The sequence below is a fragment of the Thamnophis elegans genome, chromosome 2, assembly GCF_009769535.1.
Source record: "Thamnophis elegans isolate rThaEle1 chromosome 2, rThaEle1.pri, whole genome shotgun sequence".
NCBI lineage: Eukaryota > Metazoa > Chordata > Lepidosauria > Squamata > Colubridae > Thamnophis > Thamnophis elegans.
Window position 1 is genome coordinate 99311092 of NC_045542.1, and position 121896 is coordinate 99432987.

Genomic DNA, 121896 nt, shown 5'->3' on the forward strand with positions numbered 1-121896 from the left:
CCAGAGTTGGAATATTGGTAACTATGAAAAAATTCCCATCTCCCAAAAAGAGGTCTTGTTTTGGAAGAGGCATTGCACTCAGATCTAAGAAAAGAATTTATTCCTCTGTGTACCAATTCTGATCTCATTACTTATTGGCTTCCATGCTAATTCAATTTTCATTTCTAAAAACAACAAGCTAGATGCAATGTTACATTTGACATTTATGTAATTTATACCGAAATTGTAAACTGAAGATTTTTAAAAAAAAATTCAAAATGCTTGATATTGCAAAGTTACATGCTCTGATATTTGCAACTAGCTAAAATCACTTATAAGACCCAATCCAATTTGTTTAGATTGCACTAGGGTGCTCATTGTGAAATGTACATTTATTTCTCCATTGTCCACTCAGCATAGGATCTAAATGAGATCTAGGCTTTATTAATTTGTATGTCGTTCTTTCTCCTTTACATTCTGCATTTCAAATTATCTCATTTTTTATTACTCAAACTTTCCTAGTTTTATGAAGCTCAAATAAGCAAAAGCACCTAGGATCCACATTTTCTACCAACAATAGAATATACTGTATCAACTGGAAGCTCCTCCAAGGATTCAAGAAATTGTTTAAATCAGATGTTTTTCCAACTCTGTAGTCATATGAACAATTGCTCTTAGCATTTTCTATATCTTAATTAGCTCTAAAATATGGGAAATCTCTAAAAGAAATTTAATGTATCTTTTTACTTCATGTCTTTGGGGAAATACCTCTCTCATGAAGCAACAACCTACTTTCAAAATAGCTGAGGAATAATGTTTTCCTGGGTCTAGTTACTGTATATATGCACACAAATGAATAGTGCAAACTGCGATGAGACTATAGAAAGGCTTACTTCCATTTTCATAACTGAGATTAAGAACCGTCTATATTGTAGAATCATCACAGAGGTACTGACATTCAATACATCTCTTGCTGAATTCAAAGGGGGAAAAGAAGACTCCCAGAGTTGTAAAGTAAACTTTATTTTGACATTATAAGCTGAATCACATGTACAAGATATTGGAATTTTTATTACAGTAATTCAGAATACTCTCACTTCTTTATGTTTGCCAAGAGACCTAGACCAATGTACTATAGTATTTGATACATTTTAGGAATATCTAGTGTTCTGCAATTTCTCCTTTCAGGAGAGGCATGGGAGTTGTAGATATATTCATATTATATGAAATAAAATCAATATAACCTATAAGAAGTATGAAATAAGTATTAGAACATGCAAGTAAATAGAGGAGGAACAATACTTTAGATGAAAATGCTCACTGGTATGTCCCAGGCCAATGTTCCTGAACCATGGCAACTTTAAGATCTATGGACTTCAATTCCCAGAATTCTCCAGTCACTAGAATTTCTGGAAGTTGAAATCCATGTAACTTAAAAGGTTGCCACATTGACCTTGGTCGTTGTAATACCACACCTTTCAACATCTTGTTCTCCCACTTACCATATACATAGGAAGTATATGAGGCCTGTGGAATGATGGGGACATTCTCCTCTTATCTAGGGGAAGGAGAGAGAAGCCCTAAATGAGCCTTCTTATTTCCCTAGGTGTGCATGACCTCAGGAAACAGAAGTGCAACCCAAGTGAACAAAAGAAAGGTCATCAAAGTTTGTTGATGTTTATGGGTGCTATACCAGGACCACACCCTGGAAACCTATAGTTTACTTCTTAATTCATGATAGTATGTTCAGTTTTGTAATTGTGCTGTTGTACCTCTAGCTCTTGTAAAATCTATTATGAATGTAATAACTGCAGAAAGTCAATCATGGAAAACAATACTATGATTTTTAAAAAATCATCTTTACCTTTTTACTTATTACGAAGTTTAATTTTAGGATTTTCCATACTTGCATTGTTGTCATATTTTCTTAATGGAAACTGTAGACTATTCCTAGTGTTGCAAAATTATTACTTTATCTAAATGACTTCTGTAACCCCCATCTTCAGAATTTGTATAAAAGTCCAAATGCTTAATCCCAGTCTATAATATGTTCTAATATTTTATTTTACAGTCAGAATTGGTTTAAAAAAATTGTTAAGATTTAATATTGTTATATACCTTCTGATAACACATCATTTCTTGCCTTTTTTAAAAATAAGCCATAACTTCCAATTTTTTTTACAAATATAATTGCAAATTTAAAAAGTGGGACAAATCCTTTTATAATTTCCATAATAGGTGCCATAGTTACTGCAGAATGGTGTAGGAACCCATGCAAATAAGGCTTCCTTTTTTGTTACTAAGCATACAGTAAATAAAGATGAAGCTCCACATCCTTCACAGTTCAAAGACAACAACCTATGCCACATAAAAAAGTGCACAACATGCTAAGATGTAGAAAATTATTACAATTATATGTTGCATTACAACTTGTTTTAGAATAACCACCATTATGGAATGCAGCACAGTCTTATCCTTGCACATATGACAGGCAACTTCACAGCCACACATTCCAGTTCTTTAGAATAAGAAGGAAAGAGATGCAGCGAAGAACTACTGGATTTACTTGATAGTTCTTTCAAACTTGAAGGTTTCTCATGGCATTGTCCATATACGAAATGTAAATAAGTAATGTATAAACAGCATTAACACATACCATTGCAGTTTAAAAGAACAACATATAATATCAACAGTTTTCTACACCCACAATTGTCAGGTCAATGGATAACTTTTAATTCTACACAAGGTACAGAAAGGTATGTAAGGAGATGCTAACTTATGGCAAACAACATTTGATGCATGTAGGAATCTGTTGTGCATAAAATCTTAGCTTGCATGCGGACTCTTGTGAAAAGCTGGACTTTGTAGCTATTGCTAAAGAAGATGCATTTTATTGAAAAAAAATAACATAAATTCATCTTGGCTCAGGTGATTTATATTTCCCTTGTATAATTAACACATTAAGATTAGTTGGGCAAACAAGAAACCATGTACAGAGGCTACCGTTCGTATCATGCCCTTAACACAACATTTTTGCCTTGGCTGATTAAAAAAGACTATTCTACAACAGTCCTGAAAATAATCCAGATGTTGGGGTTTTCCTTTGGCAGAAATTGTACATCATTTAACAGACCAGGATGAACCAGTTGTTCTTTGTCTTCTTAAAGAGGATATTTTAGAATATGAAATTTTTACCCTGATTTAGATTTAAGAAGTAGTTCCCTAGAATCTCCTACCTGCTTGCTTTTTCTCAGGGCGGGGAGGTATCTGAATTCCACATCATCTCCCCACTGACTTCTACTGCAGCTGTATACAAAAATGAGTCAAAGGCCACTGTGCTGATAGAAGGTTAAACAAATATGGCAGGGACCAATGCTTCCTCTCTGCATGAAACAAGTCAGTTTCCCCTTCTCAAGGAAATATACAATAGTAGCAATAAAATTCATATTAGATTAAAGGTGGGCCAAGAAATAAGAAGACTAAGGTTAAGATCAAGATGAGTGAGGAAAACTGAGCTCTGGGATATTCAGAATTTGGGGCTGATTTTTCGGTTGAGGGTAAGAATTCTGAATCTTTCTTCTCCTCCTTCACCTCAGTTCCTATAAAGGAAGGGAGAGCAGAGAAAGAGGGAAAACATTAAGTTCTGATTGGATATATCTCATTTAAATTCTCTTTTCCTCCCCCTTCATTTTCTGTTGGATGTTCAGGAGGCCTCTTTGGGTCAAAGGTAAAAATCTCTCAGAATATATTTAATTGAAAGCTGGTAATTTATAGTCATATAATATCTCTGATTTCATTTATAATATTGTTTAATTAACATATTTAACTTACCTGGTACAGTTTTTCAGTGAACATTGTGCTAGTGCCATCTCCTTGAATGTTTACAGAAGGAGTGAATTGCGGCAGCTGGTCCTGCACCTCCTTATTCTTTTGGCCAAGATTCATCTCAGTTTGGATTGCATTATCTGTGAGACAGAGAATATGGAGGAGTGTTGAGGATCTCAAATTCTGAGCTATTGGTTGAAACCTCTAGTTTTAGCAGAGTAAATATGCTGGTAAATTATTATATTTATATTTTTCACAAGTCTCTATCAAAAATTAGCAGGCATTTTCCATTCTTCTTTGGCTACACAGAAACCTGCAGTTTCTTTATTCATCAATTTTTGGCTTTAATGTAAGAACATTTTGGCAATTAACTCACTATAAATTGCTCTTGATCAAGAAAACTATTCCAGTGTAATATATCACCAGACTTGGCAGGGATTGGAATTTATCAATCAAGTTCAGGCATATGATTTTCTTCCCTTCCAAACAGGATAAGAGAATCAGATAATGAATCATAATTAAAAATTAATCAAGAAACATAAATAACTTTTTTCATAAGCATTTTTTTCCAATTTAAAAAGATGAACCACTAAGAATTGAAACCAATGTTTAACCTCACTTTTACAATAGTGAAAAATATTTTATATTACAAGGCTTAACTTTCTAAACTCTATAGGCAATGATGGGAATAGAAAACAAGTATACTTTTAGTGCTTAGGTGACTGTCATCTTTCCAATATCAGCAGAAAAAAGTTGATGCTTACTGAAACATCAACTTCTATTGCTGAATGCAGATGTAATTAATGAAGTAAGATATTAATAAAGTAACAAATATTAATTATAATTAATCAGTTAAAGATACAATATGTAATATAGTATATTATATATTTCAATATCGCATCGGAATAAAAGTCTAGTTTCAAATTTTCTTTGCAAAATATGAAAGAAATTGGATAAGTTGAAACTAGGGAATGAAGGCAAGAAGCAGCATATTTTTTATATCTTCAATATCCTTTGAGATTGCAGCAGGTATAAATGTAAAAAAATGAATAAATCTCATCTGCAGTCTCTGAATGTGGAATCCTATTTCAGTATCCTGGCAATCTGTCCTCCATTTCTCTAATCTTAATGAAAATCTGTAATGGACCTGACCACCATTGAAAGACTGGTGGCATATACATGGAGTATTTATTAAAATCTTCTAACAATACTTTCAAAGTTAATTTTACCCTGCATAGAAATCTACTTTCATTTCCCATGGAATCCTCTGCCAATTTACTGGGAAACATTTGGGGTTAGAAAAATTAAGATCTGCCCCGATATTGATATTCTGTATTGACTTACTGAGAACACTTGTTGCTGGAAAATAAGTTAAGGATTCGATCACAGTCCTCTTTATGATTGCCACTGTTTGAACAGGAACACCAAAGTGTGATCTCAGTACTGGAGTTGCTCGCATAATTGGGGTCAAAGATGTACCTGTTTCAAATAAAGCAATAAAATAAAATCAGACAACCCAAAGGAAGTAGGTGAGGTGCATGTTGTTGCCAAGAAAATGACATAGATGTGTTCATGAAATTACAAGATAATTTTAATCAAGATAGGTTTAAACATAGTTTTAAGGAATCAAGATAGTTTTAACAGAGATTTTACCTTTTAATTCCTAAACCAAAAAGGCTAAATACAAACCACACAACTATTTTCTTTAAATGTGCAATAAAGCTGGTGAATCACTCTTTTCAGTCAGCACCCTAAGACTATATAATTCTGGCCTGGAAATAAACTGGTTTCAATAAACTTCCTGCCCCACTTTTTCGTCAGAGAGGTTTCAATCCATATAGTGTATTGAAGTCATTTAACTGCCAACAACCTATGTTGGGGATATTCTACAGTAAGACACTAAGGATTACTATAAAAGATTAAAGCATAAGTCTTACTAAAGTAAATCAAAGATGTATTGATTTCAGCAACCTGTGGCTAGAGCTAACCAGGCAAAGGATTATAGAATAGAAGCGTCTATGATGGGAGTATGGAGGCCCATTTGAACAGCACTGCTCAAAGTCAGAAAAAAGATTTTCTATTAAACTTCCCAATAAACTCCACCAGATCCAATACGTACCAATCATCTTCATGTAAGCCTGCAGGCATGCTGCATAATTCAGTGGAGAGCAGCCATCTGTGAATGTCTGTAACGATTTGCATTTTCTTGGAAATCAGCCAGCCGAGATCTGACAGGAGACATAACTATCAGAATGACAAACCCCTTTATTAGCCAAAAACGATTTATTAGTTTTCCAAGAATTGATAGGATAAATCAAAATCAACTTTTTTTAAAGTGGGAGGTTGCACTATATTTACCTCCATTTCATAAAAATAATGAAGGACCTTAGTGAGTGGACATGATACTAAACCCCTTGTGGCCACTTCTGGATTGGTTGTGTGAGGGTGTGTACTTTTTAAATAGTTACATCACACTATCAAGAGCCAAGGTGGCGCAGTGGTTAAATGCAGCACTGCAGGCTACTGCTAGATCAGCAGGTCAGCGTTTCAAATCTCACCGGCTCAGGGTTGACTCAGCCTTCCATCCTTCCGAGGTGGGTAAAATGAGGACCCAGATTGTTGGGGGCAATATGCTGACTCTCTGTAAACCGCTTAGAGAGGCCTGAAAAGGCCCTATGAAGCGTATATAAGTCTACTGCTATTGCTATTACTATCAGAATTGTAACACATCCATTTTACTGCTCTTATAGCCATTAATATTCAAATGCCATGAAACTTACTCAGATAATCATTCCATTAGACCCACCTGCAGACATTATCCTTTAAGCAGGCATCCCGCAAGTCGAGGCAATTGGGCTTCCTGCTGCTCACGAAAGAACATTGTGGGACAATGGTTTGCCAGCGTCGTTCCCCACAAGCTTCATCTTGGCAAGGACAAAACAGAGCTTCTTGGTGAAATCCATACCAATCTTATCAAAGAAGTGTCTCAGATTTCGGTGGCATAGGCGTTTGTCACATGGGTATCCTGTAGTGCAGGCCTGAGCATATTGTGAGCGCTGACGCAGGCATTTGTGGTTCAATTGGCAAGTATTAGCCGCAAGCAGGCAGGAATTGAGCTATCTTTGGTTCTATGGGAACCTATAAATCCACAGAAACACAAGGAGGTAACAGTAAACTTCAAAAACGATTTGCCAAAGGAGATTAAACAAAAAAGACAATTGCCAGAATCTCTCTACAATTCAAAGATGAATTCTTTTTCTGTTTAACCCATCTTTTTTTCTTTATTATTTATCCTAGGTCAAATATGGGACAAAAAGCTCCATGGGACAACTCTGTAAAAGTGCCATACACCCCATTGGCTTAATTAAATAAATTATGAAATAAGAAAAAAATAAGTGGGAATGTTTGAAATAATGTCTCTTCCTTCTGCAAGTCTATAGTATTTCTTGCAGGAATTGAGAACTCCATGAGGAAAGTAGGTTTTCATAGGTTCTTCATCATTCAGCCTTTTGTCATTAGTCTGAACAATAGTTAGTTGGAGATATGGTCGGGTAGATAAACTGAGGGAGGTTGGCAATATGCCACCCATGGGCAACATATCCTCTGGACTCAAATGATTCTTCAGAATAAAGAATTGGGTTGGGAAACAGTTGTTCTTCAATTAGCCAGGTGAAAAGCAAAAAGTGTCTGGGGCGGATTCTTTTGAAAGCTGGACATAATAGCAGAGGGAAAAATATCTAAGAATGCAATTAAGTATTTAGAAAGTCAGCTGGTATTGTAGAAGGCAGAGCTGGAATTCCATGCAAGATATGGGTGGATGGATAGTTAGTTGGATAAAAAGTAGCCTTATAGCTTATGTGTAGAGATAAATAAGATGATAGATTTGGAAGATATTTTACTTTTGGTTTAAGTGGTGGCTTGTTTTGCATTGATTGATAGTATAAGGTATAATTGTGGAGACATGACCAGGGGTTGGCTGCTGGGGGTTCGCATGGCTTCTGGTGATCCTCTAGCTAGGATTCTGCCCAGGTTGGCAAACCCCCAAATGCCACCCCTGGCTGGCCACACCCACCCCTTCTTTCCCTTCCCCTTCCACATGACCTGTTCATTCTGCCAGGTAAGTGCAGGGGACGCAGGGAGGGTCAGAGAGGGGGAAAATGGGCCTACCAGAGGATCCAGAAGTCTGGAAACGGGCCTGTTTCCGGCATCTGGAAGGTCTCTGGAGTCAGGGGAAGCAGTTTTCGCCCTCCCAAAGGCTCGAAGAAAGCCTCCTGGAGGCTGGGGACGGTGAACTCCCCCTTCCCCGCCGTGGTACAGGAGGCCAACTAAGCCACATCCACCATGGCCATGCCCGCCCGCAACAGAGCAGCGAACCCATTGCCTGCCATTTTTGAAACCTACCCCTGGAGGCATCACTTTTGGGTGAGAGTCTGTTTTTGGAAAATTACAGGTTAATTAGAGTGGAGGAAATTTGGCTTCTCTTTCCATGAGAGTAATTGTTTTGGCTAGAGTAGAAAACTGGGGGTTCAAAAGAAGTGTCTTTGACGCCTCTATGCATTAATGCTCTTGAAGCTATCTTTTAAATTATCTATCAGTATTTCCCTCTATCTCAGATTTTACCCTACATGCAATTTATGGGGGGGGAGGGGAAGAGACCTGGATTATTTAATTCTTTGTAAGATTTTTTTTACTATCCTAGTTCTAAGAGATTCTAGGCCAGTGTTTCTCAACCTTGGCAACTTGAAGATGTCCGGACTTCAACTCCCAGAATACCCCAGCCAGCGAATGCAAGGTTGAGAACACTGTTCTAGGGCAATGTACTAAAGATTGTGAATGGTTGATATAGATTCTACCTGAGACACGAGTTGCCAGCTTGTTGTATTTTGTCTTCACAGCTTCTTTGTTTGCTACATCCCTATGGGGAAGCACCTCCAAATGAAAGTCATCTGTACAGCATAAAAAAATATAATTTTAACTGCTAGAGTATGAAAGGTTCCCAAGAGATTCCGAGAAAACCATTATCTAAAAACACGAGTTTTAGAAAATGGGCTTGCCTGATCACAGCAAAATGTACACTACAGAGTTTACACAGTAAACAACAGTTGGGGAGGCAAACATTATAAAGGACAACTGGTCTGTACCTTAACATACTGAACTTAATAATCGCTAATAACAGGCCATAATATACAGTGAGTAGAATTATGCTCAAAGTTACTATTTATCTAAAACAATATGAAGCAGTGTAATGTTTTAGGTTCTTAAGATAGGTTCCAGAATAAAATTGTTTCAATTATTTATTTGTCTTCGCCTTATATAGGTAGGACACACAATCCTTGCTAATTGTGGCTTAGATCATGAAGTGTTGGTGGCAAAGGTTAAAGCCAAAGTATGTACCAAAGCAGTGTCTGGAGATGGTCTCTGTATCAGTGGTTCGAGTCCTAGCACTGTATGACGGGGTGAGCTCCTGTCACTCACCTCAACTTCTCTCCACCTAACAGTTTGAAAACATATTCTATGCGAGTAGCTACCACTTTGATGGGGGGGGGAAATGAGTTGGTGCTCTGTGCAGGCAGTCAGATTCCTGCCATTTTAACCTTCTTGGCAACCCCATTTATGAGGCGACTCCAGGAAAGGGAGGGGGGATAGGATGGCACTGCAGAAAGAGCCACATGACTTTCTTTCTCGGTGCAAAGCCAGCTCTCCCTCCTGTGTTGCACTTTATGAAGTGTACGAGCATGTCCTACAACAGAGCTAGTAAACGGACAGACAAACTACTACTCCGCAATAACATTGTAGTCTCCTAACTAATGAGATAAGCCATGTGCTAATAATAAGCGGCAGTGCTGAAGAAGGCACCAGTGTATTCGTTGGACAGCGAAAGTGACCAACAAGAAAGTATTGGAGTACATAACCCCACACATGTCACTAGAAGGGAAAAAAATCACAAAACCATGTCTCACTTATTTTGGCCATGTCATGCACAAAAATTCACTGGAGAAAGTATTGTATTTTTCAGACCATAAGATGCACCGGAGTATAAGACGCATCATGATTTTGAAGAGATAAAAGTTTTTGCACTCTGCAGATCTCCCAAAACCTCTGCACGCCTTGTTTTTTGAAAAAAAAAAAAATTAAAAAAAATAGGGGGGCATGCAGAGCTTTGGGAGTCTTGTAGAGTGCTCCTGAGGCGGGGGGGGGGGGGGATGAGCAAAAAAATGGTCCACTTTTGCAAAACAGGCTGGTTTTTTTGCAAAGAAAAAAGGGCAGACAGAGGCTTTGGGAGGTTTTTAGAGTGTTCCCAGGGGATGGGGGGGGAATGGTCTATTTTTTGCTCATTTTTGCCCTCCCCAGCCCCTAGGAACACTTTGCAAGCCTCCCAAAGCCTCTGCATGGCCAGTTTTGCAAAGGGCAGGGTTTCAGTAGGCCAAGAATGCTGTATTCAGTGTATAAGACGCACCCAGAGTTTCACGCTCTTTTCTGGGGGGGGAAAGGGTGCGTCTTATCCTCTGAAAAATACAGTAATTATATTTAGAAGCGTTTGCAGTAAAAAGAAACAAGGCATGCCAGTCTCGGAGTTAGGGTTACTTGGAGAATCCTGACACATGGTGGCTGGACACTATCAAAGCTGACACCAACCAAAGAATAGAAAAACTCAAGGAATAGTGCAAGATCAGAAGAAATGGAAAGACACAACTGAATGGTATCATAATATCATCATCATCCAGGATTTACTAGATTTTCTTTGATTAAGTGGCAAGACATTTAGCACATCCTATGAGATTACTATCTAAAAGGTAGGTGCCCTGCTTTTATCTCCAAGGAGAAATATACTGTGCCTCCTAAGCTACTGTATCCAGTAACTTGCTCAGATACAAAGATTATTTATTTTGTCCATTCATGCAACTTTCCCCAATTACTTCTGACTTCCTGTCAAAGAATAGCTAAATAAGTGTGCACATTTATATTTATTCCATTCTTACATTTTACACTTTTATTTATTCAATTTTTGCTCCACTCTAATATATTACAGTATGTAAATGGAATAAATGCAGAGATGGGCTGTTGGTTTAGCCTGTTTGCCCGAACTGGTAGTGGCGGCGGCGGGAGGCTCCACCCACCCACCCAGACGCTTCTGCACATGTGCATGTGCACCAGCACAAGTGAACGGGTAGCAAACCGGTTAGCAACCCATCACTGAATAAATGTATATAGCAATAGCACTTGTATACTGCTCCATAGGGCTTTACAGCCCTCTCTAAGTAGTTTATAGAGGCAGAATATTTCCCCCAACAATCTAGGTCCTCATTTTACCAACCTCAGAAGGATGGAAGTCAACCTTGACTGGTGAGATGAACTGATGAATTGCTGGCAGTCAGCAGAATTAGCCTGCAATACTGCATTCTAAACCACTGCATCACCAATAATTATCCGTTCATATACTCCAAAATAGGTATTACACTTTGGATGTCACACATAACCACTTTGTCATTTATAACCCCTTGAAAGGAGGAAGCGGAAAATAAAGAACTGCTTTGTGACATATTGGACAGCCATTTTTTTCCAGAATGAGAATGCCTGTTATATCATCCTAGCAGAAAGGCAATTGCAGCACAGATACACTCCAGGAGCCTTTCCCCCCGTGTTGTGTCATGGTTGTTCATACCAACAAACTTCAGTAGTTTACAATGTGTATAATTTAACACATTTTAGTAGATGTCAGTTAACTTCTTACAAGGTTGCATCAGCTTCACACCTATTAGTCAGTTTAAGAAGGTGCACACAAACAGCCACTACCTCCCAACTATTGTTCTCTACTGCTTTCAGAAGTGAGAATGTCCAGTTCTTTCAAGCAGGGCTCTTCTCTTTACCTGCTAGTTCTCTGAACCAATTCCAGTTTGGAGACCAAGTGTTCAGCTGACCAGTGGTGGCAGTAAGAAGTAGCACCAGCTTCCCCTTCTGCTGCTTCCCAATATAATCCCCAACCCACACCTATCAGCTCTTGTCTGGTCCTCTCTATGAACATGGGTTCACTACTCTTAACCAAGCCATGGTTGGCCGAGGAAAGTGGAGCTGTAGAGTAAAGCAGTATCTGTTGTCTCAGTTGCTTTTGATACTACAGTTTAATGCTACAATTACATTTAAAAAACAACTCAAGCAATAGGTAACAAATGGAATGATGTGGCTGAAAAACAACTATTCTGTGTACCTACACAAGTACATAAGTAAAATGGCAAAATAAAATGCCCATTGAGATGTGGAAAGGATGTGTGGGGGTGGGGTAGGGGGGGGGATAATGCTGAATTTAAACCACAATGGATATAAAAAGGGACAACAGTGCATATTGACAGAAGGTGATCTCTTGCTTAAAGGGGATTCATTCAGTATGCAATAAAGATTTATAGCTAGCCATGCTGTGTCAAGCATCTAGGTAGTTTCTGCTGAGGTTTGAACCAGGGAGTCTGCCAATGGGATTCCAATGAAGATATTTACAACAAAAGTCATCTTTGCTTTCTCCTGCAAATAGCTCAGTCTGAGGGCTAATCTTAAGAAAAGAAGATACCTCCAAATGGGGTCTTGATCCCAGTCCATCACCTTTTTTCTGGTTCCTGGACAACCACCCTCTTTGTGCTTGCCAAAATGTGGCATTGTAATTCTTATCTTTTAAGGCCTAAAACACATGCCTGTATTGCAAGCCTTTCTAACAGATTATAACTTATTATGTTACACAGTGCTCCTTATGGCCCTGAGCATAGGGGGGGTTGGACCTCAGTCTCCAGCTTCTTTATTTAAAAATCTCAAATGGCAAAGCTGGGAAAGACCATAATGAGATTTTAGACATTGATGCCAGTTATTTTCCTCTTAGATCTAAGCATTTGTTTCTACCAGAATGTTGGGTATTTTTTTCCTGTTACCTCTAGTGATACAAGAAAATCAATAATTATCAAGTTTCTATCTTACCTTGTGTTAAAGTTGAATACACAGCCCGGTAGATTTGCAAGCAACGCTCTTCCTTCTTATGATGACATTTTGCAATGCTGAAAATGACTATTTTTCATTTTTATTTGTGCCTCTATGCATCTGTTCTTGGCTTCATCATGGTTAGAAAGATGTAACTGTTCTTAGAAAGATGCTGGAACAGTTTCGCAGGATCTGATAGGTGGCACTGCAGGAAGGCTCAGCTAGACAAAGGGTCTCAGCTGTTAGACAGTTGTTGGGCTGCTCAAAAGACATAACTTGGAATCCTCCTGTTTGGGAAAAGAAGGAACGTCATCATTTTTACATATACACACTGCAGCCAACTTCTCATCCCATAGTGTTGGTTACCAAAGAGCCTTCCTAATTTCATATTCAATTTGGTTTCAAGTGCGTCAAAGTTCAATAATTCCTTCATAAATTATCTAGATTGCATCATTAAGAGCATTAAGAAAAGCTGAAGAATGATGTAGACCTGCTTCACTTAAAAGCAAGGGATTCTTGGTAATATGAATATATCATAAAACTCTTACACAAGTCTTTAAAAAGTCTGCAAGGATCAGCTGGTATCTGCACTTGATCAATATTATTAGAGGTTTTTTTTGTGGCACATAAATTTCTTTTAAATTTACTTCAACAGGGCAAGAAGAACTGACCATGAAGATATCATATAGGTAATAGTACTAATGTTAAATGATAGGAAATTACACTAAATAAATTATAACATTCTAGATTATGCTGGCAGGGTTGTAAGCATTACTGCTACATTTAGATGAACAAGTCCAATCACTAATAAGTTTTGAAGAAATTGGGGAAATTACCCAATCATCTTTTACAATAAATCTTCTTGGTTATTTATTTCATATTTCCTGAGAATATAAATTAATTCATTGGTTTAATGGTGTGACTAGATTTGTCGCTGTAAACATTGAAAAATAGGGCAACATCAGAGCAATCAACTCTTACATTCCATGACTCCATGAAATACAACTTTCATTCAATTAACTATATTAAAAAGTATGAGCATTTGGTTCTGGTTAAAAATTAAAATTAAACACAACAGCAGAGAGGTTTTTTGGGGAGGGGATCTACAAAATAGTAACTGTGATCATCATTTATTAGCTATGTTAACAACGTTCTTATCAACAGATTAGCTTGATCGGTACAAATGTCATTTTGCTTTGAAATTATAAATATGGATAGTTGAAAATCTGTATTAAGAAATGCACATACAAACATGATGTGTGATGCATTTATTCCATTTTAATTCTTTTTTATTTGCTTTTATTTGTTTATTTTTTTTAAAAAAATTACCGGTACCTTGATGTTTTGATTCCTTTTTATATATAAATCTTATTAAAAGTTTTTAAAAAAAATATAAAACCAACACAAACTAATACAGAATGAAGAAGAAAACAGAGAGAAAGAAAGAAAAAGAAAAAGTACAGAAAGAAAAGATAAAAAGAAGATTTTGATTACTTTTGTAGTAAATATAAGAATTACAAAATTATCTCCTGCTCTATGATGATAAAAGCTCATTTACCTTCTATTATCTAATTTTTTTTCTAATCATCAAAACCACAAGTCATGACTGCATTTTTTCTGTTTAATGCAAAAATCATTAAGTCAGTCATAAATGTAGATACTGCCTTTTCTCTAATCAAGAAAACAATTTAGCCATCTTTGCAAATTCTATCATCTTCACCAACCCATTCCTCACATTGCTGTAGGGTCAAACTTTTCACTTTTGAACATATAACATCTCACTGCAGCTACCATATGTAGAAACAAGTTCCAGGGAGAAGTTTTTATTTCTCAGTAAAAGGCAAGCAAATAACAAACACAACAGAGATACTAATGTTTTACATATTCATCCTGCAATCAATTTCTCAACCCTGATTTCCAAAGAAGCTTTCAAGTCTCAAGTTCTTTTATTCTAATTTAGAATTAAAGGACTCTTCATATCATTGCAATCTACCAATAATGGAAACAATGTTTGTTTCCATTTAAAAACATTCTCATAGTTTTTTTCCTTGTTCATATGATTAGGGCTATATGCATGAATTTTTCTTTTATTAATGTGTGCATTTTTATTGGAGAGTTCAATGTTCCTATTTTAACCATTATACTTTATCTTTTGAATAAAGATATTTTAGAATAGCAGCTGCCCAAATTCTTAAGTAGTAAAAGACAGGATTATTCTTTAGTACTGAATATTGGGTATGTCTTTAGCAGCATATGGTGGCATCTATCAATCTGTCCTTTTGGTACTCTGCTCTATAGTCTGATTCTTATGCTTTCTAGATACAACAGAGACATTCCATGGTATTGCATTATATTTGAACCATTATAATTACCATGAATAGATCAACTTATTTTAACCTGACTGCTGGCAGATGGACTCTAATGTTTGCCGCCATAATCATTGGAGAGGAAATATGTTAACTTTGCTTTGTCCCTTTCTCTTGCTTCTGCACAGGCCATGAGTTAGTATAGATGTAGCAAGACTTTGATCTGGCACAGTAGCATTAGATTCCTTGGTATAATTCAATACAGGAAGATTGCTCAGTTATTACTCATATTTGTAGCTAGAAACTTTAGAAGTAATCCTGAATATAGGTTATCACGCAAAGCTTAAGCTATCACTAAGATCTCGTCCAAAATAAGATACACTTCATTTACATAAATACAGCACCACTTTTTATTATTATTTTTTGCATGTGCAAAACTAGCAATTTTGATCCCCTTTTCTCTTTGATTTTGTAAAGATTAAACATGATTAAAATCAGGACTTAGGAGTGTAAAGATGCTTTATTGTAGCGTTTAAAGAATCTTGCTCTACTAACCTGATTCAAAATAAATATTAAAATATTCTAAAGGAGGAAAAGGGCATAACAAAAACTGTATATTTGGCTGGATCCTTGGCCATTGGCATCTCCTGACTGATTGATCTTATCAATATACTTTGATTCTGCACTACTTGAATCAAAGGCAGATTTCTTACTAATAAGTAAACAAGAGAAAGTCACATGGTATTTTAGTGATGAATTTCTTTTTTAGTTTGCACCAAACTGACATCATCTTCGTTTCAATGGAAGAAAATTGCTTTGTTTTCAACCAAAACTAATAAAAAATACTCCAGGTATTGTATCTTTCTTGAGAGTCTTATAATTGGATTTCAAACACCATAATTACCTGTTATGTTTAGGTAACCCATGTTTTTAGTCAAAAAGAACTCCTGAGCTAGAAACCTTCAAGCATCCTTTTTTCTCTCTATCTTCCCAAAGAGAAAGTAGAGAAAATACAAGTGACTATGTGGAGCTATTAAACATGATTCCTAGAGCCAGAAAGGGTAGAGCCTACTCTTTTCCTGGTGATATCAAGATCGTAGCTGCTTCTTGACAGCTGCCTCTTCCTTCAATGAATGAAAGAATCTCTCCACCCAAAAGAGAAAGACCTGGGGTAGTCATATACACTGAAATTTTCAAAGGGATAAAAAGCGCAAACACACAGAGGAGAAAGAGGGTATAAAAGAATACAACGGCATGATCATCCTTTTAAAAGTCCTTTTTAGTTTGAGATTCAGAAACTGGCTTTTGTTGCCAACCAGCCCCTTTCTAAATAATTTCAAGGGAATTAACAAAGATATATATAGATATATATATATATATATATATATATTATATATATATATATATATATATATATATATATATATATATATTTATATTATATTATATTTTATATTTATTTGATATTTATATTATATTTCTATTAAAAATAGCAACACTCTTTTGGGATGAATCTATCTCTAAGTAAAGCTTCATCAATCCCATGCCCTTTAAAGTATGATTGTACATGTAGAGTTATGAATATGTGTTGTTCTTTCTTTTAAAGAGAGAAGTCACTCTTCCTATTTTTTCAACAACAACAACCCTGTTTGGCAGCCTGGGTTGAGAGAGATTGACTGACCCAAAGTCACCCAGTGGGCTACATTGCTGGAGGTCAACCTAGTACTAATCTAATTTATTTTATTGTTTGTCTCCCTCAAGTTCTATGAGATTTCCTTTGAGAAGTGGGATCAGTTCTAACAGGTCTTCAAGTCTATCCATGTATTAAAAACATTGGTATTATAGGAATGTTTTGATTGGCAGAGAGCTCTTATACCATCTGATGACATTGAAATATTGGGAGGCCAGCCTTTGTAGGTTTAAAAAAAAAGAGACAGCAAAATCTATGGTGGTTTACTTTTTCTCTGGCTACAGAACTATATCTGAGTTTTGGAAAGGAACCCATAATCTCTAAAATTCCCTTCTATCCCAACATCTCTTAAGCCCCCTTTCCCCAAACTTATTTCAATTTCTAAAAACATTCATTAGGTACCATTAAGTTGGCATCAACTTTTAAGGATCACGTGAAAAGTGCTTCTCTAGAATGTTCTGTACCCATCTTGGCCTTTCAGGTTTTCCAACAGCACACCCATCTTTATACTACTGAAATTGTCAATTTCCAACTGGTGCATCATAGGGCAAACACTTTTCAGACAAGATACTTCAAATGACTTTAATTATAGAATGCATCTGCAATTCAGGATCCATGACTCCCATGGACTTGAAATTTGATAAATTTATAAAACATTTATGACACAAAATTATCAAAAATCTTTTATGACTGAATAAAAATCATCACAAACCATTTCCTGTAGTCAGCTCCTGATGTTTGACACTTCAGTGTGGGTACTTTCAAGGCAGATACATGCTTGTGTGGGGGGTTGGACTAGATGACCTAAAAGTTCCTTCCAACTCTGTTAATCTGTTAATCTCTGAATTCCTTCCTGGATTTTAAGAATACATTAGAAATTCTGCCATTGTGGAAGGCACTGAGGAATCTGGTAAAGAAATACTGTATCTCTGAAGTGATGATCCCATAGGTCACGGGTTGTCTAGATGCTACTGTAATTAAGTCCATCCATTTGCTGTTTGTTGTTTTCTTTCTTTCCATTTCCCCCAACTTTGCAGATGTGGTTTTTGTGTAATGTGTCCAAATATGATACTCTTAGTCTGGTCATTTGTGCCACAAGAACTCTAAATTGATTGTTGTATTATTATTCATCTATTTAGACTAGCACTGACGATGTTACCTAGTTTGGGTAATGAAATGTCTGCAAAAAAATAACCAAGATCAGAGAGCACCAAGAAACCCCTAATTTCAACACTGAGCTACAAATATTCTCTTTTATTGGATTCATGTTTGTTTGTCTTGGCCAGCTGTGGTTGTTTCAAGAATTGTCTCCAGGAATAAAATACAAAAATATCAATATTCCTTCCATTCTTTGTTTCTTCAAATTGTAAGTGTTGTTTTCATATAGCGTATTCTGATTTATTTTGGTTTTCCTTTGTTTTCTCAGTTATTCAGCTATAATTTTTCTTTTAGTTCGCCTTTTATAAAACCAGTTTGAACATCTGGCATCTCTGTTTGCATGGAGAGTTGTAATTTGCATTGGATGATCCTTTGCATTAGATGATCCTAAGCATTAGCTTCCTGGCATGTGAAATTAAGGATCTGTGTAATCGTTTCCACAGTCTGTTAATTATCTCCCTCTCCCTCCCTCCCTCTCTCTCTTGTGAATGTGGAATGTCTTCTAAGATAGCTTGGATACAAGCATCTCTACTGTATTGAAATTTATCATACTCCCTCTATTTTGTTTGATCTTCTCGGAATCAGTTTCCATCTGCCTGCTGGCATCTTTTAACATTTCATCCTTTTGAAGCTAGAATCTCCTTCTAAGCTTAGAAATCTTTTGGAAGACTTTCCTTGTTTCTTCCTCTCTGTATCAATATTTAGCAATACTTGCACTTTGTCTCTTCAAATAGCTCTCTCAAATTCCTTAAACAAGTTTCTTCCTGAAACTTTTGTCTTTCTTGGATCGTCTTTTCTCTTATTGGCAATTTCCACTGTTTGATCTAGCATCCATTTGCTTCTTCTGTTTCTTGGTATTTGGTTGTCTCTTTTCATATTCAACTTGAACAACTTCTTTGATTTCATTCCACAGTTCTTCTGGTCCCCTATATATATGATTTTCAGGTTTTGATTAATTCCTGATGTTGCCCTTGAAAATAGTGGGCATTGCTCAAAATCGTATGGAAAGGACCACCATATAAAATGGCTTTATTGTTCTGCTCTAGCTTAACTTGGAACTTGCATGTGAGTAATTCATGATCTATTCTGTTCCTCAAATATGTCTAGAGCATTGTTTCTCAAACAATTCCTACACACTGGAATTCATATTAAAGTAATAGAGATTTTAAACACCATTCAAACCTTTCTACAAAACTGATTTTTTAAAAAAGCCTCTTATTTCTGTTTGCATTTTGTATTATTACTTTCTATTTTTATTTCATTTTAACCTACATGCTATACTTTATTTTGTACTTTTGGATTTTGATTACTAATCTACCCAACTGAACTCAACTTATTAATTAGAACACAGTGTTTTGGAATTTTGGAATTCCCAAAAGAGGTCACTTGAATATTTTATTTTATATGCTGTATATAATATACATGAAAAGGAAACATAATGATAATTTGAAGAGATTATCTTTTGGAACATCTGTAGAAACTGTATCAATATATTAAAAGATATTTCTGAATTGTTTAAAGATGCATTAAGATATTTTAGAAATGATCTTGGATTTCTCAGTCAATGGAATATATCTGATAACACCAGACCAGTGTATTTTTGGCATAGACTTTTCTTCATTGAGCAATGATCCCTACAACCTATTTCACCAGCCTTTATACCTCTAATTCACCAATGTCATGAGTCTGGCCTGGGATGACTAACAACAAATAAAAAGTAACATAAGCACTTCAAGGAGAGAATATTTTTTTTGCAAATGCAAGTAGATAAATAGCTATCACTTCAGTGGGAAGACAATAGTGTTCCATGTGCCTCAGCGTATAGTCATGCCAACCACATGACTATGGAAAGGCCTTCAGACAACGCTGATTCTCTCGGCTAAGAAATGGAGATGAGCACCGCCCCCTAGAGTCTAACACACTAGGCAGGGGAAACCTTTACCTTTGTTTCTCACTATATGTGCAATGTATAGAAGATATACAATGCATTTGCCATTAATTCTTTTTTAATTACTATTATAATGTGGTGCATCCGTCTTGATGGTTATGCAATATATAGATAAACAGAGACAACACCCTTCTAAACAACAGTTGTGGAGGAACAAGATTGCCCCTTATCCTATTTGTTCCCAGCAGGTTAGTCACCATAGAAGCAAGAAACTATTCCAAATATGTAGTTCTTCATCAAGAGCTGAAGAACTACATATCTTTAGTTCAAGTAATTTAAAACATCTAGTTGTTAGAGCATCCTAGTAATATTGGGAAAATGAAATTCAGATTCCCATTAAGTCAAGAAACTGACTGGGGCTGGTCATTCATTGGTTTACACCTTTTGCTCAGTCATTATCTAATAGGTCTGTTTCAGACATATACAATATGTAACTTCAGTCATTATGGGCTTAATGTACATCCTTCTTGTAGCTTAACATGAATTATGTTTAAATAAATTAGGAGGGGACTACAATAGGCTGCCACACAAAATTGTTGTGAAGGTAAAAGGGAGTTGAGAAAATTTTGTTTAGCATCTTTGCTTTAGCAGGAATGATGGAATATAAATGCAATTAACAACAATCTTTGCTATAAAGCTGCAATTCTAAATTTAGCATTTGAGAGGAAAAGGCTGGAGGAGAAGAATGCGTGGCATGACATAACCCGCGGTAGACTAAAGCGCGCCGACAACACCGCGGCGCTAAAACCGCGATGTCAAAAGCGCGCCCACAACAGCGCGCCAACAACAGCGCGCCACAGAAGCGCGATTTAACTTAAGGTTAGGTTTAGGGTTAGGTTTAGGGTTAGGTTTAGGGTTATGTTACAGCGCGCTTCTGTCAGCGCGCTGTTGTCGGCGCTCTGTTGTCGTGCGGTTTGACGGTGCGGTTTGTCACCGCGCTTTAGGTCACACGCGCTTTAGTCTACCGCGGTTTTGTGGTGGAAGAATGGAAAAAGTTTGCTTCTGGAATGCAGTTACAACTGCACAAATCTGGATATAAGCATCTTGTCAAATATAGGAACCCTACAGATCTTGTTCAGGATATCTGGAATTCATTGTGTGATTTATTTCCCTAGGTTATTAGCAAATTAAATAGATGTGTTATTTTTAAATTGGCCAGTCTCTTCTCCCTAGTATGAATTAAGTTATCTAAGAACTGCCTAATTAGATTAGATGAAAGAACCTTCTCAAATGGTAACCTAGGATGAGAAATCCCTGGGTTCCAGGCATTGCTGAATTGCAACTCGCAAAGTCAATGTCAGACTATATACAGTATAGTCAGTTCAACTGGTAGTTAAAGGTTCTCAACTGGTGCGCAGGCAGTTCAGTAAAACTGCCTTGACCAGAATGAAATCACAGGAAATATTTTAAAACTGTACGGCTGTTATTGAAGATGACAGGCAAAATGTAAACAAAAACCAAAATTATAAGCCTCATGAATGAAAACCCTTTGATTCAAATTCCCCCCTTCTGGAAACACTGAGATCTAATTTAACATTACTTAGAACAATTCTCTTCATATTACTTAAAGTAATGAGTTGCCTGTTGTATAGTGCTTTCTACAACATGCTGATAAACTGCTCTTTGACTAGGGGGGGAAAATCGTTGCTCTTTCCTAGCCCGCAAAAATCTTGGCAGGCACCTGGCAAAAGTTTATGCACTGGAACAGCTCAGCCTGCCACTGGGAACAAAAAACTGTCAGTAGCATATTTTCTATTTCCACTTCCACAACCTCTCCCTACTCCAACGCCAGCTCCTTTTCTCGCATAGGCAGCACCCATCATAAAGTGAACCAGGGACCCACCTGACCCGAACACACTCAAAGTGACCAGCACACCACAGGAGGAGATCAAACATCCTCCTCACCTGCAAATCTGAACTACAGAGTCTGCACGCAGACCAGAAATCTGGACGAGCCTCGAAAAAGAGACGATCTAAGAGTGCTCCGGGGGAAAGAAGCCTCCAAGAAGGAAACTTATCTTAACAACCAATAGTTGTACCCGGAATTGCACCAAAAGCCCCCTTAAGGCAAAGGGAGCGAGAAAGCCAAGAAAGCATTTAAGATGGGTGGGTGGGTAGGTAGGTAGGTAGGTAGGTAGGTAGATAGGTAGGATAGATAGATAGATAGATAGATAGATAGATAGATAGATAGCTAGATAGATAGATGCATGCATGCATGCATGCATGCATGCATACAAACATACAAAGCCGCGGAGGGACACACAATTAAACCATGAAAAGAGAGGGAAAAATGAAAGAGGGCTTTGGGGAGTAACAGGGCAGGATTCCTTGGTTTTATGAGACGCCGACAGCCCGCGCAGCGCAGCCTTCAGACCCCAGGAATTAATTTAAAAAACCTCCCTTCCCTCCCATAGGGATTAACCCTGCGGTGAAGGGACCGAAGGGACGACGCTCCCGCAGCCCCAAATTTACCGGCTCGGGAGAGCAGCAGGACCCCGCAGCAGGGGGAGCCCCATGGCGAAGGGAGGCGAAAGAGACGTCGCTGCGCGGGTGGTGGTTGTTCCGCTCCCAAACGGTCTCCGAAGGAAAGCTGGCGCGCCCTCCCGGGTCGGCGAAGCCCGGACAGCCCGCCGCTTCTTTCCCGTCCCGCTTTTCGCGACGGCTCTCCTCCTCCTCGGGGCTAGGCGTCGGCGCGGAGTCCGAACTGGAACTCGCGCCAGGGCTCAGGAGGGAGGGCAGCGCGCGAGCAACCGGGGCGCGGACAAACTGGCGGGACTGGGGTGTGGGTGGAGGCAGCCTCACGCGCCACCTTCTGCGAGGGCAACTGCAAGTTCCCTTGTATCTCTTTCCAGTCGGGGCTGTGCGGGGGCGGGTCTTGGTAAGCCAGGGCGCAGCTCCAATAGGAGCGCGCCTGTGGCTTTTAAGCGGCGCTGTCAAACCTCGAAGGAACCTGCTGGGCTGTGCCAGAACATCGCCTTAGTCGAGAAAACGGGCGGGAACGAAGACGCCTCCCGCGCCACGCACGAGGCCACCCCTCCGCCTCTGCCCGTCGCCCACCTTTCTGCGCTCCAAAGGCTGCAACCCGTGCATGGAATTATTAACAACCAACCATTGTTGGAACTTTGCAAATAGCAAAATCAACATTCCTCGCAGCCGGTTGTTCTTCGCTTCACCGTCTGGCACGTAAATTCGACAGAGCAGGTGGATGGGCTGGAGAAATCTAGCTCTGTGTTTACCTCCGTTTTTCCGAGCCCGAGATTGCCAAGCATTGGGATACAGTTCCCATGTTTTTGCTCATTGCCGAGCCTGGAAATTGTGGTCTAACGCTCAATTGAGAGAATACGCGATCGGCTTGTGAATTTGGAAGGAGGAGAGGACCCACATTGGGCACCTTGAATTGTTTTACGATCATGTCAGGTGCTGCCTTTGCATTGACAAAAAATGAAACCTAATGAAGTTTACCAGCATTTCAAGAAACTATTGGCAAATAACGGAGTTTTCTGTTCTTGGAATATTCTTGTCATTACAAATTTAGGATAGCTGGTGAATTTCACCTTACATTTAGAATACCTTAGCAGTCTTTCCAAAGTTTTCTCTGATTAGGAATAAAATATATTTCAGAATGAAGAACACAGAACCTTAGAGTATCTGGTATTTATCTTTATAATATCAATGAAAGAAATGCAGAATAAAGGGGAACTTCTCAAATAAACTGCAAACAGCTGCACTTAATTTTTTTTTTTTTTACAGTTATAATGTGGTAGGACATATTTACTATACATCATTTTGTGATAAAACATTCACAATCTAAATGCAAGATTTGCTGGATCGGAGCACAGCTTCATCATATTGTATAAACATTGGCTAGTCGGTTATTTCTGGAAAATATACAATTTCTCTCTACCTACACCCGTGAAAATCTACGAAAACGTGTGTGTGTGTGTGTGTGTGGTGTGTTGTAGATTTTCTTTTTTTTTTAAGTATAATTTTTATTAAACATTATTACCTTTAAAAAACAAGAAGAAAAATACAACAACATAAATACAACGACATAAGCAAGACAAATCATACATAACATATAGAGTAAAACATACAGATACAAATGCCGTTTTAAACATACAACCCCCCTCCCCCCCCCCACGGTGACAGTCATTCACAGCCCAATTTTTTCTTCTTTCCTCATTATTAGGTCTCTAAGCCACATCTTCTCATTGCAAGATTCAGGGATCTATTACGGTACCTACGTTAACTTTCCCCATTTTAAGTCCCTGCTGTTCTCCTAGTCGCCCACATATACCATAGGTTCCAGCTAGATAATGTTCTGTTTCTCCTTTGTCTCTCAGCCAGCCGTCATTCTGTCCATTTCTGCACATTCGTAGATCTTTTTAATTATAGCGTCTTCCGACGGTATAGTGGTGGATTTCCAAGATGTGCATAGGTTATTCTTGCAGCCCAATTATATGCAGGCTCAAGTGCCATATTGACTGCTTATGTTATCTGGTTTGATGCTTAGTAACAGGTTCTCAGGTCTCCATTCAATGTTTGCCCCGGTAACCTCTTTAACCATTTTTTAATCCTTTTCCAATATTTCGTGGCCTCAGTACAGGACCACCAAATATGATAGAATGTGCCCTCCTTTCTTCCACATTTCCAACACAATGGAGATAACCCAGGAAACATCTTGGCTAACCTCGTTGGGGGGAAGTGCCACCTATAAACCATCTTGTATATGTTTTCTTTGAATGCAGTGGATGTTGTAAGTTAATGGTCTTACTCCATAGCTCCCACCATTTGCCCATTTCATTTCATAACCTAGGTTTCTCTCCCATACTATTAGAAGGCTTTTGTCCATCTCTTCATTAGTATCTTGGCAGGTCAAAAATTGGTAGATCTTCGATAACATTTTTTGTCCTCCACCAAACAAAATCTTATCTAGCCCCTGAGGGTTTGGGTAGATCCCGAAACGTGCCTTATCACTTTTAAACCTGTTTCTAACCTGTAAATATTCCCACCATTCCAAATTCCTTCCCTGTTGCTCTAATTCCATTTTTGTTTTCATGTTGCCCTCTCTGTCATGATATCTTTATATGTTATGTTTCTTGTCCAATTAAATAAACTTGGATGCGTTAAGGCCTCTAATGGTGCCAACCAACACGGAACCCTAAGATATATTTTTTCCTCATTTTTTCCAGACCCCCATCAAATCTTCCGAATATAATGTCCCATGAAGTACCTATGGGGGGTGTCTCTTTCTTGCCAGAGGGAGGCATGCCATCCCTGGGGGAGGTCATGTCCCTCTATAGCCAATAGGCGCCTTCTATTCAACATCACCCAATCTTTCACCCATGTCATGATTGCTGCGTTATAATATGCTTCCCAGTTGGGTACTCCGAAGCCTCCCAGTTCTCTGCGTTTTTGGCAATGTTTGGGCTTTAATTCGTGCTTTCTTGCCTTGCCATATAAACTGTGTCACTATTGTCTCCAAGGATTTAAAAATTTTTTGTCCAATTTAGTTGGTGCCGTTTTGAAACAAAAACAAAATTTTGGTATATACATATGTCTTGACTGTCGCAATCCTGCCCATCAGAGACAATTGTTTGCTACTCCAATTAGTCATATCTTTGGATACCTGTTGTAGCAATTTCATATAGTTTATCTACCTTGATAGAGGGTAGATGTTCCTCTATCAAGCTGCACTTAATTTTAAAAACACTTCTTTTCCAAATTTCTATCAATTTTAACTTGAAAATTCATAAGGGCTGAATTTATATAACAAACTAAAATAAATTATGGTCATGGTCAACATACTGTGATCATATATTATTGTGAATGCATGCAGATGGATTAATTCAGAAGTTGATTAGCCATATATGAATGCAACTGGTGAAGATGGTATTTTTGATTGTAAATTAATAACAAAAAGAGGGTGGGACAAAAATAATTGTGAGGATGATAGTCAGAGAGAAGAATAAAACAACACATAGAAAGTGCTTTAACCCAACAGTGAAAAAAAAATTTACCCTCAAAACAATATTTTATTTATCTATTAAATTTTATACTACCCCTTCTCCCTACAAGGTGACTCTGGTGACTTACAGGTTATATGCTATATCATAACAATATATGATTACAATTCTATATATAGCGTGTCTAATGGAAATATTATTCAAGTATATATGTATTTTCTAATACATTTATATCACTATTTTATCTGAATTTAATTTCCTGTATGTATTCTTTTAAAAATATTATATAGCTACCATCTACCAAAATACCTCTTTATACCTCAGATTGGAAGAAAAGCCATTTTAGTATAGTGATTAAACCAACAGTCCAGAAATCAGGACATTCGAGAGTTCTAGCCCACTCCTTAGGTACAAAGCTATCTGGGTAACCTCTCTCTTAGCCCTAGGAAGGAGGCAATGGCAAACCACTTCCAAATCTTGCCAATGAAACTGCAGGGACTAGTTCAGGCAGCCACTAAGTGTCAACACTGATTCAGAGGCACTTACACGCATCAGAAGGAAGATATTACATTCATCTTTCATTTACTCCCAGGGCTTGATTATAAACAATTAAAACTGCAATAATAAAATATATGAGAGGTACAAATACTTAGTCTCATCGAACGCTTAATTTTATCTTTAGTTTAATTAAGGGCTACCGTGCTTTCTATTTTTCTTTTTACATATACGTACACATACATGTACATGCACATATACACAAACACATATACACCAATGTTCCTTTTATTGAATTTTACTAATGCAACTTCTGCAACAATCCCAACAGAGAAGATTCTTCCCCACATTGTGTATGATTTTTGGATCACAGTATCTTCTTACGGTTTCAAGCAGGGGTGAAATTCAGCAGGTTCTGATAGGTTCTGGAGAAATTCTGAGTAGTTTTGAGAACCGGCAAATACTACTTCTGGCTGGCCCCAGAGTGGGGTGGAATGGAGATTTTGCAGTAACCTTCCCCTGCCACCCCCACCAAACAACACTCACCGAACAATAGTAAAAGAATTTGAATTTCACCACTGGTTTCAAGAAACAGTTTGGCTTTAATTAAGCACAGATGAAGTACAGAATTTGTTTCAAATAACAGAGCTATTGATGTGGTGAACCTGCACTTCTGCATATCTAAGGATAAGTCACAATGAACTGAATGGAACCAAGGCCAACAATAGACATTTTGGTGCTCAAGGGAAAGTTGCATTCTGGCTCCTTTTCTGATTTTTTCTTAAGAAAAAGTTGCCTTCTTGTTTCTTTTCTTTTTTTTCTTCCTCTTCCCCCCAAGTTTTGAAAAACTTCTTGTCTCAGATATTTTCACTCTATTTACCGCGAATTACTATAAACAACTTTAATTACAGGAGCAGCCGTTGTTGTCATATGGCAACAATTCTGTAAAATTATATTTAACCCTTAACAAGTGCAGAGGCACATGGTTTATGCTTGATAAGCATGTGATTGGTTCAGTACCTTCCAGTGGTGGGTTTCAAAATTTTTTAGAACCTCTTCTGTAGTGTGGCCTGCTCTGTGGGAGTGGCTTGCCCAGCCATGTGACTGGGTGGGAGTGGCTTGCCAGCCATGTGACGGTGGGCATGGCCAACTTGTAAATGTGGTGGAAACTCATTTAACAATGCTCTTGCTTAGCAACCAAAATGTTGGCTCGGAACTCTGGCATTTGAAGCACGCAAGTCTTAAAGCTGTCAAGTTACAAGACCCTTGCACCCCTAACCCTTTAGAAAAAAAACCCAGGGGTATTCAGACCTGACAGCTTTAAGACTTGTGGACTTCAACTCCCCAGAATTCCTCCTCTCGTTCTTCATCTTGATGATGTGCGGACGGGCGGGGGGAGGGAGCTGGAACCGGTTCTAAAAGGCATTGTAGATTTGTGGAACCTCTTCTATAGAAGAGGTTAGAACTGGCAGGAACCTACCCCTGGTACCTTCGTAACAGACCTTTGTCTTTCTTCACTGAATTATTAGCTTCCTGAGTTCCTTTGCTGTAATAATAATGTCTTTTTCATGACTTAAGATTACATTTATTTTATGATTTATTTATTACATTTATTCGCAGCCTATCTTACCACAGAGTAGATGGCTTCCAAGAATAAAAAGAAGAAAATGAAAGGTGTATAAACAGAAGTAAAACAATAGAACAATAAAATAAATAGTGACAAGGAACACAATGAAAATAAATACATCAAAATGAAGACATTCGGTGCACCGTTGGTGTATAGTCATACCGACCACATGGCTACATCTTTGGACAATGCTGGCATCCTGGCTAGGAAATGAGATGAGCACTGCCTCCTAGTCTTAGGCATGACTGAAACAGGAGAAAACTTACCTTTTTTATTATGATAACCAAAAAGATGGATGAATAGAGAGCAAAGAGCAAGGGAGGGGGAGGGGGAGTCTGCCATCAATCTAGCAGCCACCTCAATAGTGAACTCCCCCTGTTTAGTCCCCAGGCCAATTGGCAGAGCCAGGTCTTCACGCTCTGCGGAAGGATAGGAGGATGTGGGCAAAAACTTACCCTAGAGCAGTGTTTCTCAACCTTGGCTACTTGAAGATGTCTGGACTTCAACTCCCAGAATTCCCCAGCCAGCATTCGCAATGTACACTTTTCACAATTACAACTCTGTGCTAGAATCTGGGCTGCATTAAGATAATTTACAGGCAAAACAATTTCTTCATTTACAAGCAAAATGATTTCTTTGTTTTAAGAGAAATATTTTATGTTTCCATTTATTAAATTACGGTAAGTTCGTGTCATCTCCCACTTTGTTTGTTTTTCCTATTTGTTGTGCTTGGACTACTCACCACTAATTCTGATACATTTTTTCCAACAGAGGAAGGGCCAAATTAATGAATCCAATTCAAAACATCAATTACAAAGGTGAACTAAGTTTAAGTAATATATTCAGTTCCCTTGAATTTTTTAATAGTGTGTGTCTGTGTTTTTGAAACAGCAATGCTACATTTAGTATTGATCTAACTATTCAGATAACCACAAACCAGATGCACATTTATAGGTAGCTACAGTATAATCTTTTTTCAGGGTGTCATTAGTGCACTGGATGAATAGCTAAAGGACAGTGAAGAGGATTCATTCAAGGTAGAATACCAGGAAGGCTTACTGAGTACTGGACTGACCAAACAGTCCCATAAGAAACACCAAATAAAAAGAGACATGTCAAGCCAAAGTATTAAATGGCCAGTGTATTAGGAAAAAAAAATAACTGGCCAAGCAGATAAAAACAACATCTGGCAATTGCTCAGAGCAGAGCTCTTATTCAAGTTGAAGAAGATGACAGAGGGGCTAATTCTGGCTGCACCTAGCCAAGTCTTAAGAAGAAATGCATATAAAGCCAGAAGTGAGAAAAACAGACCACAATTGTTGCCTCTGCAAAGAAGCTGAAGAAACAATAGACCATCTAGTTAGCTGCTGCAACAAATTGCACAGACTAACTACAAACAATGTCATGGCAAAATAGCGACAATGGGTGCATTGGAATATCTGCACAAATCACTATTTGCCTGCAACCAAGAACTAGTGGATCACAAATAAGCAAAGTAAAACTGCTCTGGGACTTTAGAATTCAAACAGACAAATGCGTGCCTCATAACACCCAAAGACTTAACAATTATCGATAAGAAAAACAAAAATATCTGGATAGCGGGCACTGCAAAACATGGAGACAGCAGAACAGAAAGAAAGAACTGGAGAAAATTAAAAAAATATAAAGACCTGAAAATAAAAACAGAATGACTGTGGCAAAAGAAAGCAAAGGTAATACCTAGAATAATAGGTGCTTGAGTAAAATCTCCAATAACTGGAGCACCATTTGAATACTATTGGCATCGACAAGTTCACCATCAGTCAATTGGAAAAGGCAGCTTTAACTTAGAACAGCTTACATCCTGCAACAATACTTTTAACACCATCAAACAACAACATCTGCCTATCCCAGGTCTTTGAAAAAAAAACTTGATAGGTGATAAAAGTGCCAAATTCAGTCTAAGATATCTGGTTGACTATGCGGCAAACGATAATAACATTTCCAATAGTAAATTTACTAAGAATCAGAATCTTATAGTTACATGTGTTTCTCACTCAATCTTGGTACTCATGACTTCTCCATATAAATCATTAAGTAACTAGTCACTGCTTCACATAAATCAGAGAAATTAAAGCTTTGGCTATATAATTTGAATAATCATGTAATCATTTTAAAAACAGATCTTATGGTTTCATTGGATAAAAGCCTTTTAAAAGTTTGGATCTTCTTAAATCACCGAATAATATTCCATGAAGCTTATAACATGTAAATGCTGTAACCCTAAGTCTTGTCTATGCAATCTGGTTTGTAAAACCCGTTTTTATTGTTTATATTATGCTTATGCCACCTCTGAAAATATTTAGGATAAGCTGTATCAGGGGAAAAGTACAGTTTTGTTCAGATACCATAGTCCTTAGACCAGAAGATCCAATCCTTGAAAATAATTTTATAAATACATTGGTTATTTTTTACAATGCAGAATTTGGATGTGCAGTGTCGGGTTCATTTCCAAAAAACAGCTTTGGATCATAGGTTGTATCTGTTATTTGGAATTAAGGGAAGTGACTCACTTTCTAATTGTTGCTAAGATAATGGTGTGATCAAACCCATGTAATCACCAAGAGACAAGTTGAGGTCAACGGCTCTAACCTCTGTTTTACACTTAGAAGAAAAAAACAAGGTAATCCTTTTGGGATACAGCAACCTCTGACATTCCAACGACCAAGTTCGTAATAGTTACTGGAGAATACGCAATAGTGGGACAGCTGTAAGATATTTATTGCCTATTTAAAGGATATTGTTTATAACATTGCTCAAGAGATCCTGTTTACCCTGAAGGACACTGAAAAATAAAATATATCCAAATTTAGAGGCTGCCCATTTACCTGAAGTTTAAAAAAAAAAAGGCCATTGAGAGATCACTAAAGAATATGGAACACAGCTTTCATCATATAGCATTTGAAAAATGCCAGCAGTTTTTTTTCTGATAACCTAACTGAATAAGAGAAGCTTATTTGTTGTGTGTTGCATGAATACAACAGCTGGATGATGATGCACTTTAATCAACTTCAACATTTCCTCATTACCAGAGACCAGTAACATTAAGGCCCTCCCATGTGTGAACTCAGTGCTAAGCCAAGTTCAGTTCCCCTGCCCCTGTGTCCCTGCAGTTTCTGTACCCAGAGAGATTGGGAATTTGAAAGTGAACCAATAATTATAAACTTAGCCTTTTATTCCACAGGAAATGTACAAAATGTTGGTGAGGAATGAATGAGGGCAAGGTACTAATTGGCTGTCATTTTTAAAGCCCTCTCATTGGCTGGCTGGAGAGAAGACTGATAGGGGACGGAACTAGTGGGGGTCACTTGCCTGGGACTCTGAAATTGTTCTGGGCAATTGAGGGGCGAGGTTAGCAGCATCAGTCATAGAAAATACAGGATATTCTCCAGGATTCAAGAAATCCTTTGGAGGAGAAATACACATGTATACATTTTTAATGCTATTTCCTTTCAGGATAAGCAAGGTAATGCTATATGAAGAAAGAAGAATGAAATAGCAAGCAAAAAAAATAAATTTAAAGGCATAAAGTAAGAAAAAGGAAATTCCTGTATGCTTTTTGTTCTTGAAATTGATGCATCACTCATTTTAACCCCCACTTTCTTGGTTTTCCCCCTTCCCGACAACCTCATACTCTTCCTTTCATATATTTGTTTTGTGGTTCTGCCTTTCATAGTTTTTCCTTGCACTCTAACAGGTATATAATTCTATTCTTTGACATATTATTATAACCCCCAAGCTCATCTCTAAAATACCCAGCTTCTCTGCACTTCAGTTTAATTTCCAAATCTTGTTATCACTTTTTCTTTTAATATATATTCTCTGTTGTGCAAAGGGATTATTCAGAAACCTTGGTGTGGTTGTTGTGGCACCCCTGAGGCCTGCAAAGCTGACAGCAGATTTAGACAGTGAGGATGTTGGGGAGGAACATGGGCCAGTCTTGGAGTCTTGAAAATGCTCTGACGAGAGGTCAGAGGCAGAGATGGGGCCAAGGCTGTCTGACAGTTATCAGCGGCCTTCGGAGTCAGATATCAGTGAGGCAGATGAGCAGCTGGAGTCTGTTCCCAGTGTGCACATGTGCAGAGTTGCCAGATGACGGGAACAGTTAAGGAACAAGGGTTGACCATCAGGCCTGGGGATAGGTTCCCAATTTACCCCGCCCGAGTGTGACTGTTGAATGAAAGTTGCGTTTTATTATTTTCTTTTGTTCGCACATTGTTTGTCTTTTGATATTGCACCCCCTTCCTTGTGATTGTAAGCCGCCCTGAGTCCCCTCAGGAAAGGGCGGCCTATAAATCTTAATAAAATGTCTAAAAAAATGTCTAAAAAAATGACTTGGGATAAGGCCACAGGTGGATGGCCACTCCCATAGGGAATAAAAGAGGAGCAAAAGGGAGGGGTGTTTGCACGAGACAATTAGTTCATTCCTGCATTCTTGCCAAGTATTGCAGCACCTGAAAGCTATTGCCTGGCTGCTCTTCAAGTCTGATAAAGGTTGGTAATTGTGAACTATCTTGAAAGACTGTGGTCCGGGATTTTGCTGAAGAGGAATTCACTGTAAATAAAATGAAAGGGGTTTATCGGGATGAGGACTCAGCTTCATGCTTGTGGGGAAGCCTAGGTCAGAACAGTGGTCAATTTGAGAGCCCTGTTGTAAAAGACTAGACTTCCTGCTGTCCTGCAGGAGACTGGCCCTGGGACTAGAGGGGCAATGGGACTGGGCACACCAGCGTAAGCTGGCTGGGAAGTGCCACACACATCCTGCTCTCTAGGGTCCCATGAAAGGGACACTGAATAAGACTCAAAAGCATTTCAGAGACCCAGTTTCATGTAGTGGTGAAGGCTAGAACCCAGGAAACCATGAATTCTAGTCCTGTCTTAGGTGTGAAGCCACTTTTGGAGACTTTAGCCCAGTCACTCTCCCTCAGCTCTAGGATGGCAATGGCAAACTATTTCTGAAATCTTGCCAAGAAAACTGCAGAGGCTTGTCCAGACTGTTTCTAGGAATCACAATGGCCTGAAGAAACACACACACACACACACCCAGATTGATAGTCCCCACAGTAAAACTGAAAGCAGCTTGTTGGCTCCTGAATGGGGAAAACACTCCTTTAACTTTATGGGCAAGGGAATGTCATGAGAATTCAGCAGATAAAAGAAGCTTCCAAGTAATGCCCATATTGTAATCGAGTGGAAGAGGAGAAAACAATCCTTATATTGTTTCTTCTATTATTTGGACTTTGGGTGTCAAAGGGCAGCTTATGAGTCATCTACAAAACCCCTCCCTTGTCCATCTAGTCTTTAATGCCATTAAGTGAAATTCAACTTTCCTAACTTCAAATTCCATTCAAAATTTATGAGGTTCTAGCCTAGGAGACTTGAGAAACTAATTTACCACAACATGTTTACCGCAACAATTGTGCATTTCTTTCAGTTCTACTCCTTGATCTATTATCTCCATTTTCTAATATTCTCTGTCTTCAATTAGTCTGAATAACTTTTTTATTTTCACTCTGTAAACAGTATTGTTGCAAGAGATCAAGCCAGGACAAAATAAAATCACTTGGCAATCCCACTCGTAGCGTCTGATGTTATCTACTGGATTTTATCTAAGTGCCTATGGACGATTAGGAACCCAGATGCCAGCTTCCCCAAAAGTCTGCAAAATGTCACAGGATGAAAATACTCCCAAGTTCATTTCTAGAACCACAAATTTACCAACATTGAACAGGAATGTTATCTATAGCAAGTAGAAAACCGAAAAGCCTGCATATAAGGGGAGTGGGAGGTGATTGGACTCAGGAGCCTAAATGACCTCTTCCAACTTTATGCTACTAGGGAGGTGACAGAGGGAATATTTGGGTGACAAAAACATTGGGTTCAACTAGCATCAGCCTCCCCAGAGGTCCAATTTCCCCAGTCTTTGTTCTGAGACCTTTTCTCTGAGGTGTCAATTACTCCTTTGCTATCCTGGCTATGCCTCCAACACTTTTTTTTAGCTATTAAGAAGTAATAAGATTTTTGATGGGTTGCTCTGAGGACAATTATACACTGATGAAGGCAAAAGACACTCCATGCCTACAGTTTATGAATTCTGAATTCAGCTCTGCTTTGAAAATGGATTCCGGAGTGAGCGTTAGCTCAAATTATCCCTGGAGAAATGTATGTTAGCTTAGCTCATATTGTAGCCATAATATTCTAAATTCTATTTAGTAATTATACAAATAGCACCTAACTTTTGCTAGTCTGACAGGTGCTGAAAGCAACTCAGAATGTTTCCTCATTCCTTGTTCAGCTATTTCCTCATTTCCAGACTTGTTAAATTTTTCCTAACAAAAAAAAACCAACAAAAAAACCCAGAACATTACTTGGCAGCCCTGATAAAATGTTAAGTTGGATTCAGTTTTAGAAAAAAGAAATATTTGGAGTTGAGAAAAATGAGTTTGGCTTCTCCTTTTTATCATGGTTGTAAGAAACAGAACATTCCCGTCCTTTCCATCCTCATTTGGGTCAGCAGCTTATGGAAAAGTTGAACCACTTTTTCCCCACTTCTTGGATCAGCTGAAAGCATTGTTAAAGAACCTCCTGGAACTCAATCTGGGTAATTTGCAGCTTTAACCACCTACCTAAAAACCACACTAGAATTCTTGTTTACTGCCTAGATCCAGCCTATGAGGGTGACAAGATTTGTGTGAACACATTTTGGGGATACTTTTGGATAGGAGTTTTTATCTGACCAAGGTAAACAATGAGCTCTCCACTCTTCAATTACTGCATTAGTTGATGCTTTGTTGCATGTTGCTGTATTGGTCATTTGGGAAACACTCATAACCATAGTAGAAATGCTTCTTGTAAGCACTTGGCATATGAATGGTCTACGTTTTTTTATACCTGTATGTGTGCCTGTCACTTCCTGTGTTCTGTTAAACTGGCTTGCAAAGGTGCTGAAATGCAGTGTTACGGGTAATGAGCAGCAGCACTTATACAGAAGATAATGGAGTGGAGCAGGGAAGCCTGAGGAAACACCATTAAAATGCTTTTTCCTTTCTTTGAAGTGTGGAGATTGAAAATAGGAGGAGGGAAGGGATATTAGATACATTTGCAGCCCTGAGTTATACCTAAAATGGCAGGATAAAAATCTAATAATAATAATTAATACAATCAAGTGACAATATCTGCATATCTCCGGTCCTTGGGAAGGACTCAGAAATGCTAAATCCACTTTAAACATCAGCTGACTGTGTGATGAACCATAATAACAATGCAAATCTTTAGAGCGAAGATTGGCTGGAAGCAGAGTGCTGGTTGGCTAATACAGCAGTTTCTTTTGTATAAATGTGTCCATTTTCATAGTATTCTGATTCCTTAATGATCAAAATAGCCTAGAAACAATTTTGAACAGACTTTGAATTAGAATTTCTAGGGTATGGGGAGGTGCTTGTGTTGTGAAACTCTACTCACATTGCATACAAACCAAGGTGCTTGTTTCTTTCCTTAACAATTTGCTCACAATTATTTGCTTACAGTTAACATTTGCCAGTAGTTAACAATAATAACTGGGAAGACATAATATGGAAATAAAGACATTTGTAGACTCTCTGGACTCTTGTTAATCAGTGGGAATTTGGGAGTATGGAGCAGGCACCAAAATATAGTGAACTGGCTGGCTTTTAACAAGCCTATTGGCAAGATCCATGCACATTGTGCTAACCTAGGAGATGTTTTTGGCATAGGACAATATGTGAACCCAGTTATTGAGGTCTGTGAACACTACTATTTATGCCTTAGAGAGTATAACCAAGCTGCCTGTGTTTACATAACATGCTACACTAAACTGTGCTTATTTTTTTGAACACACTACAATTGGCTGGTTTCACACAAATAGCAATAGCAGTTAGACTTATATACCGCTTCATAGGGCTTTCAGCCCCCTCTAAGCGGTTTACAGAGTCAGCATATCACCCCCACAGTCTGGGCCCTCATTTCACCCACCTCGGAAGGATGGAAGGCTGAGTCAACCATGAGCCGGTGAGATTTAGAACCGCTGAACTGCAGATAACAGTCAGCTGAAGTGGCCTGCAGTACTGCACCCTAACCACTGCGCCACCTTGGCTCTTAAGTTGATGTGAAAAATGCAGGCCGTCAAAATGTATTGTGATTAAGTTCCCCGTAATAAAAAGCAGTTCAGAAATGTTTTTGATGAATAAATAGTAATACCTGGTTTATAACCATAATGACTAGATTTGCCCAATGAAAACGAACAAACTACAAAAAAAGGTAAAGGAATCCCTGCAAATTTTACTCTGGTAGTCATTGCTGACTATAGAGGGCAGTGCTCATCTTCATTTCAAGGCCACAGACCCAGTGCTGTTTAAAGATATTTTCATGGTCATGTGGCCAGCATGATATCATGTTGCATTGTTACCATCCCATCAAAGTGGTACCTATCTATCAACTCACATTTGGATGCTTTCAACCTGCTAGGTTGGTAGGAATTGGGGTGAGGATGGGAGGTCACCCCATCACATAGTGCTCAGTATTTCCAGACAACAAGCCCAGCATCTTAATTTTTAAGCCACCATGCTGCCCCAATGAAACCAAGCCAATGTGTAAATCCAGTCAATAATGTTTTGTTGTTATTAGTTGTGAAGTCGTGTCCGACCCATCGTGACCCTATGGACAACATTCCTCCAGGCCTTCCTGTCCTCTACCATCCTCTGGAGTCCATTTAAGCTCACACCTATTGCTTCAGTGACTCCATCCAGCCACCTCATTCTCTGTCGTCCCATTCTTCTTTTGCTCTCAATCTTTCCCAGCATTAGGCTGTTCTCCAGTGAGTCCTTCCTTCTCATTAGGTGGCCAAAATATTTGCGTTTCATCTTCAGGATGTTGCCTTCTAAAGAGCAGTCAGGGTTGATCTCCTCTAGGACTAAATAAACCTTTAGCTACTCAATTAATAATAATTCAAGGGAATATGAAATTTTAAAAAGGTGCTATGTTATAGCAACAGCAGCCCGAAAACCTCTTTCCCAAACAACTGGAAATTCTGGGAACTACAGTTTCAGAACTGTTGGGTGATGCCACGCTTAGAGAAGACTGATCTAAAAACAGTGGCTAGATTCACACATCGCATTATGCCAAATCCAAAACTATCACATTTTAACTTGAAACAATATGTGAAATAGTTATTAAGAGAAAGATGCAGCTGCTGCTAGATGTCAAACCTGGATTCCCCATCAAAATAAGCTAGTGATTCTAACTAATTTAGGCATGAGCTCTTTTATGACTTTTTAAAATTACCATTATCCCTCTCTTGAAATGTTCTGGACATGGAGCAATCTGAAAATACTCCTGGTGCACTGCAAGGGTGATTTTCACCTTCTCCCCCCCCTTTTTTTTGCATCACATATGATGTTTTCAACATGTGGCATAACAGTGCTGTCTGTAGATCTTCATTTCACCATAAGCAATGGCTTAATTCTAACTGGCATTGCCTTTCTCTCTCTGGTCACTGGTAGTTCCCCTTTATAGCCATTTCCATACCAGTGACTTATCACTCAGGCAATGTCTCCTAAATCCTCTCTTACTTACCCAAGCCTGTTCCACTCAGGGAGAGTGATTGATGGCATTTTTCTCTCTCTGGCAGCTGGCACTGGGTGGGAAGGAAACAAAGCTGGGGAACCTTGCCATGGGTGGTGAAAAAAGAGGGGGAGGAGATCCCCAGATGGATCTCTCTCCCTGCCTTTCATGCCATGGGTGGCAGGAGAAAAGGGGAGAGCAGGTGACAGAAGAAAGAGCCATTCTCCATTTCCCATGGAGTGATCACTCTGGGGGGATGAAGAACGGATGGCTAGCTGGCACCAAAACAGAAGGTTATTATTCTGTGCCTCTCACCCCCAGCTGGCTTTTGTGTGGACACAACCTCTACCTAGTCTAATTGTCAGGCAGAATAGAGCTTAGAAGTATGGGTAGCAATTCTTTAGGTTGGCACTGTTTTTTGCTGGCTCCCACAATGTAGTGACATGCTTTATTGGTATCATTTGAAATTGCTCTCTGACAGAAGTTCTTGAGGGCATATGGAAGGAGAGGAAATAAGATGCTTTTCAAATTTATACCTGCCAATTCAATAGGAGAACAATGGAGCCTTCTTAGGATATGGGCAAGGCCATTCACAACATAGCCAAAACACGATTTAGTACCTGTGCCACACTGAATTATTAACCTCTAGCAAACAGCCAAGGAAAGCAAATGTCAACATTCAAAGGACACAAACATAAGTGCTGTTGTTTCTTGACATCTGTTCATTACAGGCTTCATAAAGTACAGCCCAGAATTTAGTATAGGAGAAAATATGCATTCATCACTCAAAATCTCTGCTTGTCCCTTGGTAATAACTACAAGTATGATATCCTAATAAGGAGCAAGTTAGATTTTTGCAAACCACCAAGCCAAGCTTTCTTTAACCATTGCTACATTTGCAAAATATATTAAGTCATAAACATGGTTTTAAAGAACACAGCGACTGAATTGCCCAACATGCTATTCCTAAATCAAACAAACCACGTGAAATTTAGCATGTCATGTGAACTTTGTTTCCCTGCAACTAATCCAAAGAAAGCCTGTGATGTTGAAAAAAAAACAGTTATTTCATTTTTTTTCTAAGATGGTAACATGTAGGGAAACGCACATTTAATAAAATGACATAGCAGCTGTTCTGATACTTCAGATTGTATAGTCTTTGTTCTATTAATAAAGTGCTGCATAAATTGATGTTGATTCCTGATGTCTTCATGGACAATCCATGTTTTTTTTTAGCAACAATTTGGGCAAAAATGACCACTACTTTGTTCAATTCCAAAAAAAGTATGCAAAATTAAACAGAATTCAGACTTATAATCTTATGTTTTATTATTTTTAATCAACTGAGCATTGGCTTTCTGGAAAGGCCTTAAGACCTAGCATTGCTCCCAGGAGGGAAGTTCATAGAATAGTAATGTATTCCTAGGGACCCTGTTCATATTTTTCTACTATTGGTACTGTTTGTCATTCTAGTTCAGTGATGGCTAACCTTTTTCTAAAGGTGTGCCCAAATTGAGTGTGCATGCGCTATTGCGTGTGCACACATGCCTATCCACCTGCGCTTGCATGCACAAAAACCCTTTGCTTGCATGCACAAAAACCCTGCGCTTGCATGAACAAAACCCTCGGCACGTGCACACATCCCACCCCATGTGGAGGGAGTTTTTGCTCTCCCCAGGCTTTGGAGGCTTTCTTGAAGCCTGGGGAGGGCAAAAACAGGAGGCCAGGAGGCCGTTTTCACCCTCCCCAGGCTTGCAAACTTCTGGTTGGCCCGTTGGGTCTGTTTTTCACCCTCCCCAAACTCTGGAGGCTTTTCTGAACCTGGGGAGGGTGAAAATGGCCTCCCCCAGCCCTCGGAAGGCCGAAAACCAGCTGGCTGGCATGCACATGTGTGCCGGAGCTGAGGGCTGCCGTGCTGGCAAATATGACTCCGTGCGCTATAGGTTCGCCTTGACGGTTCTAGTTGTTTTAATCCAGCTGCTTGTTTGCTTGTTTATGTGGTTTTAATGCTTTCAGTTACAGGTAGTCCTCGACTTACAACAATTCGTTTAATGACCTTTCAAAGTTACAATGGCACTGAAAAAAGTAATTTATGGCCATTTTTCACACTTACGACCATTGGGGCATCCCCATGATCACGTGATCAAATTTGGATGCTTGGTAACTAGTTCATATTTATGATGGTTGCAATGTCCCGGGGTCATGTGACCCCCTTTTGCAACCTTCTTGAGAGTAAAGTCAATGGGGAATCCGGATTCACTTAACAACCGTGTTATTAAACAATTGCAGTGATTCACTTAAACACTGTGGCAAGAAAGGTCGTAAAATGGGGTAAAACTCACTTAACAAATGTTTCATTAGCAACATAAATGTTGGGCTCAATTGTGGTCGTAACTTGAGGGCTACCTGTATTTTACAGCTTTTTGTGGATCTTGTGAACTGCCCTGAATCTTTTGGGGATGGTGGCCCTATCGATAATTTCAATTGAAGTTTGATCAGTTACTAATTTTATTTCCATGCAGCAACACTGCAGTCAATTCACCCCACGTAACCTAGAAATAACAAGGACAAAGGATCAAACTGACTTATTTGCATGAAATCAAAACAATTTAAATTAAGGAGAAAATTATTCCCTCATCATCCCACATGTAAAATCTATACAATGGACTATGCGCATGCCAATCCTTGATTTAATTAACCTGTCAATAATGCATAGAGTTGCATATATTGATAGGACATATTCCAGAGCATCTTGAAAACTGTACTGTGACTACCAGGTCCTGATAGTATGCACCAGGGATGGGTTACCAGTTGGCGTTACTGCCGGTTCATTCGTGCGTGTGCCCTGGATGTGCGCTGCAAGTGCATGCACAGTTCAATGGAAATGGTTCTGCACATGTGCAGAACTCCCAAAAAAGATGGAGGCAGCTGCAGCGGCTGCGGTGACCAAGGAACCAGTTTGGGGGCGTGGCCAGCCTGGGTTGCTGCTGATTCTGCGACCTAGGCTGGCATACCACTACCGGTTCGGCCGAACCAGTCCAAATTGGTAAGAACCCACTTCTGGTATGCACCAAGAATTTTTTTAATGTGAAGAATATGAAAACTGGTGGCCTCCAAGCCAAAATACATAACCTCTCACTCAAATCAGGCTCAGTGCCAGGGGACTAGAAGGTAGCCAGGGCCCCATCAATTTTTAAAATGAACTCAGGGCAGTTCTAGGGAAGCCTATGCTGGCTTACCATGTACAGTATACAGGGCAAATTAGTATAATGTTTGCTTAGCAAAAACCACCATGGATTCTGCAAAAACCAGCCCTTTTTTAAATAGAGGAGCATATATATTAAGGTGATCCTGTCACCCTGTGTATCTGGGTTTTCAAAATGTTTTTAACAATATCTCATTAAAAACCCTTAAGTAAATTTAATGGTTGTGGGACGAGAATGCTTGTCCTGTTACTGCTAACTGGTTAAAGAACAGAAAATAAAAACTAGGAGTAAAGAGGCAAGGAAAAGATAAAAGAAGCTGAATTCCTCAAGGATTGGGGTTGAAATTAGTGCTTTTAATTTTTTTTTTATCAATGATCTTGAGTTTTGGGTGGTTCCTAAGCTGTGTCAACTCACAGAGGTACCATGGGGTATTTAACTACTTAAAACTGTTCTTCCACAAAGCTGTACTAAATTATTTCAGGTGGTTAAATTTTTTTAAAAGAATAGGGAAAAGCTCCAGAAAGATTTCTTTGTGCAAATGGCTTGTCAAATGACAAATGCAATTTAAGTGTAAAGGAAGTATACTGGGACAACACACACTTCGATGCCGTCTGAGTGCCTCACTAGCTGCAGATGCAGCTGGCTGCTTAACTAACCAGATATTGGACAACAATAAAGAGTTCAATGAAAATATTAGCTCATATGAGGTATGTCCCAAAGGTGCTTTTTTCTAACTGCAACTGGACTTTCTTGATTTTCCTTGAAGATCTTTCACTTCTCATCCAAGAAGCCTTTTCAGCAGGGAATGGAAAGGATTTAAACTCTTAGTTGTCCACCAGTCGTCAATAACTCATATGAGATTATTGTGAACAAGGCAAAGCTCATACTAGGCACATTAGGAAAGAGGCTGAAAATAAAAGTGCAAACACTGTAATGCTCTTATAGAAACCTATGGTGTATCTGCATCTATAAAACCTGGTGCAGTTGATAAAATAATATAAGAGTGTGAAAGAAGGAAGTTGGGGTTGCTGCCTGGGTTTGGGAAAAGGCACAACAGCCCACCCTCCCACCCACCCCTTCCCTCATACTGTAGGAAGTTATCATCCAGCCCTCTCCCAGAAAAATGAAATCTCCTAGGAAATATTGAAAAGGCAGAATATTTATCTGGCTGTGAAAAGAAAGAAACATGTTTTAAAGACAGAGTAGCTGCCTGTAGCTTCCTGCCCATCCTCACTTTGTCAATGGGCCATTAGGAAGGCCAAGCTAGTCCACTTTACATAATAAAGGCTTCTCCACTTCAGCTCCAGGGGGGATGGGATTAAAGCATGATAATATTGGCCCCAACTCACTACATGGCATCTGAGAACTCAACCAAACCTGGATTCAAAACACAGCCTAGAGAGTTGCCCCTGCATGCCCCCATGGGAGTCTGACAACCAATCAGAATACATTTCTTACACAGGAACAGGAAACAGAGAGATGAGACTGAACAGGTAAAAAAAGCCTAGCAAGCCCCTCCCTCAGCCCTTCTCTTCTTCTCCACCAACATTGAACCATGTGATCACCTTTTCTGTTCAGGGCTCAAGCCATGTGGTCCTGTCCAACAATAAACCATCTTTCCAAGCAGCCTCCATGTCTCCAGTGTCTTTTTCCCCACTTGGAGCCGAACCCAGAAGGACATTTCTTTTATCAATACATTCAGAAATGTATCCATTCATTTACTTGCTCTGCCGTCCTGAATTCCATCACGGTCCTGGATCCCATGCATCCTTTCCCCAACTATGAGTCCTGGATCCTACCACAGACCTGGATTCCACCACTATCACTGCTTGTATGGTTATTTGCTCATCAAGGACTGGATGTACCACAGTGTAACAAATATGTAGAAAATACTTTATTGCTGCATACATTTCCCCCCAAACAACAGCCTAGGTTGTAGAGTCATGGGAGGGTTTCTTTCAAGCTGAAGTTGGGTGTTAGAGAGGAGACATCTAGGCTTCCATCCAGACCCAACCATTCAACTTCCAGGACCACAGGCTACAATGAGCAGCAGATGTTGTTGAGAGTCCTGTCTGGAGCTTGGAGCTTTACCTGGAACTAAAAAAGGAGCAAGCACGCCGAAGCCAGCACCTCATCCCAATTAGTACAGGAATGTTTGGAAAAAGGCAGAAGTTGCATGTTACTTTACTTTTAGACTACAGTGTGATCTGTGTATTAAAAGAATAAATAATCTGAGTATTAAAGACATATTCACATGGCAACATCATCTTGCCAAGTCTAGAAAGGTGGAATTGATACAGAACAATAGCCTATTGTTGAGGAAGGTATGTGCTGCAATAAAGTACTTTGTACAGATCTGCTATAATATGCTGTGGCACATCCTGTCGTTTGGAGAGCAAATAACCCTCATAAAAAGAGGTAGAAAAGGGTAGAAGAGAGCAAACGAAATGAGCAGGACACTGGATACTTTCCTGCAAGGAAAGACTAGAATATTTAGGACCTTCTGTCTTGTAAAAAAAATGGTATCTGAATAGGGAAAGATTGAGATTTGTAAAAACATAACTTGAGGAAAATGGATAGGGAAGAGTGCTACTTTTCTGTACCAGGACCAGGGGTCAACCAATGAAGGCGACTGTATGAAATTTAAAACAAGCACAAAGATGTATATAAAATAAGCTGAAGAACATATTGTTATAAGATACAATGACTGCTAATTCCATGGTTATAGAAGGGGATCTGATAACTTCAAGCAAGACAGGTCTATTCAAGGTGATCGGTCTTGATGACTCAATATTATCTACTCCGTGTTATTTTTGGGGTGGGGGCAGCATAACTCCCAATGCTAATTACAAGAGAACAAGACAGGAAGATGGGTATGTGTTCTTCTAGAGTATTTGTTATCTTTCCAAAGATGCCTGGTCAATGAAAGAAAGAAAATGTTGGCTTTATATGTGGCTTGATCCAGAAAGACTGTTTTTATGGAATTCAAAGATCAGGGTTAAAAGAAGGGAACAGGGTAGAACCTTCCATTTGAAGGAGCATAGTGATCAAACCAAAATTTGCTGTTTGCTTCTGATATGATATACTGATAGAAATCATTTGTTATGAATTGAGCTTTGTTATTGGCTCCTGCTTAGGTATATTATTGTATACTGTCAGAAATTAATTGCTAGGAACTAACTCTAGCTTAGTACATTGTAACCTTGATACTGGTTGGCAAACTTGTTATCTCGCTTCTGTGTCTTGCTTCTGTTCTTTGCTAGGCACAACCTTGATCATATAAAATAAATTATTACCCAGGAATATCAGACCCCATAGATAAAGGAACCAGAGTAGGGAGTTTTCCTGCCTCATAGATAGTACACAGCAGGGAGTTACCTGAAAGCATTCTGTTGAATAAACAACTGGGATGCACCATAAATAAAGTAGGCAGAGACAGGGGCCTGAACAAAGAAACCTTTGAAGATAAAGATCCATGTTGGTAACGAACCTTTATCTCTGATTGGGTAAACATTGTCTCCAATGGGGTAAAATGTATATACAGTAATACTCTGAGCAGTGGTGGGTTGTAGGCAGTATGCCCCAGTACGGATGTACCGGTGCCTGCCCAGAGCACCAGGTACCGTTCTGGTATGGTGCTCCGGAGGGCCCACCTGCTCATCCAAGCTCCTTACCTGTATTTGAGCTCTTCGGCATTTTCACGCATACGCACAGAGCGGACGGCACCTGCGCGATGCTCCGCCAAGCAGCTGGAGCATCGCAGAGGCTTGCGGAGGTCTCGCAAGAGGAGACGTGGCACGACAAAACCGCGAAGCCCTTATCCGCGGAGACATAAGCGCGTTGCTAAAGCCGCGACATCATCATCGCGCGTCATCACCGCCGCGACAACAGCGCGGCAACAGAAGGGCGCTTTAAAATGGTGCCGCGGCAGAAGCCGATTTCCATTAAGGTAAGGGTTAGGATTAGGTTTAGGGGTTTGTTTTAGGGTTTGTTTTAGGGTTAGGTTTAGGGTTAGGTTTAGGATACTGAGTGCTTGGGAATGCGCGGATTTGCCCTCCGCGATTATGTCATCGCGGTAGGGTCGCATTTTTCCTTAGCGCTTTGAACGGCGCGAATTAGTCTTCGCGCTTATGTCTCTGCAGATAAGGGCTTCGCGGATTTGTGGTGGAACCAGAGGAAAGGATAAATGCATGCGCTGCACACATTTATTGTGGTGGATGCCGGGCCCTGTTGCAACTGTACCAATTGCAACGGGATCCGAAACCCACCACTGACTCTGAGCCACTCTGGCAGAGGTGTAGCTATTCCTTACATGTTTTTGCCTGTGTTTTGGAAATAGTTTTACCCAGTTTTTTGCTTTGGGCACAAATAAAAAGTGGTTACTTTTTGGAAGCCTCATCTCAAGTCTCTCTTTGGCATCTCAGTGGCTCCGGGAAACCTCTGGGACCTTACACATTAACTTGGGGTTGCATAATTATTCTAATGCTTATAGTAGGGTCCACATATTTATCAATAAGCTGCACAAATGTTCTATATATTTTCATATGCACTCTTCTAAGGTATGCATTTTTGCAAGCAATGATCACTATTGCATACATTTTTATGCACTTTGCCATGTACACTTATCTGAGGTTGCTATATTTGATGGAACAACTGGAACTGAAAATTTCTGTCCCATCCCCAAGCTACAGAAACAAACTTAAATGAAAATATGGAACAGAGGTGTTTAAAAACACATCTATCTTTGGTATCAAACAAAGTAACAGCTGTTCATGTTTCAAGATAGTCTCTTTTGTTTTTCTCTTCCAGTTTGCAGATGTGCTGCGGTTTTTTGTGGCAGTGAACTGCTTTTCCCCAAAGCAACTCTGAATTGAATGTGCACTGGCACATAAAGAGGACAAGAACTGGGCCAGCGCCTAAGGGCAGCAGCTGCTCAGAAAAGGAAGCTGCTTTCTGCGCTGCTTGTGTTAATAGGCAGAAAACCTAAAACGGGAAGCTAAGCCTTCAGCCCCAGTGACATTTTACAGGTATAGCAAGACAAGAGTATCATAAATTGCTTGCTGACTACCACTTAGTAGTAATCTGGCATCTCTTAGCAAACAGAATTACTGTTCTGTGCAAACTAGAAAAGAGACAGAGGAAAACAATGAGTGACATTCAGCAGATCAATCTGTTTCATACACTTTCGTCTGTCCCTACCCCACTCCTGGCTGACAACAGAGCTACAGGACCCTCCCCCACACACATTTCTTGCAGCTTCAGTCAACATTGAACAGCTGGAGCAGAAGGGCAGGTACTTCCCATTTGCTTTAAAGACGAATAATAAGAAAAATTACCGTGGTGCCTTTACCTTTAAAAGAGGCAGACATGAGGGATCTTTCTTGGCAGCAGGAATTTGAACTAGGAGAGGAAATGCATCCAAAATCCAACACCCATGACTCTCATGGTATTGAAATTTGGCAAAGCTGTGGTTATTTCACTGCTGGTGCACTGGTGCTGTCTTGCGCTTATCATACAAAAGAAAAAGCCAGTGCAATCCTAGGTTGCCTTAACAGAGGGATAGAATCAAGATCACAGAAAGCAGGGGTGGGATTCAGCCAGTTCGGATCGTTTCAGGCAAACCAGATGCACATTTTATATCTGGTTCACCAAACCGGTAGTTGCAAGGACTGGCTGGCCCCGCCCACTCCACCCCTCCCCTCCAAAGAATCTCCACGTGGCACATTTTGGATGCAAGATAAGTGCAGGGCCCACACGGAGGCTCTGGGAGGGTGAAAAAACGGGCCTCTAGAAGTTCCGGAAGTCCAGAAACTGGCCCATTTCTGGCCTCTGGAGCCCGGGGGAGGCCATTTTCACCTTCCCGGAGGCTCGAGGAAAGCCTCTGAAGCCTGAGGAGGCGAACCACCCACTGCCATGATGCAAAAGGCTGAGTAGGCTATGCCTACTGTTGAATACTAGCGCGGGAAATACAAGCGCGGGGATAAAGGACTCCCTTTCTGATTGGTTCCCGGGCGGAGCCGGTTCAATCCTCGCCCCGATTGGTCGAGCTACTCGACGCCCCATTGGCTCCTCGTTCAAACCCGGGGGTATAAATGTTTGGCGCGAACCACGCCACGTTAAATCGTAGTCACTCTGTTCTCAATAAAGGTTGCTGTTGCATACCCGCTTGTCGCGTCCCTTCCCTTCGCTCCAAGATGCAAAACTGGCGACGAAGGTGGGATGCCGATTCCCGCGACCACGGAGTAGAACGAGCCAGCTGCCACCGCGTCTGAATCAGCACGAACGCTATCTCAGGCTGAGAACTCCGGCAGCGAACGCAAAAAAATTCTCCGCCCTCTTCCTCCCCCTCTCTGGCTCCACACCACAATGGCATCAGCGCTTCCTCCTTTCGCGCCATTCGGATCCGCCGGAGAATCATGGGACGGCTTCATGGAGCGTTTCGAGTGCTACTTAATCGCATCGAGGAACCAGGCACAGACCGACGAGGAGAAATGCAGTTTCTTCTTGTCTTGCTGTGAGCCTTCCATGTTCGCCTCTGCGAGAGCCCTGGCCGCCCCGAGGCCAGCCTACAAACTTGGGTGGGACGAGCTGATGTCCAGGCTGAGGAACCACTACGCTCCCTCACCCTCTCTGATCGCACGCCGCTTCACCTTCCGCCGCCGAGTGCAGAAGCCCAACGAATCCATCAGCCAGTTTCTAGAGGCTTTGCGCACCGTGGCTGCCCAGTGCGACTTTGCAGACCTGGAGGAGAACCTCGTAGAGCAGTTTGTATGCGGGGTCCGCGACGCACATTTGCGCAGCCGCATGCTCCGGAACCACAAAATCACCTTGGTGCAAGCCGTGGAGACCGCGCGAGCAGCGGAGCTCTCCGAACAATCCACGGCCGACATCGAACGCCTCCAGCTGAAAACCCCCGCGCAAACCGCCGCGGGGCCTTCCACCCAGACGAACCTCGTCGACGACCTCTCTCCTGCTGAAGACGAGGAGGAGGAAACCGTCGGACAAATGAGGACGCAGCCGAAGCGGAGGCCTCACCAGCAACCACCGACGCCAGCTCAGCCAGCCTCAAACGCACTTTGCCGCGGATGCGGCGGCCGCCACAGCCGCACATCCTGCCCGTTCTGTTCTGCCGTCTGCCGCCGCTGCCGAGGAGAAGGACACCTCGCCAGGGTCTGCCGGGCTCTCGTGCCAGCCCCATCGTTCATGCAGCCCAGCGACCAGCGCCAGGCACCGCAACGCCGCCAACAGCCACGTCCTGCGAGGCGAGCTGAGGACTGCCACTCAACCTACCAGCCCTCCAGCGCCGACTGCGTGGTCTACCAGGCTTCCCACGTTCCCGCCGGCGATCGCAAAATCAGCACCGCCGTCTGTCTCGAAGGTCAGCTTTGTCGAATGGAGGTGGACTCCGGGTCTTCCCGTTCTCTCCTATCTTGGGCCCTGTTTTCCCGCCTTTGTCCCGGGGTTCCCCAGAGCAAATTGCGCCCCGTCGGGGTCTCCCTCCTAGACTACCAGGGAAAGGGGATTCCCACGGCAGGAATATTCCACATCCGAGTGGAATACGGAGACTTTAAGGGGAAACTCCCAGTTCTAATCGTCAGGAACGATCTGCCCGCTCTCCTTGGGTTGGATTGGTTTCCCGCCTTGGGCCTCACCATAGAGGGGGTGCACAGGGTAGTTCCCCTCACCGTAGATAGCGTTCTAGACGAGTTCGCAGATGTGTTCGATGGGAAATTGGGCTGTTATAAGGGCACCCCCATTTCCCTCTGCCTCGATCCCCAGGTCGCTCCCATTAGGCTGAAGGCACGCAGGGTCCCCTTCGCATTGAGAGCAAAGGTAGACGCTGAACTTGATAAGCTCATAGAGCAAGGGGTAATCGAGCCCGTAGATCACGCCCGTTGGGAAACCCCCATAGTCCTCCCGGTCAAACCCGACGGATCGGTGAGAATATGTGCCGACTATAAGTCGACCATCAATTTGGCCCTGCAGGCAAATCCATATCCGGTCCCCGTAGTGCAACACCTACTCCACTCCTTAGGGCAAGGCCGCATTTTCGCCAAGCTAGATATGGCACAGGCCTACCAGCAGCTTCCCGTAGACGACGATGCGGCTACAGCCCAGACCATCGTCACCCACCGCGGGGCCTTCCGCTGCCGCCGCCTCCAATTCGGCGTTTCGGTTGCCCCGGGGATTTTCCAGAGCCTCATGGAGCGGTTGCTCCACGGGCTCCCAGGCGTCGTGCCCTACTTCGATGACGTCCTGGTCGCAGCCCCCAGCCACTCGGAACTCCTGAAAATACTGCGGGAGGTCCTCACACGTTTTAGGGAGGCAGGACTGAAACTAAAGCGCAGCAAATGCGAAATTGCTGTTCCCAAAGTAGAATTCTTGGGTTTCCTCATTGATGCCCAAGGCATCCACCCCACTCCTTCCAAAGTTGCCGCCATCAAAAACGCACCTGCACCCACCTCTAGGGCGGAATTGCAGGCGTTCCTGGGGCTTTTAAACTTCTACGCCCCGTTTATTCCCCACAAGGCGTCGCTAGCTGAGCCGCTACACCGACTGCTTGACCGGTCAGCGGCCTGGCAATGGGGTAGCCGTGAAGCGCACGCGTTCGCGGCTATAAAAGACATTTTGACCTCGTCGGCAGTACTAATTCAATATAGCGATAGGATGCCCCTAGTTCTGACTTGCGACGCCTCTCCCTATGGCATAGGGGCAGTCCTGAGCCATGCCCTCCCGAACGGCTCAGAGGCCCCCATAGCCTTCTATTCCCGGACACTCTCCTCCACGGAGCGGAACTACAGCCAAATCGATAAAGAAGCCCTGGCTGCAGTATCCGGCATTAAGCGGTTCCATGACTACCTCTATGGTAGGAATTTCACCCTTGTCACGGATCACAAGCCACTCCTGGGGCTACTGGCAGGCGACAAGCCAACCCCCCCCCCCATTTTGTCTCCCCGCATGACACGCTGGACGGAGTTCCTAACGGCGTATTCGTATACGCTGTTATACCGTCCGGGTAAGCAGCTAGGGCACGCAGACGCCCTGAGCCGCTGCCCCTTGCCAGAGACGGACACTGCCCACGTGCCCGCTCTCTCTATTTTGTCCATCGCCGAATCCGACCTCCCCGTCTCTGCCGCGGACGTCGCAGCTTGCACCAAGGCTGACCCCGTCCTATCCCAAGTAGCTTCATGGGTCTTGAGGGGTTGGCCCACGGAAAAGGTAGCGGAAGGATTCCGACCATTTAAAGCACGACAAGCAGAACTCGCCCTACACGGGGGTTGTCTTGTCTGGGGGGATAGGGTAGTGATCCCCACAGCCCTGCGGGCACGAATCCTGCCCGCACTCCACAAAAACCACCCAGGCATAGCGCGAATGAAAGCCTTAGCCCGTAGCTATGTGTGGTGGCCCTTGCTAGATTCGGAAATTGCAGACTACGTAGGCCGCTGCAGGATCTGCCAAAACTCTAGGCCGAATCCCCCCACAGCCGCCCCCCGAGAGTGGGAAATCCCTAGAGGCCCATGGTCCCGTTTACACATTGACTTCGCCGGCCCCTTCCACGGCCGAAACTTCATGATAGTAGTCGATGCTTACTCCAAGTGGGTGGAACTGGTAATCATGACCTCCACCACAGCAGAGAGTACAGTGAGGGCCCTTCGTAAGATGTTCGCCACCCATGGGTTACCGGATGTGATAGTCTCAGATAATGGGCCCCAGTTTACCTCCACCACGTTCCAAGAATTCCTGGCCGAACAAGGAATCAGACACGCAGCCACAGCCCCTTATCACCCAGCTAGTAACGGCCGGGCGGAGCGCGCAGTTCGCTCGGCCAAAGAAGCCTTAGGCCGCATGGACCAGGGCGACTGGCAAGAAAGAGTGGCAGCTTACCTCTTGAGCCAGCACTCCATACCCTGCCCAACGACTAATAAAAGCCCCGCGGAGCTCTTGATGGGTAGGAGATTGCGAACCTCCCTAGACAGGCTCCATCCACTTTACGCAGGGGATCTGCCGAGCAACCTGGGGGCCCTCCCTTCCCACGCGTTTAAGTTAGGGGATCCTGTATGGGCCCGCTCCTTTTCGGGGGATCCACGGTGGGTTCCCGCAACCATCACAGCTCTGACCGGCCCCTGTTCCTTCAGGGTCGGTCTGGCCGACGGAACACAATGGAGGCGCCACGTGGACCAGTTAAGGCGACGCCTCCCCACGGAAACAGACGGCCCAAGCATCTCAGACACCCACTCTCAGCACGAGCCTCCCTCGATGACCTTCCCCCAAACGGACCGCCTCTACCCGGGGAACGGGGGACAAGCCGATACGAACTTTTCGGACAGACGCGCCTCACCCAGCTACTCCCTTCCTCGAAGCCCTTATCGAGACTCTGAACCTACACCCCAACCAGACTGCGCGGAGCCACTGTCGGACACTCCTGTTGCCACGGAGACGCCACCCCGGACAATTGGACATTGGGCACGGGGCCCGGGGCCAGCGCCATCTCACGAGGCCGCGTCGCAGATCCACCGCCCCGCCACAGACACACCTCCGCCGGCGGTTCCCCCCCCCCGACGACAACCGCCGGGGAGCTACGAAGGTCGGGACGAGAACGTCGCCGTCCCACCTACTTACAAGACTATGTTTGCCCTTCCTAAAGGGACTCTTTGACTAGGGGGGGAGGGGTGTTGAATACTAGCGCGGGAAATACAAGCGCGGGGATAAAGGACTCCCTTTCTGATTGGTTCCCGGGCGGAGCCGGTTCAATCCTCGCCCCGATTGGTCGAGCTACTCGACGCCCCATTGGCTCCTCGTTCAAACCCGGGGGTATAAATGTTTGGCGCGAACCACGCCACGTTAAATCGTAGTCACTCTGTTCTCAATAAAGGTTGCTGTTGCATACCCGCTTGTCGCGTCCCTTCCCTTCGCTCCAAGATGCAAAACCTACCATGGCCACGCCCACCCAGCAACCAGGCAGAGAACCAGTTGCTAAAAATTTTCAATCCCACCCCTGACATGAAGTATTAGTATTGCTTTCTAAAGCCTTAGTATGATCCCACTTAGAATACTACATCCAATTTTGGTCAACATATAATAAAAAAAGATGTTGAAACTTTGGAAAGAATGCAGGAAAATTTTGGTCAACATATAATAAAAAAAGATGTTGAAACTTTGGAAAGAATGCAGAAAAAGAGCAACAAAGATGATTAGGAGGCTAGAGGCCAAAACATATGAAGATCAGTTGCAGAAATTTGGCATTTCTAGTGTAATGAAAAGAAGGAGTAGGGACAACATGATAGCAATGTTCCAATATTTGAGCAGCTGCTATAAAGAAGAAAGGGTCAACCAATTCTCCAAAGCACTAGAAAGCAAGACAAGAAAAAATGGATGGAAGCTCATCAAGAAGAAAAGCAACTAGAACTAGAGAGAAATTTCCTAGCAGTGAGAACAACTAACCAGTGGAACGATTTCCCTTCAGAAGTTGTGGATGCTCCATCACTGGAGGCTTTTAACAAGAGCCTAGACAGCCATTTGTCTAGAATGGTCTCCTGCTTGATCAGGAGTTTGGACTAGAAGAACTCAAAGGTTCCATCCAACTCTATTATTCTGTTATTTCCAACACTCTCTGACAGATTCCTTCAAGGAAAATCAATAGGGTAGTCAGAACTTGACCCCACTGCTTTTTTGCCATGGTCATTCTGCTTCTCTATTTAGATAAGGAAATATCTGTAAATTATGACCCAATAGGCCACAGGATGTCTAATATTATAACGAAAATCTTTAGTCCCTTTTATCATGCACTCTTTTATTTGTTGTTTTTCCATTTCAAATTTTAACTTTTTTTTTGCAATCACATGTTCATCATATGTACATAATTCAGTTTCAAATTCTGTTTTATTTTGTTCTTTTGTATTATGCCTTATTCTAATAAGTATTGCTTTAAACAGAATGACATCTGAATGATTAATCCTTAACTTAGTATTAAAAGGTTGTTGTAGAACCTGGTCTCTTGTCTTCTTCCTGACAAAGTGCACAAGTATGACTCTTGATGCATTTCTTAGCTTTGCATATCTTCTATTAATTGTGAATACTTTGTCCACTTCAGCATGCATATCTTCTTCATCTCATTTAAAAAAAAATTGTTAAGAATTCAACAGGTTCCTCTGCTCTCAATCTTAGGCAGTATTCTTTTAAAATTCCAGTTGTGCCACATTGTCCAAATGTTTTTCTATCTCTCAGTTTATTCTTATTTTCCATTACTTTCCTTAATTTTCAATTCTTCAAATGTTTAAATAATACTTTTTACTGTATTTGCAAATTTTTCCTCCATTGTCCCTGGTTAGCAATTCTATCTTAACAGCTTCTGCCACTCATGTTGTCACCATTTTATAACATTTTACTTCACTTTTTCAAACATCATTTGCAAAATCTCTGATGTTCTGTTATTTGATTTGTTATTTGTTAATAATCTTCTCTTCCCTTCCTTCTCTGATTTTGCTGTTTTCCTGGTAGCGGCCATTTCTCTCTCTTTTAATTTACAATTCAGAAATGGGAATAATAAAAGAGAAGATCTTTCTTTGTTCTTAACTCTTTAATCCCATTCCGTGGCATTCCGTAGTTCTATGGTCATAACTGATCTTTCACAATTTTTCCTTATTTCCTAAACGAAATAATCCAACCCAATTTTATATTTCGAATGTTGGATTAGTTTTTTTTGCTCTTAGTTGTTATTTAATCTTTATAATTATTTAATTGGGCTGAACAATAACTCACCAGGTAGGTTAGCTGTCTTCTGCTCAGAAGACCTCTATAGCTTTTTAAGTAGTGGTAATCCTACATGCACTAAATCTGTAACTAACAGTCTTCACTATAGCATCTGGTTCAATGGTGGGATTCAAATAATTTAACAACTGGTTCTCTGCCCTAATGGCCAGCTGGGTGGATGGGGCTCAGTGGTCATGTGACTGGGTAGGTGCGGCCAACTCAACGTCATTCCCGTTGATGGGTGCTTTGCCTTAGTTCTTACAATGTAATCAGGGTTAACTGGAGAGATAGTTTCTGTAAGCAGATCAACAAAGATGAGGCTAGAAACAACACCAGAATGTTTCCTTCCTGCTTCCTTACAGGATTAGCCCTGTAAAGTTGGAAAAAAAAAAGGAGATTTCTTCCAACAACCGGTTCTCCGAACTGCCTGGAAAATTACCAACCAGTTCTCTTGAATAGGTGCGAACCGGCTGAATCCCACCACTGTTCTGGTTTCATAAAACCTGTTTTCATTGTTTATATTATGCATATACCACCTGCGAAAATAATTTAGAATAAGATGTATTAGGGGGAAAGTACAGTTTTGTTCAGATACCATAGTCTTAAACCAAAAGATTCAATCCATTGAACCTCTAACAGTCCAATAAATCAAGTTTGTAATAGTTAGTGGAGTATACATACAGAAGAGCTATCAGACAATTATTTTCCTATTTAAAGGATATTTTTATAACATTGTTCAAGAAATCCATTTGTGGTTAACATATGTTTAATCTGAATGGCACTGGAACATACAATATATCCAAATTTAGAGGCTGTCCATTTAGCTGAACTAAAAAAAAATAGACCATTGGGAGAACACTAATGAATATGGAACCAGTTTTCACCACAGCATATAGCATTTAAAGAATTGCCATCAGTTTTGTTTCCTGACAACCTGACTGAATAAGAGAAGCTTATTTGTTGTGTGTTGCATGAATACAACAGCTGGATGATGATGCACTTTAATCAGTTTCAACATTTTCTCATTACCCCAGAGTCTGGACCTTTAACATTAAGGTCCTTCCCATGTGTGAACTCAGTGCCAAGCCAAGTTCCGTTCCCCTGCCCCTGTGTCCTTGCAGTTCTGTACCCTGAGGGATTGCGAATTTGAAAGTGAACCAACTATAAACTTAGCCTTTTATTCCACAGGAAATGTTATGAAACATTGGTGAAGAATGAATGAGGGCAAGGTCCTAATTGGCTGTCATTTTTAAGCCCTCCCATTGGCTGGCTGGAGAGAAGCCTGATAGGGGACGGAACTAGTGGGGGTCACTTGCCTGGAACTCTGAAATTGTTCTGGGCGATTGAGGGGAAAGGTTAGCAGGATATTCTCCAGGAAGACTCAGGAAATCCAAATATGGCTTTGAAGGAGAAATTCATACGTATATTTTTAATGTTATTCCCTTTCATGATAAGCAATATAATACTGTATGAAGAAAAGGAGAATGAAATAGCAAGCAAAAAATAAAAATAAAATAAAGGCATAAAGTAAGAAAAAGGAAATTCCTGTATTGCTTTTTTTCCCCTTGAAATTTATGTATCATTCGTTTTAAGCATCATTCTTGGTCTTCCTCCCTTCCCACAACCCATTACCTTCCTTCCTTCCTTCCTTCCTTCCTTCCTTCCTTCCTTCCTTCCTTCCTTTTCTTTCTTTAATTTGTTTTGCAGTTCTGCCTTTTCATAATTTTTCCTTGCATGTATACAATTCTACTCTTTGACATATTATCAAACTCATCTCTAAAATACTCAGCTTCTCTTCACTTCAGTTTAATTCCAAATCTTGTTCTCACTTTTTATTTTAAATATATATTCTCTGTCAGAAGCTCTTTGTACAACCTTCTTTACATACTTCCAAAATGCTATTGTTTTTATCAAAGACACATTGAATCTTTCTTGACTGGCTGGGAAGAGCCATACATATCCTACTCCCTGTGGGTCCCCTGAAAGGGCCACTGATATAAGACTCAAAAAGCATAGCAGAGACCCAGTTTTGTGTAGTGGTGAAGGCTAGAACCCAATAAACCATGAGTTGTAGTCTTGTCTTAGGTATGAAGCCACTTGGGAGACTTTAAGCCCGTCACTCTACCCCAGCTCTAGGAAGAAGGCAATGGCAAACTATTTCTGAAATCTTGCCAAGAAAACTGCAGACACTTGTCCAGACTGTTTCCAGGAATCAACAATGGCCTGAAGAAACACACACACACGAACACACCAGATTGATAGTCCCCACAGTAAAACTGAAAGCAGCTTGTTGGCTCCTGAATGGGGAAAACACTCCTTTAACTTTATGGGCAAGGGAATGTCATGAGAATTCAGCAGATAAAAGAAACTTCCAAGTAATGTTCATATTGTAGTCGAGTGGAAGAGGAGAAAACAATCCTTATATTGTTTCTTCTATTTATTTGGACTTTGGGTGTCAAAGGGCAGCTTATGAGTCATCTACAAAACCCCTCCCTTGTCCATCTAGTCTTTAAATGCCATTAAGTGAAATTCAACTTTCCTAACTCCAAATTCCACTCAAAATTTATGAGGCTTCTAGCCTAGGAGACTTGAGAAACTAATTTACCACATGTTTACCGCAACATTTGTGCATTTCTTTCAGTTCTACTCCTTGATCTATTATCTCCATTTTCTAATATTCTCTGTCTTCAATTTAGTCTTGAATAACTTTTTTATTTTCACTCTGTAAACAGTATTGTTGCAAGAGATCAAGCCAGGACAAAATAAAATCACTTGGCAATCCCACTCGTAGCGTCTGATTGTTATCTACTGGATTTTTATCTAAGTGCCTATGGAAGATTAGGAACCCAGATGCCAGCTTCCCCAAAAGTCTGCCAAAATGTCAGAGGATGAAAAAACTCTCAAGTTCATTTCTAGAACCATAAAACTTACCAACATTGAACAGGAATGTTATCTATAGCAAGTAGAAAACCGAAAGCCTGCATATGGGAGTGGGAGTGATTGGACTCAGGAGCCTAAATGATCCCTTCCAACTTTATGCTGCTAGGGAGGTGACAGAGGGAATATTTGGGTGTTCAACTAGCATCAGCCTCCACCAAGTTCCAAGAGGAATTAAACCACAGAGGTCCAGCTTCCCTTCTTTATGTTGCTCTGAGGATTCAATTGCTTCTTTGCAAGCCTTGCTGTCCCTCTCCCTCCAACACTTTTTTTTAGCTATTAAGAAGACTTTTTGATGCATTGCTCTGTGGATTGTTACACTGATGAATCAAAAGACATTCTCCATGCCTATAGTTTATGTATTTAAATTCAGCTCTATAGAGTTTGGGCAAACTCTGTGTCCTTAACACAGGTTCTACATGACTGAGTTTGATATTTTTTCCCACAAGTCTTGGTGCTCTGCTATTGCAGGTTCCTTCCAGATCCTGCAGTTTTCCTTGTGAGCACAGTCGGGCAATCTCTGGCTTCTCCTTATCCAAAGAAATTTTGCAAGTCTGGGCTCACTGGCTGCCCCCAATCTCCATCTCAAGAGTTGTCCCTGCTCCTCAGAGATATGTTAGTTCACCATTTACTCCACCTGGAAGCCTCCTGGTTCTGATTTAAATTGGGGTAGTACAGGGAAAGGAATAAATGGGCCTTTCCACTCTACCACTGGCCTCATTCCCTAAAACCTCAGATGCTGCCTTGGCCCCATTGCCAGCCTTGAAATGTTGATCCTCTCCATGAATTGGGCAGCCTATCAAACTGGAACAGTAACATTATGTGACAGAATGCACGGGTAACAATTTTGAGGAAAGGAGAGAAAAGATGCTCCTCAGGAAATAATCAGTCAAGAGGGACAGGAGGCCACAGTTGCTTAACAGTCAGAGAAAGAAAACTAAGAAAGCACTTGCCCTAATGGAGCAAACAGTTAAAATGGAAGTTGGGAAATTTGTTCTTTCAAACTTGCAAGATTCTATTAATGTAACCCTACAATAATGTAGATTCAGCTCATCTAGTCATGTTTCCCGTCTGATTTTGCCTGGGAGAACTGACAAATTGTCATTCAACCAATGCCTCCCCTCCCTTTGCAGAAAACTCTAAGATAAAGCCAGAAGGCTGCAAAAATGCCCCTTTGTTTAGTATAAAAACCATAATGCAATGGTGGTGATGGGGACCTTATGCTTAGTCAGCAAAGGCTGGAGAAGGCTGGAAGAACTCCTGCTGGGACAGATGAGCATTTAATTTTGGTAAGTTCTGAGATCCGTGTTTGAAATTCAGAAGGCCTCGTCACCCGATCCTGGTGTTTCTGTCAGCTTCACCATCCTCCAGGGCAGGGTGCTCCTTAGCAATGCCAGAAGCCACTTTCTTTCCTGTCCTGAGTGTGGCAGTTGCGCCATCTGCTGGAAACGTTTTCCTTTAGCGAAGAATTAGTTATGGAAAATATCACCTCTACTTTCCAATGTAAGATATCATGATTCATAAAAAAACAACCTTAAGCCTGAAATTTCCTAATTAAGGAACTTGATCAATGTAATTCTCATCAATCAGTTAAAGAGCTTTCCAAAAGGGAAAAAAAAGTTTTTCCACTCTGCAAACCTCCCAAAAACTTCAATTTTCACAAAATCAGGACTGGTCCCCCCCCCCCCCCCCACAAGGCATGCATAGCCTTGGGGGGGGGGACGAGCAAAAAACGGCCTGTTTTTCATCAAAAAAATTGCATGCATAGCCTTATAGAGCTTATAGAGTGCTGCTGAGGGCAGAAGGGGGGGGTCAAAATGGCCTATTCTTTGCTCATTTCTGCCCTCCCTACCCCCCAGGAGCTCTCTGAAAGCCTTCATAAGGCCATGCATGGCCATTTTGGTGAAGGCGGCGGGGCTTCGAAAGGCAAAAAATTCTGTATTCGATGTATAAGACGCACCCAGATTTTCAGCCTTTTTGAGGAAAAAATGTTCGTCTTATACTCTGAAAAATACGGTAACAAATGCGGCACAAAAGCTCATAAAATGGGGCAAAAACTCACATAACAAATTTTTCACTTAGCAACATAAATTTTGGGCTAAATTGTGGTCGTAAGACGAGGACTACCTGTTTAACTCTTCTTTCCATGTAAATCCAAGAACAGGTTAGTGGGATTTAATGGAGATAGCACTGGTGGCCAAGAGACACACAATCTAATCTACCTCATTACATTGTCTTGAAGGGATGAGGGGAGAAATATTTGAGGAAAGCCACCTTGGTAATTACAACAAACCTCTACAATTTTACAATATTGTGAAGATACTTATTTGAGAGTTACCTAGTCACCTTTATTGTCTGAAGAAATATTAACTTAGGACAAGTTTGAATAAGTAATTTTATTTTTGTTCAGAATTGCAATTGCTCGTGTATGCTATCATTAAAAAACATTTTTTTTTCATAATTGCCAAAAAGAAGTGATTCACCTGGAATGGCAAATTTTCAAGATGCAAAGGTATGGGCCATAGTAGCTTATTATACTTTTCTATACCAAATCACTCATCGCTAAGATATTCAGAAGAAGAAGATACCCCCTTAAAAGAAAACAAGTATGAAATGACTCCCTCATGCTTTTTCTTCTCACCTGGATGGTACCATTCCATAGGAGTGTTTAATTTTTCAGCTACTACAGGCTATTACTTACATATGCATACAAGACTGGATACACGGTTCAACATTTGATAATCTTCCATAACAGTTTATTCTTCCATTGAAATAAAGTGCTCACTGGGCAAAAACTTTAATATTTAAAAGGAATTAAGTCTCCCTCTGAAAACTAGCTTAAAGTCTGGATTACAGGGCAGCTCAGCCTGCTGATTTAGGAGAGATTCTAGGCATTGCTTCTCATAGGGCCCATTGCCACTTCTATTGAGGATGTTCCATTAGGAATGTCCGCACTTGGCCACAACACTTTCAAACTAGAGGTCTCGGCATTTCGGAGCTCTCCTCATTGTAACCACTGCCAGGGCAGCTTAGTCCTGAGAAGCAACTTTCTTAATCTTTCAGAACATTTTACAGATGCTGCAGCTTTTCCTTTGGCCAAGGAACTCTCTTGGAGGCCGTCCCCTCCTGGCTACTGACCCTGAACTCATAGCTTCATGAGACGAACAATGTGATCTCTGCGCCTCCGTTCCCCTGCCCAGGTCTTGCTTTTAACATGGAACTTGACCATCTCTGCCTTGAAATCCTGGTGATCCATGGGACAGTAACTCTGTGGCTCACATAGCTCCTATCAGAAAAGGAGATCAATGATGACATATTTTCCCATAATTTAAATCCCACAATCACAACAACTATTAGTCACAAAAATAACAACATGCAACTTCTAAAAAAGAGAATCAGTATATTATGGCTCTTCGATTTATAGGGGAAAACAAGTAAAATCTCATAATTTGTTTCCATTAAATGTTTAAAAAAAAGATAAGAATGGGATAAGGGGAAAAGCTTCTATCTTACTAGGCATATTGCTTTTCCTTTTATTTAGTCATCTGTGGAATTTATAAGCTGTTCCACTGTATTGTGGCTCTGGATGCCTTACAGAGTGCAAAAATAAAATTCCAGTGTCATTCCTAGATGCCATTCCTTCCCAAATCTGGATCTAGATGTTCCAAACCAAACACAAGTATAGTGTGAAATCTTCCTTCTTTTGATTTCTCAAAGCGTCTCACTATGGGTACATAGTTCCACTCACTTTCATTTTCTTTTTCTATATCCTGCATCAACTACTATGTGTGGATAAACTTGAAAGCATGCGATTTGCCAGGATATACTCTATAGGCTTCATGGCTTTGGGAATGGGAAACTGGGTCTCTACTTTCTAGTCTAGCATTTTTACCTGTCAATAGTGCATATGAAAAGGATATTCAGTTGTTTTATAACTGCATTCTTTTTTTCTGATACGTTATAAGATGCAATATTTTTCTGTTCTTTAAGGTTTTTTACGCGTAGGATTGCCACATACTTTTCCAAGTAATATCTTCTTAACTGAGGCTAGGTTTGAACATAATCCCAAAAGGGACAGCATCAAGTAAATCTTTGCCCAACAATCTGCCTATAGCACCACTCTGGGAAATGCAGAGTTGTGGATTACACCAAGGCATGTATGGTCCATAGGGCTGCCTCTGAAGACAACTTGTAGACTTCTGTTTATACAAAATATCGCATCTTTTGTCAAACAGAATATTTTTCTCATTTAAAAAGAACTTGACTCATTTCAAAGTGCTGATTTAAATCTCTATAGCACTCTGTAGCTTGAATCAAAATAGATAGGACTAGGTAGAAATCTAAATGTTAAAGTAAGTGATAGAAACCTTTCTATGATGTATCTTTTCCAGAAGCGAAGTGAATAGACATTAGGACCTTAGCTGAAATGGAATATCCAGAAATTTGCCTGGTGCTAATTTAAAAGTGTTAAAAGCGTTATATTAAACTGGCTGAATTTTTATACAAATAATATCTAATTCAGCCCTTGAAGAGCATTTGGAGACTTCAGCTTGTCCAGAATGCAGCCGCGCGAGCGATCGTGGGTGCACCTCCTCCGCGAGCTGCACTGGCTGCCTATTGGTCTCCGGATACGCTTCAAGGCGCTAGTCGTCACTTATAAAGCCCTTCATGGTATTGGACCTGGGTACTTGAGAGACCGCCTGCTGCCAATTACCTCCAATAGACCGATTAGATCCCACAGATTAGGCCTCCTCCGAATTCCATCCGCCGGCCAATGCCGGCTGGCGACTACTCGGAGGAGAGCCTTCTCTGTGGCTGCTCCGACCCTCTGGAACGAGCTCTCCGTGGAGATTCGAACCCTCACCACCCTCCAGGCCTTCCGCAAAGCCCTTAAAACCTGGCTGTTCCGACAGGCCTGGGGCTAAAGAGCTTTTGCCCTCCCCCTCGAATGGTATGGTTGTTGTGTGCTTTTAAATTGTGTATTGTTTTGTTTGTCTTTTTATCCCTTATCTGTATCCCCTTCCCTGACTTGGATTGTGAGCCGCCCTGAGTCCCCTCTGGGGAAAAGGGCGGCATATAAGTGCAATAAATTTAATTCAATTCAATTCAACTGCTTCTGTACTAGATTTTCATTTTTGTTACCATATTGTTGAAGGGTTCTTTATTAATGTTTCTTAGTTTAAAATCCATCTAGGTAAAAAGATATGTAATACTGAAAGAAGATAGGATCTTGGCTATTGTTGGAATCATCAGCATCTGACAAATGAAGTGCATTTCTATAATATATAACAATAGTCTTTGTCTCATTGTTACCTTGTTTTCTAAAAAGAACTCCTTGTAGCCACCTTGGAGGACATAAAGTTCAGGGTAGTGCAGGGCAGGATATTCATTCATGGCTCGGTCTTCCTCTCTCAGGTAACGACACCTTCACAGCAAGGCAACTGGTTATCCTGCCTGTCCAGGGACTTCCAAAAACGCCTGTTCCCCTTTTCCAAAAAGTCCCCTCCACCTCCACAGCCCTCTGTGATCCACACTCACATTTTGGGACCCCTTTCAGAAGAAAATTCACAATGGAATACAAGGAAGAGGTGCTTCTGAGGTGATGATGGAAGCAGAGGCTTCCTCAGGAAATGTTCAAATAAGTCAACTTGTCTGTGAATATTCAAGGCCCCCTGCAAAAAGAAAAAAAATAGTGGGCTCTGCTATAAGTAGGCCACAGACCGTGCTAGGTAGGGATGGCTGGGGGTTTTCTACTTCAACATAACTGAAGGCTACCAGACCCCATTCCTCAAGCATGCTGCACATATGAGTTCCTTTGCAGAACACAATTCACCCAGAACATGAATCCCTCACCTTGATGTGGCCCCCATGATATTCATAGGGATAGCGGCAATCAATAATGTAGAACTTCTCTACAAGGCTTTGAAATTGATTGTGGAGCAGTGCTACCATCTGTAAAAGGAGAAGAATGGCACCCACACTGATGTAATCGTCATCTCTTAAGTTTTACTTAGCTCACAGAATTATTATGAAGGCAAAGAATAAATGCTATCCCAAGCATTTTGGCTGGAGAGTTGAATAAACATGGAGACTATGGTGTAGCTGAAGTCTTAGATACTCTACAGAAGAATGTTGAGGACAGAGAAGCTTGCTTGATTAGATACTACAGCAAGACTCCCTTAGCTATCTTCTGAAACTTTTACAGAACCTAGTGACCCTAAATGAAAAGGAGGTACAGCTAGAATTCAGCTAACCCGTGAAAGCATATTTGCAAAGTCAAAAGGAAAGAGAAAGTCAAGACATACGAATACTTTAAAGCAGGCATGATTGCTCACAGTATCTGCAGTGATATATCTCAGATCTGAATGCCTTCCTGTGACTGTTGGCAACGCATAGACCTAGAAAAACACAATCACATTTCATGTTTAAAATTTCTACAATTCAAAAGATCCTCTAGCTTTTTCAAGCCTCAGCTAGATGAATCTTAACATCAGCAAAATAATCCTGAATGCAATTGCTGGGAAATAAGATGCACTGGATTCAGGAGAAAATGCCCCGAAGTAAATTTGCAAATATTTCACCTACATGTATATTAAGAAGCAATAATAAATGTACATTATGGTTCCCTATTCAAAACTTTCTACATGTTTTGAAGACAGTATAATTGTTTTGGCCATAATCTTCATATAATCTTCGTTTTTTCTGAGCTGTTTCAGGCACTGTTGAAAATTGCACTGTTGAAAATCATTGCCTGAAAAGTTTTGATCTGAAAATCCATCTACTATCCCTTCCCAGCCTCCCACTTTGTTCTTGCGTATTTTCTTTGTTCTTACATATGTAATATTAATAAACATTTGGTATCTTCCCTTGTGGGAGTTTGCTGAATAGTGGGGTTTTCCTGGTTGGCCTAATTTTTCAAAGCCAAATAAAGATTGTTTATTGTGACTAGTATCATGGTGGTGATTATTCCAAGTTGCTCAAGGATGCACTGTAATAACACCACCACAATATATTACAGTATCCATATTATTCAAGTAATCAGGATCACAAAATAGCAATAGTAGGATGTGACAAAGATTTTAAAAAGCAACATGGGGTGCATTTATTACAAATAAGTTTGAAGAAACAAGTTTACTATGTAAATGGGTTTTTTTGTCCATAACTTAAGTTTCTGCTTATTATTGTACCAGTTCGCACAACTTCTATATCTGGATGACTATTTTTGTATTGGTATCAGAGATATTGCTTTGCTCAAATTTAATATACGTAAGTGATGCTCTATTTTACTGAGCAGGCAAGCTCATCTAGGCAGAGTTAGAATTTGTTTGCAATCACTTTTCACTATTTTGCTTGTTACTGTTGTTTTAAACTGAATGCAGGATAATGTAGTAGCTGATATCACAGATTCTATTTTCTATCGTTATTCTAATGCTTTTTTGCAAAAATGAGCTCTAGATACTTTAAGAACATTAATTTAAGATTCATGGATCTGGGAAAAAATAATGTGCACTTTTAGTTGGGTACTAAAAAGATTCAAAATATAAATCTATTAATAGCATACTGGCAGGTATTTTATGCTGGGCATCACACTGACTACAAAAGAGTAGTATTAACCTTAAGAATTTTTTGAGAATCAAAAGAGGGGGTTACATAAACTCTTCCCTAAGAAATGGAACCACAGATGGCAGAATCTACAATAAAACATGCCCAAAAGTTACAAGAATATTTCAGGTTGATTTAGTATCCATTTCAGAGCTCTCTGGTAATCTGTGAGAATGGCCAACCACAGATGAGTCTCACATCACACCATTACAGAAGGGACCTTTCATTTGAGCTTGGTGCATTAGAATCATGCCTATCTGAATTTCCAAAAGTGAAGTAGGCATCTTTATGCTACTATGAGCTGCTACTCATGCAATTCTTTTTTTTAATCGTTTTTTTTAGTGTATACATTTTTATATAATAAAATAAAAGTAATAACAAGCGAAAACATGGAATAATTGAATAACGATAGATTGCAACCTAATATAAATGTGTATTATTATTATTATTAGAAAAACATAAGTTGATTGAATGTAATTTGATTAACTTTATCAATTTTACTTATATTAGAATGTATGACACCCAGGTACCACACTGTTCACGCATTGATTCAATATATTTGTAAAAAAAAAACCTCATACAATTGTTAACTGGAAGTCTTAAATCACCCAACCGTAGGACATGACAAACAGCTCTTCTGATCTGTTACCTACCAGATCACAGTAGGTCTTGCCTGCCAACAAATACTCAAATTTCCCAAACTGATGAACTTTTTTGTCAGTGCTTAGACTGAACAATACAGAAAACTGTTTCAGAATTATTCAGTTATTAGGAGGGGAGGTTTGGGATAGCATGACATAGACAAAGTCAGCATTCTTCTCCCTATCCCCCCCCCCCAAAAAAAAAAAAATCAGAGAAGCAAGAAGGCACCTACACTAGAGAAATCACCAATTAACTGCCTGAAGCCATGGTCTTGATCAAGGGCTCTGATGATTTCGATGTCAGACAGGGAGGCTGTTTTCTTCAAAAGCATAACCTATAAACAAGCAGGCAATCCATCAGTACCTATGCAGGCAGATGACTTTGAGGATCAGTCTTCTATGCATGAGAAAGCTTTAAATAATAAAAGTATTACCATCATCTGAATCTAATTAGCTGAAGTAAATATAGGGATAACAGGCCTATGGATTATAGTTGAATCCAATGCATCATGTTTTAAATGCCAGTTGTTTGAATAGAACAGTAAAAGAGTGTAACACAACGCTGTAATAAACAAGATATTCTATTTATTACAGAATGCTGGAATAAACAATTTCTGGCCAGCAAGGTTCCTCTAAACACCGTAGTTATTTGTTACCTTCTATTCGAACAAGAGAAAAATACTTGTGCTTCCTTCACTATTCTTCTTGACATAGTTGATCATTCTAGCCTTGATACCAAAACCCAGGAACTTAGGGGAAAGATCCTGGATATGAGGACCAACTGTTGTTTCTTACCCCTTCTGGCCCTTCTTGGATTGGGCTGCACTTCCATGTCACCTTAGCTGGAGTTTCATCATCATAGCTTTTCACTGTCCTCTTTGATGCAGGTCTGCTTAGTTTTGCTGGCAGAGATGGAGATCGGAAGAGGCAGCTCTTTTTCATGGAGACCTGCTAAATGTGTCAAACAAACACAGAGATCAAGATAAAAGGAAGGAAGGACCCTACATTTCACTTCATCAGTCTCATTAAGAGGGATGGACTGATTGATAGATTTTTCTATCAACTATACTGCCATATAACTATTGCTAGCTCTCTCAGATGAGTCTGACAGCCTCAGTTTTGCAACAGCCTTGCACATCAGCCCACAAACTGTTTTAATGGCCCAGCCATAAACATGTTAAACATTTGAGCCTTTAAATGCTGCTGTTTCCAGACTGGATCATTTGGAAGACAAGATGTTACTTGCTACTGGTTACAAGGCAAGAGCCCGAGTTAACTAAATTGCTGTATACCTCACTGATATTGATATCCTGAGCACGGAGTGGTCCAGACAACAAGGCAGCCATGCTAGAAAGGGACATCTATGGAGGAATCACAAGAGAAAACAGAGCATTAAAAAATAGAATTGTTAGGTGAAAAGAGAACATTAGGCACTTACAGCTTTAACAGTTGTACAAAAGAAGGAATCCAACTGGGGAAGCTCACCTTACAAAATATTCTCTGTCCTCTTTTTCATCTGGCTAATGTATGCTGAACCCGACAATTATTTCGTTATACAGAAGCAGAAGAGTGGCAAATGCAGAACCACTTCTATGCAACTCTTCCTTTAATTCTGCCAGCATTTGAGTGGCAATTTCCTACTCTACAGGACTATTGTTCCCCTCTCCCTTCCCGGGTTCCCAATCTGGATCATTTTCACTTCCCACAGAGGTCAAAGTTATGAGGAAATGCACAAGGAAAGAAAGAATGGCTGTGTGGGTGAAACAAAAAGAAAAATTTTGGGATGAAAGAATGACTATATTTTAGTAAAGGTAGTCCTCGAATTATAACAGTTCATTAAGTGACCATTTGAAGTTACAGTGGCAATGAAAAAAGTGATTTATGATCGTTTTTCACACTTACAACCCCTGCAGAATTCCCGTGGGTACATGATCAAAATTCAGGTGCTTGGCAACTAACTCATATTTATGATGGTTGCAAAGTCCTCAGGGCCACGTGATTACTTTTTGTGACCTTCTGACAAGCCAAGTCAATGGGGAAGGTATTTTTGAGGTGATTCAGTTCTAGAACTCATGACGAATGAGTAGCAGGCAGTATAAGAAATTCTATTGGGCTTTGGAGCAAACTCTACTTAGGGGTGTACAGAATACAAATAGAAGTGGTTTAAAGAATCTCTGCCAACAGCGTTCAACATTTTAAGATATGTTGCAGGCCATGACTGAAATTACTAGAGTAGAAAATCTAAAAGAACTGTTATAAAAACTGTCATCAAAAATGCAATGACCAATCTTGAGCACTAGATATTTATGCAGGCAGTCCTCGACGTATGACTACAATTGAGCCCAAAATTTACTTTGCTAAGTGAGACCTTTATTAAGTGAATTTTGCCCCAATTTATGACCTTTCTTGCCACAGTTAAGTGAATCACTGCAGTTAAGTTAATAACATGGTTGTTATGTGAATTTGGCTTCGCCATTGACTTTGCTCATCAAAAGGTCACAACTTCGGGACACTACAGTGATCATAAATATGATGTGAAGTTTCCAAAAGATGACCTGATTAATTTACGAGCTTTGAGACAAAGTTCAAAAGAAATCCATTCATTTATTAGGATCAACATTTTGGCATGTTCTTCTGTGGAGCCGAAACTGATTTCCACTTTATTGTGTTTGAATCTCACCCCTGTATCCCCTTCCGTCTGTGTCATAAATCACATCCACCAACAAGGTGCTGCGGCAACCTATGAACATGCGCATTTCACAGTTAGAACAATTAATCAGTGGAACAGCTTGCCTCCAGAAGTTGTGAATGCCCCAACACTGGAAGTCTTTAAGAAGATGTTGGATAGCCATTTGTCTGAAACGCGTATAGGATTTCCTGCCTAGGCAGGGGGTTGGACTAGAAGATCTCCAAGGTCCCTTCCAACTCTGCTATTGTATTGTAATGTATTGTATTGTATTGTATTTCACATTCCAGCTGCAGGAATATGAGACCTGACTCTGGCCAAAGGAATTGTCCTCCCTTTTCCTATGTCAACTTGATAGTAGTCATGGAAACGCTTTACAAGTTGACATATGAGTCGGTTGCCAAGCCTCTGGATTTTGACCATAGGTCCATGGGGATGTTGCAACGGTGTGAAAAATGGTCATAAGTGCCTTCAGTGCTATTGGAACTTCAAATGGTCGCTAAAGGAACTGTTATAATTGTATATATAACAGTTATATATACAGGACTACCTGTAGTATCTTGGAATACTGTATTTGAACTTACCCTTTGAACGAGATGCCGAGCCATTTTTTTCTAATGTTTGAAAATGTTTCAGTGTAACGGAATACAAGCTCCTACTTCCAATTTCCCCAAAGATCACTCAGATAGCTTTTATGAAAGGCTCTCCATCCATCCAGTGTTGCAGCAGAGGAGACCCAACACCGCTATTACTTGCCATTACTGCTATTCATGCTGGGCAAGCTATACTTGCTTTCTCTGATTCTTTTTTTTTTTAAATGAATACAACTGCCCACAAAGTGACTTTTAACTCATCCTTCTCACCTTCGTTTCTTCCTTTTTACTGGAACAGAGCTCATCAGAAAAGCTATCCAAGGCTTCTGGGACTCTTGAAACATCTATTGGGCTGCCAAGAGATTTCATCTCACAGTCCATGAAATCCTCTGCTTTCTGGAAAGAAAACCAATTACAGGTGAAATTCACCGGTTTTCAAACATGCAAATATTTACTGTATACAGGTCAGGGTGGGTTCCGGTTGCCGCTACTGCTGGTTTGTTCAGGGACGCGCCGCGTGCATGCACAGTACAACAAAAATTGCTCTGCACATGTGCAGAAGGCAAAAACAAAATGGCGGTGCTGTGGCACCGCTGAGAGAATCAGTTCAGGGGCATGGCAAGCCTAGGTAGCTGCCGGTTCCACCAAGTTACTACCACTACTACCAAGTTACTACCGCTTCAAGTTACTACCGCTTCAAAGGGCCGAACTGGTAGGAACCCATCTCTGGTACAGGTGGTCCTTGATTTATGACCATCCATTTAATGACCATTTGAAGTTATGATGGCACTGAAAAAAATGATTGACAGACAGTCTTTGCACTTACAACCTGCAGTTGTGTGATTGTGATCTGGGTGCTTGGAACTGGCTCGTATTTAAAATGGTTACAGCATCCCAAGGACACATGATTGCCATTTGTGACCTTCTCAGCCAACTCCCAACAAGCAATCTGATTAATGACTGTGCAATTTGCTTAACAACTATGGCAAAAAGGTCATAAAACTGGGTGTGGTCCCATGCTGACTCATTTAGCAACTGTGCCACTTAAATGATGGAAGTTCTGGTCCTGATTATAGTTGTAAGTCAAGAAGCATCTGTATCTAATGGAGATGTGTTTCCACTTAATGAGATCCAAAATACTAGTCACATTATACTCAAATCTTCCAAAATATTGTAACTGCTCTTTTTTCCTGTGACTTCCTCATTGCTTTTCTCTGGATCTTCTGAATCCTTTTTAAACTATGGTGCCAAAACCGAATGTAATAGTTAAAGTGGGTGTTGACAAACATAAAGTAAATCTATCTCATCATTTAAAAAAAAACCTTTTCTTTTAATGCAAACTAAAGTTGCCTTCCCCCCCCCCTGTCACTTTGCATCACTGACCCTCACCTTCCTCCAGGTAAATATAAACAATTTCAGTAACTTAACACCTTTTGCACTATTTCAGGGGAAAAAACTTCCTTTCATATCTCAACCCATATTAATGCTCAAATTGTAAAAACTCATCATTTAGTCCTAGTCAACAAAAATCAATTAAGAGCTACCAGAATATACAGGTAGTCCTCAGAGACTGTTCAAAGTTATGACTGACCTCCCCCCCCCCACCTCAAGGCACTTTCAACCTGATTTCTAAGTTAAAATGACCATATTCCCTCATCATTTGATCACATTTTAGGTACTTGGAAATTGCTCAACCTTATGGCTCAACCATTTTCTTTGGTTGTAAAATGTGGTTACAATAGACACTGAGTTCAGTTAAAATCCCTCATTCCCACATGACCCTTAGAAATACCTGAAAATTGCTTATGGAAAGCATTATGGATGATGCTTTCCATAAGCAATTTTCAGGTATTTCTAAGGGTCATGTGGGAATGAGGGATTTTAACTGAACTCAGAAAACCTGGAGTGGACATTGCCATGAAGCAAAAAGATCTACCTGAATCTTGGCACAAGGTTATGGGTACTTAAAGAAAAGCCCATCTGCTACAATAGATACTCACATTTATCTTGTTCATCGAAGGACAACGAATTTTCCCGCTAATTTGCTGGAGGTAACTTGGTGTACTGCACAATACCTCAGGCTAAAATATCAAGGGGAATGAATGGCACTGTCAAGTTCTAATTGGTACGTACTATATGTATATTGATTTATATACTGATATGAGACTTATAGCATCAACAATTGGTGCTCCTGGTTCTCAGATTCACCTCAAAGCCTTTAATAAGGTAACTAAACTCCATCATAGCAGAAAGGAAATACCTGGAACAACTGCACACACTGCTTCCTTGAGTCTCTGCTGAGAGAAAAAGAGAGCTAGTCAGAGATCCTTAGTATGAACTAAATAAAAATTCAGCATATTCCCCAATCTAATCCTGTGCATCGATTAACAATGGATACCTTAGTCACATATTGGGATATGTTATGTTTGGTTTAACCATTCAATAGTTTATTGAATAAATCAACAATTGGCTTGGTTTGTACCATACGCTAAGTAAAAGTAACTTTGTGCTGTGCGCCAGTTACAGCCTTTCCTGGACCAGGATTGCCTGCACCCAGCCCCTACTTATCTCACGGCCGGACTATTGTAATGCGCTCTGCATGGGAGTACCCTTGAAGAGCCTTTGGAAGCTACAGCTGGTGCTGAGTGCAGCAACATGGGTAATTTGGGGGGGGGGATGGTCCCTATAATACCACTGCTCTGTGAGCTGCACTGGTTACCAGTCTGCTTCCAGGTGCAATTCAAGGTGTTGATCATCTTTAAAACTCTTTGTGGCATTGGTCCAGGATACGTGAGGGACATCTCACCCCCCACTGCGATTGGCCCATACTACTTGTTCTGGGAGAGGACGCATGCTGCGGATCCCGTCAGCCCATTATTGTACCTGGCGGGGTCCAGAAGGAGGGTCTTCTCTGCTGTTGCTCCTGCCCTCTGGAACCCCCCCCCCCCGGTTGGCTTCAACTCTTCTATCTTTTCCTAAGGGCCTAGAGACATGGCTTTGCTAGTTGGAATTCTTAGTGGAATTTTGAAGGTAAAATTAGAAATTTTGAGTATACAATTTTGGCCAGGCTTACAGGGTTAACTGTGGAAATGCAGAGTTTCCCATCCAGAGACTTCCTGCTCCCATTTGCCACTCATATTTCTTTACAGTATACAAACAAAAAATACCAAGTAAAAATCTTGCCATTTCGGTACTGGGGGTTGTAAACAAAGTTAAAAGAAAAATAGAAATAGATGTAAAGACTTTTCGGTAGGCGAAACATACCTACTTGGCCTATTTAATTTTTTTTTAAATGTCCCACAGGATAAACAGTTTTGCTCTCCCCATCTATCAATCATATTGCATGAGTTCTTACAGCTGTTTACAGCTGTCTAAAAAAAGTGACTTTCCCAACTTGAAAAAAGGATTCACGTTATTCAGCCCAGGCCCACAGGTAGTTCTTTAGCCATACCACTGAGAAAGGAGCAAATGGGCTCTTGCCCATGCGTCATCACTAAGCATGATGCACAAACTTATTTAATGCATCCATCAGTGCTGAATTAGCCACGGCTGAATTAATAGAAGTGCTACAAAGGAATTTTCAGTGTTGAGAGCAGATCAATTAAACCCAAATGAAAATAAAGTTAATAAGGTAAACTATAAAATCAGTAGGTAGAACTTACAGCTGATCCTGGAATTCTGTTAAGTTATTTTTATCTGCAAGTCACAAAAGTGAGAAAAGAGAAGCCTGAAAACCTAGGAATAGTTATTCTATTAAGTAGTACATACCGTACACTTAGGCTTAAGTAATCTAAATCAGAGTGAACTGATTAAGTCATCTTTCATATCTGAAAATTAGTTATCTTGGTTCAGCTAAAGAAGTCCAATCAATATGGAATATAGGTGTGCAAAATATATTCAGTTGTTTAAGATACTGCTAGAGTTTCCCAAACCATAAATATAAGCCTATCACATAGGAAACCACATAGCTCTATAAAACTGCAGGCAAGTAGCTTTACCACTTTTCGTAAGCCTGGAATACAGTGTGAAATTTATATAAATATTTGGCTTGGGTTTATTGCTAGGTTTGTTATGATCTATAAACATATCAATATAATACCTTGGGAGACAAATATATTAAGTAAAATAAATAATACAAATACTTGGATTTAAGTTTACTAAAATCAATTTAATACAGAATTTCTCATAGCCTAATAATTGCCTAAACTGATTAGAATATTACAGTTTATATAATACAGGAGTGTCAAACTAGTGGCTCACAGGCCAGATGTGTCACGCGCAGGCCACACCAACCCCAGCTCTGCAAAGGGGAAAAACGTCACGATATGTCATGTGATGGCAATGTGATGCCATGAGTTTGACACATGTGATATAATAGATGAAATTATTTGTCAACAAAACTTGCTTTTATAAGTACAGGTGGTCCTCAAGTTACCACAATTGAGCCCAAAATTTATGTTGCTAAGCGAGACATTTGTTAAGTGAATTTGCCCCATTGTACAACATTTCTTATCACAGTTGTTAAGTGAATCACTGCAATTATTAGCAATGCAGTTGTTAAGTGAATCTGGCTTCCCCATTGACTTTGTTTGTCAGAAGGTCGCAAAAGGGGATCACATGACTCTGGAATACTGCAACTGTCATAAATATGAATCACATCTTTATCTCATTACTATGGGAATGCTTGCAAGAGTTGTAAGTGTGAAAAATACTACTTTTTTTAGTCCCATTGTGACTTTGAACAGTCACTAAACGAACTGTTATAAGTTGAGGACAGCATGCATAGTGATCAACTGCTTACTAATAGCAGAACCAAAACTCTAGAGTAGGCAGCAATTATTACCAATCTCCAGTGCTTCTGGGGGCTGGCTGAAGGTGAAAGCAATTTCCTCTTCTCCGCTGCTGAGATTGGACAGGTCTAAACAACGTCTTGGTGTATCCCTACAAATTGTGAACAGGCAGGTAGATACACATATCCGTACACGTTAGCAGTGCACCATTGAAATTCATAGAAATTAGTATTACACCATTGAAATAGAAACATCTATTCTATTCAGATGAACACCCCTAAACAGTCTCATACATCAACTGAAATCAACTATTATATTTGAAAATATAATCCCATTTTAATATATCCCTGGACGATAACATCTAGCCTAAGATGCTACTTAAGATTGGATCAAAGCCAACTTAGTCAAGTGTCATTGAAGTCAATGTAAAGAAGTCAGAAAATGGCTAAGTTTGTCTGTGCACAGTACAATATGGGAGCTTATGGCTCCCATATCAGATGTAAAGAGACAGAACCCCAAAATTGAATTTTTTAAAATCTCCCTCTTCCCCTATAATTCAAAGCTGCAATTTATTACTCTTACTATTTACTGCTGGTCAAGCAGAGGATCCATGAAAAGTCACCCTCTCTGACCATCTAAATGCTCTTGGGTTTGCTTAACAACCAAGATTATATATAGAATGAGTTACTGGTAGTTCATAAACCTCCTCCTTATCCAACTACCAAACTCAGTCTACACATTTTCAAAGTTAGCATGTTATCTAAACTACAAAGTAAATATAGTGACCCAATAGGCACAGTCTTTATACCTACTTATGTCTGGTGAAGACCTAGAGACCACTTATTCATGTTTCAGCTATGTTTAATTTTTCCTAAAAATTTCCTATATTGCTTAACCATAGATTTAGGAACTTTTATAAATGGACTGCCATAGTTCTTGGGCACACAGTATTCCCTAGTGTTTAAAACTACGATTGTTTAAAAAGAATTAAAATTTCAGATTAGCTTCCCAGCTAATTCTGTGCAATGCCTTTGGAAAAAGAGAAAATACTTCACCCCACGTTATTGTATCAAAAAAGTGGGGGGGGGGAATTACCCTGCTAAAGTGCTAAGGTTTTGGAAATCCCAAGTGAGATTCAACACAGGAGTGAGAGGTGGTTCTGGAGTAAACAGCAGAGATATCTTGACATCCTGGATCATATTCAGTGCCATCCTGTAGTTAAACTGAAACCTAAAAGGAACAAATAATAATTTCTAAAAGAGGATAATTTTCAGGCAACATTACTGATCACCACTTAAAAGAGCAGTATCCTTTTTTTTTACAAGCCTGTCTCTTTATTATAATAATCACAATTTAAGAGCTGGCAATCAGGTACTTAAAAACTGAAATATGCAGCAGCAAGCTGAGAGATTAGACTAGGACAGGGGTCAGCAACCTTAAACACTCAAAGAGCCATTTGGACCCATTTCTACAGAAAAAAAAATACCGGGAGCCACAAAACCCTTCTGGTGCTTGACTATTTCCTGAGTGGCCACAAAACTAGCATATGTAGTTGAATTAAACGTTGTTTTCTTCGGAAACTTTTCTTGGATTTATCCATGGTTGGCCTACCAGGGGTCAAAAAGCTCAAGAAATTGCACACCAGCGGGTGTCGCACACTGGCGGTTGTGATACATATTTTGAGTGTCAGGGAGCAGCAGAGGGATGAAAGAGCCACATGTGGCTCCAGAGCCACAGATTGCTGCCCCTGGACTAGGAAGACAGCAAACAAGGAAGCTAGTAACAATCAGGCTAAATATATATATATCCAGTTTTATTTTTTTAATCTCGCCTACACTATTTTTTTATAATTGATGGCAGCAAACATACCGAATGCCGCATCCGCCTATCTCCCACCCCCCACCCCCGCCGCCCAACATCAACTCTGCAAGATAATAAGTTGGGCTGAGAAAGAATGATTGGCTGCCTTTCTTAAAGGGAAAGGAGAGCTTTGAATTTTTCCAGACGGAATTTTGGATAACCAGTTTCGATGGCTGGCTCACAGGCTATAGAATACGCCGCCTTCCAAAACAAACTAAGGTTTGTTCCCTCGTTCACAGGTGGGGGGGGGAGAGGAAAAAAGATCAGCTGCGGACAACGCGAGGAATCCCTCTCTGATGGTTTGGATTGGGACTTCCTTCCATCAGCCCAGCCCAACCCAGCAGAGCCATGGCAAAGAACGGCAAAGGACCTCGGGAGGTTCAGCACCCCTTCTGGCCCCCTCCCTTCTTGTGAAACCCCTTCCTCCCTCTCAGCCTCCTCTCCCCCCCCCCCCAAAAAAAAATAAGGCGAGCTGAAAATTCCACAGCACTTCAGAAATTAAAATTTATCGCCGCTGCGCCGGCCAATCCCGATCACCTCTTTCTCTCGACCGACCAACCCTCGAACGCTCGAGCGAGAAGAGCCTCCGTCTCGGCGTCAACAGCTTTTTCATTGGCAAACCGACGGCCTTGCGTCGACGGTGGCGCGCGCGGCTGATTGGACGGCGGGGTCTGATAGGCGGGGTTTTCATGCACGTGTGTTATTGTCCGCGCTGTGTTCTGGAGATAACGCCCATGTTTCTGACTCTTCGCCCAGCCAATCACCGGGCCGAAGGTCAGCCTCCTTGTTTTTCTTCCTACTCTGCGATAGGCCGGAGGTCTGCAAAAAGCCACGCCCTCCCTGCTTACTGGAGGGAGATTTAAACCTGAGTTTAATGCTGGCCATGAGGGTTTTCGGAAGGAGCTACTCCGGTCCGCGGGCCAATCATGCAATTTCCTAATTCTTTGTCTGACTTCTCGACTGCCGTAACTGGCCGGTAGTTGCCTTTAGATTTCGGGTGTTGGGTGGAGCTTCGTTTTAAACTTGGCTACCTTCTTGGTCGTTGTCTTACCTCTTTGAGTCGGTAAAGTGAGCGGAGTGGAGGTTGCTGAGACGGGGTGCAATATCTGGCTTCCTAATTGGCAGTGGTGTATTAACCATTAAGCAGACTAAGCACGTGCTAAGGGCACCAGGCCCAAAGAGGGCACCAAAAAGCTGAGAAAGAAAAAAAAAACCAATGAAGATTTGTACAGTATGTACAGAGGGGCGGGGGTGTGTGTGTCAAGATTTGTCAGTGCTTAGGGCACCAGTGAGCCTTAATCTGCCACTGCTAATTGGGGAATTTTACAGGTAGTCCTCAACGTACGACCACAGTTGAGCCCAAATGTTACATTGTAAAGCGAGTTTTGCCCCATTTTATGACTTTTCTTGCCACATTTGTTAAGGGGATCGTAGCAGTTCTTAAATTAGTCACATGGTTGTTGAGTGAATCTGGTTTCCCCATTGACTTTGCTTGTCAGAAGGTTGCCAAAGGGTATGGTATGACTCTGGGACCCCGCAACCGTCATAAATGTGAGTCAGTTGTCAAGCATCCAAATATAAATCACATGACCATAAAGATGCTGCAATGGTCATAAGTATGAAAAATGGTCATGTCATTTTTTTCAGTGCCATTGTAGCTTTGGAAGGTCACTAAATGAACTGTAGTAAGTGGAGGATTCACTGTATGTATACTGTTTCAGTAGATTGTTTGAGTTGCATTAGGTGATTGAGAACACTTACTCAACAGAGTTTGCCTATCTTTTTCTTTTCTCCTATAACTTGCAATCTACTTGGATCAAGTAAATGGCTAGAGTGGGTAAAAAATTTTGAAGATTAAGTTTAGTCTTATATTGCAATGATGTTTTTCCTTATTTGTGGAAACTTGCCTGGGCTGTCTACTGGAGGAATCGCTGCATTTCAGCAAAGAACAACTTACTGCAGTCATATCTGTGTTTGAAAGGAACTTAATAAGAAAAACCTGGAAGAGAAGTTGCATTATTAACATAATAGGAGTCTAAAGTTAGAATATTTCTTTGAAGTCTCAAGAAAAGCTCAAATCCTTTGGCTCTGTGTAAAACATAGTTTAAGCAGGCAAACAATTAGGAATGACTTATTCTAGGTGTGAGTGGACAACTAATGTTTCTGCTGAATGTTATGATTTCAGTCTTTGATTTCTCAGAAGTGTTTGGAAGTTTCTGAAGTTGGATATTGTGTTGAGCACAATGTTTCAAAGTCAGTTACTATCTACATAAATCTCAAAGGCTCTGGTTTGTCAAATTGGGGGAAATTACACAGATGCTTGCTAAAGCATCTATGAATTAGTCATGTTTTTGAACTTTCTTACTGTTTACATTGTAAAGTCAATTAAAAAGTTAAAAGATTTGCTGAAATATTATTGGCTAAAATAACTGAGCATTAAACTGGTTTCTGTTTGATGCCTAAAAGATGCTGCAACCAGGTGAGACACATGTGGGAAAGTTGGCAACCATGTCCTGGAATGAGGCTATGTCATATAATAAGAATAACAAAGTGAACCGTTTCAAGTCATGAAAATAGTTCAAGTCTTTCCTAAGTTTAACAATGCATTTTACCTTTGAGAATACATTTTACCAGATGGAGGAAATGTGCAAATCACTTCGGATTCTCTCAAAGAAGGACACGACAAAGATAAAATATTCCCCATTCTATGTATAGTACTACTATAAAAGGAAAACAATCGGTTAGAGACGAAGTGGGGGAAATCTTCAGACCCGGTTACAGCACTGAAACCGCTTTGGTCGCATTGACCGATGATCTCTGGAGGGCCAGAGATGGAGGACATTCCTCCATCCTGGTCCTCCTTGACCTCTCAGCGGCTTTCGATACCATCGACCATGGTATCCTTCTGCGACGACTGCGGGAGGTGGGAGTGGGAGGCACCGTGTTGCGGTGGTTCTCCTCCTACCTCTCGGACAGGTCGCAGTCGGTGTTAGTGGGGGGGCAGAGATCGTCCCCTAGGCCCCTAACTTATGGGGTGCCTCAGGGCTCGGTCTTATCCCCCCTACTATTCAACATCTACATGAAACCGCTGGGAGAGATCATCCGCAGGCACGGGATCAGATACCATCAATATGCGGACGATACTCAACTGTATCTGTCCGCCCCGTGCCAACTCAATGAAGCGGCAGACGTGATGAACCGAGGCCTTGAAGCCGTTATGGACTGGATGAGGGTTAACAAGCTTGTGCTCAACCCAGAAAAGACCGAGTGGCTGTTGTGTTTCCCTCCCAAAGATTCCACCAATATTCCATCTCTCAGGCTGGGGGGTCAAATTCTATACCCCTCAGAGAGGGTTCGCAACTTGGGAGTCCTCCTGGACCCACAGCTATCGTTTGACCACCACTTGACGGCTGTGACCAGGGGGGCATTCGCCCAGGTTCGCCTGGTGCGCCAGTTGCGGCCCTACCTGAATCGGGAGGCTCTCACAACAGTCACCCGGGCCCTTGTGACCTCTAGGCTGGAATACTGCAATGTGCTCTACATGGGGCTGCCCTTGAAGAGCATCCGGCGACTTCAGCTAGTACAGAACGCGGCCGCGCGAGTGATTGTGGGTGCACCTCGGTTCACCCACATAACACCTATCCTCCGCGAGCTGCGCTGGCTGCCTGTCGGTCTCCGGATGCGCTTCAAGGTGTTATTAGTCACCCATAAAGCCCTACATGGTAGTGGATCCGGATACTTGAGAGACCGCCTCCTGCCAATTACCTCCCTGCGACCAATAAGATCACATAGATTAGGCCTCCTCCGTATTCCATCGGCCAGCCAGTGCCGGCTGGCAACTACAAGGAGGAGGGCCTTCTCAGTAGTAGCCCCGACCCTTTGGAACGAGCTCCCCGTGGAGATTCGTACCCTCTCCACCGTCCAGGCCTTCCGCACAGCCCTTAAGAACTGGCTAGCCCGTCAGGCCTGGGGATAAGGATAGCCGCCCCTCCCGAATGATGAGTGTATGTTGCTTACTATTTTATTATATGTCACTATGTCAATGTCTGTATTCCCCCTCCCTGATTTTATGTGAGCCGCCCTGAGTCCCCTCAGGGAAAAGGGCGGCCTACAAATATTAATAAAATCAAAAATCAAAAAAATCAAATCAAATTATTTAGATACCTGGAGTCAAGATTAATTCAAAAGACCATATTAGTAACAATCAGTGATTCCATCAGCGCCCTGACATTTTTTAAAATCTCAACTCTTTAAAAATGTAACTTCATTCAAATGTGGTCATAAAAGTTAATATGGCCCATTATTTTTGTGAAGAAGGAATTTTTATGAAAACAGTGCATTAATGCTTAAAGAAATTAGGAGATTCACTTGGAAATGGGTGGTTGTTTAATTTTCAATTTAAAATATATGTTAGAGAAAAAACAATGCCTTTGAGAGAAAGATCTGGTGGCTGTACTCTGTTGTTGTTTTTTCTGACAGACAGATCTTATTCAAGGTTCTCAGGCGGCTGGCACAGGTATTTTATGCACAGTTTCTGCAATATTTGAGTATCTCTGGAATAAGTGATATGAGCTTCTCCTCAGAAGTTCTCTGTGAAGCCTTTAAGAGGTCTTTTTCCAACTGGTAAGAGCTATCCCAATTTTCAGGTTCTCTCCCCTAGTATTCCCAGTTTTTAAATTCAGCAGAATATCTGTGCAGTCTGGATTTTACAAACAGCTTTTCCCCATATAGCTCCCCATCTTAGCAACATGGATGGCAGGACTGGAGCAGGGATATGGAGATAATTGTTACTGTATTCCAGAACATGTAATTATTTTGAGGTCAAAGATCTGTTTGCATGATGGACATTGCATTCTTCTGCGGATCAATTGGAGGAAGCAGAGATTGATTCATAATAATCTTTGTACATTTTGTTTTTGTGGTGGCAGTAGTGACAATAATTGTTTTGTATTTATCAGAGAGTGGAAATGGAAACGGTATGGAAAGCTTTTTATTTAAATTACAATCTAATAGATTCTTGCCTAAATAGAAGATGTGGTTTAAAATGAATTGCAGATTTTCATCCAGTAGATGAGCCTCTATATTAATAATATATTTAATTCTCTAGTCAGAGTTGCCACATGCAGCAGTAACATTTTTGAGTGACAAACTGCATTGCAGATCATGGTACTTTAATATTTAGCCATTTTTACACAAAATTATTTGTGTTGAGTGCTTTTATGCCACTTCAACTTTGCTTTTTTTAAGGCTATGAGAAGTCTGTAGGTGGAATATTCATTTAGGTCTCTCTCCCCGCCCCTTCATTCACTGTATTGAACATAATGTTTTTCTACTACATTTTTAAGTCAGTAGCCCAGTAAAGATCACTGGATTATGTTGTTAACTAGATTTACTGTGTTAAATAAAAATCCTAAATCCACTTGAGAATTCCAAGTGTGTGAAGTATAGACAAGTATAGGCATGGGATAACAAAACATATAATACAGGTAGTCCTTTACTTACAACCATAATTGAACTCAAAATTTCCATTGCTAAGCAAGACAGTTGTTAGATGAGTTTTGTCCCATGTAATCTGGATTCCCCACGGACTTTGCTTGTCAGAAGTTCGCAAAAGGGATACACATGACACTGGGACACTGCAACCGTCATAACTATATGCCTGTTGCCAAGCATCTGAATTTTGATCACATGACCATGGGGATGCTGCACAGTCGTATGAAAAAGTTCATAATTCACTTTTTCACTGCTGTTGTAAGTTTGAAGATCACTAAATGAACTGTTGTAAGTTGAGAACTATCTATATATTAGAATCTGTTCTTGAGAAAGCCAAGACTTTGTAGAATCTGCTTTCTTCTTTCCTTCCTCAAGCAGGTGTGTGGCTGCGGACATCTTTCTTGAATCCTCTAAGCTTTCTTTTCTAAGGATTACTTTATAAAATATATATTTTAATGAAAAGGATCTAGAGACTGATATGCAGCAAAGAAGTCCCTGAATCTAACATTAGAATGCCTCTAGGCTTGATACATAGTCATAGAGGCTAAAAAGATAAATGCAGCCCAATGCATTATTTAGGATTGCATCCATGTCTCCCAGAAGAAGGTAAAGATAAGTTGGGGACAGAGCTGAACAGCAGGTGGAGAACAACCTCATAAATTTGCCCTTTAGTAAATGTATTATTTTTTACTGACCATAAACCTCCTGGATGCCATTTAATGATGGTTATCAATACTGTATGCTCAGAATTCCTACTAGTGTCTTAGAAGTAAATGGGCAGATTTTAAATGATCTGAAATTAGAAAATATTTAATTCCAATGGTCGGTTCTGTTGATGTTTTTTTTTAAAGGTTTGTTGCTTCAGTTCTTTTTCCAGAGAAAAAGATTACCTATTGGGAGAGCTCTTACCACGAACTTCTTCTTTATCTCTAATGTATAGAAATCATTGTTATATTTTTCCAAATTCTGTGAGTCTCACTTGATTTCTTTTACTTTCTTTTATATCTGACGAATAATGACTTCACAAATGGAAAGTTAAGATATAAATGCATTGTGTCTCCATGTTCAGTAATCAAACTTTTTTATTTTCTTCAAATAGGTCTTTGTTTCAGGTTTTCTTACCTGAAGTAAAGATGGTGAGTGTGGGGGTAGGTACAAGATCCGATTGGGTGAGAAAACCCTGTCCTGGATCTGAGTAAGTTTCATAACAGATATTTCTATAGTATATTAAGTTATTGATATGTTTCTCTGTCTAGCATTTTTCTTTCCATTTGTAGAACTTATATAGAGACAGATGAGGCGGTCTTGCGAAGAAGGCAAAAGCAGATAGATTATGGGAAAAATACCATTGGTTACCAGCACTTTGTCCAACAGGTTCCCAGGTAAGCAGTAACTCTTATTTCTTGGTTTTTATTAGACTTCTACATAACAAAAGCTTGGGTGGGCTCCTACTGTGATCATCACTAGCAGTTCTTCTCAAAGTTCTGGTATTTGGGCTGTTCATTTTAGAATCTGGTCTGGAGGTAAAGACCCTTGAAAGACTCACTTTAATAGTTCTCTCTGTGCTCTTTCTATGGGAGACCTTGAGGTGCCTTTTAATTTCTTACGCTTCATTCCAGGATGGCTCGCCAGTCAGGTATTCATCCCTGTACTCCAAATAAATATAAAAAGTACAGTCGTCGCTCGTGGGACATGCAGATTAAGCTTTGGCGAAGGGCACTTCATGGTTGGGATCCACCTGGACATGAGAGGAAAGTATTTCTAATAATAAAAATGCTGCCCAACTCTCAACAAATCTGAGTGACCCACAATAATCAAATAAACAACAAAAACAAAAATTACAATAAAAGCAATTAAACCTAAAAGATGGCAAATGCAATGAAGCAAGCCCATCATTTGGCAGGTTTACTTTTAATTACAATTCTGTATTGTAAATAGCCACCTTTATTATGCAATATTTACTGCCAGCAGCCTGGTGACCCACTTATAAAGTAATGCTTCCACACTATTCAGGAATTGCAGGCCTAGTCTCCAGTCCATATGCACTCTCCTTGGTATTCCTTATCACCATGGAGACAGAGTTAATTGTCAACAGAGTTGTCATGCTCTTCAGTGAGAGCAAATGGCTCTGGTGCCCATCAGAGGCTGGGAGTATTTTGCATTATGTTAAAGTGGAAAATGAGAAGGATCACATATATGAGAAAAAAAGGAAGAAGTGAGTAAAACACCATTTTATATTTTCATTCCATTAATTTCCATGGGTTGCCTACCATTCTGTGGCAGAAGATAGAAGCGTTTAGGCTGACATATTCAACTAATCCTATTCCATTTTTCCAATGGGTTTTTATTTACATTCTAAGATAGGATTATGGAACATTTTGTGGGTTGAAGATTGAATTTCCTAAAAATGTTTTGAAGGGTCACATGGCAATTGGCAAGTCCAAGTCCAAAGTGATCGGGTCACCCACTTTTCTCTCTGGGCTCTAAATGAGTTGTCAGCAAAAATCTAGACAGCTCTTTCTGGAGGTCTAAACCGACTAGTTAAGATAGACAACTGCAGATTGCTTTTTCCCAGTTTAGGCTCTAAAGCTATTCAATGCATTTGCTGCCTGACTTAGTATGAACAACCTGCTGTGTTTCGCAAGGCAGGAGCTGGTGACCAAAATGGATCTTTTGCCTAATCTCCCAAACGACTGGTTTGATGCTCAGTGTATTCAGGAAAATATCTGTGAAGAAGTCCTAGGAGAAAAGGTATTGGGATTTTGTTTAATTATATTCTATATGGCCTTATTTTGGAATAGTTAAATAACAAAAGGATTTGACAATGTGTGAACAAAATCATAACCTGCATTTAATGCTAAGCAGAGTTGAGCATTCTCTATCTTTATGTGACATAAGATTCTAAGTATGGGCTTAGTGTTATGGACATACACAAAACGTTCCTTTTTTAAAATGACATCTTCAGGCCAGTCACTAACTTAGACTACTTATTTCATATTATTGTTCTGCTCCTATAGATTTCTGGATTGTCATCTTCTGGCCATTTATATCCGCAGCTTCAGGATACACTCTCCAACACGGAACATTTCAAGGAAGATTCTGAAGACTGTCCACTTGACTCCTGGCTCTTGTTTTGTTCTCATGGAATCCCAACACAGTCAGTGATCTAAAAGAAAACAGAGCTAATTTCAAGGAATTTTTTTTTTGCCACCGTGGTTCACCTGTATTGTCACTCAATTTGCTACAAAATCCATTATTTTATAACAAGATGATCTTCCATTTCCATATTTGATAGTTTTCTATATAGAGTAATCATTATTTAGCTAGAATACAAAGCATTTCCTATTGACTCTCCATTATGCATATCTTATTATAACTATACAAAGCAATTGATGATTGCTACTAAACTAAAGCATTGTGGCTTGTTGGTTGCAGTAAGAAAATTGAGACTCAAAGTTCTGAACTATGTACAGGTAATTAAATTGTTCTGAGCTCATATTCTGTCACTTGGTTTGTTATTGGTTAATTCCTGTCTGTTTCACACATGCCCTGTGGTTGGATAAAATAACATGTTTTGTATTTGATTCTTAATTGACATCCTTTATTTGCTTGAATATGAATGTTACTCTTGTATGGTGAGTCATGGCAAGAAGTGGGCTCATTATAAGAGTTAAGGGGTACAATTTACATCTTTTCTTTTGGGTAAAAATGTTTTATTCCATTTCTTTTAAATTTGAATAAGTGTGCCTTATGTAGGAATATTCAGACAGCTTTCTTCTAGAAACTGTAGTGGACAGCAACAAGCATCAGAATCATTGGAATATCTTTGTCTGAGTTTATAGTATTGAATTCCATTTGGTTATTTAAAATGGCTTTAAGGGAAAAAAATAGGAACCTGGTCTTACACCATGACTGGTTCACACAATGTACTGAGCAGAATCTCTTATTTTTTAATGAACTACAGTGACCTGGTATATGCAAGTTAAAGCATAATAAGTGGGTTCACATAACTCTAACCAAAATCACATTATTACAGTAGCAGTGAATACAGCCACTTTGTCAATCTTTAGACATGATGACAGTATTAAGTTGTAATTCTAGAACTATATTCATATGATACATAGAACTAGAAATTAGCTCACCACATTTTAGCTTTATACATCTGCAAACTCAGCCCATGTGTTTAGAAGGTGGGTAGTAGAACCCATTGATTGGGATATGTTAACCATAAGTAAGCATCTGCTAATACAAGTTATGTACTCTTCTGAAAGTAAATATTTCCTTTACTGAAACTTAAATGTTGGAGTACACTCTAATTATTCATTACACTCCTATAATCTGTCAGACTTTGTTCCAATCAGGGTAATAGCTGTTTATTTATGCTTTTTATAAGTAGATCTGGAGATACTTTTTTTCTTAATGGAAGGGTCAGCGTTCAAGAATAATAGTCTCAGCTGGCTGTTGTGCAATTTCAGATAGGAATTAGGCAGATGTCTGGTAGAAAGCAAAGTACTCTTCACATGCTCGTGAGTGCTATATTTTAGATATAATTTTACCATAAAACACGAATTCGGAAAGGTTATGCATTTAATAAAGCTGAGCAATCTCAGAATTTCAACCATGCCTGTGGCTCGCAAGAAATCCGAAGAACGAATTGCACCCCCGTCATCCAAAGGTTGTCCATCCTAGTAAAAAAAACAAAACCCACCACACTGTGTACTACGTATCCCGTCATACTTTGCTACGTGGTACGGTCCATGGGAGGGGGGGGGTACTTGTGGGCTCGAGAGCGTGCCTCGTAAAAGATGAAATCTTTTCGTAGCCGGAGGGAGGCGTGTGTTAGCTCCAGACGGATGCGCGAGTCTTGTTTCTGAAACTGCCTTCTCGATTGCCCCTGATACATTTGACACCCCCCCACTGTTGTGTGGTTGGTTCGGCCCAAGCAGGTCGATCCACTCCCGACCGAAAGGGGAGCGGAGGCTCCTGGCGGGGGGCTGGGAGCCCGGGCCGCCGGGTGGGGGCGGCAGCTGGAAGACGGAGAGGGCCGGCCGGCAGCGGGTGCCAGTGCTTGAGAGTCGAGGAGGCAATCTCCCTTCAGTCAGATGGTTGGTTCCAGCGGTGTTTAGAATAGGGAGTGGGGGGGGTGTGCGTGAGACTATTGGGGCGCACTACTTCTCTGGCTGAGCCGCCGCGAGGTGTTGGAGCTGCCCCCCCCTCCAACAGGCGTGGGGCGGGGGGAGGGATCGGGTGTTCGGTACGTGCCGAAGGGGCTGCAGAGCTTGAGTGGGTAACATGGGGAGGGGGGCGCACTGGGCGTGATGGGGGTAAAGCAGCAGGATAAGGTGGGATGGTCTTTGTGAGAGATGGGGGCTTGTGGACATGTCATTAAAAAAAGGGGAAGTCGGGGTGGTTTTGTTTTTATGCGGGAAGTGGGGGGGGGTTGATGGAGAGAGAGAGAGAGAAGCAAGGTGGGGATTTCGGGCAAGGAGGTGGCTGTTGTCGTTAAGTGGGTGAATCTGTATGGGAATTTGGGGGTGGAATGGAGGTCCTCGGTGGAGAAGTGGGGAGGAGGTGATTGGCTCCTCCAGAAGAGGGTGGAACAGGGCCTGCTTTGTTAAGAGACTGCGTCCCCTGTGGATGCATTTCTAAAACTAGGTTGATGGGACCCATTCTTAAAAGCAGTCGAATCACATACATTGCTTCTGATACAGCCTTGGCGTGGAGTCTTACTAGTGTGTGCCTTGTAGCAGGGGGAACCCAGAGGTTGCTTAAGGCCTACCTCTTGATTTGTGCTTACTAAGTAGGTAATTATGTAATTGAAGGAACTGAATGAAATCAAATTACAGGGGCAGGGATGAGAAACCAACTGCAAAAGAAAACCAACTGCACTTTTAAGAGGTTGGCGTGCTCGGCTTTAATGTTAAAAGGCATCAAGTAAAATGGCTTCATTTATCTGGAGCCTTTAAAGGCCCATGACCTGAAGCTATTAAAATAAGGAGGAGTACAGGAAGATGCAGTGTATAATTGCAGAACAGGAAATGAAGCAAAAGAATAATTTTGGCTAACAGTCGTGAAGAATAATCAGGAGGTGTTTTCCAGATAATACAAGATTGAAATTCTATTTATTCTTCCACACTTCTTTTACATTATTTACTTGAGGTCTGTGGAAGATTATAGTACATGTTTTAGCTGGTTCTCACAATAGTCCTAATAGTTAACTGGAAAGATACTGACTTATTCAAGGCCACCCAGTAGGCTCCCTGACTGTGCAGAGGTCTGAACTTCTTTCAGATGCAAATCTAGTATATTCTGTTAACTGCTAAATGAATCAGGATTACAATTCTTGATTAAATTTAAAATACAGCTAATATAAATCGTCTAGGTTGGCATCTAAGACACATTTAGCCCAGAAAAAGTTGAGGAAATTTAATAAACCCCTATGTATGATAAATGTAATGTTGATTTTAATAGCTATTTCTGTTAAGTAAAATGGAAAATGTAGAAATGTAGAGGAACAAGTTCATTAACATAAATTAATTTGCTCCAAAATAAGCCTGGTTTTGCATAACTTGCCAGGGTAAAATAAAGTGTGTGACACACTCTGCATTGTGCAAACCCAGCCAGTACTGTATATTTAATTTATTGGTTAGCGTGCACTATGTACCCAGACAGCTGGGTTAATTATGGGCTTGCATGTTGTGTGAACAAAGCCTCAATTTACAATTGCAGTTAATTTGTAATAGTAACTGAACTGTTGTAGGTATCTCTTTAAAATGTAGGATAAAAAGGTTTTTTTAGATAGCCCTCTTAATTCTTAATGAGTCTAACATTTTTAAATATGCATTTTTATTGTTTCTACTTATTTAGCATCATTAGTATATTCCACCTCCATGAATTTCAAAAGCAAATATAAACAAGGGGGGTAGGTGTCCAACCTAAAAGATCTTAACATTTAAAGCAAGCAATGAAGAAGAGAATAAAACCGGGCGGTAAGAAGAGGAAGATGGAGAGACTGAATGTGAGCAAATCTACTTAAATTAGTACTAGATTTCTAATAAAAGCCGTTTCTCCTTTGTACAGTATTTTTTGTCTTTAGAATTCTATATTTTCTCTATCATTGAGATATGCAGTCATTATTTACTTTTAAATGATAAGACTACTAAATATACGGAGCCCCTTCCCCCATGATAGCAAAAAGTTTTTTTGTATCACTTTTATTATTAATAGTTGAGCAGAAAGGATATTATAGAAGTTAAAAGATACTAAAAATAATTAAGAAATGAAACAAAAAAATAATGAAAGCATGGTTTCAGAAAAAAAATAATTACATCTTTCCTGTTTTTTCTAATTTCTTTAAGTAGATGTTAGGCTGCCAACTATTTTAATCTGAAATATAGTCACTTGTGATTAAATGATGAGTGAGTTATACTAATTCTTGAATAGTTATAGTTGACTGAGTTTAAAAAATTAACTCATAAACTTACTTTTTTTACTTCAAATGCAGTGTAAACCTAGCCATTATGATTTGTGAATTATAGTTTATAGCTAGGTACAAATAGCTGATTGTGGTTTAATCAACATATTATTCTTAAAGATGTTAGGACAGCATGATTTGTGAGCTAGATACTATTCTTCCTCAAAAGTAAGCTTTATTAAAATCAGCAAGTATGCTGATATGTATTGGATTGTACTACAAAGACTAGATTGGTTGCAATGAAAACCTGTTGCTATGTACTTAGACATAAGACACATTTAACCAGTGTTATTTATAGGTAAAATGTGCAGAGGATTTGAACTTTGCAAAATTCAAAGTATTGTTTAAACATTAATCTGCTTTTCCTAAGAATGAATGAAACAAATAATTTTTTCTTTGCTACAGTTTAAAAATTGTTTTCTCACTTTAAAAAAATACATAACAAAGTTTATGTTGATAAACAAATAGAACTGTTAATTTTCATTAACATGTACAAAACAAAATTGTAAATTAACAAATGTATATATATATATATATATATATATATATATATATATATATATATATATATATATATATAAAGTAGGTTGAAAATTGAAGTAAATAATTTAGTAAAATACGAGAGATTAGTTGTGCAAATGAAGATAGGAATCTCAAACGGGGGTAAAGGTGGCAATATTAAATAGTTGACTGTAATTTATAATCCAATTTATTGAATGCTGAGCAATGCTGATAAGAAACAGTAACATGGACTATGGGATTGTTCATGTTTTTGCATACTGTAATTAGTTTGGTTTCCTTATCATGAAGCACTGTATGTTTTGCCGTAATATATTTAAGAAGGTCTTTATTTATTGGATTATGTAGCTACCCATATAAAGTAATTCTGGACAGCTAACTATATATATGGGAAATATGTTGGGGGCAGGTTTGAGATCTTAAGGGTGGAATGTTAAGAGCAAGGGCAAATTACCACTGTGATTGCAGAGGAAGGTATGCTTTGAGCAGGAAGTTATAGCAATAGCAGTTACAGTGCTTTACAGCCCTCTCAAAGCGGTTTACACAGTCAACATGTTGCCCCCAACAATCTGGGTCCTCATTTTACCAATCTTGAAAGGATGGAAGGGTGAATCAACCTTGACCTTGGTGAGACTGGAACTGCTGGCAGCTAGCAGAAGTAGCCTTCAGTACTGCATTCTAACCACTGCAGCACCACAGCTCCTTTTAGGAGGAGATGGGATTGGCCTTTAGGTGCCAATCTATTTTTCAACTCACCTATGGATATCGGAGAACAGATTACTTAACAACCTGGTCTAAGGCCACAGTTCGTGAATACCAGAAGCCAGTATAATAAAACCACATTCCACATTAAGAGGTAGATAAATGTTTAGATTTGGCATGATAATGATTCTAATTGGGCAAATAAGGATATGTAATTCTGTCTAAGATTTGTCCTCACTTTGAATGCTTCTGTAACTATGGCTCCAAGGCTCAGGGGGTTGATGGTGGTGATGATCTTACAGGAGATCCTGGTTGTCGCCAAATGTCCTGCCCCACAAATGATATTCTTGGAAGTTGAGTTATGGGATAAATTAGGTATACTGCTGGCATCCTGTCCTCCTCCTAAAGTTAAAAGACTGGTATTAGATTCTTCCCCACCGGAGGTAGCTGGTGGACTCCAGTTTGCATGCCCTGGACATGTGATCTGGATGGGATCAAGAATTAATAGCTTCTGTTGCAACCATAGGCTTGTCACTTTTTTTGGCGTGACTCATGTGGAAGAAATGTTTACCTCAGGATAGGTGAAGTATGAGCTAGAGCAAGATTGTAAAACTCCCAGCCGCTGGGCCGGATGCGTCACATGCTGGCCACGCCCACACCCATTTTAGCGAAGGGAAAAAAAGTCCTGATATGTCACTTGATACTGCTGTGGCGACATGAGTTTGACACCCCTGAACTAGAAGATATTGTGATCAGTCCTTCACCTTGGTCAGATTCCTGTGGTTGGAGACTTGAGAGTCTATCCCTGAAGGAACAAATCTTGAGGTTCTCCTGGACGCATGGTCCCTGGTTGATTAGCAAGTAGAAATTGTCTTTTGGTCACCCACAGCTGCTATTCCAGTTGCAGCCTTTTTTGGAGCACAAAAATTGGTTACAGTAACTCCCGCTCTTAGAACCTGAAGGCTAGTTTATTGCTTTTGAATACTACTTGGAAGCTACTCACTTGCTGATCTGCTCACTTGCTAACAAATCAGAGCTGTTTTAGCATGGGATATTTATTTTGCAAGCTTGCTTTGATTGCCACTAGGTTTCTGGGTACAGTTCAATATTTTGGTATTAAACTATAAAGTCCCATGGATTTTGGCCCCTGTATCTTAAGGAATGTCTCCTCCAAACAGAATCTGCTTTTACAGTATCTTTAAGCTGAGAAAGGGTGCTTTGGATCCTTTCTTCATTAGGAGTGAGGGGGTGGGAGCCTGGAGACAGGTCTTCTTATTGTCTGCCCGATTACAATTAGTTTGTCCCCAGAAGCCCTGACCACCCCCGCAATATCTATTTTAAGGAAGATGGTAAAGAGAATTTTATTTCAGTGAGCATTTGAGGAGGAGCTAATGATCATTTGACTGCCTTATTTCTAATAGCTGGTTTTTACTATTTTTATTTTTAATTTCCATTCAATGTTCACTACTTTTAACTAGAACTGTTAGAATATTTTGAATTTTATGGAGTTAACAGTTGTTTTAATTATTTTTATTAACTGTACCTAGTTCATTGGGGTGAGGTATCAATACTGAAATAAGAAAAGATAATCTAGTGTCTTAGATTTGTACATTTTGTGTACAAATGTGTACATTGTGGTACAATGCCACAAAATGAGGCATTGGAACTTTGGAAGTGAGTCTGTTGAAACATTTTTAAAAAAAGAATGAAATTAAAAAAAGAAATGATGGGTGATTTTAGGCAGACAGGCCATTCAAATTCCCAGATAGCAAGAAACTCATTGATGACTGTGCCAATCACTTCTATCTATAGTAATTGAATATTTACCGGGACCATGTGGTATGTATCCTGGATGCTGGAGGGGGTAGAAATGAGTGAAAAACTGGTCAATTTTTGCTCTCAATTTCTCTCCCCCCCAGCCCCCAGGAGCACTCTACTAGCCTCCTAAAGGCTATTCATACCCTTTTTTTAAAAAAAATGGACCTGTTTTTGTGAAAAAAATGGGGCATTTTTGGGAGGTTTGCAGAGTGCAAATTTTTTTAAAAAAATTTGCCTCTTCAAACTCTTGGTGCATCTTATACTCAGGTATATCTTATACTCCAAAAATATGGTATTTAAGACTTTTATTTTGAGTGATAAATTATGGTACTGTAAGTTTTCAGAAACCACAGTCAAAAGATTTTGTGTTTCTGCAAAAAGGTAGCCTCATTCATCACTGAAACTACAACATGTTGAGTCCTGCTTAAGAGGACAAGAGACTCGTGGATGCTTCTGGTTGACTGGTAGTTTATGCCCTGGGACTTCTTTGGACAGGATACACATACACGGAACACCCACCCACCCAAAACTTGATTTTTTTAGTAAAAGAAAGAAATCATACTGTTTTGCCAATCTGATTTGCTTGTCAGACTTTGCTTTCTCCCTGCCTGTTGCAGATAGGGATTATACAAGGAAGAAAATAATGTGCACATTTAGGTTTTAAGGAACAGATCAGACTTGAACAAGTAGGATGCATTAATATGTCTGTTTCCTGCAGGGGTCAGGAGAATGACATGGAATTTGGCTAGATTGTGAATGAGCATATATGGTAACTGATGATGATTAAACGCAGCTGGACTTGCTGAGGAAGGCAGAAGGCTGGCAAGTGCTGGAGTCTCAAGAAAATGCCAGGCCTTCCTAAGAAGCCATGATCACACTGATAACTGAGCAGCTACAAAAGCAGAGCTTGGAGAAATTGAAATGCATATCATTCAGCATCAACCTGGTATGATTTCTTCTCTTTATAATATATATATATTATATTGCTAATATATTAACAATATTGTACTAACATCAATGTACCACAGATGCCAGGATCAGGAGATTTTGAACTCTTCATCTTGAACAGCTTCCTGCCCATGTTATGGGGTAAATTGTTTTAAAACTGAGGAGAAGTTAACAAACCGCTGTAGGGTATAAGTTTGCAGTTCAAATAGATATATATTTTTATCAGTCTAGTGCAAGCCTATTGTATGAGCTAAAAAAAGTTCTGTTCTTTTATGTTTATTAAATTATATGCAGCATTATCTCATTGTTGAAGCAACTCTGGGCAGCTTATTTATGTTAAATAACAGTTAATCCTTCTTTAATGACTGTCGTTTAGTGTCTGTTTGCAGTTATAGTGGTAAATGAAAAAGTAACTTTATGACCAATTTTCCCATTTCTGACCTTCACAGGTCTGGAAAACAAAGAAGACCTAGAGTAATATCATAAGCATAGTCATGGTTTCATTTAGCAATGTTCAACACACATGTTTTATTACTGTATTTTCCTTTTACCTATTTTACCCTGGGCTTATATCCTGTATTTTATTTTTTTATATTTTTGATGTGGTCATAAGACTAAACCAAGTTGCCATCTTAACTGTGGTCGCTAAATGAAGATTTCCTGTAAGAAACCAGTACCGATAGTATGCTAGATTCTGTAGAGACAGAATGGTGTTTATTATGCAATTTACATCTTCTCTGGAAGCGCTACTTTAGTTTTGTTTGTCAGATAATCTGTGCTTCACTTCTGCACCTTGAAAAAACTAAAATAACTTCAGAAACTGCCAGTGGCTTTGCAGTAGATTTGTGATATTTTTAAAGAGACCATTATTTAGAGAGAGCTGGTATCAGTGTCTGTGAAATTTTTCATACTTACTTTATCCAACACCTCATCTGAATAATCAGGAGATGCAGAACATTTTTAAAAGCAAATAGGTGAAAAGATGGGTGAGAACCTGTAACCTGTATGCCTAAGTGGTTTTTTAAAATACACATAAAGCTGAGATGGGCAACAGGTAGCTCAAAAAAAGAGCAATTAGCAACCTGTCATTCAACAACAAGGTATTTTCTTGCTGAAAGAATAAAATTGAGTAGACCTGAAGCAGTTTTTGATCTCCTAGACACTTACTTAGGCTAGTTTACTTTTGAGATTATGGAACAACTAGTTTTTAATATTAAAAAATCAATAGAAACATCATTAGGCTCTTCCCTGATCTACCCAGCCCATATATTTGTATATTTATCAAACTACTAGTGTCAATTGGGATTAAATTTCATAGTGGTGGATAATAGATTCCCTTCCTCTAGAAAAATATCATTGATAGCCTGATTAAGAACAGAAAGGCTATTTTATGTATAGATGTGATTAATGTATGGAATTTAATTCTGCATGATTATACCTAGTGCATAAATTATGGGCTATAGGTAGCTGTAGTCACAACAGATGGAAGAATTTTGCTAATATATTCTACTTACATTTGTTTGCCTTCTGGCTGGTCACTGCTAAAATAAGTTCTGAACCACATGCTTCTCTGTCTTGATTTAGCATAACAATTATATTGCATTTATGGGGAAAGCAGTCTGAATTTTATTAAAGAATAGTAAGGATACGAGATATTCTGTGAACTGGTAACAGAGTTCTTGAAATTATGGAGTTTGCAGAAGGAAAATTTCAGATAAGTATAAATTTGTTTACTTGGATCACATAATAAGCCTGTGGTAAGTATTAGGAGTTTAGTTTGTTGCAGCAGCTTGTATTATCATATTCTCTTCTCACAAAATTAAGATGACATGATAGAATAAATTAGAAAAATTAGAAGAACTTGTGTTTATTTCAGGCCTTTCTCACCACCTGGTTTTGTTTGCTGTTACCACTGTTGCCATCACCTTCTGATGGTGCTACTTGCCTGTTCCCATCTTACAATATTCTGCAACTTGAGGGAATAAATACCAAGTGTGTTGTTTCCATAGGATGACCGTTAAGCAAATATTTTGTTATAATAACTGCACATCAGTGGTGGGTTCCTACCAGTTTGGAGTGGTTTGGCCAAACCAGAAGTAGCTAGGTGGCCTGGGTCAATGGAACCGGCAGCGATCTAGGCCTGCCACACCCCCGAACCAGTTCTATCGGCGGCGCCATAGGTGCTGCCATCTTGTTTTTTGTTTCTATGTATGCACAGATAAATTTTAGTTGTACTGTGCAAGTGCACACGTGTGGTGCGTCCCTGAGTGAACCAGCAGTAGTCTCTGCCAGAACCGACCCCTGCTGCACATGTACATTGACAAGAATTGGTGTCAGAACCATTCCATGCTAAATGTCTAGAGGCTTCTAAATGCAGCCTTTATGGCAGAAATATAGAAACTCAGTTTATATGAAATTGCTTGTTTTCTAAGGGTTGTTTTTTCATAAACTTTATATGATCACTGATCTTAAACAAATAACTCTTTGGTCATCACGATGTAGAAAAGATGTGGAGACTCTAGAAAGAGTGCAGAGAAGAGCAACAAAGATAATTAGGGGACTGGAGACTAAAACATATGAAGAACGGTTGCAGGAACTGGGTATGTCTAGTTTAATGAAAAGAAGGACACTGGGAGACATGATAACAGTGTTCCAATATCTCAGGGGTTGCCACAAAGAAGAGGGAGTCAAACTATTCTCCAAGGCACCTGAGTGTAGAACAAGAAGCCATGGGTGGAAACTAATCAAGGAGAGAAGCAACTTAGAACTGAGGAGAAATTTCTTGACAGTTAGAGCAATTAATCAGTGGAACAGCTTGCCTCCAGAAGTTGTGAATGCCCCAACACTGGAAGTCTTTAAGATGTTGGATAGCCATTTGTCTCAAATGGTATAGGGTTTCCTGCCTGGGCAGGGGGTAGGACTAGAAGACATCCAAGGTCCCTTCCAACTCTGCTATTGTATTGTAACTCTGGACACTTCACAGTGCTAAACAATAAAAACAGTATAAATACAAATGCAAAAAAGCAGTGAAATATAATACGCAGACTATGAAGGTATTAATCCTTAATAACAAATTCACTAACATCGAACTCCATTAACAACTTAGTCTTAATGCTTATATGAGAAAAACTAGTTTTGTTACAGCTTTCCTTAAGGCCAGTAGGGTCAGTGCCATCCTGATTTCCAAGGGGAAGATTTTCCACTGGGCAGACATGGCAACAGAAAAGAAATGTCCCTCATGTCTGCATAATGACCCTATTTTACTAAAACAGAGCTGTCAAACTCATGGCCCATGGGCCAGATGCATCATATACTGGCCATGGCCACGCCCGGTTTAGTGAAGGGGGGGGAAGTCACAATACATCACGTGATGCCATTGTCACAACACGAGTTTGACATCCTTTCACTAAAGGGATCCAGCATATGCTCACCCTCCCAGATCTGGTGAGATGGGCACAAATGAATGGAAACGGACAGGCTCACCTGTGATCTGGCCTTGTGCCAGATCGAGCTTTAAAGGTGATAGCCAGCACTTTGAATTGCACCTGGAAGAATACCGGGAACCTTAATACAGCTCATACATCTGAGGAGTTACATGGGCAAACTTCAGTACATGCAGTGCTACACATGCTGGTATATTATGGATCAACTGAAGCTTCTGAATGCTTTCCAAAGATAGCCCCATGTGCAGTGTGTTGCAACAAGACAGAGAATGCTAAAGCATGAGTACCTGTGAGCAGAGTCTCCTGATCTAGCAGCAGTGCAACTGGAGGATAAGATGAACCAGGGTAAAGGCCGTCCTATTCTCCCACCAATTTTAAGCTTGTATGCCTGACTTCTATCTTAATTTCCAGTCATCCTAATTATTTAATGTAAAGCATTTCTGGGTCTCTACTTTTTCCATCTTTTTTTTTCTTAATAGGGGCAGAAACAGCTGTACAAAGAAATTCCCTCCACAGACTATCCTTGTAACCTAAGGAGAGTTGACCTGACCTGACTTGAGAAAACCAAGGACAATGTGCTCCTGTATCAAAATATAAATTAAAAGGGAGTGATTCAGTGGAATATGAAGCATGTGCTTCCTGATTCTTTTTAGGTCTCGAGTCCACGGTGAACGTGCCTGGAAATTAATACATTATAGCAGCACAAAGTCCCGGCAGGTGCAGCCAGGAACAGACCTTATCTTTTCCACCCAGAAGTTTGAACACTGAGGTGTAGACTTCCAAGAATGGGATGTGGCCTAATGAAGCTTTTGCAGGAAAGGTACAATCAAGTTTGTTCTTGTAATGTTCTTTGTGTAGATGAAGCTATGCAACAGAAAACAAGTGATCTGGAATAGAAAATACACCCCTGTAACATGGCTGCATGCTCATCTGTCAGCATTTGGAAACAAACTATTACAGGATGGGGAGGGATAAAGGTGCCATAAATGGGCCTTTCCACTAATTTTCTGAACATGAAATCCATGTTCATGTTGACATGAAATTCAATCAGACACATTTTCTCCTTGTTAATGATTTTTGAAGATATTAGAATGTAGATAATCTGGTGAATCATATTTCAGAAAACTATTTTAACCACCTCATTTTCTCAACAATAGAGCTTTCGTCCAGATAAATAATTAACAATATATTGTCATTGATTCAGAGAGCTTTTGAAAAATTGAAAAAAATTATAGCAAAGAAAAATGGAACCCAACTAAACAAGTAAATTAATTTCATGGATAAAATGTAAAAGTTTTTTTTTCCACGGGCACTTTCATGTTTCTTGTGGGGTGAAGTAGGAAAGTATCAAAAATTTTAATCTAATATGGGCAAAGCATAAATGGGAAATTTGAAAACTCTGTCAAACATCCTAGTTAACAGTTTATGGTTGACAGCATGGTATGGAAGTCTAGTGATCAAGCTTGAGTAAATCATAGTTTCTGATTGATTAGTCTGTCCCAACTGTCTCAGCTTTCAGTTTAATTGAAATGTTAGAAAGATTCCCTTGAGATAAAACTTAAACGTTGTCTACTTAGAATGCTGTAGGAATTGGGAAGTAGGCGTCATATTTGAACGCTGTTAGAGTCTCATAAATGAAATTTGGTTGTTACGAGAAGCTTAATGATGGGAATTGCAGACCTAAACATGTTTATAAAGTGCTGGTCCTTGCTGTGATATGGTGACTCTTTGTGTTTCCTTTCCTAGCCTTTGCCCGATCATGCAAATGTGGCCAGCTGTGGCAGCCCCTTCCAGATAGCGCCCGGTAAGAATCTCTGGCTGGACTTCTACCCTTTGTGCCTACATCTCTTGTCTTCTTTTTCTTCTTATGTTTTCTACATGAAGCACATAATTAACAAGATAAACTTACTTTCTGGTCTCCCTGTGTAGGCTATATATTTGAGATATTGTTACCCTTCTTAAATGAACATTTGGTCAAAATAGCAAATGTTCTTTTTTAATCAGTGGTCACTACGATAAAAGCTGGAAGTCTGTTTAAACAATAACAGGAACTACTATTTTCAGGCAATCTATAGAGGAGGGAAAAGTTTTAAAAGTTTAATCGGTTTTAAACTGTAGGTTTCTTATTTCTGTATGTTTGTATTGGAAGTTCTCAATAGTTTTATGTTGCAGTATCCATATTAGCTATGGTAAATGTATAGACTTGAATAAATAGTTCCAATGGTATTCTTACGTAAGAATTTTAGGATGTATAATATACATAATAGTTAACTCTTTCTAAAAACTGGCTCTAGCAAAAAAGTAAAAACCTATTGTGATGAATAATTTTAAAGAATCTTTAATAGTCAATACTGTAACAGCCTCAATACATAAATAGAGCAATTTTAGCATGCAATGTAAGAAATTCAAGGTGAATAAATTAAAGCACATATTCTAAAATTTAAAATTAATATGCTACCACTCTTATTACAAAAATAATATTGGAATAATATTAGTTATAAAGTCATATTTTAAGCTGTATATATATTTCAGGATTCCTAAATGGCCCTTAAAATAAAGCAACCTTTATTCCTGAAATTCACTCCCTAATAAAATATCTTTTATTTGCTGTATGATTTATTTTTTTTATTTTTTAGTCACTAACCCATGCCCAATTCCTTTTAGACACATTTTAAACAAGACAGAAATGTGCTTCCTCAAAATGGATCATTCCTGTAATTGTTCTGATCATCTTGTGACTATATTATATAATTATTATCATATATTGTACAGCAGTTTGCCTTAAAACACCATTATATTGTAAACATTTGGAATTGGGATAGTTTTTTATATAAATGTTTTAATGCATTGGCTGAAAGTATTGTTTATGGTAATAAATGCTATAATTTTTACTTTTCTCATTAGCGAGTTTCTGGAAAATTTGTAAAATACAAAATTTGGCTTTAAATCTGTTCACTTACTTACTGTATAGATTATTACTGGCCTGTCACAATTTAAATCTAATTCAAGGATCTTATTTCTTCTACAAAAAGTTACTTTTCAAATTAAGAAAAACTAAAGGAATACGTCTTAGTTCTGTAATATCTATTGCTTATGCTACTATATATTAACTATTAGGTTAAAGCTGAAATTGGTTATTTAATATGGCTATCATTGTGTTGTTCTTACAGATAATGACTTCTCCATTCTGTCTTGTCTAAAATCATACTTTTGTGTTTTGCTATCTATCTGGTGTTCAGTGCCTGGTGTCTGTTCCTTACACTATAGCCGGGATGGCGAACCTATGGCACACATGCCACAAGTGGCACGCAGAGCCATTTGTCAGGGCACGCGATGCATGCGCGCGCTGGCCAGCTGAGTTCAGCCTTTTTTAAAGTCATTTTTTCCCCTCCCCAGGCTCCAGAGGCTTTATAGGAGCCTGGGGAGGGCAAAAACAGCCTCCCCCCCCCCTCCCGGAAGGCCCTCCAAAGGCTTCAGGAGCTTCCTTGAAGCCTCCGGAGCACATAAAGCCAGGGGGCGCAGTGGTTAAGGTGCAGTACTGCAGGCCACTTCAGCTAACTGTTATCTGCAGTTCAGCGGTTTTAATCTCACCGGCTCAAGGTTGACACAGCCTTCCATCCTTCCGAGGTGCATGAAATGAGGACCCAGACTGTGGGGGCGATATGCTGACTCTGTAAACCGCTTAGAGAGGGCTGAAAGCCCTATGAAGCAGTATATAAGTCTAATTGCTATTGCTATAAAACCGGCCCTAAGGGCAAACCGGAAGTTCGGAATGGACTTCCGGTTTGCTCGTAGGGCCGGTTTAAGCCCCCCGGAGTCTTTAGGGGCCTTCCGGAGGCTTCGGCCCTATGAACAAACCGGACGTCCGTTCCTGAACTTCCGGTTTGCCTGTAGGGCCGCTTTATGCGTTCCGAAGGCTTCAGGGAAGCTCCTGAAGCTTCTGGAGGGCCTCCGGGAGAGGCTGTTTTTGCCCTCCCCAGGCTCCTATAAAGCCTCTGGATCCTGGGGAGGGCGAAAAAAGCGTGCACAAAATGGGGAGTGCCTGTCATGTGCGCATGCGTGCTGGGGTGATTGCACATTGCACGCCCACGCACGACCCCCCGTGCGCTCCCCCCCGCTTATGGCACGCAAGCCAAAAAAGGTTCACCATCGCTGCACTGTAGATTAGTTCCCTAAATTGCATGTCAAAACCTAACACAGATATTGTTACTTGCGGGTGGAAGTTTTTGGCTCAAATAATCGGTATTGATCTTTAGCTATTTTGAGAAAGCCAATGCCATGCATATAAAAACAGGTAACTCTTAAGAGTTTCTTCTTTGTGTTTACTTCATAGTTGGATATATTTTTAACTTGGTACTTCAACCCTTTGATGATTTTCACAAGTAATTCTGGCTGTTTTTGCAGTTACACAGGGTGTTGGGCAAAGGAATCTTAATAGAATTAAAATAGTATTTTTTTTGCCTTTCTTTTCTAAAGATATGACTAGGAAGGAAGTAGCTGTATTATAATCCAGTAGTTGCATTAGATGTATTTCTCCATATAGATGGAAGAGAACAATGGAAAACAGCCCTATATCCTCAGGGATGTTAAACATTTGAAAACAGGAAGTTTTTAAATAAACCAAAATGTGTTCTCCATTGTTCAATCAGTTCTCTCTCTCTTTTAGTTTCCCCAGTAGAAAGAAATAAAAGTGATAGTGTCTATTTTCCCCCTTTTAACTACATCCAACTATAAATGGAAAGCAATAATGTTTGTTTATTCATGTCAGATACATCACAATTAAAATCAGGCATACTATGTGACATAAAATTTAAAATATATGACATAAAATGTAAAATGCAAGATTAAAATATGTGCAAGTTAAACAGATCCTGCCCAGAAGCTAGCAACATGAATTGCATTCTGTTGTGCTGTCATGAGATCCTCAAGTGTACAGTGATCAGGACACAAATGTTAACATGTGTTGTTGTCTGCATGTCACCACAATCGCGAAGGGCAAAAGCCACCAGATAGTGTCATTTGTTCAGAGTATCTCTGGATCTTGTTACACCTGTGCAAGGTCTATTCAGTGTTTTCCATACTTCCCAGACCCAGGTTCCAGCTCTCCCGATGGTTCCATCCAATGTTGGTTCTTTGTAGCTTTTCATAGGTCCTCTCTGCTTTTAAACTCTTTGAAGTCTTCCATTGACCTAAGGAAACTTTTTCTAGATTTTAATCTCCGAAGAGCTGATTGCAGGCCATAGAAAAGGTGTTGACTAGTTATAGATAATGTAAACCTCTCTCTGTATGCTGCCTCTTCTCTATGAACATGTTATTTTCTCCAAGAAGCATTATTCTTTCTTTGATTCATAAATATCCCCTTTCCAGTGTAGTAAGAAATAATCAAATCTTTAATTCAGAAACCTCTTATTTATCTACTATTATCATAATTAATGGTCTAGAAAGAACAAATTGTGACTGTTTGGCTGGAGAATTAAGTTAAAAATTCTAATAGCGGTAGATAAGAGTTATTAAATTTCGATCATTTATGAATTAATATACTAACTGGGCAGATCTTTATTCAACAGTTGTTGTTAATATATATATTTAAAATGTTTAAAGGAGTAGGCTGGAAGGTGTTCCAACTTCATGGGAGGAATCCAGTATCTTTTTGTTAAATCACATGTCGTAGAACAATGATGGCAAACCTTTTCGGCACCGAGTGCCCAAACTGGAATGGGCTTGCATGTGCGTGTATGTGCGCACACCAGAGCACCGGAAACCCGAAGACCAGCTGGCCGTTGCGCGCATGCCTGTTTTATGCCGTTTTTGAGGCTGTTTTCCTAGCTGTTTTCCGGTGCCCGCAAAGACCAGCTGGCCAGTGCGCATGTGTGTCATGGAAACCAGAAGAGCAGCTGGCAACGGTGCATGTGCCCACAGAGGGGGCTCTGCGTGCCACCTCTGGCACATGTGCCATAGGTTTGCCATCATGGTCATAGAATATTTAACTAAGTTGATCTGGATGACAGTTGCGCCTCTTGACTTAAATTTCCTGTCTTGTTTTATTCTTTACAGAGGGGACTTCATGGAGGGACCTAGCTCCCTGTCCAAAGATCCATCTCCAAGACAATACGGTTCCTTACCAACCGTCCAGCCTAAGCCTTCCCTTGACAACGTGCAGCCCAGAAAACAGCCCTCTGAACAATCTTGCATCCCAAGCACTGGCCACCAACTCTTTAGTTTCAGAAAAAGTTTCTGTGCCCCCTACCAAAAGACACTGTCGTTCACTCTCAGTGCCCGAAGACCTTTCCCGCTGGCAAGCTGTCTGGAGGCCCCTGGGCTCCAAAGTGTGGACACATATCAAACGTCGGGAGGCCAGTGGAGTGGACACTTTAGCAGTACAATCCAAGAACCTGGTTCAGGAAGCCAACAGACTTTGCTTCAATCCAGTCCCCAGTGCCTCTTATCAGTGTGTTCAAGATGGTGCTGTTGGTGGCAGGAGCCCACCATTTTTCAGTCTGGCTCTGTCTCGAGAATCGCCAGCAAGTGTACCATGGGAGACTGGAGAGACTTTGCAGCCCTACCCTCTGCAACGCCGTTTCTCTCTGTCACCGGTCAGATTCTTGCCATCCCCCCAGAGCTCTACCACTTCCACACCAGAGCTCCTTCGGCACCAGCACAGCCTCCCTCGCAGCCGCTCACAGCCTTGTGACTTGGACACCAGGAAATGTGGTCTCAAGCGGCGCCATGAAGAGGATGTGAGGTGGCATAGGCCCTCACTTGATTTCTACAAGATGAATCAGGTAAGAAAGGAAGCATCTTTTACTTGGCTTTGGAGCCATATTGATCGAAACCTCCCTCTACAATCAGTGAAAAGGTGAAGTGAAAGGGAAGTAAAAAAACTGAAAAAACTACTGAAATAAAATGGGATTTTTCCATGTAGATTATATTTAACACTTATATGGTGCTAAGCAATAAATGAGAGACGCGGTGGCTCAGTGGTTAAGACACTGAGCTTGTCGATCAGAAGATTGATAGTTCAGCTGTTTGAATCCCTAGCGCTGCATAACGGAGTGAGCTCCCGTTACTTGTCCCAGCTTCTGCCAACCTAGCAGTTCGAAGGCCCTTAAAAAATGCAAGTAGAAAAATAAGGATCACTTTGGTGGGAAGGTAACAGCGCTTTGTGCGCCTTCAGTATTTAGTCATGCCAGCCACATGACCACAGAGAAGTCCTCAGACAGCGCTGGCTCTTTGGCTTAGAAACGGAGATGTACACCGCCCTTAGAGACAGAAATGACTAGCATGTATTTGCGGGGGAACCTTTACCTTTAAGCAATAAATGAGTACAATACACTATGGAAAACTTTGGGGATTATCTACAGTTAGTCCTCAATTTATAACTGTAATTGAGCCTGCAAATATTGCAAGTTGTGCTAGTCATTAATTGGGTCATCACATGACCTACCCAATTTTACAATATTTTTTACAGTGGTTAAGTGAATCCCCATGGATATTAAGTGAATCCACGGTGGTTAAGCAAACTCATTTGTCTGCAGTGGGTGTTCTTGGCTGAAACCCAGAAATGCTGGTTTCCAGCAAAAAAACACTAAATTGCAGTGTTTGACCATGGGATGCTGCAAATGGCTGTACACGTGGGCCAGTTGCCAAGCCCAAAATGTGACCATGGGAAGGAGCCAGGCTATCTTCAAATCTAAATCATAAAAAGGTTTTGGGAGGCCATTGTAACTTTGAAGATCACTAAGCAACCAGGTTGTAAGTTGAGGACTACCTGTATACGACACCCACAAAATTCATCACCTTACAACAATTCGTTTAATGACCATTTGAAGTTCTTACAGCGCTGAAAAAAATGACTTATGACTGGTCCCTGCAGTTATGACTGCTGCAGCATCCCTCTCGTCATGTAACCATGAGTTGGCCATTTGGCAACCATCACACTTTTACAACTGTAGCAACATCCTGCAGTCACTTGCCACTTGCGACCTTCCCAACCAATCAATCAGAAGCCGACAGGAAAGGTCACAAGTTGCAGTCATGTGATATCAGGGTAAAAAAGGATAAAACCGTGTTCCATCATGTGATGCCTCACTTAATGATTGGACCACTTAACTAATTTATTGGTCTCTCTTGTTGTAAATTGAGGATTTCGCTCCATGTATATTTATTAGAAATGGCAGACCAGATCTTATATAACACATAGATCCTTCCAAAGAGGAGACTTGCATTGGCAGTTATATTGAAATAATTTTGAGGAGTCCTCAGTGCTCACTTGAGCTTGGTTGTTTTCATACAAACTAGGTCTGTGAATGGTGAACCTATGGCACGTGTCTCAGAGGTGGCATGCAGAGCCCTATCTGTGGCCACACGCACCATTGCCAGCTGCTCTTCTGGTTTATCCGGCATGCACATGCTTGTCACCCAGCTGATCTTTGCATATCCTGGAGCCCCTAGTCTTTGAATTTCCAGGTGTGCACGCGCATTCTGGTTTGGGCACTCGGTGCCAAAAAGGTTCGCCATCACTGAACTAGGTAATATCAATGAAATAATTTTGTCTGTATCCTGTATTATCAGGATATTAATTTATTGTTAGAAGAGCCAATGGTTATTTGAAACCATTCATGAGCAGGAAGAATTAGAACCGAAGTAGCTGAAGACAGCCTACAGTGTTCTTCACACTTAGAGCAAAGCAATGCACTCTAGGTCCTGGGTTTGGCAAAAATTACCCAATGATCCTTAATGGAAAAATGAGGTGGGTCCTCTTTTAATCAATGGTAATTGAACTGGAATTTGTCACGAAGTGATGTGGTTGTACAGTGGAATGTTGCAGGACCATGTTGTTTAGCAACGTCTATTGCTGTTAAGTCAGGACCTCCTCACTGCTTTCTGCCAGCTTCCAACAAGCAAAGTAAGTGGGGAAGTTGACAAAAATCCCTACAAATCCCAGGTGGCTTGCAAACGGCGGATGGATGGATGGGTGAGTGCTCTGGATAGAACATAGGTGGCTGCTGCAGCCCAAAGTAGGCATGGCTGGACATGGGGTGGAATCAGTGCTCTAGAGGGCAGAATACATAGGTGGTTGCTGCAGCTCAGCCCAAGTGTCGCTAGGTGTGAGTGGGTGTTGCAGAATTGGGAGAAAGCAGCAGAAGTCATTCCTGCTGACTTCCCCATTGATTTTGGTTGTGCGAAGCCGACAAGGAAGGTCAGAAGTGGTGATCATGTGACTGCATGGCTACTGGGAAAAATGGAACTTCAGGGACTGATCGTAAGTACCACTCATTCATTGCCATAATAACTTTGAACAAGTGGTTGTTAACCAAGGATTATTCGTTATGCAATCTATAGCCAGCGATTGGAGAGACCATAAATAAAATTATTATAAAATAATAAAGATAGCCCAGTAGTAGAAGAGATGTCAATAGAACAATTATATTATGTGCATCTAGAATGTTTCAGAAAGTATAGGAGCACTATTTGCCATACTTGGCAGGTTTGGTTTGTTAATAAAAGCAGTTCAAAATGTTCAAAAACATTTATGTCTGTATCCCAGCAAGTGGAACACTTAAAATGTCTCTGGTATTTAGTCACAATAGCAGCTTTTTATATAATAATGCAATTTTGATAATGACATTTAATTTATGGAGCTGAGCAATCACTATAGTAAGTCATACTAGTGTTCTAATTCACCTGACCATGTGTATGCCTACAAGTTGACATTAGAACACAAGATAAATGTGTTGAAATATACATTTCTTTATTTTTTTTTGACAGAAACCATTTGCAGGGGAAGTCTGTCAGTTAGACAGATCTGAGGAAGGTGGCTATCCATCATGGCTCTTGACTTGCAGCCCACAATCGCCCTCAGCTCCTTGCAGTCCCATTAATAATTGTATCCAGGTGCTCAGTGAAAGTGAAGAGGATGATGAAGAAGAAGCAGCAGTACAAGCAGCAAGACAAATAAATTGGAATTTAGCAAGCAAAAGGACACTCTTCCAACCAGACTTTAGTGATCTGGATCTAACTTTGATTGAAGAGAACTAGCATTTTGGATGTCTCCTTGAAAAACTGACTTTGGAGTCAGCCGAGAAGGGAGGCTGCACTCCTGGATGAGGGTGGGGGAGCGGGGTGGGGGGTAGAAGGGAAAGTGGCGGTAGGATAACGGGGTTTTGTCTGCTTGTTTCTTTTGTATTAAAAGAGAAAATAAAAAGAAATTACTAAAGGGAGTTGTATGTCTCTAAGATGGGATGATGAAGCCTGTCAAACATAAGGAGACAGGAAGAAAACCTTGCCAGCAATTTGACAAATTTGCTTTTATTGGCAAGCCTTTTGGTCTGTCCCAGATCACAACACTCAGAGACCTTTATTTAAAAGAAAGAAAATATGATATCTACTTAATAAAGTCCTACATATAAGCATAACAATACAATTGATTGCTTTTTTAAAATTAAAAATACAGTGATACGGTAATTTGAAAATGTTACAATCCTGTTGAGTGTTTTTACTGGATGAATCTTCATCCACATTACTTGTCATTTTAGAATTCTAATCTACAGCCTAATATAGGAAAAAACAGGAAAGCAGCAAAATTAAACTCAACATTGCATAGACATTTGTTTTTCTCTATGAAGAATTTTTCCAAAAGCATTTTGCCCTTTGCTTTTGAATTCATCCTGTTGTCTGACTATAAAGCTTTATTTTATTCCATTGAAAAGAATTAACATTTTCCTGTTTACCAGACATACAAAAATGTACATGAGAAGTTTTTGAATGTTGCTGTATGTTATCTCACAGGTGTTTCATTGTTGAAAGAAAAGGAACGAAGACAAAAATGTTGTTTTAATACACTCTTCTGCATGAAATGTATATTATACATTTTATTTAATTAGAGCGGGGGAACCACTTATGCTGTTACAAGATTACTATGCATAAATCCAGTAAATTCAAATTTCCCCCTTATTTGGCACAGCTCTATAAACCCCTATTAATATTTTTCAACCTTCTATAGCTTTTAATCACCCACAAAAATAAAAAAAAACACCGGATTCTTAGCCAAGGTAAAATTAAAGGAGGGAAAGAAAAGCAGGTACAGCTGATATTTGTGCTGACATCACCAGCTATCGCTGATCATTTCCCACGGAATCCGCACTTATTACCGCTCGAGAGCAGACCGGAAGCGTGGGAAACTTTCAGAAGCGACTCTATGGTTGCGGAGCCCGATGCGCTCCCGTCAGGCCTGTGCCGGGAAATCTTGTTTTCCGAGGGCCTCAGCCCAGCCCCTCCGTTTCCGTTTCGGAGGCCGGTGAAGGGAGGGGGGGAAGGGCAGCGGCGGAGAAAGAGAGAGCCGGAGGAGGAGGAGGCAGCGGCAGCGGGATCCTGCGGCTCATCGGGCCACCCGGCCTGGCTCTTTTTCCCGCCCTCCGTCCCTTCCCCCCACAACCTCAGGCTTAGGAGGCCCAGGCCTCCGCCGCCTCCAGTCCTCGGCGGGGGACGAGTTCGCGTGCTCCGCTCACCCAGTCAGGTTTCTGCTTTCGTAGCTCCTCTCACTTTCTCCTTCCCGCCTCGCCTCCCGCTCCCTCCCTCTCCTGCTCGGAATCTCCCCCCCCCCCACCCCCAGGCCCGTTTTCGGCGTGTCCCATGGACAGGCACAAAGTGAAGCGCCAGAGGCTGGACCGCATTTGCGAAGGTAAAGAAAAAAAAAGGGGGGGGAAGCTTCCTGAGCTTCGGAAGGAGGCGGGATGGCGGGCAAGAACCGGGCGGCAAGGACGCTCTAAATGTCGGGGAAGATGCCGGGCGGATCTGAGTCGGACCTCGTGTCCCGAATCTCTCTCCACGTGGTGTTGTGACAGAAGGCTGTTTCTACTGGTGGAAGTATTGGCGCCCGCCTGCCTCTGCTGTGAGGCTCTGTGAGCTAATCCTTTCTTTGAAAAATGGGGGTCCTCGAGTTATGGCCCTGTCCGTAGACCGAGATGCCCAGATTACAACTGCCGGTTCCGACCCCCTTACTTAAAAACCGCGGTCTGTATCCTCTTTCCTTGGTGGAGACCATTATCTCGGCTCTTGTGATACCCCCATGAACCCGGATAGCCTTATGACCCCCACTTGACAGAAGGGGAGAAAACGTCTAATAGTGGGTTTTTTTTAAAAGGTGTCCAAGTATGAGAAGTGTCTCTTTCAAAAGCTATCATAGATGATGATTATTTGCCATTGAAAAGCACAAACCTATGTTTTTCTCTATTAATGTGTACCTTCTGGTTTCTTGCAAATGTGTCAAAAAAAGTTCAGCCTTTAAACTAGTTTTCTGCTGTCTAAAAGCCACATTTGAATTGTCTGCACCTTTTATCCTTCATCTTCTTGTATTAGGTTGTAGTAATTGAGGACCAGTTGTTTTATTTTTTTATTTCTGTGAGATATTACTTATTATATTTATATTTATATATTGTATATTATATATAATATATTTATATTTTACGGCACCTAACTGAAACTTTTTGGGCAGATTACAGAGCTGTTTAACATTCCCCTCCCTGTAATAATAAGACAATAAAAGTTAATAAAGTTGCCCCTGAAGAAGTAAATGAAAAATAAATGATTTAAAGGAAACAAATAGTTGCATATACGTTAGTCTTGTTTTGAACTGAAGCCTAAAGGATGCTATGCAATAGCACTTAGACTTATTTACCGCTTTACAGTGCTTTACAACCCTCTCTAAGCTGTTTAGTCAGTATATTCCCCCAACAATTTGGGTTCTCATTTTACACACCTTGGAAGGATGGAAGGCTGAGAGCCTGGCAATGATAGATACATAGATATATATGACATTAAGTTTTGCTCAATTTGGTGTTGTTTATTTTATAAAGAAGATGACAATTACATTTGTCCCTTACGATATTGAGAGAAAGCCATTAGTAAACAGAAGGTGATACAGGTTCTTCCACCCTAGCTTCAGACTTTTATGCCTGATGAATGCCTTCTTCTTTGGGTGCTTGTTTGGAACAGAAAAGCAACATGCTAAAGTGTCTTAGCTTCCTAATAGTTTTTTATCTGGCTAACAAGGCCAGCCAGAATTTTTTGATTCTTGCTCTGAGCATTATTCCATTAATAGCTACTGGTTAGAAGGGTTTTTTAAATCTTTATTTGGGGCTCAAATTATATTAATTATCTATAAAGTTATTAGGATATATTTAGTTGGGTTAGCATATCACACTTACCTAAGATTTGCTAAATCATGGTTCACTGCATAAATACTATTGGCTTGCAATAAAAGAGAATATTTTTAGTTAAGGGTTAACTGCAGGTTCCTTGGTGTCCTTTGAGCTTGGTTGCTTTCTTGCAGACGTTTCACTACCAAACTAGGTAACGTAATCAGTGCTAGTGTTACAGGTGGTTCAGCTTATAGACTTACTAATTAATAATCACTTTACATTACACTCACACATTTTGCTAAAGCAAAACCAGTATGTTGTAACTTAATGAGAACTATGGACTCAATTTCCATCTTAGAGTTATATCATTTTTGGGAAGACTAGTAAAGTATCTTGAAACATTTGTGCTTTTCTGTTGTGTTTTTCATCATTTCCTTAGCTAGGAGAGAACAAGTTGAGTTCTTTTTTAGATGTAATTACCATTTCTTAAGTGGTTATTAGGTGTTTTTTGCTACTCAGGTTTGAAAGCACATAAAATACTGAAAGGTTGATAAAAGATATTTGTGTGCATGATCACAACTATTCCATTACCCACAATTATTAAAAATACATTAGAATTATTAACTTAGTCAATATTTATAAATAGATATGGGTAAGTACCTTCCATATTACTGTTTTGTTTCTGAAACATTCATTTTTAAAGGATTGCTGGGTGCTCCCTTATACTGATCAGGCTATTGGCTTATTTGTTCAGTAATTTCTATTCTGATTAAAGCAACCCTCAAGGGTTCCAGATAGGAATCTTCTGTTTAAAATATAAAGATAAAGATTCTCTATATATCTTTACTGCATAAAATATTTATTTATGACTGGAAATAATAATGCTAAAAAATTACAAGTTCCTTTTTGAAAACTCAGTTTAACAAATGTAAACCTATGATAACTGAGACCAATAACCCAGTCATATAATTTATGATACCATTTTATTACTTTTCTAAATTTCAAAAATGTATAACTTAGACCATCAAATATTTTGAATATTCTAAATGAGTGTTATTAGATAAAGTTATAAGATATGAGGAATGAAATTTTACAAAAATATGGTACATATTATAAATCAGTTCTGTAAAATAATTGACAGTATTTGACCATGTAATATATAACAGATTATTATATATTAAAAAAGAGGTATCTTTCCCAATCTTATTGGAAAAATTGTAGAATTTGAATTTGAGATCTTTTGCACTTATAAAAAGCTCTCAGTAATCTAATACTGTTCCTGTTTTTTTTCCCCAACACTTAACATATTGGGATACCATAATTGATTTGGAATGGGACTAGTAGAAGTATAACTTTCTTTTTTGTGGGTGAATAATATTATTTTCTTTTATAGGCATAAGGCCTCCTATTGGTAATGGTCCAATGCCAGCTCGTCCATTGGTTGCCCTCCTTGATGGCAGGGATTGCACTGTAGAAATGCCTATCCTGAAAGATGTTGCCACAGTGGCTTTCTGTGATGCACAATCAACTCAGGAAATCCATGAAAAAGTAAGTGTTTTTTTTTTAAAGGGAGGAGGAATTTCACTTTCCAATGAAAAATGAGTTGGTTCCTGAATTCATAAATTCTGCATTGAGAGCTAGCCATTATTTGTAGTTGCTTTCCAGCCTAATTTTGAACCAAATTCTATGGATACCAATGGGAACTTACAAGAACTCCGAAGGGGTGGTCCTTTGTCTAGCAGATTTTGCAGAAAATACATACTGCACTTTGGTACTCTGCTTAAGTATGAAAGGCCAGTGGGAAGGGAGTGAAACAGTTCTTTCTCTCTTTTCTGTGAATTTAAAAGGATGTGAAGAAAAGAGTGATGGTGTTTGTCCTTTTGTAGAAGCAATTATATTCTCTTTCTGTCTTTCACATTCCATTCCTTCCTTGGAGTACTTTGCAGTTCAATGAACAGCAAATAAAGCCTCGATCAGAAGTGGAATGCTGAATAATAAGTGAGGTTGTGGAATCCTGAGCTCACTAGTTCTAATGCTATGAAGTAAGCATTATTTTGTTGTTCTGTCTTCCTCTAGGTTCTAAATGAAGCTGTTGGGGCTCTGATGTACCACACCATTACCTTGTCGCGCCAGGACCTGGAGAAGTTCAAAGCTCTCCGGGTAATTGTGCGAATTGGCAGTGGCTATGACAATGTGGATATCAAGTCAGCTGCAGAATTAGGTATGGTGATCCCAGCTCAATAAAAAAAAAATATTGTAGAGTGGACGGGTAGGGAGTACATTCTTCCGCTGTATTCAGTTTTGGGATTTGGGCTGAATTTACTAAAAAAAAAATAAAAAAAATTCTGAGGCAGGTAGAATATTTTCTATTATTAAGATAAATTTGCAAAAATTTAATGTACATTGTTTTCATAAGAATATTAATTTTTAAGATATCTTCCTTCTATTGGAAATAGAGAATTGAACTGAAAAATAGTTATTTGGCTAAAAACATACAGCATGGCTTGAAACCCATAAAAATGACATGCTTTTGCATAAATATAAATGGAGCCCATGTATTGTCTACAGACTCTATACTGCACATGGTTTCTTCAGGCAAGTGATTGGTTGCTTCCTTTGTTGTTTTAAACAAATACATATTGAAATGAGATTTAAATTATTCAGATAAACTGGGATGATTAAATTGAGATAATTGAATCAACCTGATATAACCGAAGAAAGAAAAGTAAAATTTAACATTTCATAAGTGAGGTTGTCTCAATATTTGAGAGGCTGATCTGAAGAAGTTTCTGATTTCTTTCGGTCCAGATTTCTAGTTAATACACCTTTTTGGTACTGAATTATTGAGATCCTTTCAAATGTTTATTTGAGCTTCAAGTTTACACTTTCTTGAAATGAGAATTTTATCAAAATAATAATATTCCCAAGTTATGGTATGCTTGATGAGAAGCAGTTCTTTTGTGTGAGAAGTAACTTTACAACAGATAATGTAAAAGGTCCTTTCAAGTTCACTCAATTAAAATAATTTCAAGAAGCAGGGCTAGGAACATCTGCCAGGATAAAATAAATTAGACGAACCCACCATTTGAGTGGTGTAATGCAGCCAACGGCCCAATGAAGATAATCAGTCCTGCAATCTGATAAAAGTTACCTGCTCTTTTCTTAGTAACTGTTAGACAGAGAGTAGATTCTGTAGAAGGAAAAAGGAAAAGAAGAACGAGGGGTTGGAGGAACTTGTATAACGTCTAAAAGGAGGAGGGACTATAAAATTGTAACTATCTGTTGAAAAGAAAGTTGGAAATCATATTTCTTAACTTTATTTTTTTCTCCTTTTAAATTTCTTTCCATTTTTCTTTGAATTCTGTTTTATTCTATGAAAAATACTTAATAAATATAATGATTTTTTTAAAAAGAGAAAGAAAAAGAAGGCAGGGAGTAGTTTCATTCACTAATGGTGCGTGATTCTCAATAGATTACTTCCAAGGGAATATAATTGGCAGGCAAAGAAACACTTCCTATCTTGGCCTACATAAAATTCAAGTATGAGATCAGATCGATAACAAAACAATGAGATTATATCAGGAGGTCAGTAAAATGTATTATATGTCCTCATTTCCTTAGGCATTGCAGTATGCAACATCCCTTCATCTTCTGTAGAAGAAACAGCTGATTCTACCCTCTGCCACATCCTGAATCTTTATCGTCGGGTTACATGGCTTCACCAAGCAATGCGAGAAGGAAACAGAGCCTCGAGTATGGAGCAAATCAGAGAGGTAGCTGGGGGTGCTGTACGTATCCGTGGTGAGACCTTGGGCATCATTGGCCTTGGTAAGCAGTTAGTGCTTTTTGTAGCTTGGATAATGTTCCTGTGCGACCAAACATTTCAGTTTTTTGTACTTCCCTCACATGCCTGTTACTTTTCTACTTTCATGGTTCAAAGGAATCCATTGCTTTCCATTTAACTGGTAGCAAAGTTAGGATTTGTGCTTACTCTGAAAGCCACAATTAGAAAAGTTGTTTGTTGCACGTGAAAGAAAGATTGAATATTTGGTTTTAACAAATATTTGTTTTTAACTTTTAGTTTTTATGTAATTGTAAGCAGTCCAAAGTTATTTATTGGGTGGCCAATAAATGTGATTATTTTGCATATTTGCTTGGGACCATTAGACAACTTTGAGAGTACCTTCCCTGTCTCAGAACTGGATAGATGCACATCCAAACTGGACTGCAATTTACTGCACTTTTATTTTTCTCAGTAACAGAAACTCTGTTAGCATATCACACCATGGCTTCTCCTAGGTGATAGAATTGTAGCTTAGTTCTGCATTAAAACCCAAAAGATTTCCCCATTCATTAATGCATATCCACAATAAACAGAAATCCTCAAAGACAGGAAAAATTTAACTGTGTTTCATAGAAATACAAAAATTTACAAGCACAAATTTTAAAAAGGCAACAGTTTTATCTCAGAAAAATCAAATACCATCCCAAGAAATAAAACACAAAATCATTAAAGATCCCTAAATATATACCCTCCTCCATCACAAATGTTCAGATAAATTGTCTCTCTCACATAGACACACCCCATTAGGAATAATATTCCTACAAATATATAAAACTTACCTTTACCATGACTAGAATATTAGAGATATGTCCAGCATATTGGTAGAAAAAAAATGGAGAAAAGCAAGTTAACATTGGGCAGTTTATATTTATTTTGTCTAAAACAAATTCTGTCTTAGTATTAAGTGTGAACACAACCAATGCCTTACGCTGTGCTTAAGAGTCCTTTTTTTTCTTTTTCAAAGGCCGAATTGGGCAAGCAGTTGCCTTACGTGCAAAACCCTTTGGTTTCAACATTATGTTTTATGATCCTTATTTGCCTGATGGAGTGGAGCGTTCCTTGGGATTACAGCGGATGGCCACCTTACAAGATCTCCTAATGCACAGTGATTGCATCACATTACACTGCAGTCTGAATGAGCATAATCATCATCTCATCAATGACTTCACTATTAAACAGGTACAGCTTTGCCCCGAGTAGGGCATTGTGCAAATTTCAGGAAAGTAATTCCATGCATAAGTGCATAAGTTTATATGTAGCAATTGAATTGAATCAAATATTTTATTTAGCCAAATGTGATTAGACACGTAAGGAATTTGTCTCCAGTGCAGAAGCTCTCTATGTCCATGCAAAGCAACAGAATAATGCTGTGATGGCAAATCTATGGCACACGTGCCAGAAGTGACATGCCTAGCCCTCTCTGTGGGCACATGCGCCAGCCACCTGGTCTTCTGGTCTTTATGTGCGCCGGAACACTGGAAACCTGAAGACCCACTGGCTGGCACTCCAGCATGCATGAAAACCAGCTGGCCAGCACGGATGTGTGAGCAGGAAACCCGAAGAACAGGTGGTCTTCGGGTTTCTGGCACTCCAACATGTGCACGTTCGGGTTTGGGCACTCGGTGCCAAAAAAGTTTGTCATCACTGAAATAATAATAATAATAATAATAATAATATCAATTGGGGGAGTAAGAAAGATAATAGAGGGATAAATAATAATACTACAGCCAAACTATGTGGGAAAATATACATAGACATTAGGCAGCACTGTGAGAATTAGAACTTCAGCAGAGTGATGGCCCAAGGTTTTAAGCATATTCAGTTGCACACTTTGCAACTGCACCATAGGGCCAGTTGTTCACCCTCCTGTCTATACGCAGACACATCACTGTCTCGAATGAGGCCAATAACTGATCTTATCATCTGCAATCTCAGAACTTTAACAGAAGGTATCCTTGAGCTGCAGTCATTGGTACAGAGACAAAAGAGCAATGGAGAGAGAACACACACCCTGTGGGCCGCCTATGCTCATTGCTCGAATACTAGATGTAATTGTCATATAGATGCTAGATACATTTTTGAAGACAATAGTGGGTTGCATGGGGGCACAAATGTCAATTTAATTCTAACGACATATGTCATTAGCCATCTTTGCCAGATAGTTTTCAGATCTAGAAGCAGGTAGATAATCTCTTATGAACGGGAGTGCAGTACTCTTAAGAGAGAAGGTGTGCACATTTTGGATTTTCTTGATTCAGTTTTATCACAGACACAAATGGTCTCAATAATAGAGAATACCCTTTTCCAGTATTGCCTAATGTGAAGTTGCCAGTCCTCTGAAATGGATTGCTATAAAGCCCATTTGTTTTTGGGTATTCATGAAAATGATCCTGAAAGTATAGTTGATCTAAACTGGAGCAATCAGGACACTGATAAGTATACCTATTAGAGATCTATGATACTGAAGCTGAAATGGGCCTGTTAAATGGGACCAATTCAAGATGCTGATTCTATTACAAAGCTTGAAATATTTTGGGATTTATTACATAAAAAATGATTCACTCTGTACCTGTCCATCTTCATATTTGGAACAGCAGGAAAACTTACTTTATGCAAATCTTTGTATTTTTGAGGCACAGGCAGTCCCTTGGTTAAGAACAACAGACTTGACAGATACCAGTGGGCTGTCTATTATTAAAAATGGCAGACAACATTCTCCTTCCTTGAGCTGACAAACCATTGAAGTTGTGGAATACTTTCAGGAACTGTTGAAACTGCACATTGTTAATATACAGCCTGTTTACTGAAGTTTTTAGTGATTTCTTTAAAAAACTGAGCAATTTCAGCAGTTTCTCTGCCCAAGGAAGGACAATGCTGTCCATCATTTTTAGTAATAGACTGTTTGTAAATATGAGTTCTGACCTAACATAAAAATTTGGGTTAAAGATAGTTAGGAACTGCCTGTAATATATATTTTATCTAAAATAAATTTGTAAAAGGTTAAGTCCATTGGAACAAATGTGTTAGGATTTATGAAGGTTTTATTCATGTTTGTTACTATTTGATGTTGTCTTGACAGTCTTTATTCATATAAGTTACCTTTAGTTTGGAAAGAATAGAAGCAAGGTTTTGATAAGCCAGATTAATTTATGTACATCATCACCTAGGACATTTGTATAGAGGCAAGATCAAATGAATTAAATGAGTACAGTAAATACATTTGAATTTAACAATGATCATTTTCATATTGCTGTTTAAGTGCAATAATTTAATCTTAGTGGCCCTTTCTATATTTTGCTATATAGATGCGTCAGGGTTGCTTTCTAGTGAATACAGCTCGTGGAGGTCTGATTGAAGAGAAGGCCCTAGCTCAAGCCCTAAAGGAAGGGAGGATCAGAGGGGCTGCTCTTGATGTGCATGAGTCAGAACCTTTCAGGTAACATTTACATTATCAGGCCTTTGTCAGTTTTCAATAGGATACATATCTCTGCATCTTAGAGCCACCAGCTATCATAATCCAAAACATGCCTGTTTCTCTACATCACAGTTTTGCTAATGGGCCCCTAAAAGATGCTCCCAATGTGATTTGTACACCTCACACAGCCTGGTACAGTGAACAGGCTTCTATTGAGTCGAGAGAGGATGCGGCTAAGGAGATCCGAAGAGCCATCACAGGTAATTGAAAAACCAGCTCTGTAGTTGCTTTCCAAATGACTTCACTGGACTAGGTCTGTGTAATAGCAACAGGTTACATACCATTTTGTGTGTAACCAAATAATAAGTACTTTAAAAAATAATTTGATCTTCCTCTTCAATTGTGTTTTATGTATCATGGTATATATGGACTCTGCTTTTTTGATCCCTAGTTTTGACTCTGGATATTTAATTAATTCAAGTCACAAGTGTTTTTTTTTCCAGATCTGTTTATGTGCATATATAGTCCTCCTTGTGTTTTCAGTGACTGCTACAAATTGCTGTTTAAATGACAAGGAGATTGCTTTGTTCCATATCATTAATGGCAGAAGGAATAAAAGTGCAATCTCCTTTGAGTAAAGTTTGATTCTTGGTAAATTTTTTGGACACATAGTTTTCTTACAAGAGACCCAAAGTATCTTCTATCTGGGATATTTTTATTCCCAAGACTCGCTTACAGCTCTGGATATTCCTTGAAAATCTCCCATCCAAATCCTAATCAGGCTTGATGCTGCTTAGCTTCTAGGCAACTCAGCTTTTTTTGAACAGCATTTTCTTGTGCTGATCAGCTACATCTCCTTAGTCCAATATAATTACTGAGCTTCAGATTGCTTATTAATAAGGTTTTTCTTTTAAATCATGGGTAACAGGAGGAGCTGCATACCTCTAGGATTAAAGCAAGAGTGAGCAGGTCTACACCACTTTTAATTTCACATGCTTCATTCATAGAGAGATACATGCCCATTCTTTTATATTCTTCTATCTCGCTCTCCCTCCATCCCAACCCTTTGAAACAATTGTGGAGAGTTAAGTGTCAAGCTTAAATATATGCAGAAAACAATTTGCAGAGTTCAAAGGGCATCTCGAGAGAAAAATGAATTCTTGCCTTTTTAGTTGTAAGCCCCTATCCTGGGCACAATAATATCTTTTTTTAAAAAAAAAAATATTCTACTTGTTCTACCGGACATTAGAAGTGTAATTACTGGAGAGGGGGGCGGGGAAGAAGGAGAATCATGAGCCAGTTTTGAATTTGCTCTGCCTTTATAAGGAATGATCATTTGGACAGTTGTTTTAAATTATTAGAGTACATAACAAGGGAACTTTTTATGGCTGTAATTTTGCAGAGAAAACTCAAGATTATTCATGTGTGCATGATTTGCTGTGTATTTTTTTCTTTGCTTTGTTCACCTGCTGCAAATTAGCAAGGTAGTCAGAGGAACTTTTGATATGTTTTGGAATATATATTTATATACAAGCATGTTTGCATAATCTTTCTCTTCATTTGTGGACTTTGACATAGGTCACATACCTGATGGTTTGAGGAACTGTGTTAACAAGGAATACTTGCTTTTAGCGGCTCAGTGGTCTAGCATTGATCCTGCAGCTGTACATCCAGAGCTTAATGGAGCTACAGCTTACAGGTGAGATACATACCTCTGAATTTTTAGCAGTGGAATTGTAAAAGGAATGCTTATCAAAGTGACTTTTGATTACCATATGTTTTCTTCTTATGACAGGTTTCCAGGAGTAGTAGGAGTAGGAACCTCTGGGCTGCCGGAGCCACCAGTTGAGGGAATTGTAGCTCACAGCATTCCCTCTGTGTCTCACTCTGCACCACACACTCCTTCTCCAGGAGAGTCAAGCAAATTGGAGCCAGACAGAGAAATCTCCACTGACCAGTAGCACCTTTCTTGTCTCATTCAGCCCTTAAAACAAAACAGGGAAAGTTTCCTGTTTTTAGGACATATTGTGACACCCCCTCCTCTCCTGGACTGCTTCCTCAACGGACAGGAGAATGCATTTCATTATTGGCAAATTCTAGCTTTTGCCTATAAACAGGTATTTTTATAATGAATTTAGTTTAAATCTCTTGGTGAATCTCTTTCTTTACTTTGGGCAATGAAGTAGTGATTTTTCATTATTTTGATAATGCTTAGTTTTAACATGCAAATTTGTATGCCCTTGCCTCCAGTGTATGATATAGAGGGAAACAGAACCAAACTGAGCAGTACCTGGATGAACACATGAATTCCAGTGATTTCTATGACTGGCGTGGTTTTTAACGTGATTTCTTAGGTTGAGTATCAGTTCCGTCTCAGGTACAAGTAATAAAAACACTGTATTGGGATAGGGTGGGGGAAGCTGTGCATCTGGATTGCTTTATAGAAAGAAGCAGAATTCTTGCTCAGTTGTGAGCACTTACTACTTCAATCCTTCCTACTTACATTAACCCGGTGTGGTTGTTGAATGATTTGTTCCCAGGGCTAGGGATAAATAATTACAAAAACAAAGTGGATGTGGAATTCTGTCTGGAATTTGTACGTAAAACATTTACAGAAAATCAGCTGAATTGTTTTAATAGTTAAGATGCTTGGTGGGTTATGGGAAGGAAGATGATTGAATTGAGATTTTGAGCCCAACTCAGGGAATGAGGACTCAGCTCCACACAGAAAAGTAGGAGGAATTTTAGAGCTCAAGACTTCGTGTTACAGGATGTCTGCTTACAAATAGTGCAAACTTTGCAGCAACAAAAAAGGTAAAATTCTAGAACTTAATTTAGGATTGAAGTTTCTTTGACCCGTCTCTTTATAGCTTCAAAGGCCAACCTAGGATTTTTTTCCCCTTTGGATTTTGTCTAGTGTGAAATGTATTGGATGTGTGTGTCCAGTCTTCTTTTTTTTTTACTCCTATTCTTCTCTGAATTCCTTGTCTTGCAACAAACAAACAAATCTTATTCTCAAGCCTGCAACTAGCTATGCATATTCTTCCTGAAAGATGCAGTTGTTCTGTTCTATGACAGTTTTCTAACTTGAGTGTGTTTTAAATGAGGCATTTAAACCCTATATAGAGGCAGTACTAGGGTATAATTTTTTGGGGGTGTGTGGGGGAAAATTTCTTTTTCCTTAGCATATTGTCTACACAGCATATATTTCATCATGAAACAAAATATTTATTATGTTCATATATATTATTTTCACATTGTTTGGAATTTTGAGTATGAAAAATTATGGTTTTTTTAACCAATCTGCTTAAGTATACAGTTAAGAGATAAATTTGGGGAGTGGAGAATGGCAGTTCTTCTTTCCTAGGAGTTGTGTTGATTTGCTTTGGGGTGGGTTTTTTAAACAGAATTATCAGTCAGGCAATCTGGAAAAAGATAAAGTAAGATACCCACCACTTTAATCTGTGCTTACAGCTAAAGATTAATAATTGGTTAGCACATTCCCAAACTTTAGACTGTTCTTCAGACTTAAATGTCAGTGGCTAACTGGCAGGTGCATATCCCCCTTTAACATGAGTGAGATACTAATGGAGAAAAGCAAATTAATTTTTATATTGATCATATTCTGACAAAATTCATATTTTGTTTTTGCTTGAGATGCCATATTCCTTAATATGTTAGAATGTAAGTTGGAAGTGTTTGATATAGTGTAAGCTCTGGTAATTGGGAGTCATAGTTGCTTTATAATGGCATGGGTGATTATGATTATGTGTTTAAAATTCAGATACCTCTTGGGATGCTCAGGTTTTTTTAGGGTGGGGTAAATTAACAAATTAGTACTACATATGTGATAGTTAAGTATAGGGGGGCTTTCAGTGACTTTTCAGTGAAGTTTCAGAGAATTTTTGATTAGGGCAAAACAACAAATGCAGCTTTTTATTGAAACTTTGTACTAAAACTCTAACCAATTAAAACTGGAATTAAGGTGCAAGCATAATTTAATGCTAGCCCTTAAGAAGGTTGAAGAATCAGGAATGGTGATGAGGTGGCTCACTCCCTTGCCCATCTCTTCATAAATTTTCTATATTTTTCTTTCCCATTCTAAAAAACTAGAAGCATGATAACATCAATTATACATGTAAACCAGGATTAATTTTGTTTGGACAATGTTGAACCAAGTAAAGATAGCAAAAGGAGTCACAGCATCTGATACTGCAGCTTTGCAGATATTTTTGCAACATCCCTTGAAAAGCTGTATTCTCCAGTTTAGTAACAGTCTAGCTCAGATTTAATGGAGTGTATGATGTTCACATTCCATGCATTGAAGTAGAAAAATTACCTTTAAAGCATAAAAGACATAGTTGTTTCCAATAGGCATATTTGAGATGTTTTGTTGTGACTGAGAAGACATAAAAACGGAGGATGAGGGAAATGAAAATTAGATTGTAGGAAATAGTAGCCATGGAAAAAAGAGAACTGTGAAAGATAATTGAAGCTCTAGAATGCTATTTTTTTTAGTTCAGCTTCACTAGTTGTTAATACATGAAGTTTATTGGCTACAACCATAAAAGCATAAATACTGTATGCTTTAAAAATGAAAGCTGGGATTCTCAGGATATTAAATTCTAATACTAAAGATTCTATACTTGTATGATGTCAAATACATATTGCCCTGGAGATGAGGAAATAAGCCTTTGTATATTCTTAGTCTGATAATGATGTATATTTTACTGGCCTCTTGCAACCCATATAATATCACTGTAGCTTCATAGCTACAGTTTTAAATTCTAAGAACCTATAGGTTCAATCTTACAGCTACAGATGTCTATAGTTTGCTACCATTATGCTACAAGGAAGGAATTTTGTGTTATGACATGGTGACCCAAGACCCATGCTTTTGTACTTCCATTTACATTGCAGTGCACATTTTGTCACTTGCCTCTATTTGTCCACCCATGGATGCCTATGGTTCCAGCTGTAGAGATTTTGAAGTGATAGGCCCAGAATCATATTGTGTTTCTAGTGCAGTTTATCAGCAACTGCTTTGTTGCTGACTGTTCCTGTCTTTTGTTTTCAAGGTTTCTGATCAAGGTTCCAAGCTGTGGGATTGCTCAGAGTCTCCTATCTTGCCTGTTTCAGGGAATAGTGTAAGATACACTCACTTCATGGTGGCAGCCTACATTAGTAAGCAAAATATTTTTTACACATGGATACCTCTAAAGATTTATAAGATAAAACCTCCAAACAGAGAAAAACTGGGAGGATCTCAGCTGGTTTACAGCGAGATATTTGTTTTGATTAGAAAATATGCTATTTGGTATACTAGAACAATATTAATAGTAGAAGAGTTGCAACAGTCTCCTATTGCTGGTGGAAAATGATTTAAATCTTAAATCCTCAAAAATAGCCAGTATTACCCAAACCTATATTTGGGAATTTAGAAATTTTGAACTTACCAGAGTAGCATTAAATATTAATTCATATCAGGTTTTAGACTTTAGCTAATCAAACTTCTGTTTTAGAAGGCAGGATAGGCTAGGTCTGATTATAAAGTGCTCCAGTTGCACATTTTGATGTTTTTGTTTCTTAGAACATTTACCGCAAAAATGGGTAAAAGTGGACATAAATGCTAAATTTTCCTCCTGATACCAAACATTATTCAGCGACTCCTTAATGTGTTTAGACATACAGCTCCAAGCTCCAAATTTTATGCATGCTAAGGAAGTAAATTAGAATGAAAATTCATTTTAAATCTTCCTTCAAAATTAATGTGGAGCTTAATCCCAAAGAATGTCTTTTCATAATGTTATTAAGACAGGAGTGCTCTGGGTCATGCCAAGGTTAATCTGCAAGAGGAGTTCACTCTGTCCTATGGAATATTCTGCTTGTCAGATTCGCTGTTGCTGGCCAGCTTCTTTTTATAGAGGACTCAAGAGTTTCAGAAATATATTTTTGTAGACAATAACTAAACTGTGAAACTTAATAAGGCATGTAAAAGCATTTCCAACTTTTCCTGTACAGATTTTTCTCCCTTCAATTCCCTCTTGGCTTTTGTTAGAAGTTTGACAGTTTCTTGAATATATTTTAATAAATATTTCGTTTACGGTTATGTGGGTCTTCTCATTTAAGTGTGTGGCTACCTTAACTAATACGGATGGAATGTAGTATCTTTAAGTGTTGCCTTATTATCTAATTGTGCAGGTGTAAACTTTCTTTTCCTTAAAATGAAAAAGCTAGTAAACTTAAAGAGGGGTGAGGATGTAAAACAAACCTGCTAAAATGAAAGTGCTGTTGATGAAGGTTCCAGATTAATGGTAAACCATAGATGACTGCAAACATTAAGTACACAAACCTCTCCCTTTAAATGCGGCATCGTCCACAATTCATTACAGAAAATTAAGCTTCTGTTCCAAAAGGAATGATAAAGATTATAGCTGTAATAAATAAAAGAAATAACAGTTTTTCA

General features: G+C 39.8%; 5 protein-coding genes across 10 annotated transcripts; 3 read left to right on the forward strand and 2 right to left on the reverse strand.

Annotated features, from left to right (window-relative positions):
- Positions 1-986: 986 nt before the first annotated feature.
- On the reverse strand, positions 987-22796 carry LOC116523981 (GDNF family receptor alpha-2-like). The gene is given in 13 exon segments (XM_032239076.1): positions 987-3578; positions 3807-4006; positions 5149-5283; positions 5920-6010; positions 6013-6032; positions 6611-6749; positions 6752-6919; positions 6922-6942; positions 12763-12832; positions 12834-12902; positions 12905-12939; positions 12942-13049; positions 22337-22796. Coding segments are annotated over 12 exon segments (1194 nt in total). The 5' UTR covers positions 13036-13049; positions 22337-22796; the 3' UTR covers positions 987-3426.
- Positions 22797-59500: 36704 nt separating this feature from the next.
- Positions 59501-75253, reverse strand: CDC25C (cell division cycle 25C). 5 transcript variants are annotated; one of them, XM_032212312.1, is made up of 15 exons: positions 75173-75253; positions 73871-74005; positions 72829-72926; positions 71648-71681; positions 70246-70279; positions 69986-70066; positions 68256-68381; positions 65999-66067; positions 65502-65657; positions 64940-65041; positions 62799-62861; positions 62317-62415; positions 62002-62135; positions 61777-61888; positions 59501-59749 (listed from the first exon to the last, which is right to left on the reverse strand). In XM_032212312.1, exons 2-15 carry the CDS (start codon positions 73984-73986, stop codon positions 59609-59611), a joined length of 1365 nt encoding a protein of 454 aa, XP_032068203.1. In that variant the 5' UTR covers positions 73987-74005; positions 75173-75253; the 3' UTR covers positions 59501-59608. The 5 variants fall into 5 exon arrangements, with proteins under 5 accessions (XP_032068203.1, XP_032068204.1, XP_032068202.1 ...); XM_032212313.1 differs by having other exon boundaries at positions 65502-65654; positions 70246-70282; XM_032212311.1 differs by having other exon boundaries at positions 70246-70282.
- A 6008-nt stretch (positions 75254-81261) lies between these two features.
- LOC116503911 (oocyte-specific histone RNA stem-loop-binding protein 2-like) lies at positions 81262-83288 on the forward strand. Its single transcript, XM_032210648.1, has 4 exons — positions 81262-81323; positions 81406-81510; positions 81748-81883; positions 82778-83288. Exons 1-4 carry the CDS (start codon positions 81262-81264, stop codon positions 82931-82933), a joined length of 459 nt encoding a protein of 152 aa, XP_032066539.1. The 3' UTR covers positions 82934-83288.
- A 1694-nt stretch (positions 83289-84982) lies between these two features.
- FAM53C (family with sequence similarity 53 member C) lies at positions 84983-105621 on the forward strand. 2 transcript variants are annotated; one of them, XM_032210647.1, is made up of 5 exons: positions 84983-85233; positions 91360-91587; positions 96779-96836; positions 101087-101814; positions 104801-105621. In XM_032210647.1, exons 2-5 carry the CDS (start codon positions 91510-91512, stop codon positions 105068-105070), a joined length of 1134 nt encoding a protein of 377 aa, XP_032066538.1. In that variant the 5' UTR covers positions 84983-85233; positions 91360-91509; the 3' UTR covers positions 105071-105621. The 2 variants fall into 2 exon arrangements, with proteins under 2 accessions (XP_032066538.1, XP_032066537.1); XM_032210646.1 differs by lacking the exons at positions 84983-85233; positions 91360-91587 and adding an exon at positions 94482-95852 and having other exon boundaries at positions 104801-105489.
- A 593-nt stretch (positions 105622-106214) lies between these two features.
- On the forward strand, positions 106215-121539 carry LOC116503642 (C-terminal-binding protein 2-like). The gene is made up of 9 exons (XM_032210198.1): positions 106215-106712; positions 109565-109719; positions 110248-110392; positions 111793-111999; positions 112980-113194; positions 115321-115451; positions 115563-115690; positions 117009-117129; positions 117226-121539. Exons 1-9 carry the CDS (start codon positions 106664-106666, stop codon positions 117389-117391), a joined length of 1317 nt encoding a protein of 438 aa, XP_032066089.1. The 5' UTR covers positions 106215-106663; the 3' UTR covers positions 117392-121539.
- The last annotated feature ends 357 nt before the right edge of the window (positions 121540-121896 follow it).

Bases quoted from the DNA above. Each gene is read 5' to 3' on its own strand.
- CDC25C (XM_032212311.1), bottom strand. From the start codon at position 73,986: ATGGCACTGAATATGATCCAGGATGTCAAGATATCTCTGCTGTTTACT. The intron at 66,068-68,255 runs GTGAGAAGGATG...ATTCCTCCATAG, and splicing joins GTAAAAAGGAAGAAACGAAG to ATGTCCCTTTCTAGCATGGC. The intron at 65,042-65,501 runs GTAAGAAACAAC...GCTTGTTTATAG, and splicing joins TCCAAGAAGGGCCAGAAGGG to GTTATGCTTTTGAAGAAAAC.
- LOC116503911 (XM_032210648.1), top strand. From the start codon at position 81,262: ATGGTGAGTGTGGGGGTAGGTACAAGATCCGATTGGGTGAGAAAACCC. The intron at 81,511-81,747 runs GTAAGCAGTAAC...GCTTCATTCCAG, and splicing joins TTTGTCCAACAGGTTCCCAG to GATGGCTCGCCAGTCAGGTA. The intron at 81,884-82,777 runs GTATTTCTAATA...TTCGCAAGGCAG, and splicing joins CACCTGGACATGAGAGGAAA to GAGCTGGTGACCAAAATGGA.
- FAM53C (XM_032210647.1), top strand. From the start codon at position 91,510: ATGATCACACTGATAACTGAGCAGCTACAAAAGCAGAGCTTGGAGAAA. The intron at 91,588-96,778 runs GTATGATTTCTT...TTCCTTTCCTAG, and splicing joins TATCATTCAGCATCAACCTG to CCTTTGCCCGATCATGCAAA. The intron at 96,837-101,086 runs GTAAGAATCTCT...TATTCTTTACAG, and splicing joins CCCCTTCCAGATAGCGCCCG to AGGGGACTTCATGGAGGGAC.
- LOC116503642 (XM_032210198.1), top strand. From the start codon at position 106,664: ATGGACAGGCACAAAGTGAAGCGCCAGAGGCTGGACCGCATTTGCGAA. The intron at 106,713-109,564 runs GTAAAGAAAAAA...TTTCTTTTATAG, and splicing joins GCTGGACCGCATTTGCGAAG to GCATAAGGCCTCCTATTGGT. The intron at 117,130-117,225 runs GTGAGATACATA...TTCTTATGACAG, and splicing joins AATGGAGCTACAGCTTACAG to GTTTCCAGGAGTAGTAGGAG.